The sequence below is a fragment of the Panthera tigris genome, chromosome F3, assembly GCF_018350195.1.
Source record: "Panthera tigris isolate Pti1 chromosome F3, P.tigris_Pti1_mat1.1, whole genome shotgun sequence".
Taxonomy (NCBI): domain Eukaryota; kingdom Metazoa; phylum Chordata; class Mammalia; order Carnivora; family Felidae; genus Panthera; species Panthera tigris.
Genome location: NC_056678.1, coordinates 31,127,286 through 31,271,464, shown reverse-complemented (window position 1 = coordinate 31,271,464; position 144,179 = coordinate 31,127,286). Strand labels below are relative to the sequence as shown.

The following is a 144,179-nucleotide window of genomic DNA, read 5'->3' as shown; positions in this document are numbered from 1 at the left end:
TTCAAGAGCAGAATTACTTCAGCCGCCTGTGGAAATAACGCTGGGTTGTGCAACAAGGCTTTTAGGGTAAAAGAGGCACATTAGATCTTGGTCTGACAGACCACTTTTTAAAACACAGCCCATCTCTCCCTCTTTGGAGCAGCAGATAGGACACTAGTGAGACACCCCCTTGCTACCCTCCCCGCAAAAGTCGGAGAGAAAGGTCTGGTATTTTGCGACACCCCAGATGCCTTGTGTTGGTTTCTTTCTGATTCTCCTTTCCAGAAAATGATACCAAGAAGCCAATGAGACACAAGGTAGATTATTTTTTTTCTCAACTGCCTTCCTTCCTGCTAAACCCTCTCAAGCTCTGCCCCTCCCCTCTCCCTCCCCCTGCCCTCCCCCCACCACAAACCCACTTCCTCGCCAGAGTCCTAGCCAGCCCACTAACACCCCATTTCTTCCCTGCCCCTGTGCTCCTCCTCCCACAGCTGCAGCTCAGGGGTCATGCCCAGGCAGCCTGATCCTGGCCGAATTTCTTACCTCACTCAGCAGCCCCGGACAGAGCTGGCACACCAAGCTGGGTCACCTTGGAAGAAGGCAGGCAGGAGGCACTGAGAGCGCAGCTGACCTGGGCTCTGTCTTGCCTTAATCATTTTAAATATGACTTCTTATCGCGACTGTTGTTAATATCGTTAACATAGAAAGAAGAGCTGCCACTCAGTGAGTACTCAGCTATACGCCAGGCACAGGGCTAAGCGCCTACATGTCTTTTCTCATTTAATCCCCCTCCCCACACGCGAAGTAGGTGCTATCACCATCCCCTTTGTAAACGTGAGGAAATAAGGTTTAGAGAGATGTTAGGCAACCTGCCCAAGACCAGATAGCAACCAGGTGGCTGTGCTGGGATGCAGGCTGGGTACGCCTAATTCTCGGTCCCCTGCCCTTCACCATCATGTCACCCTGCTTGAAAGGCATTTAGCCCGACTTATTCCCACCTGCTGAAGCGGGGAAGACCATTTCAAATAGGAAACTGTTCTTGGGAGGAAGCTGGTTACCAGGGATCCGGGGTCAGACTGCCCCAGAAGCCATTGGGACCTGGCACTGGTCATTTCCAGGGTAGTCTGCTCTTTCTCAAGTTTGGGGTCACCAAGCTCCAGCTTCGCCAGGCCTCTGGGCCCATTTCCTACTTGGGTGGGTGGTAATAGGACCAAGGCCACATTTCTGATTCCTTGGTGGACCAGTTCACTTCCATTCCATTCTGTGGTCACAGATGGTAGTCCTAATTTTGGCCAGCATTTCTCAAGTGCAGACCACTGCGTGAGAACAAAAGTGGTTTAACATAGCCCTCTACTTAAAAAAAAAAAAAAAAGAATAAGTAAGCCGTGAAAACATATACCCTACAGATGATGAGCAAGAGTTAGAGCCTCATATAAAGAGAGTTTTCTATATGCAATAGAGACTTAGCGTTTTAGTGAACCCTAATCCCTGAAAGGCCAAACGTCAACATTTACTCCTTCTCCCCCAAAAGGTATACGAGGTAATAGTTAGAGGTATGCCAACCCAGTTGAAATATCATGTTTTGTTTAATCGTTCTAAACTTGTTGAGGTCGTGACATACCATCTCATCAAACATCCTGGAGGCAGAAGTGAAATCTCTCAGTGTTCACTAGCTCAGCGTAGATCCAGTACCAGGCTCGGTATACAGTGGAAATGAATAGCTACAGGGAAGGCTGTACAAACTGGCCTCTTCCGCTGACGGCTAAGAATGCCGGGTTTGTGAATTGTCCCAAACAGGCTTAGAACCAGTTAAGGAGGCAACTTCCACTCGGCATGCTGCGCTGCAGCGGACTTGGTGGAGAGCCACGGCTATCTGTTAACCTTTGACCTCAGTGGAGGAGACAGGAAACATACTCATGTAATACAGAAATAGACTCAGAAACATGCACCCCCAATACAGCACATATAATGATGGGGGGCGGGGCAAAGACACGAAGGGAAAAGAACCAAGTGGGTTTAAACAGAAAACAGATTTCCAAAAGAGGGAGAGATGGAGAGAATAATCTTGAGTCTGTGTGGACACAGGGCCCAGGTCAGAGTGCCCCAGGGGCTTAAGTCTGTGCCCAGGAGAGAAGTGGAGACAAAGCCATGTGAATTCTTCGGCACCATACCAAGGCTAGTTGGTTGGGATAATTCTACCCCTCATCTATACCGAATCAATTAGTTGAACATTTATTGAGCTTCTATAAATCACTGGCATTGTGCAGAGCACCAGAAATACAATGATGGTTAATACATAGTCTTACCTTCAAAGAGTTTACGGTCCAGTCTAGTCAGGGACATGGTAAAGCAAAGAGGTGATTACAGGATCCTGTGATAAAGACTATGATAGAGATCTACCTGGGTGCTCAAAGCTAACAGAGGAGGAAGACCAAGGTCAAGGGGATATCAGGGATGGCGGCACCTGACTTGTCTTAAAGAACAAGCAGAAAACGGAAGGCGGAAAAGGTGGGGAAGAGCATTCTGAGGGGGAGTTCAGCATGGCAGAAACATTGAAAGGAGAGAGCACGTGATGTGGGGCAGGGAGTGTTGAGAAATAAAGTCAAAGACGTAGATAGGACCAAATTTGAATGGTAAACCAAGGGTGCAGTGGCAAACAACCTTGGGATGAAAAATTTTAAGTAGGGAAATAATAAATAGCGTTGGAGTTTAATCCTTCAGCGGTCGGTAGTTAGTCAGGGATCCAGGGTGAGAAGACAGAATAGCTTATGGAGAATAACTACAACTCCTCTCCCGAATGCCAACCATTCCTCACAACACCCTCACCCTTCCAACCTTTCTCTCTCCCTTTTCCTCTTGTACTATTCAGGGTGAACACCAAGACAATTGGGAAGGGCAAACTGATTCTACTTCCACCAAGGAACACAGGCAGGCCTGGTACAGAGCGTAAAGGCCTCTACGTGAATTTCTAGAATTCATCCCAAGGTGTTCCCCAAAGGTACTCAGGAGACTGAGAAGTGATTTGCAGTCTTACAGGTATCTCTTACCTGCCATTCCAAAATCCCATAGGAGTCGCTTTATTCATGATCTTTTTTATATTAGTCCAGAACAATCTGAAAATTGGTAGGATAGACTAAATAGATGCAGAGAGAGAGAGAGAGAGAGAGAGAGAGACCAGTGCTAGCTTTTGTATCACAATCATACCCTGCTACCAGTGCCTCTCTTTTTAACAGCTACCGTCTCTTCTGTGAGAACTTTAACCTATTTGCATATGATTATTCTTCCTTTAAACTGGTTAAAATGCCCATTTGATTTCTAAGAAGCAGTAGATATTGGGGCACAGACTAGTTTTTTAAATGGGTTTGTGTCTTTCAAAACAGGAAGCAGCATTGGCCAACTTCATTAAAAATCAGCATTGGAGAACACTTACTGAGTGCTTAATTATGTAATCAGATTTCGGCTTGGGGGCTGGGACTAAAGTTAGAAAGAAAGAGAGAGAAAGAGACTGGTTGTACCTGGGTGGATGGAAAGAGCATGAACAAGTGATGAAGACAGCTGGGTGGCCTTCCCATGGAAGCTGGACTCTGTTAGACACAGGCCCCCAAGCCTGGTAGCTAAAGTAACCAGATCTGAGATGTCCTACTTCCCCAAGTCCAGTGATTAATGACCCTTTCCCTGGGAAGGGTCAGTCTCCTTCCAGGTATGTCTGTCATTGGTGCATCATACCTAATGACGACTTTATAATAATAGAATTTTAACATGGGACGGCACCTCTGTATCTTGCAAATGAGTTGGTACCAAACTCACACTGAAGTTGGTGATGAGGCCCGAATCATGCCTTTCTTGACTCCCACCCTGCTGTCTCCCTTTCTGCTTGCCAATTCACCCTCACCTTGGAGCAACAAAAATGCAAAATAAACTTGAACCTTGTGTTGAGAGTTAAGCCCATGAGTCATGGTTGAACAGCAGTTTGGGGTATTTTTTTTTTTTTTTTCTCTCCACATTAGCTGTGTTTTTCCTTCACGGTGGCCCAAACAGAAATCAACTGGCATTAATTCATCTACTGGTTATGGGGTGCCTGTTATAGAACGGGCCCTGTGTGTGGATTCTACAGTGACTCACGCAGTACGGTGTCTTCTCCTGAGAGAGTGCTCAGGGAGATTTGTGAGTGCAGAAGGCAGGAGAGGAGGGCACCTGAACTCACTCACCTTCAGGTGGGCAGCAAATACTAATGCAGAGGGAAGGACTCCAAACATCTTAAATACCCGGGTGTGGGGAACACTCCCAGAGCACTCTAGAGGAAGGCAGCTCTGGGAATGAGCCATCTGAAATCGGCAAGACAACTGATTGCGATGAGACCTTGTGTCACTTTCTAAAATTGGATGTGGTTAGAAATAGCTGTTGGAGGGACTGTAGCAAGAAGGAGCTGTGCCCGGATTTCTAGAACTGTCCTTCGGGGTCAGTGTCCACTTTGCTCCCTGACCTTTGCTCTGTCCTACCCTCTTTGCCCTTCTCACTTCCCATATCAGCTCTATCTGGCCCTTTCATGCTTATCTCAAAGTTTGGCTTAAAACTTCCTCTCTTCGGTGTACTCTTTGTTCTTTGTTCTTTGGGAGGACACTTGGCTCTCCCCTGTCAAAATTCTTTTTCCCCCTCATTACTCCAAACGTTCCCACTCACTGGCCAAATATTTCTTGAATATTTCATGTGCTATTGGGGAATTCACAAATTATAAAGCATTCACGCTAACCTGACCAGAGAGATGTACCCATGATTACTTTAAACAACAGTACAAAGTAGTATATGAGTAAATACAAAATATACACAATGGGTGGGAAATATTTCAGGAATTTAGAGGAGAGACAGAGATCATACTGGGGCTGGAGTCCACACTGAGGTCCTCATAGAAGAATGGGCCTTCAGTCTAGGCTAGACGGTAAAAGGATAGAATCAGAGAGGCCCCAAGTAGGCCAAGTTTAGGGAACAAATACTCGAAGGAGGAGTTTCATGGTGGAGAATAATAAAAATAGTGTTTAACAACTCATGAGCACCTTATAGTTTGCAACTGCTCTTACACTATTGAATTTAAGAATGGTGAGCTGTACCAGATTACAGAGACTTCTGAATGTCAGCTAAGATCTGGAAGATTCAGCAAGCACACGGTGGTCACCTACCTCCTGTCAAGCAGTTTTGCATATATTATCTCATTAGTTCAAGAAGAAACCTTGGGATGTGGATGCTGTTATCACCATTTGAGGTATGAGTAAATTATGCTTAAGGAACTTCTCAAGGTCACAGAGTTAATACATAATCATAATAATGATAACAATAGCTATCACACATGGTAATTACTATGTGCCAGACACAATTTAAGTATTCTTACAACCACCCTGAGAATTATTGTTATCCTCATTTCTAGATGGAAAAAACTGAAGCACAGAGACGTTAAACAACTTGCCCAAGGTCCACAGCTAAGTGTCTGCAACTAGACTCAAAATCAGGCTGTCTAGTTTCAGAGCCCAGTCTCTGAAGCCTCTGCTCTAAAGCAGAGATGCCAATAAAAACATGATAGAATGTTCTATGTCAATTTCAGCTCAATAAAACTGGAAAGTAAAAAGAGATACAATACACACCACCAATGTGAGCCACATACTAAGTTCAAATGTTCTAGTAGCCACGTTAAAAGGCAAAATAAAGAAGTAAAATTAATTTTAATGTTACCTACTCTAACCAAATACCTCTAAAATATTAACATTTCAACAATGTAATCAATAAAAATAATTCTGTTTCAAAAAATTTTTTTTAATTACAAAAAAAATTTTTTTGACAGAGAGAGACAGAGTGCGAGTTAGGGAGGGGCAGAGAGAGGGAGACACAGAATCCCAAGCAGGCTCCAGGCTCTGAGCTATTAGCACAGAGCCCGATGCGGGGCTTGAATTCACAAACCATGAGATCATGACCTGAGCCTAAGTCGGTCGCCTAATCAACTGAGCCACCCAGACACCCTTTGTTTCACATTAAAAAAAATTTTTTTTAACGTTTTATTTTATTTTTTTGAGAGACAGAGACAGAGTACGAGCAGGGGAGGGGCAGAGAGAGAGGGAGACAGAATTCAAAACAGGCTCCAGGTTCTGAGCTGTCAGCACAGAACCCGATGTGGGGCTCAAACTCACAAACCATGAGATCACCACCTGAGCCCAAGTCGGAAGCTTAACTGACCGAGCCACCCAGGTGCCCCTCACATTTTTAAATGTGAATGAAATCTTCTAAATCTAAACTTTTAAACTTAGAGTGCATTTCAATTAAAATGCTAAATTTGCATCAGAAATATTTTATCTATATTTATATTTCATATAATTTGCAGCTGAAAAAGTAGATTCACATACCCAAGTTTTTCCAAACAAACTTAAAAGTTTTCCAATAATTGGGTCAAGTTCCAAAAATTGTTTTTTAAATATTTGCATCTGTATTGTCAAAACTGTTTCCTGTGTTTAGAAGAAATGATCTGACTTTGAAGCAAATCCTATAAGTTTCGAAACTAAGTTAAATAATTCACTAACTCTATCAACTCAGTAGTGTTAACATTGAAATCAAAGGAGTATTGCATAAATTTAAAGCAACTATAAATTCATCAATATTAGCACAATTTTCATATTTTTTAGTTTTTACAGCTAATTCACATAATCTTGCTTACAATGAATATCCTCTGTATATTAATTCATGCTAGAAAAATGGGTTAATTGTTGTTATTGATTGTTATTGTAAAAAAATTACATTTCACCATAAATTCTTGTACTTTCTAGCAAATAAATTTTTCCTTCCTTGGAATTTCAAATTTAGCTCATTCATATGCAATGTGATATTCAGTAAGAAAATGTATGGGGCGCCTGGGTGGCTCAGTCAGTTAAGCATCCAACTTGGGCTCAAGTCATAATCTCACGGTTCATTAGTTCATGCCCCACATGGGGCTCTGTGCTGACAGCTCGGAACCTAGAGCCTGCTTTGGATTCTGTGTCTCCCTCTCTCTCTGCCCCTCCCCAGCTTGCACTCTCTCTCTGTCAAAAATAAACGACCATTAAAAAAAATTTTTTTAAGAAAATGTAAACCACACTACTATCATTTTGTCTTTGATTATTGAGTATTTGGCAGGTATTCCTTTCATTTCAAGAAATGGATTAACAGTGTGATAAATCTTTGTAAAGGTCCTCCACTACTCAACTAATGAGCATTGGAAAAGAACGAGATCATTACATTCATTTACCGTTTCTATAGTTCCACAAGTCGATAATTCATAGCATTTGCACATTTATACAACAATTTTAACCACTGTATCCATGACACTGTTCAGAAAACTAAACGCAAATGTCTCCAATATCTATCAGACAAGAAGAATGAAGCAGTTAGAAGAAAGGTCAGTTTCTTGCTTTAAAATTTCAATGAATCCCCCCGGCGCCTGGGTGGGTCAGTTGGTTAAGCATCTGTCTTTGGCTCAGGTCATGATCTCATTGTTCCCAAGTTCGAACCCTGCATCGGGCTCTGTGCTGACAGCTCAGAGCCTGGAGCCTGTTTGGGATTCTGTGTCTCCCTCTCTGTCTCTACCCCTCCCCCACTCGTGCTCTGTCTCTCAAAAATAAATAAAAATTTAAAAAAAAATTTTTTTTAATTTCAATAATTTCAGACTTTTAACTTAATGTAATTAGGAGACTCAGGGTTGTAATGGAAACTATGTTTTCACATCCAGATGAAGTTTTTCTTTGATACATGTAAGAAACTCAACCATATCCATACCAGTGAGTTCAGTTTTTAGGCTGTGAAATAAGACTTTTCTTTTTCGAATAAGTCTGAAAGTCTTTTGAGACAGAACACATCCAAGGTACGAATTGGGCAGTGTCTCTTATATGGCAGACTTCTCTGATGGCGAAAAAGCCCTTGCCATTTTTCACACTTTGAATCAACTGAACTTTATATTAAGATTTTGTATCCAATGGGCGATTGTTTAGAAGCTTAACTGAAGAGTTTTATTTTTTGTAAAATGTCTTTTTTAGTTTTTTTCTTATACTTACCCAACAAAATCTTCATAACTGAAATAATAATTTATTTTATTATTTCTCCACGTAAAAACAATTTCCTTCTTTGTGCAAGAATCTACGTCATCTTAAAGCTGCCAAAGTTAGAAGTTCAGATCCTGCTAAAAATTGTTTTTAAAATATTTGTTGGACATTTAATTTTAATTTCAGGCAACTCATATTGATTCTCTTTTGACTGTTGAGAGGAAACATTTTAACAAATTCACTATGTATTTGTTGCAACTATCTCCTAATATTGCCCACATTATTATCTTTAAAATTATTTTTTTACTGGCAGCTTTTTCATTTTGTTTTGCAGAAAATTGCAATTGCCAATCATTTTGACATTTGTGACATGCCTTCTTCTGGTCTCTTTTGTCTTCATTGATTTAAAGTACACGGTAGCTTCAAAATCTCTACTCAATTCTGCATCAGTAGTATGCCTGTACTTTAAATATTAAAATGTTTTCCATACTTATTTTTTTTTTTTTTTTAATTTTTTTTCAACGTTTTTTATTTATTTTTGGGACAGAGAGAGACAGAGCATGAACGGGGGAGGGGCAGAGAGAGAGGGAGACACAGAATCGGAAACAGGCTCCAGGCTCCGAGCCATTAGCCCAGAGCCTGACGCGGGGCTCGAACTCACGGACCGCGAGATCGTGACCTGGCTGAAGTCGGACGCTTAACCGACTGCGCCACCCAGGCGCCCCTCCATACTTATTTTTTTAACTAGAAACATAATTTATTATGTCATAATTAAAATTAAAATAAGTATTTTGATTTTATTACAAATTATGATTTATAGCGGCATCACCATAACTTACATTGTCTACATAAACTATTCAAATAAATGTATTATAATATTACATTGGTATGTAAAAAAATTTATTCAAACCAGTTAATCCATTGATACCAATTAGATCAGATGTGTGCCTATATGCATGTATGCACCCAATACATATGTTACAATATAACAATATTTTTCACAGTATGTTTAACAGGAAAATGAATTAGAATGCTTCAGGTTTTAAATTAAAATTAAATTCAGGGGTGACTGGGTGGCTCAGTTGGTTAAGCTTCCAACTCTTTTTTTTTTTTTTAATTTTTTTTAATGTTTATTTATTTTTGAGACAGAGAGAGACAGAGCATGAACGGGGGAGGGTCAGAGAGAGAGGGAGACACAGAATCAGAAGCGGGCTCCAGGCTCCAAGCTGTCAGCACAGAGCCCAACGCGGGGCTCAAACCCACGGACCGTGAGATTATGACCTGAGCCGAAGTCAGACACTTAACCGACTGAGCCACCCAGGCACCCCAAGCTTCCAACTCTTTATTTCAGCTCAGGTCATGATCTCATGGTTCCTGGGTTTGAGCTCCATGCAGTAGGGCTTTGCGCTGACAGCATGGAGCCTGCTTGGGATTTTCTCTCTCTTTCTCTGCCCCTCTGCCATTCTCTCTATCTCTCTCAAAATAAATAAATAAACCTAAAAAATAAAATTTAATTTAATTTAATTAAAATTAAATAACATTTTAAATTCAGTTCCTCAGTCACACTAGCCACATTTCAAGTGTTCACTAGCCACATGTGGCTAGTGACTACCATATTGGACAAGATAGCTCTCGATTGTCATTTAGCAGAATCAGAGCTATAATTCAAACCTTGATTCTAAGTCCTTTCTCAACCTCTCCTTGCCAGGAGCTGTGGCTGGAAAGAGACATCCTGGTGGCCTCCCAGGTTCAAGGTCTATCAATAGGGGTTAAGAGCACCAACATAGATCTTGAACAGCTCCAGGCATAGAGGAGGTTAAAAGGACAGGCGTGGGTCCACGTAAGCAAAAGGAGGGAAATGAATCACAAAGCACTTCTGATGGTTATAGTCTATAAACTCATAGAGACTTGGACTCAATAAAAGCAAGATAAAGTAGGGAATAAAGCCCTAAGACAAGAAGCTTTGAGAAACTGAGGTTCAAATCGTATCTATTTAATTGTGGGGAGACATGGTCCATCCCTATGGCAGTCACATAAGAACTGCTGAAGGTACCAATTTCTCTAAAGATGTCTCACAGAGGAGTGATGTGATTCTTTAGGTTAGGAAGTCCACTCTGGCTGCAGTGAGCTACAGAACAGCCTTGATAGGGAAAAGAATGGAGCTTCAAATGCAATTCGGAGATGACTGTTGTCTACAATAAGGTACAGTACAAGGAGACAGAAAGAAGGAAGGAAGGAAGGAAGGAAGGAAGGAAGGAAGGAAGGAAGGAAGGAAGGAAGGAAGGAAACGAAACCTAGAGATACCACTCCACCATCTTTTATTCTCATGAGGTTTTCCCCTTGCTCTGCAATATGTTGGCACCTTCCATGTTTGGTTTCTCCAGATGACTCATCTCTTCTTTTTTATTATCTTTCTGTTTGTGTCTTCTAGGCTGGTTTCTACTTTCTCACATCACAAGTTGTATAGTTGCCTCTAATTTACGGATCTTTCCCTCTCCTCCCTGGACTAGCCTCTTTAGGTATTGGTCCATTCAGAAAATCACTCCATTGTTGAAAAAATTCAGAGTAAAATTTCTATCTAAATTGATTTTTATCCTCGTTAGGATTTGTTGTATCTCTTGAATTGATGGGTTTATAGTTTTCACCAAATTTGGAAAATGTTCTGCCATTATTTCTTCAAATATTACTTCTTGCTCTCCCCACCCTTCTTTGGGATTTCAATTATACTATTTTTGACCACTTTCTAATGTGTCACCAAGAGTGTATTCTTTTTTTTTTTTTCTAGCCCTCTTCTTCTCTGTAGTATGAATAGTTTCTGTTGCTATATTTTCAAGCCCACTGATATTTTCTTCTGCATTAAGTTGCTCTTAAGCCCATTTAATAAATTTTTCATTTTAGATATTGTACTTTTCAGCTCTAGAAGTTCCATTAGATTTCTTTTTATAGTTTCCATTTCACTCCTCATTATGTTCATGTTTTTCTTTAAATTCCTGAGCATGTTTATGATAACTCTTTTATAGTTCTTGCCACCTAATTGCATTATCTCTAGCATTTCTGGGTCTGTTTCTATTGATTGATTTTTTTATTGTTTATGAACCACATTTTTCTGCTTATTTGCATGTCTAGTAACTTTTGATTGGATGTTGGACACTGTATTGCTACATGGTTGAGTGGACAGTTACATGAAGATAAGTTTTTTTAATGTTTATTTATTTTTATTTTGAGAGAGAAAGAGAGAGGAGGAGGGTCAGAGAGAGAGAGAGGGAGAGAGAGAACCCTAAGTAATCTTCACACTGTCCACACAGAGCCCAATGTGGGCCTCAAACGCATGAATTGTGAGATCATGACCTGAGCTAAAATCGACAGTCTGATGCTCAACTGACTGAGCCACCCAGGGGCCCCTCCTATGAATTTTTTTTACATATATAAAGTGGAATTCCATATATATATGGAATGTGTGTGCGTGTAAGCTTTGTGTGCATCCGTGTGTACATATATAACCATATTTAAATATACTCTTCAGATATCTCTAAACAATAAATATGTTTTTACATAGTTTTAAGCTCCATTCATTCATTCATTCATTCATCCAGAGTTATAACTTTTCTGAGCTTCTATATCTAGACACAGCAGACAAAACAAAGAGACACTCAATAGAAATCTATTTACCAGGTACTGAGAGGTCTCCTAGAATTGTCTTAAGGGACCACGGAGCCAATGCAACTGCTTGACCGAACATGTACCCTTGGGCATCTTGGGGAAGGAGCAGTTCTGGCTGAAGCAAGGGCTTGGCACTTGATTCTATTTCCTGAACTCAGGGCAGAATTCTGGGAGGAAATAGAGTTCTGAGGAAGAACTAACTGTGCAGCTACTGCTGATGCTACCCACAACTACCATCATCAGATCTGTCCCACATGCCCATGATGAGTCAGGCACTGTAGTGTTTTTCAAAGCATTCTCTCTCAAAGCAAGCATACTTGTCCCTGTTTTTTAGATGAAGCAACTAAGGCTACAAAGACCTTAACCTAACCTTTCTTCTGAACCCTGCCCCTCATTCCAAGTGTTAATGAGCATCTTCACTTAGAGAGTCCACAGTCGTGTCAAACCCAACAAGTCTGAAATTTCTCTCTGCTTGCAACCTCTCCTCCCTTTATTTCTCCCTTTATTTCTCCGACTGCTAGGGGGTTAAACATATTGCATTCTGATTAATCACTGCCCTACTCCAAAACCTGTCAACAGCTTCTCTCTACCTAAAGAATTAAGTACAAACTCCTTACCCCGGCATTCAAAGTCCCCTATGGTAGGCCCCCCCAACCTGTGTTCCACTTTATCTACAATTACTTTCCTATACCCTGGTCAAATTCATCTAGTTTCTGTTCTCCAAATGTGCCACATATATTCCCATCTCAGGAATCTTGCTCATGCTGTCTCCCACCAGAATGTTCTCCACCCTTCCTCTACATATCTACCTATTGAAATCCTATGCATTCTTCAAGGTTAATTTTAAATGACCTACTCCTCCTTCTCACCTGTTCTTCATTCCCTATCAGAATATTATCTTTCCTTCTTTAGTTCTGATTGCATTTTGTTTGTACATTTCTTATCTTCTTTTTTAATGTTTATTTATTTTTGAGAGAGAGAGAGAGACAGAGCACGAACAAGGGAGGAGCAGAGAGAGAAGGAGGCACAGAATCCAAAGCAGGCTCCAACCCCTGAGCTATCAGCACAGAGCCCGATGCGGGGCTCAAACTCACAAGCTGTGAGATCATGACCCGAGCTGAAGTTGGACGCTCAACCGACTGAGCCACCCAGGCGCCCCTCATCTTTTATTCTTATTTCTTCAAATATCTCCTCCCCTCCTTTTTTCCCCTACTTTCTTGGAATTCCATTATCTGGAAGTTAGTACTTCTGTGTGCTTACAACTTACAGACTGCGAGATCATGACCTGAGCTGAAGTCGGACACTTAACTGACTGAGCCACCCAGGCGCCCTGTACATTTCTTATCTTAACTTATGCTGTGACTCTCTGTGTGTTTGACTTTTCTTCTTCATAAAAGTATAAAATCCAAGAGAGGAAAAGCTTTTCCTTCCTCATCTTTACTTTTCTAGCATGTGGCATATACTACTTAGCATATAGAAGGAAACAGTACTGTAAATCATTGAATTGATATAGTATTTTAATTTTTTTATTTTTTTAATGGTTATGTATTTTTGAGACAGAGAAAGACAGAGCATGAGTGGGGGAGGGGCAAAGAGAGAGGGAGACACAGAATCCGAAGCAGGCTGCAGGCTCCAAGCTGTCAGCACAGAACCAAATGCAGGGCTTGAACTCATGAACCGTGAGATCATGACCTGAGCCAAAGTCAGATGCTTAACTGACTGAACCACCCAGGCGCCCCGATATAGTACTTTCTCTCTTTTGAAAACTAGTACTCAAATAATTCATATTGAAATATGGAGTCCGACATGTGCATGGACTAGAATTCTATCTTACACAGATTATGTTCATTCTCCAGTCTTACCCCATATCCTTGACCCAAAGTAAGCTGGGAAATACAATCACTAGAATTTAGTGTGAGAGAGTGAATCGTAGCTATTGAGGGCAAGAAAAGGTCTTGACCATTCAAGGAGCTGGGAAAGCTGGAAATCTTACATAGGCCTTGCTTGAAACTGGGAGGAAATCCTGAGTAGGAAGATAGATTTTTGCTTCTTCTATAAAGGCATTGTAAAGAGATTGTGTCATAGTTTTGTGTGAAAGATGGTTAGGATTAAGGACACAGGTGAGTGAGTAAGTGTGTGTGTGCGCGTGTGTGTGTGTGTGTGTGTGTGTGTGTGCGCACGCACGCATGCCTACTTGCACATTATGGCATGTTCAGAGGGGTCACTGAGCCCTATTTGTGACTAGTAAGGGATGCCTTGTTCCTAATCTTTGGCCCGCTGCCACAGTAGATACAAGAGGCTGTACTGGGCCCTCGTTCTCTCCTGTGCAGCCCTACTGACCATTTGACACTGGAATCTACTGAGACACTTGACAGGTTACACATCTCTTACCCATTTGTTTCCGTCATTATTATTATTATTATTATTATTATTATTATTATTATTTTGTTACAGAGGAAAAAGAAGCTTGTGTTGTTTGTAATTTCTTACTTTGCTCTGGCCTATTCCAGGCTGTCAGCCTAGGTTAATCCTCATCTGTCCTCAAATTAATATACAACATATCATCACCTCTTTTTGAAAATAAAGATCCAGCTCTCCAGACTCAATGACCTTAAAAAAACTCTGTTAATTCAACACATGTAGCTTCAGATTTATCTTTGCTTCCCCTGCCCTTCCTTCCTCTGGCACTCTTTTCTTTCCCCTCCCATAAAAGAAAACTGGCTCAGCCTTTGGACTTTTTGTTTAAGGCCCCCAGTTCATCTGGTCACCCAATTCAAAGCATTGCTGTCATTTGTAATTCCTCCCTTTGAGTTGCCAACTTACTCCCTTTAGTCAAGTCTTTCTAGTGTTTCTGTTGTAATGTTCCTCACCTCTATTCCCAAGGCCATTTTTGGTTTAAGCCAGTGACCATCAAGGAATAGGGGATAAGGTGTGAACAGAGTTGGTCAAGGGGATGGGGTGGGTGTTGGATTGTCACTTGGGAATTTTTCAAAATTCCATATAGTTAATTTAAAAAAATTTTTTAATGTGTATTTGTTTTTGAGAGGTGAGGGGAAGGGGCAGAGAGAGAGAGAGAGAGAGAGAGAGATACAGAATCCAAAGCAGGCTACAGGCTCTGAGCCGTCAGCACATGGGGCTCAAACTCATGACCTGTGAGACCATGCCCTGAACCAAACTTGTATGTTTAACCTATTGAGCCACCCAGGAGCCCCTAAAATTCCATATAGTTTAAATAAGTTTCACAGGTGATGCTGACAGATTGCTTAGTACAACTCAGGCGGGTCCTTATCACCTGGACACTTGTTCTCAACTCCAACCAATCTCTTTGGCTTCCACTTCCCCCACCCAGTGTTCTGTATAGAAGCACTACTTTCAACATGACATCTTTTCTTCAAACATTCTTCAGTTTCCCCACTGATCTCAGGTTAAAGTCCCATCTTGTTAACATGCCATCATCAGATGCCACCTTCTTTCTCTGTTGCTTTCTCCAATATGGGTACCCTGGGGTTTTTCTCACCCTCTTTCTTTCTTGTTCTACACACTCTGCATAAGAGAACAAGGGTATTCTTAGACCTCATCTACTCTCTTTTCACTGATGACTCTCAGACCTCTATGTTCAGCCAGATCTCTTTCCTTCCAGACTGCACTATCCAACTGCACACTGCGTGTTCTCTCAAAATCAATGTCCAACTTATTATGTCCATTATATTCCTCCTCTCCTTGTGTCACTATGGCATTGCTGTCCACCAGTCACTGAATCCAGATACCACGAGGCATCCTTTCCTCCTCTCTGTGCCTTACCTCCCCACCCTCACCCCCAAATAGATCACCATGTCCTTTTCTTTATTTACAAGATCTCCCTCATTTGACCTCAGAAGTCTTCAGGCTCTCATCATTCTTTTTCTGGCCTACTGGTCTCCTTGTCTCTGGTCTTGCCCTCTGTAATCAGTTCATCCTCCACACTGCCAACAATGTAATTTTTCTAGACTGTCAATGTGATCGTACCACTCACCTTTTAAAAGGCTGACTTGAAAATCAAGTCTAGTAACTGCACATGACCTGGCTTGCCCTCATCTTCTGCCCGTTGTAGAAGGCTCGTAACAAACTCCCTTCAGCTTCACGATTCATCTCCTCTCAGGGCTCTCCACACCTTCCATATTCCATTCCCACTTCTTTTTTAAGAAATTTAATTTAATTTTTACTTTATTATTATTTTTAAATGTTTATTTATTTTGAGAGAGAGAGGGAGAGAGAGCAAGCAGGGGAGAGGCAGAGAGAGGGAGAGAGAGAATCCCAAGCAGGATCTGCACTGCCATCACAGACCCAGATGTGGGGCTCAAACTCACAAATGGTGAGTTCATGACCTGAGCCAAAATCAAGAGTCGGACACTTAACTGACTGAGCCACCCAGGTACCCCCCCCCAACAACTTCTTGTAATGAGTTCCCTTTTGTTTCTTTTCCTAGATAACTCCTTGTAGTTCTTCAGTTCCCAAATCTAGAACCTTGTACTCTAGAAAGCTTCTCTTGCTCCCAACCCCACAGATTTCTTCTGTGCTTACCTCTTTCACAATATTTATTATATTATCTATGCTGATTTGTGATTTTTTTTTTTTTTTTTTTTTTGGTTTTTGGTTTTGTTCCCCTTTCCAGAATCTCTGAGGGGAAAAAAAAACTGTTTTTTTTTTCCTTTCTATCCCCAGAAACTAGACCAGAAAATAGCCAATAATAAGTGCTGAATGTTTATCAAGTGAGTGAATGAATGTAGCTTCTCCAGCTTTCGTCCTCACCCTTCTTCTAGAAATCACCTTCTCTAGCCAACACATCTTCCCACCTCCTCTGTACCTGCCTGTGCTTCCCCCTGCATACCTTCACACCATTCTTCTCTGGACTGACCGGTGGTGATACCAAGTAGTGACAGAGAGGGGAGGTGGAGGTGGGAATAATAAAGTAGGACACTTTGAGTTAAGAGACACACAGTAAGCAGTTGGATAGAGCTCTACCTTACCATTTCCCTGGTTCTTTACTTAGGTGATTATGCCCAATCCTCCAAGTCTAGCTTAAACCCAACTCCTCCACCTCAACACAAACACCAGCTGTGGGCTCCTCAAAATTTATTGTCTTGGCTCTCATCAAATATTGTTGTGAATGAGACGTTATCTTTTCCTGGACACATGCCTTGTCTCTTCCCCTAAGAGCACATGCTTCCTTAGGGTTGAGACCACAACCTTTAGCCATAGGCCTTCCTCATAATAGGCCTAATAAGTAGATGTCACTGCCTGTTTGGTTTACAGGGTGACCAGCTGTCCTGGTTTACCCAGGATTTAGGGGGCTCCTGGATAGGAGACTTCTAGCACTCGAACTTGGAAAGTCCCTGGCAAACCAGGACCAGCTGGTCACCCCACTGGTTAGCTACACAGCTGTGTACATCTGCTGTGTGGAATGACATGGTGTTTCCTCTGGTGCATATTCCCTCCTTCGTTTTTGTAGTTGAACTTTAATTAATATGAACTTTCCCCACTGATGGCAAACTCCATGCAGGCAAACTTTGTCTCATTCATGGCTATTCTCCAAGCCCCTGGAAGAGACAGATACACTGTAGGAAGTTAATGGGCAATTTTTGAATGAATGAATGAATGAATGAATGAACGAATAGGAAATACTCAACACCATTATATCTCTTAATAATCTCATTTTCTATCTTGGCAATGGGACTTCATAATTCCACATATACAAAATTGTTAAAGTGCTAGGCACTTTATGGTAGTGATAGTCCAATCCATTCAGTATCACTTTTTTGCGTGAATGCCTTTGTATAGAGTGAATAAAAAGAGGCTGAATTTCCATTGATTTTTACAAAAGAAGAATAGAAGCCCCAGAGGTGCTAGAATATAAAAGTTTCTCCTCAACATGTCCTTGGATCACTAGGACCAAACTCTCAGGGGATCAGAAAGGGGTGTCACACAGATAACAGAGAATTTAAGACAGGATCTTATTTGATCTCTTTCTTCCAGATTCTTGATATGAACGGTGCCAACTACATGGCAGGTGTTAAATCTATGGTGGTAAGAGTGGCTCAGTTGGTTAAGTGTCCGACTTCGGCTAGGTCATTGATCTCATGGTTTGTGAGTTCGAGCCCTGTGTCAGGCTTTGTGCTGACAGCTCAGAGCCTGGAACCTGCTTGGGATTCTGTGTGTGTGTGTCTCTCTCTCTGCCCCTCCCCTGCTCACACTTTGTGTCTCTCTCAAACATAAATATACATAAAGATAACTAAATTTATGGTAGTGATTACATTTATACACACCCACAGACATGTGTGTGTGTGTGTGTGTGTGTGTGTGTGTGTGTGTGTGTGTGTGTGTGTGTGTATTAAAGCTATATTGTTTGGGATAGAAGCCAAAGCTTAGGATCTAAAAACATTGGAATATTTCCAGTCCAATAATACCTGAAAACCCCACAGTCCTACTAATACTGATTCTTCAAACCATAGATACCACCTGACATTAAAGAAATAAGATCAATTTGCTGATTTTCTCCAAATTGATTGTTTTCTGCAAGTGTGAGCCCAAATGGCAAGCAAATAAGAGAGAACACATTGCTGGCATGTAGCAGCTAGATATTTTAAGACAGGGACTGCCTCAAAACCTGGATGCTTCTTCCAGGTGAACAGAAAGGGAAGACCACTTATAGATTTATATAAAATCCCCCTATAAATGGAGGATTAAGAAACCATATAGTATTTTTATAATCACTGCTTTGCAAAATATGTATAGAGGGCAGTCATGTGTTGAATTTAATCTCTCCTTTCTCTTTAACTATCCACCTCCAAGTCAAATTCTGACACAAGGTGGGGCATACTATTTGATTCTGTTGCAATGGAATGTTTTCTTGGTAACATACTGTGTGAAATAAGCAAATTCATCAACTGAGATAGGAAAATCTTTTTTGTGATAAAGAAATGTGGAAAGACTTCTTGAGTGGCAAGTATTCTTTTCTTTTCTTTTTTGTCTTATCCATATGAAAACTGTTTTAAGATTCATTTCAAGCATTACTTTTTCTGTTAAATTTTCCCTGGTTCTCTCCTCCTAAACCAACCTTGGATCTTCTTTCCACTGTTTTCACACAACACCATAAGGAAGGTTTATATATGATGTAGTCTTTGGTCATGTGTTTATGTTGCCCCTCCTCACTAAATTGTAGGGTCCATGCTTTATTTATCTTCCCATTCCTAGTGTCTGGCATATTGCCTGGCACCTAGCAGGCACATGAAAAATGCTTTCAGAGTTGAATTAAAGTGTGGAGAGTTTGCCAACGTCAGGCTTTTTAGTTCCACTCTGCAGGACAAGAGGATATGGCATGAGCTGAGCCTCTTCAAATTATATCCTGGTCCCTCATCAATATAGGTAAATGATTGAGTACACCAGGGGTTTTCAGAAATTTATGATATCAGCCTGCTTAGATGAAGCAAAAGCCCTCACAGCTATGAAAGGGAGATTCCATGATAATCATAACATGTAAGTATCCTAGCATGTTTTGGGGGATTAAGAATACCCTCTGCAGTATGCTCCTCTAAGATAAACCTCCATTCTAACCCATCTCTACTGCCACTGACCTTGTCTAAGCTCCTGGTTGACCAACACAATAGCCTGTACAATAAACTATACCAAACTGATTTGATCATGATAAACTTGACTAAAAACAATTTGTAATTAAAAAGCAAAAGCAGCAGCAATTGAAAACCATGACAGCTGAACCAGCCCTGTTAACAAAGGACCCTTCCTGAAAATTGCAGGCATTCCAATCACCTCAAGGAGCAATTGTGCTTGCACAAGGGCCAGAGAGACAACACAGATTTAGAGTCCTTGAAAAAATCTAGAGAAGTGATGAGTTTTATTTATGAAAACCAAATTTCAATAAGCTTTGACAACTGGCATACTAAGTTATTAGTCAAATCTCATTGGACACAGAAACACAAGTCTCCTGAAAGATATATTTTAGAAAGGACTTTGCAATTTGGAACAGTTGGGGGCACGTGAGAAGGACCTTCTTGGTCTGCCCCAGGGTCAGGTACTGGCTTGACCAAACCTGTACCGATCGGTCATTGGCATTCCTTTGGCTTTCTAATTCTGTTAATGCACAGCGTGCAAATATAAATATCTGTTACACGAATGAATTAATGAATAAAATAATGAATGAATGAATGGATATGCATAAACCTGTAAGAATGCTAGAAGGTTCACTGAAATCTGGAGCCGTATGAAATACCTATGAATCATGAAGCTTCTGGTGGAGCTTCTTAAAATGTGAATTTATTAAATCCTAAGGACGTAAACATACTATATCTCTGGAAGAAGCACATGGAAGAATCTGACAGCATTGGTTGCCTCTGAGGAGGAGAACTGGGTATTGGGAGACAGGGATAGGAGTGAGACTTTTCCAGTGACCCCTATACTCCTTTTAAATTTTAAATAAAGGGCATATTTAAATAAAAAGGAGTGAGGTATTAAAAATCAACATTTTTACGACAAATCAGATACTATCTTGACTTAGGTTCCAATAAAGTGGTAGTGAGAATCAAATTTTTAAGAAAAATATATAGGAGAAATTTTGTCTTATTTTATTTTTGTCAATTTGGAAAATCCCACCACTATTTGAATCTGCAGATAAAGCACATTTGTCTGGTGCTCTATTAGAGTTTGGGAAGCAAGGCCCTTAAGGAAAGAGAATGTTGACGACCAAAACCATGCTTGGATATGTTTTAGAGAATTTCAGTGATTTGAAAAGAACGCTTTCTTTGATTCACTCTTTAAAACTATTAAAGGACCATGATTTTGCTATTGTGGATGTTGTTTCCTGAATTGCTCATTTTCCTCAGCAAGCTAGGCATTGTGAACAAACGAATGAGATCAGTAAATGTACTTATGTTTATGGACTAACAAAATCAAGTCATGTGAGGACAAACCAAAGAATTTGCGAGTGATGAAGGCTTGGCCTCTCAATCACTGTTTATCAAGGGTCTTCACAGATGGGAAGAGGAGGAGATCTATGGTGTGGAATCATCATCAACACTCTTCCTGCATCAGAGGCACACACAGATTAGCCCTGCAATTGCAGTTTTCTGATAGATGATTCTTAGTGACCAAGCTTCTGTTTAGGACCGGGATACTCTATTTACTAAAGACAGTACATGAAAAATCATATGTGTGTAAGATTATCATGTGTATAGTTTTCACTTTCCCAAGTATTTTCTTTCATGTGTCACATTTAAAACTCATGCCAACCCTATAAAAGAAAGCTGTTCACTTAACTCTTTTCCTGATGTACACACGTGGAAACCAAGGCTCTTGAGTGAGTGACTCAGCAGGATCATAATATTGGTAAGTAATAAATTCAGGCCTTTCAATTCTTGAGCTATTGTTCTTGCCATCTTCCCCAAGATGTTTGGTGACTTGAATCTGGAACCCCATCCTTCTCTCTTTTCAGGTTTTGACTCACTCTTTCTTTAAAATTGTGTTCAAAATTCTTCCTCAAGGGGCCATTTCAGAAAGCCTAGATAGTTGTGCTGGGTCCACGCCTTTCAACAACTTGTTTCCAGTATCTGCTTTCCATCTGTTGTGTTCTCTATTTTCTAGTATTTATTATCATATTTCAGTATGAATTTTTTTAAACATTTATTTCTTTTTGGGAGAGTGCAAGTGAGGGAGGAGCAGAAAGAAATGGGGACAGAGGATCTGAAGGATCTGTGCTGACAGCAGTGAGTCCAATGTGGGGCACAAGCCTATGAACCAGGAGATCATGACCTAAACCAAAATCAGCCGCTCAACTGACTGAGCCACCCAGGCACCCCCCAGTATGAATTTTAGCTTTACTCTACTGGTTTGCTTTCTGCTTTTTATTTTCCCTTCATATTCTATGTAAATCCTTTTTATTATTAATGGTACTGCCTCTTTTAGACATTTACAATCTTTTAAAATAATATTCAGAGAATAGTAGTTTCAAGCTTTTGCGTGCATAAGAATGACCTAGGGAGCTTATGAACAATGGATTTCTAAGTACTTTTCCCATAGGTCCTCATTCTGTGTGTCTGGGGTCAGGTCCAGGAATCTACATTTTAAATAAGCACCTCAGAGGATTCTGATGTAGGTGATCAAATGGCCAAACTTTCAGAAACCCTGCTTTTGAGAATTAAAAACTAGACTGTCATGTTCTGTCCATCTGTCCTGTGCTCAGTAGGGCATATGGAGGTATAGAATAATTGAGTTCTTGGTCTTTCAGTGTTTACAAACTTTTATGGGAGGAAGAGTGAAGCTCCGTCTCCAATGGTATGTGATGATGGGGCATGTGAGTGACATAGACAATAAATGCTTTGGCAACATAGAGAAAGAAGGGAGACAAAACTGTCCAGATGATCGTAAATGCCTTCATAAAAGATAGGGGTTGAGCTGAGGTTTGAAGAGAAGATAGGTTTCAACCAGATGGAAAAACGATTATTTCGAGATGTTGGAAAAGTAAAGACTGAGGGTCAAGGAAGCACAACTACTTCTAGGGGATCAGTATGTGGAATGACATGTCTGACCTGAAAAAAGAGTTTGTGTAGAAAATGGTGGTATTTATGCCTTGAAAGATAGGAGTTAGCTTGAAGACAGCTGGAATTTGGAATCTATTCTGTAGGTACTGGTGGTTCTTCAAACGTGAAAAAGATACAGTGTTTTTAAGTTAAAAAAATATATATTTATTTTTCTTTTATTATTTTAAATTTTTTTAATGTTTATTCGTTTTTGAGAGACAGACCGCAAGCAGGGGAAGGACAGAGAGAGAGGTACACACAGAATCTGAAACCAGCTCCAGGCTCTGACCTGTCAGCACGGAGCCCAACATGGGGTTGGAATTCACCAACCATGAGATTGTGACCTGTGCTGAGGTTGGATACTTAACCAACTGAGCCACCCAGGTGCCTCTAAAATTTTTATTTATTTTGTGGGGGAAGGGGCAGAGAGAAAGGGAGAGAGAGAATCCCAAGCAGGTTCCACACTCATTGCAGAGAGGCATACAGGGCTCCATCTCACCACTGTGAGATCATGACCTGAGCCAAAATCAAAAGTCGATGCTTAACAGACTAAGCCACCCAGGTGCCCCTATAGACAGTGTTTTTAAAGGCTGATCTGGCAGTGAAGTCGAGAGCACTGAACTACATGGTCGGTTGTGCAAATTTTGAGAAGGCCTGGTCTGGCCATTTGTGAAGGTAGATTCAACATGGTCTGGAGCTTCAGTGGCTTTTCAAAGCTGCTGCTTACGTTTCAACCTCCCTGACTGGGAGAATTGTATACAGTTTCACCACTCTTGATCTGAGGAAGGAAATGTTTTGAGGTAGTTAGTTTGGCTCTGGATCTAGAATCCAACTTCCTGATCAAAGTTGGAATCTTCTGTACATATCCATCAGGTACTTTTGCTTAAACAGATAAACAGCACGTATTATTATCAAGTCAAAAGGAAAATGTCTGCAGCTCATGGGACAAGGAATGGATTTGGGCCACCACCGCAAAACCAAGCCAAAGGGAGACGATGTGCTCGCTTATCTAATTTTAAAAATTTTCCAGTCTTAAATTTAGGCTTAAAATATTTTTATACTCCTTCCACTCTACAAACGTTTATTCATTTTTTCATAAATGGCAAAACAATTTCTGAATTTCCTTTAGTACTTTCTAATAATTTGGGTAGTGAGAGTCTTATAATAGGGTGGAGAACATTTAGTTCCCTTCACATACTTCTCATACAAATCAATTCACTTATTTTTATTAAGCATCATGATACGCAAAGCACACACACACAAAACTTAACTTTAATAAGTTTAAACTTTAGTCGTTAATCTCCAAGGAAGAGAGCACAATGAATGTAAATGGCAAGCTCCCAAATCCAGAAGCCACTGATGAGCGAATTTGTACTCATTCTGTTGGAAAAACTGAAGGCCTCTGGCTGAAGAAGGGGTGAAAATTAGTGGGATACTAACTTGGCATGAGAAACCTCTTCTTGGATGGTGTGAATATAGAGAACTCTTTGAAGCTGGAGATGCTAGACTGCCCACACTACGCGCGAGAACAGTTCTCGGAACCACGGTGCCTGAACTACTGAAGAGCTACAAATCTATTCCGCAACTACCAATTATGCGGTTTGGGGCCAGTGGAGGCTCCAAGGCCCGCCCAGGGTTCCTGTGCCTAGCTCAGACTGGACCGGCTCACTTCCACGCCCTCCCGGGGCCCCTTCGTCTGTCAATCCCACTGCCCTTTTCCCCCCACCCGACTTCTGCTCCGCCCACTTCAGTGATGTAACCCCTGGCGTTCTTTCCCGCCGCAGATCTCAAACTCTCCACCAGTCGCTTCAGCTCTTCATTGGCCAGCAGAGAGGACAGGGAAGGGAAGGCACCTACCACATTGCTCTCTAAACTACCCACTCTAGTTTTCTGGTCTTCTGATAGGCCGTCAGGAGAGCAAGTAGAGCCTAGGCTTGTCGCGCAGGCGCGCAAAGTCCCTCGCTGGTGGCGGGGCACCTCTCCTCCACCACAAGAATTCATCGCGCTGTTGTGACGTAAGCGGCGCACGGCTTGCCGTCTTCACTTATGATTGGTTGTAGCAGAAGTCCGTCACACAACCACGCCTAATTTCTCTGCCTAACCTCTCAGCTTAACGAGAGAGGAGGGAGGCCACGCCTCACTCCGTTCCTGCCGCTTAGCCCTGCGATTGGCTGAGGGAGCTGGCATGTTTTCCCACCCCCTACTCCCTCCCGAACGTCCGAGAGGCTGGCGGGACCCTGCGGAAGTTGTCAGTCAATCTCCTCCTTCCCCACCCCCCGCAAGGCCCCTCCTCCGGGCCGCGCGCCCTAGCGCGCGCGCACACGCACACACATTTCCCCCCCAACCCCTGCGTGCACCCTCCACCTTCTCAAGTTGTAGCGGTCGCTCGCTGGGGGTTCTCCGTGGGCGGCGGAAGGGCGCGTGGGGGAGGGGGCTTGGACCGCTCCGAGCCTTGAGAAGCGAGTGTGTGCGCGCCCAGAGCCGGGGCGGCGGGTCACCGCCCCGGGAGATGAGGGTCCGGCGCTGACAGGGAAGAGCGGGCGCAGCGGAGGCGGCTCGGAGGGGACCCGCGATGGCAGCGCCTCGGGAGGAGGCTCCAGGCAGGGCTGGCTGCACTGGCAGCGGCCACTGAGGGGCCAGCCGGCCGGCTGGCGAACTGGGCTGAAGAGCAGAGAGGCGCGCTCGGCGTCCGCACCCCCGCGCCCTCGCCTCAGTTGTCCAAACTTCAGGCTCTCTTCCACCCGCCCTCCGCGCCCGAAGTCAACAACTTCTTCACCCCCCTCCGCCCCCGCCCTTGCCTCCGTCAGCCCCGGGAGGTGGCCGCGCGGCGGGGACCAGGAACCCCCGGCACTGAGATGTGGCCGTGAGGCGGCAGCGGCGGGGAGAAGCTCGGCGGCGCCCCGGAGCGGGAGGGCGGCGCGGCCGGGGGGGACGGGGCGGAGGGGCGCGAGCTCTCCGCGCCTCTCCCCCGCCTCCTCCTCCTGCCGCTGCCCGTTCCGTGCTTGCAGCAGCCGGAGCTGCCAAGCGCCAGGGCCGCGGCGATGTCGTCGTCGTCGCCGCCGGCGGGGGCTGCCAACGCCGCCGCCATCTCGGCCTCGGAGAAAGTGGACGGCTTCACCCGGAAATCGGTGCGCAAGGCGCAGAGGCAGAAGCGCTCCCAGGGCTCGTCGCAGTTCCGCAGCCAGGGCAGCCAGGCGGAGCTGCACCCCTTGCCCCAGCTCAAAGGTAACCTCGGAGGGTGCAGCCCCGGGAGGGAGCGCAGGGGCTCGCCCCCGCGCCGTTAGAGCCATTTCCTCCTGGGGTTTCCTTCTGCGCCGGTGGGGCTCGTAGTGTGAGCCGTGTTTCCACTGTTGCCTCCCCCGAACCCCGCTCGATTCAAAAAGGTTTGGTGTTCAGAGTCTTGCTTCTTCTCCCTGATTCACCTGAACTCTTCCCTTCCCTAGAGGCTGCCAACCCTCCTCCCCACCTGCGCGCTCGCTCACCTGCCCTTGGCGATTGCAACTCTCCTCCTGCGTCTCGCGAGGTAGTTCTTCACTCTTTCTCCGGGCTTGTCCTTCCCCTCGTGGCTTCAACAGCCTGCCCTACCTTCCGACCTGTAGTCTCTCGGAGACCCTCCTCCGCTTTTCAGACACTTTCAACTACTTCTTTACTTTTCCAGTTACCAAGTTTCTGCTCCCACCCTCTCCTCACCTCCCCTTCCCATTGATCTTTCCTAAGAGTCACGCTGACCGGGATCTCTAGGCAATCGTAATGCAAACAACGGTCAGGAGTTAGCTGGTCTTCAGATGTATTTATAAGAACAAGCCTAAAAATCTGACTAGTGTAGTGTCTTATTTGCTGGGTCGTTAGGTTTAGATGGTATCGTTAACTCAAAGTCTAGAAAGACTTAAAATACTTTATTGCCTAAGAAGATACACGCGGTAATTTGGAGAAGTATAAAAGAGTAAATGTTGCTTTGCAATGGAATGGGAACTTAGTTCGCGAAGCAGGGATTCCAGGGAGGAATCTACAGTAGGTTTGTAGGTTTGTACAGTAGTTCAAATTCGTATCTGTGCCTAATGCTTTACAGGAGAACTTGGCACTTCTTTTGGCTCACTTTTACTACTAGATTTAAAGGATATTTAATAAAGTGTTTCCTGGTGGTCTAGTTTATTGTTTGTGCGTTACTCTTTTAATTTTATAATTTTAATGTCTTCACTTTTTACGAGCTAGAAATTGTCTGGGAATAAGATGATAATGCTCCTAGACATTTAAAACAATTCTTGTAAAAAGAAACCTGATACAAATCTAGATAATCTGCTTTGCAAGACCTGGAAGATAAAGATTCATACTAAAATAGATAAATGTTCAGAATTTTCAATCCGTTTCATCTTCTTCAAGGATAATCTGGTTCTGCTTTGTCTTCGGACCTATGAATCCAGCCTTAGTTTGGCTGAGAGTCTAAAGAAAACCCCAGATCAAATCACAGTTGACCTACAGTAGATCTGGAACTCCATTCAGACCCTATACTGCCCCGTCTCTAAGGTTCTTCTAAATCAAGAACATTCCACAACCAGAATCAAACTGGCTTTTGAAAGAAGGTTTCATTTATGATATGTGTAGCTTGTGTTGCTGCATTTATCATTTGTTCTTTAGCATGAAAAAATTGTTAAAATTTACACATCAAAGTCAATGGTAAACCACAATGGTAGGCATTACCAAGATTTTAATTCTTGAGTAATGTCATAGCTATAAAAGAATATCATCTTACCTCTTAGGACATTGTATTGCTGTTCATGGATTTTAAAGTGTAAAAATTAAAACAGTGATATAAAAATTAAGTGCTGTGAAAGTTAAAACATTTTTTATCGTTGATTTTTTTCCATTAAATTGTCAAGTTATTTTTTATAGGTTGAAGGTTTACTGCTAGCATTATTCATACTTAATAAATTTGGTTTTTAGTAAGGTATTGTGGATCCTTAGTGTTATCTTTATTAATATAATACTTCTATGTAATAAAAATAATTGCATATTTAACATAGTAGATCAAGCTAGGAAGTGCAGTTTTAATACACTTTTAATACAGTTTTTAAAAGCTTGGCAAAAATATGCAGAGTCAGTAATCCTCTAAGTTATATGTACATAGTTCAACAAGTTGAAGGTGCCATTGAATGTTTTATTTATAATATTTTGTCACTAGCAGAGAAAAAATAAAATTAGAACTTTAGATAACAACTGTATATTTAACATGAAAATATAGTGCTCTTTAAAAGGAAAGTTATGTATTCAAGATAAATTTATGCACATTTAATTGTGATATAAGACCCTTTCTTGGATTACCCACTAATAATAGCTACTTTTACTCCAGAGGCCAGAATGCGTGAAAAGTGCTTTTTTAAAAAATTCAGTTGCTTCACATGGTACTTTGGCAGTGTACTTGATACTACAAAGTTGTGTGCTTTTTCTGTAGTAGTTTTTTCCATTTGTGGTCTTAACAAAAACCAATGGAAAGCCCTTTAGTATGTGTATGAAAGAGAATTTTTCTTTCTGCTCTGAAATATAATCTTCCTGTGGAGAGATTCAGATATTTGTGGACAACCGAGATCTTTCAAGTGTTTATACTAACCTGCTTATGTTACACTTTGTCCACATGGATCTAAACTGGAAAGGTGCCAGCTATTTTCCTCAAAGCATACTATGGGTAAGGATTAGCAAAATAACCCAACTTTTTCATCCATAAGAAGTTTATTTGTGCAAAATCATTTAGTAAGTAGGTTGCAGGATTTTAAGGGGGAAAATGTTAAGAGAAAACTCTGTTTTGTTATAGAACATGTTTAATAAAAAAGCCTTGTTAAAAGGATTTTTTAAAAAAGAGAAACTGTGGCTCAGTCGGTTAAGCGTCCGACTTCAGCTCGGGTCATGATATCACGGCTCGTGGGTTCAAGCCCAGCATCTGGCTCTATGCTGACAGCTAGGAGCCTGGAGCCTGCTTCTGATTCTGTGTCTCCCTCTCTCTCTGCCCCTCCCCTGCTCACACTCTGTCTCACTCTGTCTCTCAAAAATAAATAAATGTAAAAAAAAAAAAATTTTTTTTTTAAAGAGAAACTGTTACGTGGGTTTTGAAAATTAAACTGCCTTATTGTATAGCTTAAAAACATTTTTTTTTCAAAACACTTTTTAATTTTCTTATGTTAATTGTGTAAGTTCCCCCTGAGAACTAGGTACTAGAAATAAAAGTAGAAGCATTTCATGAATCAATTTTTTTGTTTTTAAATTTAAGTTCGTATAGGACTTAATTTTTCTACCTTAGACTTTTCCTTTAGTAACCAAGTTAGGAAACTTCTAACCTTGAAAGAATATGTTACTCACAATAGGAAGTTTTTCAGCTTATTTTAACCTGTTTCGTCTCTGGAAGAATTTGTTTACTGGTAAAGTAGTAGTTGCCTGACATTTATATAACCCTTAGCATTTACAAATTGTTTCATACTTTGCTTTATTTCTGTAATTATAAAAACAGTATTGTGTATAATTAGTGAAACAGTCCGAAGATGTATAACTCCTAATCCCTGACATCCCTTGCTTTTTCACACTTACTAAGGAAATGCTGTTGCGTGACAAGCCATAGCTCAGTGTATTTTTACAAACATATTTCATCAGGTCATCTCAGCAGCTCTGTGTAAAACCAGTATTATTCACATTTTATTGACAAGAAAAGTTGAGGCTTATGCAGCTAATTTCAGGCCTGTGATTATTTATCTGGTGTTACAACTGATACCGGTACTCAGGTCAAAGGATTTCAGTATTTATACTGTTAACCTATTTTATAAAAATTTGAACTAGTATGATAGAGGTGGGTCATTGGGGCAGTCCAGGGTCAAACGTAAATTTTTAATCTTTCTGAGTTATTTTCCTTATCTGTAAAATGGGGATAATACCTTCTCTCTCCCCAGGATTGTAGGGAATAAGTGAAATAATGTAATTAAAATGTCTAAAAATAGGCAAAGAATGTTAACTCCCATTGTCTTTGATATTTGAAAATCCAGATTAAAAATATGTTTTTTTTCTTTATTTTGTTAAAAAAATTTTTTTTTAGCGTTTATTAATTTTTGAGAGAGCGTGAGCAGGGGAAGGGCAGAGAGAGAGGGAGACACAAATCTGAAGCAGGCTCCAGGCTCTGAGCTGTCAGCACAGAGCCCAATGCGGGGCTCAAACTCACAAACTGCAAGATCATGACCTCTGAGCCTAAGTCAGCCGCTTAACCAACTGAGCCACCCAGGCGCCCCTAAAAATATTTTTTAAATGAAAGATTCACATAAATAGTAAACTTTTCTGGGGACTTAAAGTTTGATTTTATTTATAATCAGTTTGCAGATATGATTTATGTGAAGTAAGATGAAGCTATATCATTTTTCAGCATTGGTGTAGAAGTGGAAATAGGGTAGAATTAAACTGTTTAAAATATTAAAAGCGTAGCTACAAGATTTTTACCAGGCAAAGACATTGAATTAATTAACCAGTAGAATTGTATAGATGTGCATTTCTCCTACAGGAAGCAGTAAATAGCAAAGAACAGAATGAAACTGGCTTTGAGATTTAAGTGAAGAACTTCCTAAGTTATCACTCAGATTCTTTGTTGGTATATTCTTAGAAACTGGGTCCCACTGGAAGTATCCAGGCCAGTAACAGTGATGCTGATTTGAAGTGCCTTGCTTACCTTTAGGGAAAGAAATTTTTTCCCCTTGAGGTATGTGGTCTTTTAGGGTAACTGGAACAAGAACACTGACATGATCTGAAGTTTTATAACTACCTTAACTTTCTTGTGGGGGAGACATTATTAAGTCTTTTTAATGTTTAAAGGTCTTCTCAAAGTTAATACAATTTTCTCTAAACCCAAAACCCCTTTTTATAGTTGGGTTGGCCCTAAAGGAGAGTTGAAATTCATCTGAATGTATCAAGAGAAGTGTTTGTTTGCAAAGGCATATGACATTTTTGTAATTTTAGGACTATTTTCTGAAAATAATGCTGTATCTTCTGGAAGACTTATTTTTTAATTAAAAAAGTTTTTAAGGATATACTTAGAGAAATTGATAATCTGGTATCCGTTGCTGTCTTTCATGTGAAATTATATAGACTTAATTCTCCAATTAAGTCTAATTTAACATCTTCAGAATTCCTATTTAGGGTCAAATTCCTTTTCCCCCCAAATTTATTACCTACTCTGATTCTTAATTGAATTTTGGGTTATTTTATGAAGTGTTTAATTGAATAAAGTGATAATCCAGTAAAATGTATTTAGTTAGAATAGTGTGATCATTGGGATAGCGCACTATCCTGTAAATAGTAGACTAGTTGTCTTTCTGCATCATTAATGACTCACAGTTGCTTTGGGCTAGTTGTTTAACCCCTTTGAACTTCAGTTTAATCATTTTTATTTGTAAGAATAACATTTTCCCTTGATAAAATCACAGAGATGAATTAGTCCCTCTTTGGATGACAGAGACAAATTATAAACAATGATACATTTGGGAAATAGATTTTTGTGCTTTATTTTTGAAATTTAACTTTTTAAATTACAAAAAGCTGGTAATGAGACTAGCTTGTTTTTATTTTTGTATTTAGCACTCTGGATCTCAACCCTGGCTGTAAACTTACAGAGCTTTAAAAAAATATCAATGCCTAGGCCCACCCTCTAAGAGATTCTAAATTAATTGGCCTAAGGTAGGACCCAGGCATTTGTATTTTTAAAAGCTCCCAGGGTGATTCTAATGTGCAGCCAGGATTGAGATCACTAATTCAGCTTTATCTGTCTATTGATTTAATTCATTAATTGAGACTTTGTCCTTTTCTCTCTGATACTCATGGCTCATTACCCAGCCTATTTACATTTCCTGCCCTTACTTCACCTCCTGCTATTTACTTTTCACTCTCTTAACTTTGCTGCCCCCTGTGGCTGATCAGCTGCTTTCCTGAAGAGATGTTAGATTCTGGAGTTTTAGGTATGAGATGATTCTATAGGATTTTTCTGTAGTTACCATAATTAAAAATTAACTATTACCATTCTATATTAGGTGGTCTGTTTTTCTTTTCTCTGTGATTTTGGAGCTGTGGCTGAATAAAATGAAAGTGAGAAATATCTTAGAGGTTTCCCTAGTTTTAATCCCATCGTTCAGGGTAACATGATGATTCCAACCACTCTGGCATGTAAAACTGATATTTGCCATACACTAAAAGCATTGTTCTGCTTCTTTAAGATTTAAAACTAAGATTCTAGTGTATATGTTGAATAGTAGTAGGTAGTAAACAAGTGAGTTATTTTTGAACTTAACTATTTTGGGTTATGTCTTGTATGTATTCAGCAACAAGAAATTTTTTTTTGCACAGTATTTTTACTTTTTGTCCTCTTGATCTAAACTACAGCTTTTTATTGAAGGTAGAGCAGCAAGGACCTGGTACCACTTTATTTCATATCCCTATTTTGTCTTTGGCCTTTCTGCTATTCAATTTGAGTAAGACTTGTATTTGTTGTTTTGAGTCAGTGTTCAGTTGTTATGGAGTGATATTCTGTCTCCAGAATGGTAAAATGCTTTTGAAAGCAGAAGTCATCTGTGTTTTCATATCCTGTTGTGGTACCAAATACAGTATTGTGTGTATAGTAATTGTAGTTATGTAGTTATAATGACTGTTTTGTCAAAGAAATTACCTGTTGGTTGTTGACTCTCCTCCCTTAACGCTCCTTCCCCGACCCAGTTATTGACTGCTTCTTTCAGTGTTGTTTGTTCACTGATGTTTGATGCTATCAGTAGATTGGTTCTCTTCTGTTTTGCTTTTTATTTTAATACGTTTGTGTCTAAATCTGGTTCCAGGTTTTTAAGCAAAAAATTCCGGGCTTTTGATACCATGACAGTAAATAGTACATGTAAGTTTAAAACAAAAGATTGTTTGTTTTTGTATTTTGTGCTTTGCAAATGACTGGTATAAGGGGCATGAAACATTATTGATAGATTTCTTGCTAGGAAAGATGTTATGGAAGGTTTATGTGGAACAGTAGTACTGGGTTGACTCTCAGATGTGAACGTGTGTATACAAACATTGTATAAATTCAAATAATTAGTTTGCAGTAATTTCTAAATTTGAGTTGCAGTCTTTCTAAGGATGTCCTTGAAGGAGATGAAAGGAACAGATTTTAAATATATAATTACTTTTAATGCATTATTGTGTAATGAGGAATGTAAATGCTTTGCTGAAAGAGTTTTACATGACAGAGTAGGTTTATGCAAAATAAACTCTACTTGTCTGGGCAGGATATTGACTAATAAGCAGGTTCAAACCTACTTTTTAAGTATATCTTTTGAACTCTTCCCTGAAGGAATTTGTTTATGTGGGCTTTTTGAGTGAGTGCTGGTGAATTTTAGAAATCTTGCAGTTTTGATCAGAAATCCTAAAGAAGTATATTATGATTTTGTGGAGGAGTAATTTGCTGAATATGATAGGCTCACATGATGAAATTCAGAGAACCTGTTTGTAACTTGGACACCGACGGCAAGGGATTTCTTGGGAACACACTCCTCCTACTGGAATGGTGATGCTAATTGCATCTACTATAACCTGACCATGATGTTATATCTAGTTGAGCCTTCTGGTCCTGAATGGGACCTCAGAAGTCATTGTAGTTTAGCCTCCACTGGGAATCAATTTTGCTTTTTTTTCAAAATAAATAGCTATCTTGTCATTTCCTTAGAGAAGCTTTCTTTAATGTAGGGAGGAAACATAGGGTTTTTAAGCTCCTAGAGGCTTTCTCGGTTTTGTTTAGTTAATGAATACACTGTATGGACATACCTAAAAAGAGGATAAATGTCTGAAACAGGAATTTTTTAATGACTGGACTTAATTTGTAATTCAGGAGTATCAAATCTTAAATATGGCTTCAAAATTTTCTCTTTTCAAAATTTTCTCAACATTTTCTCTTTTAATTAGTTTTGCCTGTGTTTCATACTCAATTGGTAAAAGAAATCTAGAATTATAGCTATTATCAGAAGTTAAAGATTATTTGAACATATTGTTAATCCCATGCCTTTAAATAAATAAAGTGAAAAAGACAGAACAGTTTTTGTTGTAAACTCTGAATTTTGATTAGCAAAACCGAGTGTTTCAACCAGACTTTTATAATAACACCTGCTGAAGCCATAAGTAAAATAAGATATGATTTCTGTAGGAATATGTATCTGCTTTAAAAGAAAAAAACTTACAGTACCATTCTTCTTTTAATTGGCCAGAGGAAAAAGATCTCGTTTACCTGCTGTTAAAACTAGATACATACTTTACGCAGAAATATTTTCCTCTCTTTGGTATTCATAGTGCTTAAAATTTAGAGATTAAAGCTTTACTTAATAAAGTGAATAAGATGATGAATGGTTGTTTTTTTTTTTTTAATTAAATGTCTTTAGGAAATTGTAGTTTGGTTGGGAATATAGACATGTAAGCAGGCAGCTTCAACTACTATCATAAGTTTTGAAGTAAGAGTAAGCAGTAAGTGGCTAGGGTAGTGGTGTAAGGGGGACCCAGTCCAGTTTTGGTATGTAAGGAGAGAGATCAGGGAAAGTTTCCTAGAGAAAGTGACAGGTACACTGAGACCTAAATGATCTTCTTGTTCAGCCAAGACAGATGGGGTCCAAGAGGTCCACCTAAAGGCCAATATGTGCAGCCCCAGGGGTGAATGAGCATAGCCTATTTGGGGAACTGCCAGCAGTCTATGTGGCTGTGATGAAGAGTGTTGTAATAGGGAACTGATTAGAGAAGACACTGGAGCAACAGTTAGGGTCTAGATCATAGTCTAAATGCCATGTATTGCATTTACTCCTCTGAAAGAAACATGAAGAGTAATGGGTGTAAGAGAGATGGGTGTAAGGAACACTAGTGAGGATGCTGGCACAGTAATCCAGACAATAGATGAAGGTGGCCACGTCTAAGGCTGGACTTGGTGAGAGGGAAGAACCAATGATGATACATTTCTAATTTGGGCAGCTAGAGGCACGATAGCAATTTACTGAAAGGGAGAACGAGGAAGATCAGATTTGGGAGAGGGCAATGGTTTTTTTGTTGGACGGGTTGAAATGCCTGTGGGAAATCAAATTGAAGCTGTCTAGTAGGAAGTTAGATATTTGGTTCCAGAGCTAAATAGACCTATGCTAGAGATAACAATTTGGGAGTCTTTAGATTAAGATTTTTTTTTAAGTTTATTTATTTATTTTGAGAGAGAGCATGAGTGGGGGAGAGGCAGAGAGGGAGAGAATCCCAAGCAGGCTCTGCACAGTCAGCGCAGAGCCCAGCGCAGGACTCAAAACTCAAGAAACCGTGAGATCATGGACCTGAGGCGAAGCCAAGAGTCTAAGGCTAAGCCACCTAGGCGCCCTGGGAGTCTTTAGGTTAAAGGTGGCATTTGAAATGATTTAAGTAGAAGCAACCACTGAAAATGTGTAGAAAGAGAAGAGGTCAAGGAATACCATTATTTAGATGATGATCAAAGGAAAGGGGGTAATCTCAAGGCAAGAGAGATAGCTTAAGTGGAGGCAAAGGAAGACAGGTAAGGGTAGAAACAAGTCATTCAAGTGATGAGAATCTTTAAAAATGGGGGTGGGGAACTAGTAACATTGAAAAGAGCTATTGACAAGTCAAGTAAGAGCTGAAAAGTTTCCATGGGTTTAGTAATCTGAGTAACATTGGTGACTTGAGAGGCGTTTCAGAGGTTGATAGACTTGAAATTTCTGTAAAGTGAGGAATTAATAGAAATTGTTAAAGTCAAGTCAGTAAGTAGGACTTCTCGTTCAGGAAGCCTGACAGAAAAAATATATCACTAGCTTTTGGGTACAGAATGGATATTGTATCAGAACAAGATTTTTATAAGGAGGACTAGTTAGGAGGTTATTTTACTGGGCAAGGGGAGACATGGCGTGGCTTGGGCTAGGGGTGGTAGCAGCTGAAATGGAGAGAAAGAGGTGTATTTAAGATGTATCTTAGATAGATGGGATAATCTAGATGGAAAACCTAGAGTTGTATTTTGAAATTTGACATTTTGAGATATTCTTTTGGAAGTGTGAATCACGGAGTGCTCATTTGGTAATTTCTATGACTTCTAAACATTAATTACAAGATTTTCAAGTTTGCCTGTTAGAAAATGGTTATAGTTTGAAATGTTGGCTACGTGGTCTTCTGGCCAAATAAGGATTATCTACTCACTTTTCAGTGGAATGTCTGTGTACGCCAGATGGTATATGTGTGAGGGAGATCACAAAATATGTTGGGACAAGTGCATGAGTGAGGTTAGAATTACTTATTGCCTGTTTTCTGCCTTTAGACTGTAAGTAAAGTGCTCCAAGACCTGAGATACGTATCTTCTTCCCCAGCAATTAGGTAGTCAATTCTTGATTTTATTATTTATTGAATGAAATAATGAAGCAAAAACTATTAAATTGACTTAAAGAAAAACACCATTTTGTGTCATGCAGTGATTGACAGTTTTATAATGATTGATAGCCAAGTCCCATAGTGTTTACATATAGCACTAAATTTAGCATTTTGTTGATGAAGAAAACAAAACAGGTAGGCTATATTTTTTGTGCAAGTCATTTATAGCTCAGTATCTTTTCAGTTGGTTATTGATTCTTCCTCTATAATATTAAACTGAAAATGTGTATTGCCTGCACTAAAGCAAAATTAACACCTTATTTTCTAACAGTGCAAAGGAAAAATAGTAGTAATTGAGCCTTGTGAAGACACTGATTTCTTTTAGGTCCTGGGCAGGTAGACCAGTAGTGAACATAGTTTTTTCTAAGAATCTTCAAAGCAGAGGATTTTTATTTCTTAAATTCTTCTGATATAGAAATACTTCACTGATATTCTTTGGAGTCTCCCTTTTAGCACCATTCTTCCCTTTTTAAAGTAATGTAAAAATTTTTATTGGAGAACATTTGTTTTATGAATGTGTGCTGAGAAATAAGATGAAAGAACTTTTAATCACTCAGCACTTTTGTCCGAGCTAGATTTATAATATGAAGTTAAGGTTAAAATCTATAATTAGCAGCTTTGAGGAGTTATTTTGAAATATCAAGAACCAATCAGCCTGTCTACTTATTTTTGCCTCTCTTTTGGAAATGCTATGTATATTTCAGTCTCCCTTTAAGCTATGTAGACACAGTTTTGAAAACTTGTATTTGCGGCCACATTAGCATAATCTTTCTGATCATTATTTCCCAATTTGAGAGAGGAAATAAATTGAGCAAAACCTCTAAGTCTTGGATATAAAAATCAGTTGGGCTAATTCATCTGTCACTTTACTGATTTTATTCTCCTGTAAATGCTCCAGAAAACAAATTAGACGATGTCATCTCTTTTGTCCACATACGTTTGTCCCAGTGTATGAACAGCCTAAATTTGAATCCGGAGTGGAAATAAAGTAGTAAATGTATCAATGAAATGCTTTTAAGGTGCATTTAGTTTTAATAGTATTTCTTTCATAGGAAATTTCTGTCATTCATGTAGGAAACTTAAAAATAACCCTGCTTTTACCTAGCTACCAGGTAACCAGGCACTGATTTTGGTATTTCATATATTTGAATATCCTGTTTTTAATTTGGACTACATGGATGACCTTACACATAACATATTTTGATATTTTGAGAACTGCTTTTTTTTTCTTTCTTTCTTTCTTTCTTTTTTTTAAGTCTGGATAAGTAGCTTCTCCCGTGGAATAGGAATGACTATTTTAGGATACAATACTTGCTGTGAGTCATGAGTGAGTTTCAGTTTTCATGGTTTTCTAAAATAAACTCACTTAAGGACTGTGCAATAAGAAATGTCATATTCTTAACTACTCTGTGTCTTTATGATTTTTATAAAAACTGATAGACTGTTAAATTTAAGTCAAAAAAGAATCTTACAAAGGTAGAAAATAAAAATCCCCAGAGGAAACATCTCTTAAAATTTTGAGAATCATTCTCATATTTTCCCATTAAGTGGTATCACATAATGTATGCTATTCTGTAACCCATTTTTACTTTAATTGGATATTATAAATAGCATACTTCTGAAAGGAAAACAGTAAAATTAATTTTTCATTTTTATTATTATTTTTCAGTAGGCTTAATCCCCAGCATGGAGCTCAGTACGGGGCTTGAACTCACCCACCCTGAGATCAAGACCTGAGCTGAGATCAGAAATTGGATGCTTCACCTACTGAGCCATCCAGGCGCCTCTAAAATTAATTTAGATTGGTTTCTGAATAAAGTTTTTTATTTCTGGAAATACTAGATCAAATCACTTTAGACCTAGAAAAATTCCTTGTATAAAAAGGAGAGGAAATAATTTCTAAGACCACTGGTATTTAATTTTAGGGAGGTTATACATGGATCTCTTTGAAAACCTGATTAAAGAAGTGCATCATCTTCTCAGAAAATATCATATACGATATTGTATGTATAATTTTAGGGTTCTTGGATTCACCACCACCACCACCACCACAACCCTGAAGCCCATCTATGGCCTGGTGGTGGGGTGTTTGTAGACCTTAGGGCCTGTTTTCGAGATTTGAACAGCCTTGTTAAGTCAGTAATCCTTTTCCTTAACACGGGTAGCAGGTGTTTCTTAGGAGTTACAGGGAGGAGTAGCTGCCAGATGGAACCTCATCACAGCCATGAAAACTGAAAATAACTATAGAGGCATTGATCTATGAAGATCTGTTTAATACTTCTCGTCCCCCCAAAATCCCAAATGAAAAACAAAATGCTTCTAAAAACCTGTTTTATTTAATGAATAACAGGTTTTATATTCAAATTGAATTAAGCAAAAACAATGTTTCAAAATTTATCACAGAAAAAAAAAAACAACCAAAAAACAAATTGAATTAAGCCCATGACACGGATATTCCATTTATAGGCATATTTCAAAGATATTGCAGGTTTGGTTCCACCACAATAAAGTATATATTACAATAAAGTGAGTGAAATGAATTTTTTTATTTCCCAGCACATATAAAAGTTGTATTAACACCGTACTGTATTCTTTTAAGTGTGCAATTGCATTATGGCTAAAAAGTATGTACCTTAATTTGAAAATACTTTATTGCTAAAAAAAATGCTAATCATCAGCTTTCAGTGAGTCATAATCACTGATTATAAGTCACCATAACATAAAATAATGAAAAAGTTTGAAATATTCTAAGAATTACCAAAACGTGACACAGAGATACAAAATGAGCAAATGTGGTTAGAAAAATGGTGCCAATAGACTTGCTCAATGCAGGGTTGCCACAGACCTTCAGTTTGTAAAAACTGCAATATCTGGGAAGCGCAATGAAATGAGGTATATTCACATACTCTCTCAGGAGTCTGCTTTTCAGTATTCAGCTTTCTAAAATTCCAGATTTCTATATTCTAAGAAATGCCCCATATTGGCTCATCTTCATTTCTTGTTCTTTTCTACTTTATCAGAAGTTATTTTTGAAGACAAAAGATAACAAAGTTAATTTTTTTGAGATAAAAATCAAGCAGTGTATTTTTATCCTTCTATAATGCAATGATTGTGGATATATTCACCTTTGAATAGTAACGAGTAAATCATAGAAATATTTATGTTCTTTAAAGTTTTAGTAGTCCAGTGATTTTATTAAAGTAATATTTGTATATTACAATTCATTTTCAAATTGGTAGGGTGCATGTATTCAAATTTCCTAAAAGGTGATGCCTCCATTTTTTTCCAACCATTTTCAATTTTAGTGAAATCCTAGGTCCTAAACTAAGTCCTATTTGCAATGCTGTGAATCATTTGTTAATAAATGTTTCTATTGTTCCTTTGTAATAGTTTGATCCTCTAAAGTTTCAAATAAAAGCTGAATTTAGAGTCTCAGTTATTAATGTTCTAGGAGTATTGCCAAAAAAAGCTACATGTCCTATATTCTGTGCCAGTTTCTTAAATTAGAATCTTGGATTGCATCCTCAGCGTGTCACTGTAGTGGTATTGCTGGGTTGCTATGATACAGTGCTTGTTCTATAATTTGTAGCATGAATCCTATATGAGATCCTACTTTAGATTTCTAAAATGTGAGCAGCACTAATTGGAAATATGATCCATTTTTCCTTTAAGGAAAATTATACCTATAAAACTTCTGTTACAGATTATGATACTTGATACTTAAAACTATTTGTTCTTAAAGGTAAAATAGATTAACAATCAACAACTTGAAATAATTTGGTTGTCCCTAAGAAGTTTAGTTTATTACATTTTTATGAAAATGGGCAAGAAAAGGAAGGTTTTATGATAATGAATATTGAAATTTCACCATTCTACTTGATATTTGAGGTCTTAAGAGAAATATATATAAACTATATTTTCTGGTAACATGAATTTGAGACAGTGATCAAATCTACATTACACAGGAAAGCTCCACAAATTATCTTACCCTATGGAATTTACTTTTTTATTCAGTGAACTGTTCTTAAAACCAACCCTATGTAGTTCTGTTGATAAAATATTATTCTTATTTTATGATGTGGTTTTTGTGTTTTCATTTACATGTTCTGTATAAATAAGTATAGATGGCATAAAGACCAAACAACGGTATTCTAGGCATGTGTTGTATATACATTTGGGGTAGAATGAAGTTTTTATGATTATTGGTTAGTGGCATTTGATCTTTAAACCACAGCTGATCTTTAAACTTTCACTGTCTTTCAGTAATGTTTTGCATATTTAGCATGAAAGTATTTGAGAGACCAGGACTGAACTAAAAATTTTAACAGCTTTATTGAGATATAATTCATATACTGTGCAATTCACCCATGGCTTTTAGTATATGTACAGATATTTACAACCATCACTACAGTCAATTTTAGAACATTTTCATAATGTCAGAAAGAAATGCCATACCATTTAACTATTACTCCTCGCCTCACTCATCCCCTACTCTAAGCAGCCACTGATCTACTTTCTGTCTCTATACTCTTTCTGTCTTCTCTCTACTTTCTGTTCCTGTTCTGGACATTTTATATGAATGGGATCATATATAGTCTTTTGTAAGTCTTTTATATCACTGGCTTCTTTTCACCTAACATAATATTTTCATCCATGTGGTAGCATGTATCAGTATTTCATTTCTCTTATGGCTGAGTAATAATCCATTGTATGGCTTTAGTACCATATTTTATTTGTCCATTCATCAGTTAATGGACATTTGGATTTCCACCTTTTGGTTATTATGAATAATGTTGCTGTAAACATTTGTGTACAAGTTTTTGTGTGAGCATATGTTTTAATTTCTCTTGGGTGTATACCTAGAAGTAGAATTTTTGGGTCACATATAATTTTGTGTTTAATTGCTTGAGGAACTGCCACACTTGTTTTCCACCATGGTCATGCTATTTTACATTCCTACCCACCAGTTTATGATCTCTGCATACCCTCACCAACACTTGTTACTCTGACGTTTTTAATACAGCCATCCTAACAGGTATGAAGTGTGAAATTTTTGTGGTTATGATTTGCATTTCTCTAATGACTAAAGATGTCAAGCATCTTTTAATGTGCTTTTTGGCCATTTGGTGTATCTTCCTTGTAGAAATGACTCTTCAGACCCTTTGCCCATTTTTTAATTGAGTTGTCTTTTTATCAAGTCGTAATGTTCCTTTGTCTTTTCACTTTCTTAATGGTATCCTTTGAAGTGCAGATGGTTTTAATTTTGATAAAATCCTAAATTATCTTTTTTTCTTTTTCCTCATGCTTTTGGTGTCCTAAAAATCTTTCCCAAATCTGATGTCATTAGGTTTACCTTTATGTTTTCTTCTAAGAATGTTATATGTTAGCCTTTACATTTTTAGGTCTTTGATGCATTTTGAGTTCAAGTTTTGTATGGAATGTGATATAACAGTTCAGATTTATTCTTTTGCATGTAGCTATTCAGATGTCCTAGCACCATTTGTTGAAAATACGTTTTCCCCATTAGATAAGGAAACTTGTTGAAAACTTGTTTAACTTGTTCAAAATCAGTTGGCACATGGTTTTATGTTTGGGATTTCAGTTCTATTCCACTGATCTGTATTCTGTTGTTTTATCAGTACCACACTGTCTTGATTACTTTTGGTTTGTGTAGTACATTTTGAAATGGAAAAGTCTGAGTCTTCCTACTTTGTTCTTTTTCAAGATTGTTTTGGCTATTCTGGCACACTTGAAATTGAAAGAGTTAGGTTATTGATTTGAGATTTTTATTTGCTTTTCTATAGGTATTTACAGGTATAAATTCCCTTCTGAATACTTTTTAGCTACATCCCAGATGTGTTAGTATGTTGTGTCTTCATTTTCATTCGTCTCAAAATATTTTCTGATTTTTCCTTTGGTATCTTCTTTGATACATTAGTTATTTAGGAGTGTGTATGGTTTAATTTCTGTGTATTTGTGATTTTCCCAATTTGTTTTCTGTTACTGATTTATAATTTCATTCTACCATGGTCGAGGACATACTTTGTGGTATTTCTGTTTTTACTTTTTTTGAGGTAGTTTTATAACTTGGCATATGGCCTGTCCTGGAGACTGTTCCATGTGCACTTGAGAGTATGTATTCTGCTGTTGTTGGCTGGAGAATTCTATAGTAAATATAAATTCCTTAGTGTTCTATAGAAGACTGTTAGATCTGGTTAATTTATAGTGTAAGCCTTGTATTTCCTTGATCTTGTGTCTACTTGTTCTATCCATTATTAAAAATGAGATATTATGGGGCGCCTGAGTGGCACATTGCGTTAGGCGTCTGACTCTTGATTTTGGCTTAGGTCATGATCTTACGGTTTCATGAATTCGAGTCCTGTGTAGGACTCTGTACTGACAGTGTGGAGCCTGCTTGGGACTCTCTCTCCCCTCTCTCTCTGCCCTTTTCCCAATCGTGCGTACTCTCTAAATAAATAAACATTTAAAAAAAAATTTTTTTTTTAATGAGATCTTGAAGTCTCTCTTGTTGAATTGTCCATTTCTTTCTTCACTTCTTTTAGTTTTGCTTTATATATTTTGGAACTGTTAGTAAGTGCACATATTTTGTAATTGTTACATCTTAGTCATGAATTGACCCTTTCATCATAAAATGGATCTCTATCTCTAATACAATTTTTTTTGTTTGTTTTAAAATCTGTTTATCTGATATCAGTATACCACTCTAGCTTTCTTGTGTTTGCATGATATATCACTTTCCATCCTTTTCAGTCTATTTGTGTCTTTGAATCTGTAACTTATTATGGGGAGAAGAGCATATAATTAGGTCTTTTTTAATTCAGTTTGAAATCACTGCCTTTTGACTGGATTGTTTAATCCATTTGTATTTAATGTTATTTGTTGATATAGTTGGATTTATGTCTGCCATTTTACTTTTTGTTTTCTGTGTCTCATGCCTTTTTTGTTCTACATTCTTCCTTTACTGTTTTCTTTAGTATTAGGTGAATATTTTTCACAGCAGCATTTGTTTGTTTAATGATTTTTTATCACATCTTTTTGAGTTTATTTTTAGTGGATGCCCTTGGGCTTATCATGTATATATTTATTGGAATCAACTTCAGATTTATATTAGCTTATTTCCAGTGAGATATGGAAACATTACTTCTGTATTCGTGTATTTCCTTTTCCTCCTTTTTATGGTGTTGTTATTCAGTTACATTTGTTGTTACAAACCCAATAGTGTTTTATTGTACTTAATGCTTTATCATCATTCATTCATTAGCCCAGTACGTGTTTGCTTCCACCCATCTCCTTTGTGCTGTTATTGGCAAATATGTTATATGTCTATATATGGTAATAACCTAATTATATATTTATAATATATATATTATATATATGTGTATTTATATTACTTTATACATTGGGGTTTTTTTGAACCCGCTAAGAGAAAAAAGAAAATATATGCATTTATACTTCCTTTTATAATTACATAATTTACTGGAGTTCTTTGTGGTTTCTTTGTGGATTGGAATTACTTTCTGTGGTTATTTGCTTTCAGCCTGATGGAATTTCTTTAATGTTTCTTGTAAGGCAGTCTGGGTAGCCTCTGAGTTTTTGTTTATTTGGAAATATCTTTATTTTGCCTTTTTTTTTTTTTTTTTAAGTTTTCTTTAATGTTTATTTTTCAGAGGGAGAGTGCTGAGCAGGGGAAGGGCAGAGAGAGAGAAAGACACAGAATTCAAAGCAGGCTCCAGGCTCTGAGATGTCAGCACAGAACCTGATGTGGGGCTCAAACTCATGAACCTATGAGATCATGACAGTTAACTCACTGGGCCACCCAGGTGCCCCTGCCTTCATTTTTGAATGATAGCTTTGCTGGATATAGGATTTGGGGGTGACAGGTTATTTTGTTTGTTCTTTTTGAGCAGTTTGAATATGTTACTCTGCTGTTTTCTAGCCTCTACTATTTCTACTGAGAAATTAACCATTAATGTTAGCCCTTGTAAGTGACTAGTTGTTTTTCTTTTGCAGCTTTCAAGATTTTTCTCCTTGTCTTTGACTTTCAGCACTTTTATGGTATATCTGTGAATCTCCCTTGTATTTTTCCTTCTTAGAGTTGTTGAGCTTTCTGGATATGCAGCTTAATGTTATTCAGTAAATTTGGGAAGTTTCAGTCATGATTTCTTCAAATATTTTTTCTGCTTCTTTCTTTTTTCTCCTTTTATGTGCATGTGGTACACGGTGTCCTACAGATTGAAGTTCTGTTCATTTTTTTTAATGTTTTTAAAATTTATTTTGAGAGAGAAAGAGCATTCATGAGTAGGGGAGGGGCAGAGAGAGGGAGAGACAGACAGAGGAGAGAGAGTCCCAAGCAGGCTCTGTACTGTCAGTGCAGAGCACAATGTGGGGCTCATTGTCACAAACTATAGGATCATGACCTGAGTCGAAATCAAGAGTCAGACACCTAACTGAGCCACCCAGGTGTTCCTGAAGTTCTGTTCATTTTTATTCACCTCTTTTTCTGTATTGAGATTTCATAGTCTGTATCAATTTATCTTCAAACTTCCCTAATTCTTTCCTCTGCCAATTCACATCAGTTGAGTCCTTCTAGTGAGTTTTTCATTTTGTTATTGTACTTGGCAATGCAGAATCTTGTTTCTCTCTTTCTTTTTTTTTTGTAAAGTCTGTTTCTATTGACATCCTTTATTTGATGTGACATTGTCATACCTTCTTTACTTCAGCGATGGTTACCTTTAGTTCTTTGAATATATTTATAATGGCTGCTTTGAAATCATTTTCTCTTAAATCCAACATTTGGTTGCTCTCATAGGCAGTTTCTATTGCCTTCTCTTTTTTCCCCTTGGTATATGGGACATACTTTCCTGTTTCTTTGTGTATCTTGTAAATTTTTTGTTGTTGTTAACTGAACACTTTAGATAATGTATTTAATATATTATAGCAGTACAATACTGGGTACTTGTCCCACCCCTCAGAGCTTATTGTTGTCACTTACTTGTTTAGTGACTGGGTCTAATATTGTTCCTTAGAGGATGCAGCTTTAGGTATGCCAGTAGTCACCCTGAGATGAAGGTGCTTTTGACAGGGCTCTCTTTATGTTTTCCTAACAACACCCCCAGCTTTAAATTCCAGTGACTTCCAGCTTGTTTAATTGTTCTCAACAATGCTCTGGGGCATAAATTGTTCTAATTTTTTTGTGACTAATCTAGTCAAATTCAGGCTTTTTGGAAGGAATAGTTCCTGAGGTCAGTGTCTGATATTTGTTCTAACACCAGAGTGCTCCTCCAAGCTGTTTCTTTCCCTGGTATTCTGCATACTAGCTGACTAAAGCCTATTTTCTCAGTGAATTTACAAATCTTCCCATTGCCATTCACTAACCCCCCTGTTTTTGAGAACACCCCTAACCTTGAACTTTTCTATGCTGTGTTGCAAAAGAAGTCATTTCCTTTGGGAAGAGACATAACAGCTGTTTTATGTCTTGCTCCCCCACCCCCCACCCCCCAGGCAAATTTTTTGAGTTAGGACTCTGGAGCTGGGGATAGGGACAATGGCATGCTTCTCTCTGAATGACACCCTACTTCAGGAGCTGAGCAGAAGGTGGAGAAGGAGCATTAGCCTAAGATCTTTTTGGCTTGCCTCTTCCAGCATGGAAGCACCTACAGGCTAGGACTGAGATAATGATAGCCCCAGTATTCTCAGTGGTGCCGCACCAGAGGTAGAGCCTCTGTCCATGAGTGGAAGTTGGGCAAAAGAAGGGAGCCCTTCTTCTCAATTGCACTGGCCCAGAACTTAAACTCAGTAATAGGTAGTTGTGGGCAGGGTGAGAAATGCCAACATCATGCTCCTCACCTAAGGAAAGCTGCCTGATCAAGATCTGGTAGTAAAGGGGTCCTTGTGTTCTTGGCTGCCTCCCTCCAGAGTGGAGTTTCTGCTTAGCTAAGCCGAGAGGAGAGAGGCACTTTGTTCAGATACCACACATTCTTGCCGTTCTTAATAAATTTTCATAAGTATTCTTGGATAGATGTTTCCTCATTTGCTGCTTACCTTAGGGCCATTTCCAGAAGCTTTCAAAGTTTAAAAATTATTTTCATCTGTTTCACTGGAGTGCAGGTCTGTGGAGCTTTTACCTTGTCTTGCTAGAAGTTGAACTTCCTGCAGACTAAAATTTTAGCTTCTTTTGTAGTAATAATTAGTACCTTTCTTTTATCTAGGAATTTATAGCTTTCAAATATATAATCATGCCAATACGTTTGAAAACTTAAAGGAATTGGGAAAATCCCTTGAAATAAACAGCTTTCTGAAACTGACACAAGAAGAAACAAAAATCTAAACAAGTCTTATACCTACTTAATTGTATCGTAATTAAGAACTGTGACAAATGGGGTAAATGAGTGATGGTCATTAAGGAGGGCACTGTTGGGATGAGCACTGGGTGTTATATGTAAGTGATGAATCACTAGATTCTACTCCTGAAGCCAAGACTACACTGTATGTTATCTAACTTGAGAACTAAAAAAAAAAAAAAAAAGAACCTTGACAAGGACATTACAACAACAACAAAATGCAAAGATGCAAAAATGTTATACAGAATATTTACAAATTGAATTTAGCAACATAAAAATAGGATGATACATCATGGTCATGTGGGATTCATGCCAGAATCCAGGATAGCTTTTACATTCAACAATGACTTGCTATGTAAGCAAAAGAAACAAGTAGTATCATCACTTCAATGTAAGTAGAATAATAGAAATTCCTTCTCTGTATAGTTCGTTTCTCTCTAGTACTTTAACCTGTAGATTCCAGCCACTTCATTAGCCCTGATTTCCACTTTGTATTTAGCTCAGCAAGCCTGTTTGCTATTTTGAGTCTTCTCCCTATGGTGCAGTCTGGAAAGTGCTAACGGAGAGCTTATGTGATTGTGGGCTCACTGTTTCCCTTCTCTTAAGGATCACAGTCCCATATTGCGTGTTTTCCAGCATCTGAAAACAGTTATTTCACATATTTTCTCCAGTTTTTAGTATGTTACAGTGGAAAGTCTAGCCTGCTGGAAGCAGCAGTGTTGCCCACACTTTTTGTTATTTTTGAATCCAATGGGTATGGAGTGATGTATTTCACACGTAAATTCATATGTATGGTTTATACATATTAACATTTTTCTGCTTTCCAGTGTGGTTGAATGTCATTTCATATGTTTATTGATCATTTATGTTTCATGTGCTCTTTTCTATAGATTTGTCTTTTTCTTATTGATTTATAGATGTTCTTTTGTGAATTCTGGATGCCAGTCCAGAGTTGGTTATAAAATTAAATGTTTCACACTTTACCTAGTCACGTTTAGTCTTTTAGTTCTCTAAAAGAATTAATTTTTATAAATGGTGTGAAGGAGGGATCTAATTTTTTTTCCATATGAATAACCAATGGTCCTACCATAATTTATTAAATTAAAAAATTCACTACTGACATTAAAAAAAACCAACTCTATTATATATTAATCTTCTGTATATGTACCCTAGTATGTTCCTAGGTACCTTATTTTTTTCTTTTCCAGTGGTCTTTTTGTCTATTCCTGTCTCAAGTCGTGTAGTTTTAATCACTATATGTAGTAAGGTTAGTCTTCCCTTCTTCATCTTAAATATCAGCTTGGCTATTCTTGGCTCTTCATTTTTCCTGATGAATTTTAAGAGCAACTCTTCAGGTTCCAACAAAACACTCTGTCAATTGAGTGCAGCATCATGTTGCAATCCAAAATGCTTTCTCTGTATAGATTGAGGAAGATGTCTTCTCATCCATGAATAATTCTATATCTCTGCTATTTATTTCTTTTATATATTTCATAAAAGTTTTGTTATTGTCTTCATAAAAGTCTTTCTTATCTTTTGTTAGATCTCTCAAATTACTTGCCCTGGGAACCCAGTCAACATATTGTGAGGAAGGTTAGGCCACATGGAGAGGTCACATGTGGTGGTTCTGGCACTAGCCCCTGCTAGACCTTCATTCAAAAGCCTGAATTAACTATCAACACATGTATGAGTGATTTAGCCTTCACAGATTTCTCCAAGTTTTCTAGTTTTCTAGCTGAGGCCTTAGACTTCATGGAACAGAGATAAGTTGTCCCTGCTATGTTCTGTCTGAATCTCTGACCTAAAAAAACTGTGATAGATAATAATTATTGTTTCAAGCCACTAAATTTGGAATGATTTGTTACTAAGCAATAGAAAATTAAAACACCAGACATCATTCTGATAATGATCTGGCTTCTCCTGTAGGTCTGCCTAAGGAACACATAACTGGAATATTCTAATATGGTACATGGAGGAATAATTTCCCATCATAAATTAATAAATTGGCATTTATTACTAAGTCATGAACTTGGCTAATTTACATTTGTACTGTGTATGATTTAGTGGTACAGTTTTTCTAAATAAGTTTTACAAACTGACACTAAAGAGTATAGTTAAAACTTTCTCACCACGTTTTCGTAAAGATTCTAATTTAATCTTCAAAAAATTTTTACAAAGTTTGCTAATATCAGACGAATTAGTGTAATCAACCAGAGTGTATACCCAACTACATAGGCATTATTTTTCTCAAATAGTTTATTCTATGAAACATGAGACCTCTTGTGACTCTGATTCTTTTTAGAAAGAACCAGTCATAGAAGTCACATAGTCTCACTTTTATGGCCTTTAGTTGGAAGTCACGTAGCTTCACTTTGGCAGTGCTGAGACTGTTCCCTAGAAACAAGTGACTAAGTCTAGCCCACATTTCATAGGAGAAATAAACACGTTTTGAAGAGAGGGGTGTTAGATAATTTGTGGACAAAATTTAAAACTACTACACTTGCTAAGCATGAAATTAGAACAAAGGAAGTTTTATAAATAATGGTATTAGGCTAAAATATCTTAGTTCTCTCATAGTAGGGGAGATAGTAGTGTTTGATGGTTCCGGTAGACTTGAAATCCTTTGGCTAAAGTTTTTTCTCATTGGTTAGTGTTTAGGTAAGCACTGACTTTATTTGCTTCTGAAGAGGATGAATGAGAATGGTAGAGTCCATTCCAACCAGTGCACGTAAAACAGGAAGCTTCAGGTATCATTATAAATGGAACATGGGATATAAAAGCGGGCATAATGGGAAATGAAGTTGGAAAGGTGGTGCCACTCACTTTCTCCTCCTCTTCTTTCACCCTCAACCTTCGTCATCTTTACATTATTACATTTTTAAGGTTGGTAACATTTTCTGTACCACAGTTAAGATTTTTGTAAATTGTAATTCTTAAAGTTGAAAGTGAGTGAAGGCTTATGTTGTTGACTATATAGGCTTCAGAGCCACATAATGTACTTACATTTCCTTATATGGTTTTTTTTAGTATTTAGAAACTGGAGTTTCTAATTGTGTCTCTTTTTCTTTCCTTGTACTTTTAACATACTCTTAAGTTTTTCTTCAGTTTTCCATGCAATATGATATCCTATTGATCTTCCTGTAGGCATAACTCTCATAGGGCTTTATTCCTCCTGTTCTGAATGGCTCAGTTGCTCTCTAGGACTTAATTGCTTTTCTGGATTGTTTTCCCCTATTCCTGGATTCCATTTTTTCTCTTTTTCCTTTATTGCTGCATCATGTCCTCAGGTAATTTCTTAAGAAAGGTTGTGAGGGTGCTAAGTTTTCCAAATGTTTTTATATCTGAAAATGCCTTTATTGAATCCTTACACTTTATTGATTGTTGGCTAGTTAACACAGTTCTAGATTGGCATTAGAATTTGAATGATATAGCCCCATTATCTTCTTGCGTCATCTTGGATATCTGTCTCTGGTTCTTTTGTGAGTTAATTAAAAAAATTTTTTTAATTTATTTTTGAGAGAGAAAGAGAGACAGTGTGAGCAAGGGAGGGGCTGAGAGAGGGAAACAGAACAGGCTCCAGGCTCCCAGCTGTCAGCAGAGCCCATCGCGGGGCTGGAACTCACAAACCCGGAGATTGTGACCTGAGCCGAAGTCAGATGCTCAACCAACTGACCCACCCAGGCACCCCAACTTTTTTTTTTTTTTTTAATTTGAAAGCATTCAGTCTTTTCTCCTGGGCATTTGAAATTTCAAAGTGATATGCTAAATTAACCCATTGTTTGGTATCTTTTTTTGTTTATTTAGTTTTCTTTCATGTTTCAAGGCTTTACTTGAATGTCTGGTGATCCTTTATTTTCTATTAAAATTAGTGAATTTTAAAAAATCACTTTAGAAGTTGGATGGAGGTTCACTCACTGCCTGCTTTTGTTTAGAGTAATTGGTCAGGGAACTAACTAGTAAAAGCTAGAATTTTTCTCTGGGACAATTGAGTTGCTTTGCCCACCCTTTTTTTTTTTTTTTTTTTTGGCCTGGAGCATGAATGCTTGACTGACTTTTGGATTGAGATGGTAGACTGTTCAGTACATGCAGATTTATATAATCTCCTATTTTCAGCTCATGTCTTAATCCCATCCTCTATTTCACCAGGTATTTCTAATCCAGAGTTCTGTGGGAACCTTATCTGTAATTCCCTATTTATTCTAGAATGTGGCTTCCTGCTTTTTGGTTTTGTCAGTTACCACTTCTTCATGTACTTTGAGTTTTCCAGAAATTTGTTGAAGTCTTTGGCCTAAAGGCCCATTCTTTTCTTTGTTATTGTGGGTTTACACACACACACACACACACACACACACACACACACACACACACACAGAGCTATATTCTGTTGTGGGTTTTTTTTAGTCGTATTTAAACAATTTTTTAAAATGTTCATTTATTTTTGAGAGAGAGCGAGCAAGTGTGAGCGGGGGAAGGGCAGAGAGAGAGGGAGACACAGAATCCAAAGCAGACTCCAAGCTCTGAGCTGTCAGCCCAGAGCCTGATACGTGGCCAAACTCATAAGCCCTGAGATCATGACCTGAGCAGAAGTCGGAGGCTAAACCCACTGAGCCACCCAGGTGCCCCACTCTTATTTTAGAATGAAAGGGAAGAGATAAACAAATTTGCCATCTTTAACTAATATACATTGTGAATCTGTAAGTGGGTAAGGATTTAGAATATAGCTATTAGAGGAACAGTTGATAGATATTTCAAAGACTCTGGTCTTACATGTACTTTTTCTTGCATTCTAGGTGATTTGAGTCCTGTTTGCATTACAGATTTATTTTGTGATCTTGGACATGCTTTGTAGTGTGCCCTCTTAGAGTACATGTTGTAAAGCAGTTGTTTTCAACCTTTTTTGACTGCAAACTATAATAAGAGACACATTTTACAGGGGGCACCTGGGTGGCTCAGTCGGTTAAGTGTCTGACTCTTGGTTTCAGCTCAGGTCATGATCTCATGGTTTGTGGGATTGAGCCCTGTGTCAGATTCCATGCTGGCAACATGGAGCCTGCTTGGGCTTTTCTCTTTCTGCCCCTCTCCCACTCGTGCTATCTCTGTCTCTCTCAAAACAAATCAACTTTAAAAAAACCACATTTTACTTTACTACTCAGTACTCATACTGAGACACATTGATATTTTATATATATTTTAAAATTCTAGCCATGACCCACTAAAATGATCTTACTACCCAGCAGTAGATTGCCATTCACACCTTGATAAACAGTTCTCTAGAGCAGTATTTCTTTTTTTTTCCAATTTTTTATTTTAAGTTTATTTATTTACTTATTTTGAGAAAAAGAGAGAGCCAGGGGAGGGGCAGAGAAAGAGGGAAAGAGAATCCCAAGCAGGCTCTGAGCTGTCAGCACAGAGCCGAATGCTTAACTGTTGGAGCCACCCAGGTGCCCCTAGAGCAACATTTCTTAAAGTGTGAGTCAGATACATCTTCATGTTGGGTGTTGAAAAAAAACTTAAGCATTTAGAGATAAATGGGGAAACCTAATAGGGCTTTTGTGAGTTTTCAAAGTTGTATTAATAATTCTTCAAAGATTAAATGCCTCCCTTCCCTAGAGTTGTGTTGATTCTCCTTTCTGCCTAAGACTTCTGCAGTACTGAAAATTTTTTAGTGGGATCAAATTTCAGTCATAACAAAATGAAGAGAGTTAAGATGCATTTGAAAAACTCATCTTCCAGGCAAGTTTAAACCAATGATGTATTTTTCAAGGCAAAAAGCACATCTGTTTTTAAATAATTCTTTGATTTGTGCAGTTTTTCTTATATCTTCCATAATTTTCATGCAAAGCTTGTTTTATTGGGGACTTAGTAAAGAGCACTTTTAGGAAATCCTTAGTTCTCTGATATTTTTGAAGACATAAATGTAGGTCATAATATTTTTTTAGGTAATAATATTTTTAAATTGTAATCAAATTTCTTTGACAATTTAAAGACTTAAAGCATTTAAAACTGTTGAACGCGATACACTATGATAATAATTACTGGTAATAATTGCTAGTCTGAATTGCTCCCAAGTAAATACTTAGGGAGACCAAAATATACTAAAAGATTTATGAATAGGACTGGTTTTTCTCTTCATTTAAATGGCAGTCACCAGGAGCTTAAATACTCATCCTTTATTTGTTCCTGATTTATTTACAAATTTTAGAAGAAATTAATAATCCACTTGAAATAGATACATGTCAGGGGCACTTGGGTGGCTCAGTCAGTTAAGCGTCCCAGCTCTTGACTTTGGCTCAGGTCATGATCTCACCATTTGTGATATTGAGCCCCCCATTGGGCTCTACACTGACAGTGTGGAGCCTGCTTGGGATTAAGCGTCCCAGCTCTTGACTTTGGCTCAGGTCATGATCTCACCATTTGTGATATTGAGCCCCCCATTGGGCTCTACACTGACAGTGTGGAGCCTGCTTGGGATTCTCTCTCCTGTCTCTGTCCCTTCCCTGGTTGTGTGTGCTCGCTGCGCTTTCTCTCTCTCTCTAAATGAAATTTAAAAAAAAAATGGATACATGTTATTATTTCAAGAAGACCTGCTTTAAACTGCTGGAGCAAAAATTTGGGGTCTCTTGTGTGATTAATTTCAAGTTGACTAAGCAAATATTGTGTTGTACTCAGGATGATGTGTAACAGTTAACAGTGTGTGCATCTACCATTCCAGTTGCTGTATGGCGTAGTACTCTAAGGTGTTCTGAATTTTTCCTGTGAACTTGTATGTTTCTGCAGGTGTTTTTATTTTTAAACCACTAAGTGAAATTCTCATAGAAGACATCAGTGAATATTGCAGATAGAGAATCCTCAGGAAAAAAGCTATCACCATTGGAATCGGAATGGACATTATCCACATTGAAAATGGCGAATGGATAATTAACATTAGCCCAGTAAAAATAACTAAGTTCGAACAATACATGACATTGCTGCCTAAATGTTAAGACATTGCCAAACTGAAATATCATTGAGTATAACAGACTTCATTTGGAAGCATTCTTATAAATGGTGAAGTTAAAGTATAAAGTCACCAATATAGATTTTGTCAGCACTTTTTACATTAGCAAAGAGAATTATTACACATTCTTTTTCTCACAAGTTGTCATTCATATTTATGAAGTATAGCCAGAATATAGTCTGATCTTTTTTCAACTTATTGAAATATATTTTCTGCTTTTCTTTTTTTTCTTACGAGAACATTCAGTGTAAATTGTGTTTTGTAGAGACACCTGAGTTGGGACATAATAAACATCAACAAGTACAATATATTTCATAGCTTCTTTTTTTTTTTTAATTTTTTTTTTTAACGTTTATTTATTTTTGAGACAGAGAGAGACAGAGCATGAACGGGGAAGGGTCAGAGAGAGGGAGACACAGAATCTGAAACAGGCTCCAGGCCCTGAGCTGTCAGCACAGAGCCCGACGCGGGGCTCGAACTCACAAACCGCGAGATCATGACCTGAGCCGAAGTCGGCCGCTTAACCAACTGAGCCACCCAGGCGCCCCTATTTCATAGCTTCTTGATGAAAACCGTAATCATCTTTTCTTACTAGGATAACCATTATAAAAATGTTTTTAACCTACGTAAAGATGTTGCATGTCATGTACCTAGCAGTTTGTAATCCCTTGAAGACAGGAAGTCATCTCTAACTTTCAGAACTAAGTTAGAAGTTTTTATTATTTAAAAAAATCTTTTTTACATGTTTGTTTATTTTTGAAGGAGAGAGAGAGAGAGAGAGAAACAGAGCATGAGCGGGGGAGGGGCAGAGAGAGAGAGGGAGACACAGAATCTAAAGCAGGCTCCAGACTCCGAGCTGTCAGCACAGAGTCAGATGTGGGGCTCGAACCCACGAACCGTGATATCATGACCTGAGCCGAAGTTGGACCCTTAACCAACTGAGCCATCCAGGTGCCCCAGAACTAAGGACTGTTTTGAAAGTTAAATTAGGGTTAGGTGGGAAAGGATTTTTCTTTTCTCTAATACCTAAAAAAAATTGAGGACTGGAAATGTCTATTTTAACTCAGAGCCAAAGAAGTTGAAATGTTAACTTTTCTAAATATTTCTAATGTTTGGGAAGATCCAGATGTGACCTATCCCGTCTAAGCATTAGGTAATGCTGAGATAAAATACTGGAGAAGAAAAAATAAATTTAAATCTTTAAGTTAAGAAATGGATTACTGAATGGAGAAGCTATGAAAAACACCAATTTTTCTGTAGAGAAGACTCTTATGAGTTAGGTGCCCAGAAAATGAAACTTCTTTTTGTAACATATTCCTGAATCTACTACTATTTACCAGTCCTAAAAATCATTTGTGTCTTCTAACATGTTAGCCAGAGGCTTCTCCTTTTTTATTCCAACTTTGAAATATATTCACTCAACTTCATGATCATTATCTCGTTTAATCCATTTAAATCACCATCAAGGTAGGTTGTTGATAAAAATGGTCATTACTATAAATTCTTAAGCTTAGACATGATGTAATAATTTATTGATACCACTTTTGATATCCAGCAGAAATTTTGAACTTAATTCTGTAGCCTGTTTTTCAGTGCATAGTCTTTATTCCGCAAATTTAAGAGTTTTTTTCAAGCATCAAATATATGTTTGTTGACTTCTTATATACCCTACACTATGATATAAAAGAAAAAGAAAACTTGTTCAGTGAATGATCCTTGCCTTTATGGAACCTGAAATCTTTTGGTGGGTGATAAAAGAAATACTCATTAAATACAGACTTAAACGTAATGCATACTCAACTATATGATTGAGACTGAGTACTGTAGATGTTCAGAGAAGGGAGGGATCACTGTGTTCTGACCTACTTACTACCTAAGGGAAATTTTGTGGAGAATGTGAGATTTAATCTTGGAGGGTGAGTGAAACATAGGGGAGGAAATCTGGTAAGGTATATCAGGTAGGGAAGAGTTTGAGCAGACACATGGCCTTTGAGGAACAAGAAAGGCAGTGATTTCATGTTGAGTTGGTAGTGGGAGGAAAAGGAGAATTAGTTAGGGCTGGACCACATAGTGAAATGGGATATTGTATGAGTTTTTGTATTAAAAGGAAAAAATAGCTTAAAAATATTTTAAAAACTCTGTCAGAACTGAGTTAGCTTGTAAAGGTATGACACCTATTTCCCTATATTCCCCATCAGTATAATGGGGAATCTTTATGTATAATCTTTATGTATAATTATACATAAAGATCTAATATATGTTATAATAAAGATATAAAGTGGGGCACCTGGGTGGCTCAGTCGGTTGAGCGTCCAACTTCAGCTCAGGTCATGATCTCATAGTTCGTGAGTTTGGGCCCCACGTCGGGCTCTGTGCTGGCATCTCAGAGCCTGGAGCCTGCTTCAGACTCTGTGTCTCCCTCTCTCTCTGCCCTCCCCCAGTTGCGCTCTGTCTCTCTCTGCCTCTCAAAAATAAATAAAAATAATTAAAAAAAAATAAAAACAGATATAAAGTTATACAATGAGGATATAGATATCTTTACAAATAGATAAAGGTATTACTGAGAAACTGAAAAAACGTATGGGGATTTCCTGTACAGTATGAGTTGAGAAGGATTCTTACAGCTCAAATAATCACCCCTTCCCTAGTGTGTAACACATACCCAATCTAACAAGTTTAGCGTAATTGGGAAGCTCACAAAAAGCAGAGGTATTATTCATCTTCTACTTTTTCAAATTAAGTATATTAAGTAGGTGCATATGAGGTTTTTTTTTTAAATTTAATCCCCCTAATTAAGAAACTTAAATAATTGAGCTAATTGAAGGTCCTTGTTTACAGATGTGAAAGTTCCGAATTGAAATTTTGTTGTTTTTTGAATGTTGGAAACAAAAGGATTTAATACATATGTTAGACTCAAATCAATATAATGTGTCCATAGTTTTGTAAATAAGTGGAAAGTAAAACAAGAAACATTTACTGAATGCCTATTGTGTGCCAGATACTGTGCTAGATATAAGAGGTGGTGGGGTGTGGAGAGAGGGACAGACAGAGATAGAGATAAAAATAACACTTGTTTCCCGTCTTTGGGGGCCTTGCAGTCTAGGAATGTTGTACATGTAAAACATAATTGCCACATAGAACAAAAAATGTTACAGTAGAGATACACACCTAAGATACATTTGGGTAAAAGGGGATTAACCAGTTTAGCTTTAGTGTCCTAGAGTTTCTGAGGGGAATATGTTTCTGCTGAAACTTAATAAATGGGGAGGGTTCCCAGGGTGGGAATGTGGGAAAAGAACATTCCAGGCAAAGGAAATTGTAAAATCTCACAGGTCGAGGGAATATGGTTTAACCACAGGGTTACATGCTGCAAAGTGTTGAGAGTTGATTGTTGACAACAGGCAGCTGAATTTTGTACACAAGTTTGAGTTTCAATTTGTAATTTTTGGAGAATCATTGAAAAGTATTGAGTGTGATCAGATTGATTTTCTGTTTAGCACAATTTTTAGCTTTTGAGGTAGTTTAGAAGGTAAATCAGGAGTTGTAGTAGTTATGGGACCAGGCAAGAGGAGTAGTTAGGATATCATTGCTGTAATTTAGATGATGGATGATGAGGATAATTAAAATGGCAGTGAGAATGACCAAAAAAAGGGTAGATTCCAGATATGTTAAACAGAATCAATAACATATAATGGTTGATTATGGATAGTAAGAGAGGAAGAAAAGTCCATTGTGGATCCTGGTTTCTGGCATGAATGATGAGATTAGATGGGTGCATTTCTCATGATTTTTTTTTTTCCTCACTAGATTCTTGAGAGAAGTTTTTTTATTTTATGTGTGTGAATAGCATCTATAAAATTAATAAGCTTATTAAAGGTCATTTCTGAGTAGGTTATTTCTAAGTTTTTCTTTATTTTTATTTATAGATGCCACTTCCAATGAACAACAAGAGCTTTTCTGTCAGAAGTTGCAGCAGTGTTGTATACTGTTTGATTTCATGGACTCTGTTTCAGACTTGAAGAGCAAAGAAATTAAAAGGGCAACACTGAATGAACTGGTTGAGTATGTTTCAACTAATCGTGGTGTAATTGTTGAATCAGCGTATTCTGATATAGTAAAAATGGTAAGCCTTCTAGACTTAAGTTCCTCAGATTTCTATAAATTCAAGTAAGATCTGAGGTGTAATTATGAATTACTGAGACTGATTTTTAATAAATATACAATCAGTGTACTCAATGTTTTTTAAATAGTCCATTTGAAAGATTATCCATTCATTCCACTGATGCTGTCTTATAATAGTTCAATGGCTGGTGGCTGTCATATTGCATAGTGCAGATCCAGAGCTTAGGAGAAACATGTAGGCTTAAGATTATACAGATTGATAGGTGATTAATGTCATAGAGCTGAATTGTCACTAAGGGAGAATGTCTAAAGTGCAGAGAGAGAAGACCAATGAAAAACTATGGGACTCCACATTTCAGCAGGGTAGGTAAAGGAGTCAGGTCTTAAAAAATGTATTTATTTAGACTATTTTAATATATTTATAGATTCTATAGCACTTGAATTTTAATAAAAACTCAGGACCTTTAAAAAGGTAAATAACATAAGTTTATGAAGTCTCTGTGAAAAATAGATTACTGCCAACTTTATTAAGGTAAGGTTGTTTAGGATACTAATAATTCAACCTTATTCTCCATCAAACAGTAAAGTTTGTTTAGGATTTGCGATTTTTGTATTTTGGTGCATAGTACCAAAATACAAAAAATTTAGTCGGAGTAATTAGAGAATCACTGAATACATAATTGAAGCTTAGATGTTACCAGGGTATAGAAGGTTATAACAAGTATAATTTGTAGTTGTCTTCATTTCCTTCCCCTTGGCTAATACATGTTCTGGGGGAAGAACAAAATGTGTAGGAAAGTTTAATTTGGCCCCGTTATACTAGTTGAATTTTTTTTCATCGCATTTGCACCAGAAAATTTGGGATGATTTTTTTGTTTTTTTTTTTTCAAAAATGAAAAACCTTAAAGAAGTTTTTTTTTTAATGTTTTTATTTTTTATTTTATTTTTAAAATATAATTTATTGTCAAATTGGCTTACATCCAACACCCAGTGCTCCTTAAAGAAGTTTTAAAAGATTAGCTATACAAGGAACATTAATCAAAATGCAGTTTGCTTCCTAGACTCTCAGTAGACTGTAAAAATTAAGTGACAGTTTGAAAACAGAAGTATTAAATACTGATAAACTCATTTTGTTTTGTGTTTTGTGTTTATCATTTAAAATATGTTCAGGGGAAAAAACAGTATTTCCATTTTACTGATTGGTAAATCAGATGGTTTGTATTCAGGAATTTTAAAAATCCTGGAAAAAGGTACTTTATTTTAATCTCTGTAAAGTTACTGACTTGGGTGCCTGCTAGGTCAGTTGGTAGAGCATGCAACTTTTGATCTTGGGGTTGTGAGTTTGAGCCCCATGTTGGGTATAAAGATTACCTAAAGTTATTGACTTGAATATTGAAGGTATTCAAATATTTAGATATCAGAAGTACTCAAATGTTTGAGTCAGTTTATTCTATACTAACAAATTCTGGGATTTAATTTCTTTCTCCAAGAAAAAAGGTGTGTGTGTTTTTCTTTCTTTCTTTTTTTGTTGTTTTTTTTTTTAACTTCTGGGTACTTAATTTCTAGACAAGCGTGACGCCAACTCATGCTGTTGGCCCTATAAAGCTCTTACGTATATTTGTTATATATAGTTAATTTTATTGGTGGCACAACAAAGTTAACTTTTTCTTTTACTGCCAATAATAAGTATGATCTCAAAGGCAAATTATGCCCTCTGAATGGGATATATTTCCTTTTCATGTTTTATTTGTGACTTTATGCCATTCTTTGTGAAATTGATATCTGTCAAACTATTTATTCTGCCCTCATGTACTGGCTTTGAGTTCTAGCAGATCAAATTCTAGGTTATTACTTTCTAAGTCTTAAGGTTATAGTAATTGACTGTAAGCAGTTATTTGGCTGACCATAGATGCCACTTCATAAGAATAGTTGGAAATTTGCACCACCTATGACCTCTTGTCTCATCCTTTATTCCCCAGATAGTTTATTTCAGGTGACCAACTTCTTAACGGTATGGCCTTAAGTGTTTGCTAAATAAACCATGTGGTTTCTCAGTTGTTCATCATTCTTCAAAGATTAGCACCACAGTCTAACCTTTGCTAAAGAACAAAGATGTGTTAGTTTACCTTGGTGCTAAGACAGTGTGAATGATGAAATTTTAAATATTGTATTTCATTGAATCTGAAATGAAGAGTCAGCATCCTGATTTTAGAGAGATTAATATGTTTAAAAAAAAAAAAGGCTCAGGGGCACCTGGGTGGCTAAGTTGGTTAAGTGTACAACTTCAGCTCAGGTCATGATCTCATGGTTTGTGAGTTCGAGCCCCGCATAATGCTCTCTGCTGACAGTGCAGTGCCTGCTTGGGATTCTCTGTCGCTCTCTTTCTGCCCCTCCCCAGCTTGTGCTCTCTCTCTCTCTCTCAAAAATAAATAAACATTAAAAAATAAAAATTAAAAAGGCTCAGAATAGATGAAATACATTAAATCACCAGTGGGATATTATAAACTATGTCCCTAATAGCACTGAGGGTATTCTGCCCTCCTACCCCTCTTCCTTAGTGTTGTGTGTATGTATAAGAATGGAGATCTTTTATCAAACTCTTTTGGATTGTAAGGTAAGTAAATGGCTGGATTAGAATATAGAGGGAATTGTAGAAAGATGAAAAGGATCAAGTTAGGGATAGGTAGACTTAGGAACTTCATGGTTTTCTCCCCAGAATTCCCTTCCTCCCTTTTTATTTTTTTTTTTATTTTTTTTTATTTTCCATTTAAGCAAAACTTGGGAAAGAACAACTTGTAATTTAAGAAAGAGGAATCCAGAGGTAATCTGTAATCTTTAGTAGGTTGGCATTTGAAGAAGTCATAGTTATGGGATAGAAAAAAGAGAAACAAATACCTGACTTCTTCATATCTTGATGAGGTTTACAGGTTTTGAACTAGGCTTATAGTCACAACTTTTTTCTTAAGGTTATCTTTAAAATATTTCATTTTACATTGTTTAGTTGTACAACAAAGAGTATAAATCTAAATTCGTTTTCTTTACAGATCAGTGCTAACATCTTCCGTACTCTTCCTCCAAGTGATAATCCAGATTTTGATCCAGAAGAGGATGAACCCACGCTTGAGGCCTCTTGGCCTCACATACAAGTATGAAACATAATTATATATTGACAGTTTTTACATTTATGATATTCTGCTGAAATCATGGTTGTTCTCTTTTAGATCTGAGTGTCTATGTAAAACATTTGACTTTTAGTATGTTTGCTCATCATTTTCTTTTCCCCAAAATACTGTATTTCACTTTTTTTGAGGTAAAATACACTTAACATTTATCATTTAAACCATTTTAAAGTGTACTACTCGTGGCATTAACTACATTCATAGTGCTGTGCAGCCATTACCACTGTCTAGTTCTAGAACTTTTTTATCACCCCAAATGGAAACCCCATTCACATTAGCAGTCACTTCCCATTCCCCTATTCTCACAGTTCCTGACAACTCCTAATCTACCTTCTGTCTTTATGGCTTTACCTGTTCTGAATATTTAATATAAATGAAATCGTATCATATATGGCCTTCTGTGTCTGGATTCTTTTATTTAACGTAGTATTTTTAAGGTTCATCAGTGTTGTTGCCTATGTCCATACCTCATTCTTTTTAATGACTGAATGATATTTCATTTTCTGGATATACCATATTTTGTTTATCCATTAATCAATTGATGGGTGTTTTGGCTTATTGTAATGAGAAGTGTTATGAACATTCACGTACAAATTTTTGTTTTAACATGTTTCCCATAAATTTTGATAAGTTATGTTTTTGTTTTCATTCACCTCAAAATAAATTCTAATTTTCCTGTGATTTCTTCTATATTACTAAGGAATGTGTTTACTTGTTACATATCTGTGATTGCCATATTTCTTTCTGTTACTGATTTCTAATTATTTCATGGTAGTTGGAGAATATACTTTGAATGTTTTTAATGCTTTTAAGTTTATTGAAACTTGTATTAGAGCCTCACATACAGTATATTCTGGAGAATGTTTCATGTGTGCTTGAGAAGAATGTATTCTGTTGTTGGATAGAGCATTCTGTAGAAATCTGTTAGGTCTAATTGGTTTATAATGTGATTCAAGTCCTCTTTTTCTTTTTTAATCTTTTATTCTACTCATTATTGAAAGTAAGATACAAAGTTTCTAACTTATTGTTGAATTTTATATTTCTCTCTTTAGTTCTGTCAGGTTTTGCTTCATGTATTTCAGGGCCCTGTTATTAGCTGCTTATGTTTATAATTGTTATATCTTTTGTATGTATTGTCCTTATTATAACTCTAGATGGTTTCTTAAATTTATTTGTCTGTTATTAGTGTAGGCACTCCAGCTCTCTTTTGGTTACTGTTTGCATGATATATCTTCTCCAGTCCTTTTCCTTTTAATCAGTTGGAACATGTTTTTGTAATCAGTTGTGACGGTCTTTGCCTTTTGACTGGAGTGTTTAATCCATTTACAGTTAATATAATTGCAGATAAGGTAGGATTTACATCTGCCATTTTGCTATTTCTATATGTTGTATGCCTTTTTGTTTCTCTACTCTCCATTACTGCCTTTTATATTAAATAGGTATTTGCTAGGGTACCATTTTAATTCCCTTGTTTTTTTACCTGTATTTTTTATTTTCTTAGTAGTTACCCTGAGGATTACAATTAGCATCTTAAAACAATCTGTTTTGGTTGAATACCACTAATTTCAGTAGTGTATAAAATTTTGGTCCAATATACCTCCATTCCCTCCCCCATCTCCTTTGTGGTATTATTTGTGGTATTGTCATACAAATTAGATCTTTACACATGCCCACCAATACAATTTTGTAATTATTGCTTTATGTGATTGTCTTGTAGAGCAGTAGAATAAATGAGTTATAAATAAAATTCATTTATGCTTTTATGTATGTATAGTTGACCCTTGAACAACATGAGTTTAAACTGCATGAGTCTGCTTATGTGCAGATTTTTTTGATACCGTACAGTACTGTAAATGTATCTCTTCTTTACAATATTAAAAAAAATTTTAATTCCAGTATACTTAACCTACAGTGTTATATTAGTTTTTGGCATACAGTATAGTGATTCAACAGTTCTGTGCCTTACACAGTGCTCACTGTGATAAGTTTACTCTTAATCCCCTTCACCTGTTTCACCCATCCCCCCCCCCCCCCCCATCCACCTCCCCTCTGGCAACCATCAGCTTGTTCTCAATAGTTAAGATCTGTCTTTTGGTTTGTCTCTTATTTTCTTTGTTCTGTTGTTTTGTTTCTTAAATTTCACATGTGAATGAAATTTTATGGTATTTGTCTTTCTCTACTTACTTCATTTAGCATTATACTCTCTAGATCCATTCATGTTGTTGCGAATGGCAAGATTTCATTCTTTTTTATATATTTTGTATATTCCATCGTGTATATATACCACATCTTCTTCATCCATATTCTGTATTCATTTATCAGTGGACACTTGGGCTGCTTCCATAATTTGGCTATTCTAAATAATGCTGCGATAAACATAGGAGTGCCTGTATCTTTTCAAATTAGTGTCTTCCTATTCTTTGGGTAAAAATACCCAGTAGTACAATTACCAGATTGTAGGGTAGTTCTATTTTTAATTTTTTAAGGAACTTCCATACTGTTTTCCATAGTGACTGCACCAGTTTGCACTCTCCCTTATGATATTCTTAACATTTTTTCTCCAGCTTACTTAAGTTTTAAGAATACAGTATATAATATTTATAACATACAAAATACATGTTAATCAGTTCTGTTACCAGTAAGGCTTGCTGTCAGCAGTAGGCTATTAGTAGCTAAATTTAGGGGGAGTCCAGAGTTACATGTGGATTTTTGACTGAGTCGGGGTGGGGAGGGTCAGTGCCCTTAACCCCTGCATTCCTCAGGGTTCACCTGTACTTAGCTTTACCTGTGCTGTTTATTTCTTCTTGTGGATATCCTTTCATTTCTTCCTGAGGGGTTCCCTTTAGTATTTCTTGTAGAGCGGGTCTGTTAGTGAATTCTCTCAGTGTTTGTTTATCTGGGAATGTTTTAATTTCCCCTTCATTTTTGAAGGAGAGTTTTGCTGGATATAGAATTCTTGGCTTAACTACCCTTTTCCTTCAACACTTAGAAGATGTCATCCCACGGGTCTTCTGGTGTCCCTTGTTTTCTGATGACAAGTCAGTTGTTATTTAGGACTTCATATGTGTGATGTTATTTTTTTCTTGATGCTTTGAATATTTTCTGTTTTTAATTTCTGTCACTTTTGATTATGATTTGTGTAGATGTGGATCTCTTTGGCTCTATTCTACTTGGAGTTCATTGAGCTCCAATAAGAGTTTTTGTGTAATTAATATTTTTCATCAAGTTTGAGTTGGTTTTAGCTATTACCTCTTCAGATATTTTTTCTTCCTCTTTCTCCTCTCTGAGACTCCCAATATGTGTGTGTATGTTGGTATGACTGAAGGTGTCCCTCAGATCTCTGAAGCTCTGTTCCTTTTTTGTTCATTCTTTTTTCTTTCTGCCCCTCAAACTGAATAATCTCTACTGATCTACCATCACATTCACTTATTCTTATGCAGCTCAAATTGTTTTGGGTTGTTTTTATGGGTCAGCAAGTTCACCAAGTTCACTTTGACATTTCAGAAGTCTCTCTCTGGAGCATGTCTTTTTAGTTGAGACTGAGAAAGGGATAGTCTTCTTGACCTAAATGCCATTGTGTGACAGTTCACTCCTCAGAGTCATTGGGAAATTGGTAGTAAAAACTTATTATGTAGGCAGGATCAGTTCTTCCATTAAACCTTCCCTGTTTCTGTCCAGCTCTAACTACGTCATTTAAACATCCCCTCAAATATGTGGCTTTAATATAATGTCATCTAGAGTTCACTCAGTAAAATCACATTGACACTACCTCAGTTGATACTTTAGTACTAGAACTCTTTAGAATAGGATTCAGGGTAGATTATCTTACAATACTTACAAACTGTTAACAAAGATTCCATTATAGCCATAAACTATACTCATGTGTTTAGTGTTTCTTTTGCACATGTTTTTATATATCTAGTCTTTATAATCATTTATTTTTGTTCCCCCAAATGTCTCATTAAAATATTCTGAGAATATTCAGATGCACTTTCTTACTTTTTAAAATAAGCAAGGCTCTGAGGGAGAAAGTAAAAGTTCAAAGGATTCTTGCCTAATGCCTCAGATAATGTTTATATTTTAAAAATAATATTAATGACCTGAAATCTGCAGGCAAGCACAGTGATGGGTTTTTCTAGAGAATTTAATGTATGTGTCTACATATGATCAATGGTACTCATTTATAAGACTGCTGATCATGATTAGCTAATTAGAGCAATACCAATGACTACTGAGCACTTACCATGTTTCAGAGATAGTGGCAACTGCTTTATATACCCATCTTATCTAATCCTTTTGGTAACACCATAATATTGTTCATTTTATAGATAAGCTTAGATGAAGCTAGAAGAGATTAAGAATCCTGCCCAAGTTTATAAAAATAGTAAGTGGCAGAATTAGGTTTATAACTGAAGTATTACTCCAAAGTACTTGCTCTTAATTTTTAAAAGCTTTACTGCCTCTCCTAAATATAGTCTATGGCCCTAAAATAAATACATACCAATTTTTAATGAGGTTTAATTCATACCTTTTTAGCTTCATTATAACACCAGTAAAACAGATCTTCCAAATAATTCAACTGGCCATTCTTTTTCTTTTTTAGCCCTCATAAGTGAGTTTTTAAAGGTGTAATTATACAGGTACAGATATGCCTTGGTTAAAGGTAACAAAAGTTTAGATATACAAATTCTAACAAGTAAGAGAATTATTATCATTACAAAGCATGGTAAATCGAAATGATTCTGGTGACAGACCTCTACTTAAATCTGAGTTTTGATACTTTTCTACCTATATGACCTTAGTTAGGCTGCTTAACTCTTTTGCCTCCTCCTTTATGAAACTGGGATAAATAAGGATTCTTTAAGGATTGAATGGGATAATGTTTGTACAGAACCTAGCACAGTTTTTTAAACTATATGTTTTTCTTTTCTCTCCCCTTGTTTTCTTAAAAGATAATTACTTTTGGTATGTGGGAAGAAGTATATTTTTGCTCTTATTGTTGCCTTTATGCTGATAACCTTTATATGATACCCTGGGTTCTTTCTCTTGTAGCTAGTTTATTGGTTTCCTAGAATTAACAATACTGAAATTATTAAGTAGTCTCTTCCCTAACTTCCATTCTTCTCTAGCATATAACATAAAGTAATATCCTTTTACTTTCACAGTAAATACTTGCATAACAATTCAAAGCTTCTACTTTCCATACACTCTTCTCCATCCTCTCCCCCAACTTTATATTTTTATTATTGTATAATACCTATGTGGTTAGAACATGTAACTAATTGTATATTACTATTCTGTCACTTTTATGCCCATTGCTTGTTCTTAGCTCTACAGGTAAAATATTTAATCTTACCATCGATCCTTATGTCAAAGTTCCCCTGATCATTTCTTGATAATTTGGAGCTTGTTTTTTTTTTTTTTAAGTAATCTCTACATCCACCGTGGGGCTCAAACTCATGACCTCAAGATCAAGAGTCACGTGCTCTTCTGACTGAGCCAACCAGGCGCCCCTGGAGCTCATTCTTTAGTAGAGGAACTCATGGGAATATTATTCCTTGAGTTTTTGTATGTACAATAGCAGTTTGTAGATTTTCTTTTTAAAGACCAATGTGATTTAAAATCCTTGATTCATCTTCTTTCCCTAGGTACCTTAAATATGTTATTCCATTATCTTCTGATTTTCTTTGCCTTTATAAAGACGTGGTTTTTGGCCTGGATGTCTGTAAAGCATGTTGTCCCTTTAATGGCCAAGTGCTTTACTGGTTATACATAAGTGTTTATTTTTCTAGATAAATTTTCTCATTTGAATAGTATTCTTTCACCAATTTCTGAAGTTTCTTCAGTAATGGTTTTTAGTATTTATTTTGTTGTACTGCTTTTTTTTTTTCTTCTCTGGGGATGCCAGCTTTTCATATGTTGGTTCTTCTTATCTTTCTGTGTCCCTTACTTTCTCTTAAAATATTGGATTTTTAAAATCTCATTTTTTTATTCTGTTGGATTGTTTTTCATCTTTCTTATTACCATTCTCTTTTTCCTTTACTCTAGTTGAAAGGTGGATAGACAGTGAATATTTAGTTTTGCCAGCTTCAGTATTAGAGACAGACAAGAGGAAGGGAATGGATATTATATTAGCCAACCAACAATGCTTGCTACAGGCTAGAACCATTGGAGTGAAGAGTGTCTTAAGTAAAAGGAAAAATGATATATATTTAATGACAATAGGATGGATAATCAGCAACATTAGCTATTTTCTGTATAGTTCTTGGAAGGTAGAGAGGAATCTTGCTTTTATATATGGGTGCTAGCTTTTCCTATTACATTGCTTATTTTTATTTTGCCAGGACTTATATTTTTTAGTGGTCATTCCATTTTATTTATTTTTATTTTGTTTGTTTATTTATTTATTTTCTAATGTTTGTTTATTTTTGAAAGAGACAGAGACAGAGCACAAGCAGGGGAGGGGCAGAGAGAGAGGGAGACAGTATCTGAAGCAGACTCCAGGCTCCAAGCTGTCAGCACAGAGCCTGATGCGGGGTTCTAACTCACAAACCGTGAGATCATGACCTGAGCCAAAGTCGGATGCTCACCTGACTGAGCCACTCAGGTGCCCCATTTTATTTTTATTTTAAAAGAAAAGAGAAAAAAAATTACATTCTACATGATTTGTGACATTTTAAGCAATAGTCTGCTTCATTTATTTATTTTGTCTAGCACACATATATCTAAATAAAATGGAAAAGGAATCCTAGGATTAGCAAACGTTGATTAAAAATTTTAAGATTTATAAGTCAGATGCCCAACCGACTGAGCCAACTAGGTGCCCCTTTAATCATCTTTTTTTAGGGTGGAATATTAAAGCTGCTCTGATAAATGACATTGTAAAAAGTTGTAGTACTGAGGAAATTTGCTCATTGAAAGTTTTTTGTTCATAACATACTTTGAATCAACTCACCAGGAATTTTTTGTTTTATACTAGAAGTTTACATTTTATTTATTATTTTTACTTAGTTTTTGAGAGAGAGGGAGGGAGCACAGGCAGAGGGGGAGGGAGAAGATCTCAAGCAGGCTTCATGCCCAGACATGGGGCTTGATTTCACACTGTAAGATCATGCATGACCTGAGCCAAAAATCAAGACTCGGATGCTTAACTGACCGAGCCATCCAGGCGCCCCAGAAGTTTACATCTTACATTTAGCTTATCAGATACTTGATTTCATAAATCAATTTGATAGGATGTAAAATAAGCATTATATTTAGTTAATGAAAAGGAATAATCACAAGTAATTTCAACACCTTTCAAGTTTTTATTTCCCCAACCCTGTTCATGAATTTCCTAAAAATGTGCTAATTTATCATTTTTGTCTTTTTACTCTTTTTCCATACTGTAATGGAAATACTAATGAGCATTGGAATAATGGAATAAATTAAATAAACAAAGAAGAAAGGAACAAAAGAACTGTTTCACTATTGGGGGATTGATCATATCTTTTAATTTATAAAATGTAGTATTATATGGCAACTACTCATTAACAGTTATAAATTATTTTTATTTTCTTTCCTAAGTATTTTGTATTTATTGAGGACCAACAAGATTATAATTTTCTGTGTGCTGACTTCTAGGTAATTAGGGATGCTTCGCTGCTATAGTAGCCTGGAATACAGGCAGATCATGCAGTATTTTAATTTTCTTGTATCAGTTATTTCTTTAGTGGCACAGATACTTAAGATGTAATTATTGGGGTACTGACTATAACATAGACCTTTTTAGGGATAACCTGTATTTTAGGGACCAGAAGCTCTTCTTTGTGATCTTTATCATTAGAAATTTAAATTAGAAACCTCCACATTTTACAGCCTACACCTTCACATCCAAATAGCTCTTGGTCACATTCACTGTTCAGTCACTTAATACAAAATATCTCATTTAGTTCAGTGTATGTTGAGTCTTACATGAATTCTTTCATATATTAAATCCACTTTACAACCCATTTAAATTAGTTTCCTCTTAAGAGAGTTTGGAAAACGTTGGGCCATATTCCTTGAAGACAGTCTTTTGTGTATTTACAGTTTGTGAAAGTCTCTTCTCAGTCTTTTGCCTCTCTGGGCCAAACATTTCCAGTCCTCTTAGCTTTGTGTATAGATCTCATTTTCAGATACTTGAATCATCTCTGCTGTTTTTGCTGTACCTTTTTCTAAAATCTTTTATTGCTGAAGATCAGAATTTTATATATTTTAACTAAACCTTAGTAAAGATACGGTCATTATGGAGTAGAATGGTAAGATTACCCTTTTTAGTTAACTGTTTACATTTTTTACTTACTTTTTGGGTATTTTTTGGATCATAGAAGTAGGAACGTATGTGAAGTTTGCCATTTTACTAGAAAAATTAATGCATTGCTCAAGTATCTATTGTTATTTGCAGCACTATTTCTTAGATTCTTGGAGCAAATTATTTTTTCATATATAAGAACATAGAAAAACTCCAGTATTTATACAAAAATATATTGTCTCTGAACAACTGTGATTTTTATTCATTCAGGAAATATTTTCCAGGCATTGCTCTACATATTGGGGGTAATGTATTGAACCAGTAAGCAAAATCCTTTATAGTCTAGTGGAAACGATTAAATAATAATACTATGTCAAGGTGTAATAAATACAAGAAAAAAGTAATGCAGGATAAAGGGTTTAGAAAGAGTGACAGTGGGGACAGGGTACAATTTTATAGAAGGATAGTCTTAATGGCCATCTTGAAGATTGTCAGCTCTGTAGATCACTAGCAGTTCTTTTACTTCGGTTTCACATTACTCAACATGTGTTTAGATAACCTTTTGTTATTGTCTCTTCGCTGTTGCTAAGTTGGCTGCATAATAGCAGTTTGCTGCTATCTTAACTGGTCCCTTAATATTCACTGTGTCAGGTAAATGGCGGAGATGAAAACTCTGTAAGAAATGCTAATGTGTATCTGTGATAGGCACAGGTTTCAAATGAATGTGTGATTTAGAGGATTCAGCTGGATGTCATGCAAATCTCCCAAAAGATACATAATTACTCCTAGTAGTATTAAGCCTTAAGCCCTGTATATCTGATGTAGATCTTAAGAGGTAGAGTATATAGGCTAATGCATGCTGTACTTGACTCCTGTTTAACCTGGTCTCACCTCACCACAAATCTTAACTTCCACTTAACTAGGGATCTTCATAAAGGTTCTGAGTCTCTGATTCCATACCCATCAACCCATACCCTATATCTCGTGCTCAAGACATGTCCTACCTTTCTATAAAAGCCCTTCTTTTTCTTTTTGGCGTATCCAAAGTCAGATCAAATGTAGGGCCCAAGTTGCATTTTCCTCCTGCTGATTTTATTTTTCCTGCTGACTTTATTCCACAGTGCTATTGCCCTTTTCTAAATGTCTCCTCCACTCATAGTCTGTGCCATATAATTTTTACATATATACCATTTTATATGTTTAATTTTGTCTCACCTCCCTAACAAGTGAATAAGCTTTTTGGGGCTGTACAGTGCCTAATAACATTCCCACTGTATGTAGCTAAAAGGAAAACTTGTTTCCTCTACCCATAACACTTTTGACACCAAATGTGTGGATTTTCTGCACCAAGAAATTCTCCACTTCTCTGTGGATACCAACTGGGTGTCCTATAATTTATTCATTTCTGACACTGATGACCCAGAGTTACCACAGATACCACAGGTTAAGGGCTCAGTCCCATGGGGCCACACCCCATTTCACATGGCAGTCAGAGGAGTCTGGGCCTCTTGTACTTCTGACCAACTGGCTTTAAGTCTGGGGTTCGTTCCCACAATCCACTCTTCAGGTTTGATAATTTGCCATAACTGCCCACAGAACACAGGAAGCACTTCATTTACTGTTACTGGCTTATTATAAAGGATGCAAGTCAGGAACAGCCAAATGAAAGAGATGCATAGATCACAGTTTGGAGAAGGGGCTCCATGGTAGTACCCTCCCAGTACCTTGATGTGTTCACCAACCCAGGAGTTCAGGAGTTCTCCAAACCCCTTTGTTGAGGATTTTGATGGTGGTTCCGTGAGGTGAATGTGATCCATTAAATCACTGGTCATCAGTGATTGAACTCAATCTCCAGTCTCTCTCCCCTCCCTGGAGGATGGGGTTTGGGACTGAAAGTTTCAACCCTCTTATCATAGGGTTGGTTGCTGTGATAAGCAGGCTTCATCCTTCTACAGTCATCTCATTAGCCTAAACTCAGGCATGATTGAAAGGGGCTTCTTATAACAAAAGATGCACCTCTTACCCTTATCACTCAGGAAATTCCAAGGGTTTTAGGAGCTCTATGCCAATAACCAGAAGTAGGAACTTACCACAGCAGGCCAGTATTGGACATGAAAATGGGCACTGGACAGTTGTGCCAGTGAACCTGTGTAGCAGTCCATGAGACTGTATTACTCTTCAGAGGACTCTGATAATTTTTGTAGATTTTTTTTGCATGTGTGTACTCCAAAGCAAAATTATCTACATAGTTAGTTGATTAGAAGATTATTTACAAATAAAACTGATACCAATTTGTTTTCTTGTTACAATATCATACTTAACATGAAAATTAAAAGATAATTAGACCAGATAAGCATCATTCCTTTTGCACAGCTGGGCAAAAAAGATGCATCAAACACAAATAATATTTGTTCCTAAAACTGTTGTATAATATTAATAAAATAATTGAATAAAATAATAAAAATTTGTTATTGTGTGGTGAGTGATAAAGCCCCAGATCTGGTAATGCTTTTTTGTGTGTGTTGTAAAGTCTGTAAATTTATTATAGCAATCTTTTTTTTTTTTAATATTTATTTATTTTTGAGAATGAGAGAGAGAGAGAGAGTCCGGGGGAGGGGCAGAGAGAGAGGAGGACAGAAGTTCTGAAGCAGAGAGCCTGATGTGGGGCTCAAATTCACAAACTGTGAGATCATGATCTGAGCCGAAGTTGGGTGCTGAACCAACTGAGCCATTCAGGTGCCCCTTTTTTCTCCCTTCTATATGTGGCCCAACTATACCTGTTTATTGAATGACTGTTTTTGCTTTAGGATATAATCTTCCTTTTTTATGTTTAGGATGCTAGATTAATATGTTTCTCAGTAGCTAATAAAGTAAGGCAAATTCCTTACTTTAAATTTCAGGGGCTATACTCCTGTCTTTTATGAGCTGTTAGGTTACAATAAAAAAACTTTAGTGTATTTTCCTCTCTTCTTGAAAGACAGATGTAGGTGTGATGGAAACAAGTTGAACTAAACCTTACTTTAATTCTGATTTGTGGTAGCAAGTGAACATTTTCTGCTACTTTTAAAATGCTTGGCCCTTTTTAAGTAGAAGTCCTGCTGTGACTTCCTAGTTTATTCACCTTGGTTAAAAGACATTCCTTCCTGAACCCTGAATTTACATAATTTGGTTCATTACTCCCCAAGTGTAGATAAGGTATGCTGGTTTTGATTTAAATGTTTGCCCCATTATAGTTTTATAGAAAGACGTGAAGGTTTTCTTTTTATTGTTATTGATGCGCCAGCCCTTGCAATCTAGTTTATTCTTACCTGTAAGTTTCTGATCTATATTTAAAGAACTCTAGAAATTAAATAGAAGTGGGTTAGGAGTCCACTGGAAAATGAACATGTTCCCAGTGAGTATGGACTACAAAACAGTCTTTCTTAGTTAAATATTTTGTTAGGCAAAATATTTATTTTCTAGTTCCTGTAATTACAGTTTCAACAAGTGATGTGAAGCAATTAACTCCCAAATTTACCAGCTTAGGAGACCAAATTGTGAATATATATTTAGTTTTTAAAAAAATGTTACCAACTCATCACATTTTCTAATGAGCTCTGAAATCTCCCTCCTAGGTTGGTAGGGGAGGTATGTTTGGTATGAAGTGATTAAGAGGGTAAAATTTTATAGGCATCATCTTAGTTTTTATTTGACTTTTTCTCATAGTTGGTGTATGAATTCTTCTTAAGATTTTTGGAGAGCCCTGATTTCCAGCCTAGCATTGCAAAGCGATACATTGACCAGAAATTTGTACAGCAGGTAAGGAATTCTTATGTCTTAAATTTCCTTAGGTTCATCTTAGCAATGATTCATTAATTTGTGATTAAAATAGTCTGTCAAAACTTAAATGGTTTATTTTACTTTAACATCGTTTAATACTCTTGCCAAACAATTAGGGTAAAAGTGAAGGAGCTATGAGAATACGAGAGTATTTTAAACAAGAGTGAGCTTCTAATGACATCAGTGGAATTACATCCAATCCTGAATTCTTAGTTATTTTATAAAGACCAGAAAAGCAAGCCTTTCTGGACAATCTGAGAAAATTTGGTATGACCATTCAATCAAAGGGCAAGAAGCTTTCTTTTAAATTTTTAAGTCTTTGAACTTGAACTTTGGGGTATGTTTTAAGCATTGTAACTTTGAAATGACAGAGAAAAAACAGAAATGGAATCACCATTAGGAGTTTGGGCTTCGGCTCCTTTCCTGTTACCGGTTACAATTACCAATGACCTTTCCTTTTTCCTTCCCCTTCGCACCTTGGGCATTCTAGCCTCCCAGTTCCTAAACCGCAGATAAATGGGATATTTAGGAAGAAAAGGAGATAGAGTGAATGAAACATAATGGGATACCTTCTTTTTTTTTATAAATTAGTTATAAGCTATTATTTTTTGGAAACTACATACTGAAAATTAATTTTTTGGAATGTGTTCATTTTTATTTTAATCTTCAAAGTCTTTTCAACAATGTAAAAGCCTCTCTTTAACTGAGGGGAACTGGCTGGCCCTAGACAGGATTGTGGTGAAGTAGACCAAATCTTTGCAGGTTTATTTTCTCTTTGGAAATACTTATCAGTATGTAAGGTCTCATTAGGAATTTGATGCTCTTCTCTTCTAGAGTTATTTGCACTTTCAAGAAAGGTAGGAGATGAGTGAAAAGGTAGCAATGAACCCAGTGCAGAGGCGAGGACTAAAATCATTACGAGGACCTTTCCTACCCTCTTACCACTGTTGTATAATAAAGATTCTATAAACATGAGTTCCGCATATTTATTTAGAGTTCAGTTTTCATCATTTATAGCGACACCTGACCTCACATAAAGTATTCTGACTAATTGCTGTTAGTGTATTGATTAATGAAGAATATTGTCAGGAATATGTCCTTCAACCATTCAAGCAACTCTTCATAAATTACAAAGAAATATTGGGTGTGTGCTAACAGTAAAATTTACATTTCATTCACAAGTAAAAATCAGATTAAATAGAACTTTGTCATTTTGGTAATTGCAGATGAATGCATATTTATTTCCTTCGGTAGCTCTTGTGTGCTACAGAAGGAATAGAGTATATTAAGGAACTCTAGAAATACCACATTAAATTGTGTTTAACATAAAAGCAGGTTGAGGGGAACAGTTGCCTTAGTGCTTCTTCAGTCTAGAGCTTGAGGTATTTCTGCTGCTGGCTTATTCCATGGGTTTGAAGAGAAACAAGAAGAAAACTTCTACTTTATACTCTAAATACCTGAATTATCCGAGAAACCAAAGCCCAGTAATTTGTTCCTAGCAGTTTATATGACTGTGCTTTCATAGATCACTTCTGTGATGTATTCATATTATGTTATTCTTCATGAATAGTATATGAGAGAATCCTTAGCTTTTGTATTTTGAAATTATTTGATTAGGTGGTAATTTTAAGACTTAAAAGTACAGGAAAAAATTAAGTATAAATTTGGACATTCATATTTCAAGAGAAAAAAAATACTTGGATAATTCCAAGTTATGTTCAAATCATAGGATTTCAGAAGAAAGAAAGAAGCTAAGAATTACCGAGTGCTTTTTATGTGCCTGGCATTGTCCTTATATGCTTTTATATAAAGCATGTGTGTCTAATTTTACACAGCTAGTAGATGGCACAATCAGGATTCAAACTAGACTCTCTCTGACCATAATGTTCCCTACACTTAGAAAACACAAGATTAGTTTCAGCCTTCTTCATTTTATCAGTGACGAAAAAGCTCAGAGGTTATGAATTACCCTTAAAAGCAAAGTTAGAGATAAGCATCACAGCCAGAATAAGAAACAATTTCCTGATGACTAGTTTTATGTATGTTTTATTATATGAATTTATATTTATATTTATAAATAGATTATTTAGATTACAGTATTTCAGAATAGGTTTTTTTAAGTAGATTTAACAGTTGGCGAACAGGTATTCTCTAGTTTATATTTTTCTCCTGAGGATCAACTCGTACTAAATTCATTTATTCTTGAATTAAACATGTCAACCTTAACAAGTAAGGGCCCCTTTTATTAATTTGCAAGCTTATCTTCTAAGTAAACCCAACATCAGAAACTTGAATATAAGTGTCTCAAGTGAGTAGGTTAGCCATTTTTAATTAGAATAATTTGAACTGAATTTATTAGGTATATTAACACAAATTCTTTTACTCTGGATATTTTTGTTTGGAGCTTCATTCAAGACTTTAATAACCTAGTGAACAAAGAATGCAAACTATAAACAAGACATTTGTTTAAGGGTATGTAAATATGACTAAAGTCATCACAACCCTCAAAAGGCATTCACTCTAATAGAAGAGATGCATATGTAAATAATCACATATAATTCAAGACAGAATGGGAAAAGAACTTTGAGGAGTCCAGAGCTTGCCATCTTGACTGTAATTATCAATATCAAAGTACAGAATGTAAAATTCCTTGATGACTTCATATAGGTAATTATATTCTACATAGAGAAATTACTTTAAAATTTTTCCTAAGAAAATCCAATGTTTTATTTAAAATACAGTAATACCATTTTTTGACAGCAGAAATTCAGTTTCTTTGCCATTTTAAAAATGGGAATTTGAGCTTTGACTTTAAATTTTTCAAAGATCTCTTTATTCTGCCTTTGCTGAAGAGTTGTGTAGAGGTATAGGAAGAAAATGGTGAATTAGCCAGTTTGAACTGGTTTAAACTTTTGCAGCCAGTTGCTAAAGTGACTTTAAATAAAAATCTGTAGTCTCATCTCTATTTCATTATTTCCTGAATGACTTTTACTCTATTAGCATGTATCTGCCAGTACTTTCTCCTACTAAATATTAATTTCTGAGCTGTTGGCATGGTGACTTGATTTTTAGTGTAAAATCACAAAACAATTTTAGTCTGTATAAATCTTTCTAGTAAACAGGAAATACTCATTTGCACATGTGTATTTTCAAACTTCATTTATTTAACGACTTGCAGTTTGCAAGCTTAAGATTTTTGTATGTAGTTTTGAATTACTATCAAAAAGCATTAAAAATCTCTCAGGTTTCAAAACTGTAAAATTATGAGCCATGGTTAGTAGTCAAGAAGAGGACAGAATTTTTAAATGAATGGCAAAGCAAAAAAAATACAAAACTGTACACTTTTCAAAGTATTTATATTTTTATGTGTTGTTTTTTGAAATGAAGTGAAAAGAAATACTCCTTAAACTTTTCTTTAGCTTCATTATTTAGCAAGAATAAAATCAACCTGATAAGGCAGAATCATTGAAATTTTTTAAAAAAATTTCATGGGTTATCTTGAAATCAAATTAGAATAAAGTGAAATTTTAGCTCAATTATTTTTAAAAAGTAATTTCTCAGATTTTTCTTAAAGCTCCTGGAGCTTTTTGATAGTGAAGATCCCAGAGAACGTGACTTCCTGAAGACTGTTCTGCACCGAATTTATGGGAAATTTCTTGGATTAAGAGCATTCATCAGAAAACAAATTAACAACATTTTCCTCAGGTAAACTGGTCATATATTCATGTATAGCACTTTTCCCCTTCCATGTTTTCTTTTTATTCCAGTTCCTTTAATTTTTATATCTGAACTGTTGATAAGTATTTGAGTCATTTTAAGCCTGTTTTGTGGGTGTCGTGATTGCATGTAACTTTTTCGAAACTTGCAACTTTACTTCTCATCTAAGTGGTGGACAATAGTTATGAAGACTGTTTAGAATAGGTAGTACCAATGTTCATGTTTAAGGTTTATTGAGGAGAATTTATGTCTAGTTACCTACTTCTTTGAGCCTTTTGTTTAAAAAATTGTGTATAAATATTTAAATCAATAGCTCTTGAAAGTAGTTTTGATTTTCTGACAAAACTAATTAAATTTATATGGAGTATATATTTTGACTATAAGTGATAATCTGCTAAGTAATTGCTTCTAATTAGGAGATTTTGCTTTAATGTAACCACATTTCAGGCTTGGTTTATTTGGAAATGTGGCAGAATTAGGCTAGCATTCGTATGATGTAACAGTTCGAGATCAGTAATGGCTGCCTCCTTGAGAGACCGCATCTCCTGAGGTCTCTGTCCTCCTAAGTCTACTCTAGTCATGATACTTCCCTGTCCTGTAGTCATTTGAGTTCATGACTTCTGCTTTAACAGCAAGCCTAATCTTGGAAAGCTAGACAGCCTGTGTAGTTTAGGTTTAGAGAAACTATGAATAAAAGTGGCTTGATTCCATATGGGTCCTTACCTCGTAGATTTTCCTGTGGGTGGAGGTTTCCTATTTTGAAAGTATTTCTTTGAGAAAACCCATCTTCCGTATACATTTTTAAGTAAAATAAAATCTTCCAGGTGAAATAATATTCTGTTATCTCTGCAGCTAGATTATAGCAAAAGTGTATGTGACTTAATAGGAATTAGGCCTTATTTTATTTAAAAAAAAAAAATTTTTTTTTAATGTTTGTTTATTTTTGAGACAGAGAGAGACAGAGCATGAACAGGGGAGGGGCAGAGAGAGAGAGGGAGACACAGAATCTGAAACAGGCTCCAGGCTCTTAGCAGTCAGCACAGAGCCTGATGCGGGGCTCGAACTCACGGACCGCGAGATCATGACCCGAGCCGAAGTCGGACGCGTAACCGACTGAGCCACCCAGGCGCCCCAGGCCTTATTTTATAAGATTGCTTAGAGGTAACTAGTTTGGGGCAAGATAGCTTACAAAGAATTCCTGAAGCACACTTGTAGGTTTCTTATAGTTGCCCTTAGGATTGATTTCTCTACTTTCCTGCCTCTTAATTTAGTTTTCTAATGTTTGAGTTTTCATTACACCTGTCTTTATTTTAAATTCAGGTTTATATATGAAACAGAACATTTCAATGGTGTTGCTGAACTCCTTGAAATATTAGGAAGGTAGGTCATTGTTTTTTAAGAGTTAAATAACTTTGAACGTTTTATGTATTAGAATCTTACTGGGGTTGGAGAAATTATTTTATATTTTAGAGTTTAAATATAGAGCACAAGACATAGCTTCTCAACTGAATTCTTTTTATAGCTTTTTAAGCGGTCAGCATATTAAAGTACTTGCCATGCAAGACATCTGTTTTAGAATAGGCTTCTTCCTGCTTTTGAAGCTGTGGCATGTTTTATGCCTGATCTTGCCAGACTGCCTCAGAAATTATAGGATCTGATTGGGAAGAAATGAAATAAACTATAGTGAATCTTTGATGAAGTTATAAGAATTCTTGCTGAGATATTGATAGGCCCTTCCTAATCCGTCTGTTCTTTTTAGAAGAATCTATAGCCTTTTAGTTTATGTGAACATTTTGCTTTCTGTATTCATCACATAGCAATATTAACTTGAGAAGATTAGGCCCCCTCTATTTATAGTTAGAGAGTGATTATGGAGAAAACTACTTCTTAATTTCAGATCTTTTAGCAAAGTAAGAGAAACTTCAGAATGTATTTCAGAAAATACTTCTGCTTCAGAAAATTTTGAAAGTTCTAACAACATTGTGATACTAACTCTCCTGTGGCTGTAGGTAGGAAAATAAAGGCAATGATGCATAAAGTGATAGGCTTTCTAGAAAATGAAGATAGAAATTACTTCCTGGGACTTTAATTGGCAGTCCCAGTTTTCTTTTTGGCATCATTGAATGACTTAGAAGAACAGAATTCATAAAGTAGTTTGAAGATGACTAAGTCATTCAACACCAGGACTGAAGCAGAGCAGTGTTCCTTAGGTACTTACTCATGGAAATAACTTTTGGAAATAAAGTAGTAACTACTTAACCCTTCCCCCTGCCTTTTTTTCCCTCCAGTATTATCAATGGCTTTGCATTGCCACTGAAAGCAGAACATAAACAATTTCTAATGAAGGTTCTTATTCCTATGCATACTGCAAAAGGATTAGCTTTGTTTCATGCTCAGGTAAGTTTCAGACAACTTTCAAATGAAATGAACATTGTTTCAAAGGCTGATATAAAGGCAGAGAAACTGAGAAATATTAAGGCAGCAGTTTTAAGTATAATTAAGCAATTTGCTTTGTAAATTAAAGCAAACTTTTGTTATAATTTAAACGTATTACAATATTTAGCTTTATTAAATAAGCTCAATGCACTTTTAATGTAGATATAGGAGAGATAATATCCAGTTTTCTTGTTTTCTAGTCTAGGCCCTGACTTTGGAAGGCAGCTATGCTCACCACTATACTACCAGCGCCTAGGCCCTGACTTTGAATGAGTCCCACATATCTGCAGAATGTTCCATCTAGCCCTGATAGTGTAGTTGGACAATGATTTTAGTCTCTAGGAGTATGTAAATAATATCCTATCAGCATAGGTATACATGCAGAAACTTGCTGAGAAACTAAAATGTTAGCTGTAGTCCTTACATTGAGAAGTTACTACTGAAAAAAGAACATTTTTTGACCTGTAAGTTACTTTTCAGGCTTAACAAGTGACACAGTTGTGAATATATTCATGGTTATATATTGGGTTAGAGTAAAATTTGTTAAAATGAGGTAATCATTTGTGTTAACTAAATATAAAAATCCTGCATCACTGTTATTTCTTTCAGTAATATTTATAAACTGTCCCTTGCATTTTAGCTAGCCTACTGTGTCGTACAGTTCCTGGAGAAAGATACCACACTAACAGAACCAGTAAGTGTCCTATTTATTTTTATGTCTTTAATCTACATTGTAGCATTTCATTGTGGCTTTTTCTTTATATACCTGTGTAGAGCTATCAAACAGTAGTAATATACTTTCAAGTCATTTAGAAGGAATGTTAGGTTAATCTGCATTCAAAGAACAGGGTTGGGAGGGGAAGTTCTTATGAGTTATAGGATGTCTCTTGAATAGCTTAAATATAGATTAATACTAAAATATAGCAGAGATGTGTGATGACAGGATCTAGTGACTGCATGTGAAATTTTACATACATATTGTCTTTACTGACAACATTTCTAATCTTCATTCACCTTTTAAAATTAAAACATACTGTGAGGGTCCCAAAACTATTCCCTGGAGTTTTGTTTTGTTTTTAGAACTAGGATTTTCTCTCTTTAATAATAAACTACATGATAGGGATTGAAAACATGTCCTTGCCTTTGGTGATACAGATGTATTCTTGGAGTAAAGGTTGTTTATGAATCAGCATAGCAATTCAGTCTGAATTCTGTTGACTGTTTGCCCACAGCGATAAGATTCAGGAGAGAATAAAAATGTTACTATGAAAATTGAACATTTAAGAAAAACAAAAGGTAAGGAGAAATAGAAACGTATGAAAGCAGAGAAAACAACCTTTTTACATTGATGAGTATTTTGACAGAATGTTTTCTAGGTATCCTTAATCTAAATATCTAAGAGTTCCTGAAGAAAAGCAAAGCATTTAAAGGATTTAAGTGAGATTTTCTTTATTATGAAGTTACTGAGGCTATCCCTAGGGATGCTTGAAAAGATTATAAACTTAGTAGTCTTCCTCTGATTGAACTTTGTGTAAATGAACAAAAGATATTTTTCCACTCCTAATACTTTGAGTTTTTGAACTTTTACACTTGCAAATCTTTCTGGAAACAGCTAAAAAATAGTTTTTTCAAGACTAATCAGGAGAATTAGGAGCCTGGTATTACATGAAACCACATAAACCTCTAAAGTAGATTAAAACATAATATAAATCCATGGTACCTCTCATCAGACTTCAGACAAAATCCATACCATAGTAAGTCATGGTTCGTAGTTGAATTGTAGACAGATATAATTTAAACAAATTAATATGGGATGGATAGAGAAGAAAGGTTATTTCTTTTTAAAGAGTAGATTAGGGAGGATGATGGCCAGAGATCTTTCTTAGAGGAGCTGAGTTAATGGAAATAGGAACAGGATGAAGAGGTAGAAAGGTAAATGTCCAGGTTGACAAAGGAAAATATTTTTCAGTTCATAATGATCTGTACAGGTATATAGATCTTTCCATTTCTCCCATAGTCCATTCCAGCACCAAAATTATGGCCATGTTACTTGGGTTTGAGCCTTCATATTTATTCTCTAGAAACCTGGTATTCATATCTAAGCTTCTTGCAAATTATAAGTAAGTCAGAACTTTGGCTAGTTTATTACATTATTTAGGTACCCAGATCTTCAATTGAAATTATTTTATTTTCTAAAATGGAAATGACTTTAATGTTACTTCTCTTTGTGAAAGTAATGTGTGTTAATTTGGTTCACACAATACAAAATCGTAAAGCTCAATGTGGAGGAAGTTCCTTAAAATCTTGTCACCTAAAAGAGAACCATTTAAGTTGATGAATATATTTTCTAGAAATTTTTTCTATATATATATGTGTGTGTGTGTGTATGTGTGTAGGTTGTTGTAGGACAGTGTTGATCAGGTGTTTTTACTTCTCAGTATAATGTGGCTATCTTTCCATATTAATCTGTTTTATTGCTTTCACTGGTAGCACTGAATTCCACTATATGGATTATCATAACATATTTAATCAGTCTTGAATTTATGGACACATGAGTAGTTGAAACATGTTGCTGGGTGAGGGGATGTTTAGGGTGTTAGAATTGTTCTGTGTCCTGTCTGTGGTGTTGGTAACAAAAGAAAATCTATGTGTGTATAAAAATCCTGAGAACAAACAGTACACACCTACACACACCTACACACACACACACACACACGAATTTTACTATATAAATTTTTTTTAAGTAAAATTTTTTTTTTTTAAGCAATCTCTACACCCAATGTGGGGCTTGAACTCATGACCCCAAGATCGAGAACTGCATTCATGCCGTACTGAGTCAACCAGGCACCCCATGTATATAAATGTTTAAAAATCATTAAAATTAAAACCATGTTGCTGAGTCAAAGAGTGCTTACTTGGAAATTTTAACATATTCCAAGCTGCCTTCCAAAAAGTCTGAACAATTTAATACAGTCCAGAGTGTGAAGATGCATTTTCCTTCACCATGGCCAATGCTGAATGTTAAGCTTTAAAATATTTGCTAGTCAAAGAGGTAAGAAATCTTACTTTAATAGGTTTTTATTACTACAAGGATTAAGCCATCCTTTTATGTGGTTATTGATCATTTACATTTCTGTGTTCTTTGCCTACTTTTAATCATTTTCCTGATATATTTTGCAAATAATTTTTATCCATTTGGAGTTTTTAAATTTGAATATAGTTTTGTGTTTAAAGTTTATTTTGAGAGAACGAAAGAGAGTGCAAACGGTAGAGGGGCAGAGAGAGGGAGAGACACAACCCCAAGCAGGCCCCGCGAGCTGTCAGCATGGAGCCCGACATGGGGCTCGAACCCATGAACCACGAGATCGTGACATGAGCCGAAATCAAGAGTCAGACACTTAACCGACTGAGCCACCCAGTGGTCCCTGAATATAGTTTTCAATCTTTCCTTAAAGAACTGAAGAAAAATGTTATGTAGTGGAATCTATTCATCATTATGGTTTCTGGCCTTGATGTCGTACTAAGAAAAATCCTTCTACCCTTTAAGATTATAAAAATATTCTCCAGTATCCTATTCTAGTTATTTTATGGATTTCGTCTTTACCTATAAAATGTTTATTCCATCAGTAATAGTTTCCTAGGGCTGCTGTGAATTACTACAAACTTGGTAGCTTAAAATAACAAAGTTATTCTCCCAGAGTTCTGAAGGTCAGAAGTCCAAACTGAAGTTGTCAGCAGGGGTACACTCCCTCCAGTTGCTCTAGGGGAGATTCCATTCCTGCCTCTTCCAGCTTCCCGTGTCTCCAGGCGCTCCTTGGCTTGTGGCATTGCTCCACACTCACACTGCTGCCTCTTCTGTCTGTCCTCTGGGTCTTTTACAAGGACACATCGCTGGATTTAGGGCCCGTGCAGATGATGATCTAATCTTGAGACCTTAACTAATTTTAGTTGTAAAGACCCATTATCCAAATAAGTCACATTCATAGATTCTAGACATTAGGACACAGATTTTTTGAAGGGCCATCATTTAACCTGCTACACCATTTGAAATTGAAATTTGTGTGTGACAAGGGTGAAGAACTGGTCTTCTTTTTTGTTGCTTTTTATTAGTTTTCTGTTGCTATGTAACAAGTTATCACAAAATTTAGTGGCTTAAAACAATCATTTATTAGCTCATAGTTTCTGTGAGACAAGAATCCAGGCATTACTTACCTGGGTCTTCTGCTTCAGGGTCTCCAACTAGGCTGCAGTCGAGGTATTGGCCCTGGCTGGGCTCTCACAGAAAGGATCACATGAGGAAGGATCTGCTTCTGAGTTCATGTGGTTGTTGGCAGAATTCAGTTCCTCAAGTGCTGTTGGACTGAGGGCCTCAAGTTCCTAGCTGGCTCTTGGCTAGAGACTGCCCTCAGTGCCTAGTCAGTTCCTGACTAGGAACTGCTCCAACAGAGAGCAGCTTGCTTGATCAAAGCTTGCAAGATGAGAAGGCTCTAGACAATCTCCTAGTAAGATGGAAGTCACAATCTTCTATAACCTACTCATGGAGGAGATATTCTGTCCCTTTCGCCACATTCTGTTGGTTAGAAGCAAGTCACCAGGCCAGCCCAATTTGAGGGGATGGGATTATCCAAGTATGTGAATTTAGGAAGTAAGGATCATGGAAGATCATTTTAGGAGTCTGGCTACCAACACAGCTACATTTTTTCTTTCTAAACGGGGAGACAGCAGTCCAAGTACCACCACTTAATTGGCTAATTCATCTATTTTCCATGGAACTGAAATGCCACCTTTGTCATACATATATCCATATATGTACATGACTGTAGATAGTCTTGTTTCCTATCCCTGCCTGCTTCTTTAAATAAACTCTACACCCTACACCCAACATGGAGCTTGAACTCATGACTCCCGAGATCAAGAGTTGCATGTTCTACTGACTGAGCTAGCTACACGTCCCTATTTCATATCTTTTTGTCCATTTCTGTGCTGATATCATCTCATTTTAGTTGCTAATATCAGTAATATGGGTTCCATTCCATTAATTCTCCCCCTCCCACCCAGAAAAGTTCTTGGTTATTTGCTTACACTTACAGATTATAGAATAAATGTTTCTAGTTTCAGAAAGTAATTCAGTTGGTATTTGATTGAAATTACATTAAATATAGGAAAAATGTATGATATTGAATCATCTCATCTATTTGTAGTCTCTCACGATCAGTAAACATTTCTTGCAAATTTTTTTCTTTATGTACATTAGTTTTTATTAGGAAATGCACCTTTTTTTATTACTGATACTTTGTTTTACAAAGGTATTGATTTTTATATATTTATCTGGCCACATTGAATTTGGCTATTCATTTTAGAAATTTTGTTGGTTTTTAATTTTTTTAATGTTTATGTATTTCTGAGAGAGCATGCACGTGTTGGCAGGGGAGGGGCAGAGAAAGAGGGGGACACAGAATCCAAAGCAGACTCCAGGCTCTGAGCTGTTAGCACAGAGCCTGACGTGGGGCTCGAACTCACAGAACTGCAAGATCATGACCTGAGCTGAAGTCAGATGCTTAACTAACTGAGCCACTCAGGCGCCCCAGTAATTTTTGTTTTTTAAATTAGGGAGTATATAATTATATACTTAGACGAATAAGTATAATTTTGGTATTCCTGTCCAAGAATATTCATTGGATCCTTTTTATCTTATTGGACTGTCTCCTGAACAGTGTTCTTCCTAATTTGAGTAAGTGTTTATTACAGGACCAGGCTATTGAATATAACTGTAACTGGATTATAACTATAAAATAACCTAAAAGGCTATCAGATACATTTCCACGAGAGTACCAGGCCCTGATGGTTTTACCGCCTGTCTCCAAGAAATCACTATATAAGATGATTGCTGATGGTTTCTAATAAATTCTCTTCATTCTAGCTTACTAAACTAAATTCTTACCAGAATATATAGGCAGTCAGACATTTTGAACAACTGTTCAAAATCTTGAGATGATCATACAGTTTTTTTCCCTTTTAACTTAGAACTGTTAATGAGTTGAACTATCCTGGAATTTCTGGAATAAGGCATAATGGGGCAAATATTGTCCTGTTAATGTTCAGTTTAGTACAAATCTTTGCAATTATGTTCACTTAAATCCACGATCCCTTCCATGTATCTTGGTGATCAAGATGGTGCTAGCTATCAAATAAATTGGGAAGCTTCCTGGCTTTCTTGGTGCTTCAAATGGTTTTAAGTAATAGAAATTCTTTGTTCCTTATTTTCTCCCTAAAATAACTTTCCTCACTCATGCCACCAAGTCATTATCATACTTTCCTTTATTTTCTTCCTAGTAAGTAGCACTTAACTATTAAAATTACTTACATGTTTCATGAATAACTTCCATTGGTCTCCCTGCTTTTTGAAAATCCGGGTCACCAGTCACCTGTCTTGTTAATCACTGTCTTCCTAGCATCTAGAACAGTATCTGGTACAGACACACTCAGCAAATACTTATTAATAGAAGTGTAAAGCTGAGCAGAAAGTCGGGGGATACGCTTAAATATTGATCTACTTCAGAATGAATGTTATGTAATCACAATTACTAAAAATTTCCTGGGATTGACCAACTTCATGGCTTAATTTGTGCTAAACTTCTTTTTTGCAGGTGATCAGAGGACTGCTGAAATTTTGGCCAAAAACATGCAGTCAGAAAGAAGTAGGTTTTGTTAAACAAAAATAGTACAATCTCACTAAAACTTCTTAATCTTAGGGCTTCAGTATATAAACCACGCAGCTTTGGGCTTGGCCGTATTGTTACTGCTACCTAGCAGGAGCTGGTTTTCTGGGGATTGAAGAGACTTGGTGGGATAGCTGAGCATTATAGTAAATTGCGTATACTATCAAGACCTTTTTTGTCCCCTGTGTAATTTGTAGATTAGCCTTCTCATTTGTAGTTTTGTATGTTCATAATATTTGTCATATTTATTAAAAGAAAAATTTTTTTAACCTAGGTGATGTTTTTAGGAGAAATTGAAGAAATCTTAGATGTCATTGAACCCACACAGTTCAAAAAAATTGAAGAGCCCCTTTTTAAGCAAATATCCAAGTGTGTCTCCAGTTCTCATTTTCAGGTATGATGTTTTCAGCGAAGCCATTTTTTTATACTAGCCTTTCCTTTATCTTTTAGTTTTGACGTTTCTAAATGTTTTTTTAGGTTGCAGAAAGGGCATTGTACTTCTGGAATAATGAATATATTCTTAGTTTGATTGAGGAGAATATTGATAAAATTCTGCCAATTATGTTTGGCAGTTTATACAAAATCTCCAAAGAACACTGGAATCCGTAAGTGTCTTTTATGTTGATCGCGGTATTCTGATATTTGTGCTTTTTGTCTTTGAATCTCCTAACTCATACATGAAACCTATACAGATTTGGAACTTACTCTAAGGTTAACATCAGTTTCATTCCATTGTGCACTTGATATACATATAGTTTCACAGAGCTGTAAATACATGTATGTTGTTAACTTCAGTTTAAAATTGCAAACCCCCCTGAAGGTAGGACGACCTGGTGTGACATTCTGCACCAGTGTGTGGTCAAACCCAGTGGGGGAGACCGACCGAACATCCGCCAAGGATGCACAGACCTCGAAGGTCGGTGCTATCCCAGGGAGAAGCAGGGGTGCTTAAGGTGTAGATGTTTAGACTGCATATATTCCAACCTCTGTAACACCCTTATCCTCCTTTGTGGGTTTTTTGTTTTGTTTACAAGTTATGGTAGGTGATTTTCTTCATCTTTTAATACTGTTAGCTTGAGACTGGAGAGCAGCCATGAAGATAACCATAACGCTTTAAGAGTTTAAGCATGATAAGAAAGACGTGAATTTTGGAATCAGACCATCTCTATCACCACTGGCTGTGTGACCTTGAGCAAATTCCTAAACCTCTTGCACCTTTGTCTGTTGTCTCTAAAATGGATTAAGTGAATCAGCCACTATTTAGAGATGATAGTCATGTTGTATTTCCTATAACCCAGCACTGCTTACTTTCATTTTAGGACCATTGTAGCACTGGTATACAACGTGCTGAAAACCCTAATGGAAATGAATGGCAAGCTTTTTGACGACCTTACTAGCTCCTACAAAGCTGAAAGACAAAGGTATTTGGTATTTTTAATTACCAAGTTATTCATACACTTTAGGTTGGTTGAAGGTGATTTCAGTTCAATAAGGTATCTTGCCTAAGTTAAAATTAGTATTTAAGTCCGTCACATTAGAGAATTTCAAACTATATGCTTAAAACTCTTTTAAGTCATTTCCAGATAAAAAACTTCCCCTACTGGTTAGATTATGATTTTAATGTGGATTATAAATCCTCTCTTTATCTCACTCTGAGGCTTAGACTTTATCAGTCTAGCAGCATCTGCATTGTGAAATACACTTTCTGCCAAATTTATAAAATTTGATTTCTTATGTATCTATGAAAATCGTCTTTGTCTGCTTTACTCTGCAGCTGCTCTTTGCACAAGTTTGGTAGTTTTAAGCCGCACATTTTAACGAAGTGGTATCTTAAAGTCGGTGTTTTGGGTTTTGGTTTTGTTTTTGTTTTTTGTTTTTCAGTCAGAGGGAGCTCACATAGGTCTCTGTCAGTACTATTAATATTTTGTTCCTTGCAACAATACATAGGGATGATAGCACATACCAGCATTTACACACCTGCCTTAGTGATCACCTCTTTTCAAGAACTTCATATATAAAATGATCTTGTAAAAATCACTTCTCCTTCATTTCAGACATCAGATGGGTAGTAACCAGTCAGTATACCTGCGCCCACGCATCATTTGAGAATATAGCTACCATTTACTTTTAAGAAGTTTATTACCTATTGTTTGTTTGGAAAAGCTGATCTCTTTTGACTAAAAAGTTCCTAATCGGGGTTTTCCTGTGGCAAGTAGAACAAGAATGGCTCCTCTTCAAGGGTATCCTAGTCCATCAGTAACTTTTTAAAAAAACCACGCCTTTCAGGCAGAAATTAAACATTGGGCAGCAGTGGGAAGAAAAAGATGATTTTTATAACAAAAAGATAACTTGTATATTTCATACGCCTAATCGTTATCTGCAAAATGATAATGGCATATAACTGTGGAACTGTAAGTCCATGGGGTGTTTTGTTTTTTTAGAGAAAGAGAATCTTAAAAAGGCTCCATGCTCAGCGCAAAGCCTGATGCTGGGCTTGATCTCACGACCCCGGGATCATGACCTGAGCTGGTATCGAGAGTCCGACGGGACACTCAACCAACTCAGCCACCCAGGCGCCCCAGCCTATGGTTTTTTCACATGTTCATATAGTCCTTCAGAACAGTTTGGTCTCGGTTATTCACAGTTGTTTCCCTTCGAACTGAAATCAAATAGTTGAAACACATAAAATATTTTGAGTTTTGTTTTTCCAGAGATGATTCAAACTTTAAAGTTCTCATGACATGTAAGAGGTGAGAGAGTAAGAGACTGGTTAGTGGCTAGAGAGGTGATTCTGCCTGGAAGTGGCTCCAGCCTGAGAGCCAGCCCTTCTGTCTCTGTAAAAGGGTGACTGTGCCAACCAGGGTGACTGCAAGAGGTTTAGGTGAGAAAGGGAACGTAATAAAGCATGAATGATAAAGTGGTCATGGAAGTGAGAACATGTAGCAGGCAGAAAGCAAGGGGTCACTCTGCGTTGGTACAGGAGAGTGACAAGACTAACCAGGTGCTCCAAGTAATTGGAGCTCAGATGCTTTAGGAGAGGGAGTTAAATGAAATGGGGGTGAACAATGTGTTCTCCAGCAGACTGCCAAACAGCAACTTTCTTCAGGCCCTAAATTAAAGGTTTCTGACTACAAAAATTTTGGTTTCTCTACAGAGAGAAAAAGAAGGAATTGGAACGTGAAGAGTTATGGAAAAAATTAGAGGAGCTAAAGCTAAAGAAAGCTTTGGAAAAGCAGAACAGTGCTTACAACATGCACAGTATTCTCAGCAATACAAGTGATGAATAAAAAAAGCCACCACCTCTGTTGGATAGGCAGTTTTGTACACTTTTTTGAAATATGTAAAAATTATGAGACAAACCTCTCAGTATAATATAATTAAAAGGCCAACTTTTTTTCTGGCAACTGTAAATGAAAAATAAGGACTAAACATAGCCCTGTGCTGTATCATGGCCACAGTATATTGTAACCTTGTCTAATCATGGATTTATTGTGTCACTTCTACAGTTTCACAGAAATGAATGAACTTCATCATCTATGATATGAGTGAGCTAATTATGGGAGTGGTAAGAATTATGACTTGAATTCTTTTTTTGATTGTGTTGCACATAGATACAGTAGTCTGCTCTGTATATTTTTCCCTTTTATAATGTGCTTTTCACATTGCTGCAGACCTTAGTTACATCCTAGGAAAAAGAACTATGATGGGGGGGGGAGTTACCTGCCCTAAGCCTTCCTTCACTAGAGTTGCTGCACTCTGGAATTTGAGCAGAAACTTAAATCTCCAGGCTTTTTAAAGCACAAAATATAAATAAAAGCTGGGAAAGTAAACCAAATTCTTTAGATTGTTCCTCAAGAATATCCCTCTTCATCTGCAACTCCCCACAGTAATGAGCCCAGATTTGTGGAGGCAGCACAGGTAAACGCTGAGCCTGCCTCTCAGTTCATTCCTCCTCTTCCTCCCAAAGGCTGAAGGCAGGGCCTTTCCAGTCCTCAGAACCTGCCCTTCCTTCCAGCCCCTGCTGACCCAGGGAAGGAGGCTTTGAGTCCCCCAGTGTGGTGACACAGAGCACTCACGGTCACTGGCTGGCTTTATTTAAAGGAAACGCACTAGGCTGCCCCTGTAGAGTTCTGAGCAAGCTGACTAGAGAGAGGTCTTGTATGTTTTCACTTGGTCAAGTATTTCTCACCTCTTTTGTTATGAGTACCATTCCAATCTCTTTACTTGCAGTTGTGTGGAAAACTGTTTTGTAACGAAAGATCTTCATTGGGGGATTGAGCAGCATTTAATAAAGTCTATGTTTGTATTTTGCCGATGTGGTCTTTGCTTTTTCCAGCTCTGAGACATCCAGAAGCAGTCTGCTGCCTCTTTATACAATGTCTGCCTCAAATTCTAAGTTCTAGGCTAGCCTTTCATCTTCATGTCCTTCTATGTTCAGAGAACAGGCTCAAATTACCTTAAATGTCAGTTTTAATTAAAAATCTCAAAGTTTATAATAAATCCTACTTCTTTGGGTGAGGAGTGGTTCAGGGAAACGGTGGCAGAGTCAGACATCAGACATTATAAACTCTCCACTCCTTGCATTCATGAAGAAGTCTAGCGTTTTGCGTGCTATTCCTAGGTCACTGTACAAGCATCCCTTTTCACTCACTGTGGCCCCAGGAGAAACTCTTCCTTTGGGTGCATGGCTCACAGTTTATGATCTCCAGTAGCCACCTTCCCCCAGCCATCCAGGTCCAGGGGCTCTGGCCGAATTGGCCACACTAACCCAAGGCCAGCCAGTGTTACAGCTGGGGGCAGCCCTGGAAGACCAGGGTGAGCCTACTACAGGACACAGAGTCAAAGGCAAGCCCCTGCCTTTTCCAGAAAGTGAAGGCTAGGTCTAAATGTCTACACAGTGGAAGACTTACACGTTTCTTTCACCGAAGAGCAGCCACAGTGGATTCTGACAGGCTGCAGCTGTAGTTATGAAAGTTTTTTTCTTTGGCAAGCTAAAAATACTTCCTAATTATCTACTTATCCTAAAGCGCATTTAAGAGGTCTCTCAACTTTCCACAATACAGGAAATGCAGTTTTAGTGTGTTTATTTGAGCTAATTTTATTAGATATTGAAGTATTACTAAAGTGGTGTCACCTTTAGAGACAGAACACACACACACACACGTTTTCCAACGTTGTTAATGTAAGCTTCTCTGCCTGGCTTCGCATTTGCCTCACAAAAAGACTGCACAGAGACGAGATCTAGGCTAGCATGAATGTGCATGCTTCTCTGGCATCGCAAAGTACCAGGGAATATTTCTTGGCACAAGTTTACCTTTAATAATGCCTCTTTAAACTACCTAAAGCCAGGTTATGAAATCCAGTGTTACCAAGTCCTCTTTGGAGCAAAGGGGCATGTAAGTAATTTGAAACTCTGCAGACAATTCTCAAAACCTTAAATCGGCCGATGTGAAAAACACTTCAGTACTCATCTTTGTCAAAAGCTAAGCTGAAGGCTTTGGGGGTCACACTGAGTACCCCTTTCTCAGCTGCTTTTACAGGACAGGACGAGCTAGCTCTGTCACTCTTCCTGACCGCCTGCCTGCCATCCATCGCCACACCCCACCCCGACCCTTCCTTGGACGCATTCATGACCTACCTCGGGAGTCCAGATCCCTCCATCTTGGGAGTCCGAGCTCACGCTGCCATTTGGTCACAGAATGAAAGTGTACCGGTGCCTACTGATTTAGCAGGTATTCATACTGGCACACTGACTCCTTTTGCATTAACCTAACTTTTATTTACCTGTTAATAAAATCATCAAGATACATTGAGTAGGCACCTATGTACATATGTCCCAGTGCTTTTGCATGTTAATGACTCTGCACTCTTACACCTCCATCAACAAATATTCTAGCCAGACAGGCAGGTGGCTAGTCAGTCCACAAGAAATCGTATTCCTGGTTTCTAGTAGCTTTACAAAAAAGTCCCATTTCTTATTTAACAAATGAGAAAGCGTGCCAAGAGGCCAGATGATGTAACTGGCAGATGACGTCAGAGACGACGGGGTTCTCGCCTTTGGGTACAGGGTGCAGAGGTTTCAAAGCATAACCTGTACATCTGCAGAGTCAGGATTTGGGGAAAAAAGAAAATCACACTCTTCTGTCCACTTTAGAAAACTAGGGCGGAAGGGGAAGCTAGAGTAAAAAGTAGAGCCTTCATCACCCCATTAGAGCTTAACTGTGCACCAAACCAAGTAAGAAGAAAGGCAACTTCCACAAACCTTCAGAAAACTTGATACAGATCTAATTCCATCTTCCACAATCCCTCGTCATCTGTTCATTAATAATTTAAATACTTAAATAAGTTTTAGGTTACCCACTGGATCTGTTCCATCAGGCTTTAAACATCCTCTTTTGGGGCCAGGTTAGAAGCTGCAGGCTGGCAGGCTGTTCCTCCCAGCAAGGCCCGTTTCAAGTGAGCACAGGATTGCCGGCGGCTCGTTTCTCCGCGCGGAAGTGACCAGAACTTCCGTTGCTGTGAGCAGTTCTGCGAACACAAGGCCACTTCAGCTTATGTGGTTCGCCGCCTGACCTCTTTTTTTAAGGTACCTCTTTCTGATCTTGATCATCCATTTCACACTCAGCTTGGCAAACTCCGCTGCTTTAAATAACGCCAAGAAGGCCCCACAGAGCAGGGCGATTGTGTTCCAAGGATTGGCGGTGATTATCTGGAAAACAAACGAACACAAGTGTATCAGTTTGCCTCAACTTGGATTCCTAGGTCACGTGAGTGTTACTGTCAAGATCCTCCTGCCTCAGATTATTGGAGCGACAAGAAAAACACTTGGGGTTCTAAAACGGCCATGACTCTGTACTTCATTCTGACTAGACCTTTAATGTGCACAGCTCAAGTCTGAGAAGAAAAATACTAATCCCTTCCTACTATAAAGTGATCCTGAAAAAAGTAAACTTTCTCAAAAAAGTTCTGCACAAATCAGATACTCAGTACCGAGGTTTAAATTTCTAGACTAATCCCCAGAAGTGGCTTGGAGACAAATTTCCCCAGAACTACCTACTCCAGAAGGTCAGTTACTCGTTTTCTTCCCGTCTCACACTTACTCACACTTGCCCTCCACGCAGTCCAGTGACAGTCTCACCCGCCGGACGTCTGCCTTCAGGCCATGCCCTGAGCCCCCCAGCCTGCGATGCTTTCCTCTTACTCGAGTTCACTGATCCTTCACAGCTCCGTGGAGCCCTCTCTGACCACTAAGCCGAGAAACCCTCTGGCAGAAACATTTATCCCACAAAGCCCTTTGGCAGCTACTTACCGTCTGGAATGAGTCACTTCACAGCTATCGACTACACTCACTAAATGTTAAACGCTTCTAGGTCAAGGTCACAGCTTGGATTTCTTTCTGAGTCCCCAGCATGGTACCCACAGCACTTTCAAGTCTGTTCAGCAGGGTGACCTTGGACAATCTGAGCCTCAGGGTCCACAGATACAAAACGGTTACACCGGCACCACTGTTCAGGACCATGATGAAGCAGAGTGATGATGAGAAAAGCAGGCCTCGAGCGTGGGCTTTACTCGTCTCAATGGGCACTTCCTACTGAATGGCGTAAGTGAAAAACGTGTGCTCACACACTTCACGTGTAGAACTGAAGACGTTCACTCTTCCACCCAGATCCGGATTCAGCGAGCCGCACGCGCCCCTGCATAAGTGGCCCTTCCCGTCCCCGGTTCGTGGTGGAGGTGCGTGATCAGGGAGCACTACAGGTCACACAGACCCTCCACCACATGGGCCTCAGCCGTGCAAGGCGCTTCCCCTGAGCTCCGACCACATCAGCACGTTCTGGGATTACCTAAACGCCAATCAGTGTCAGATCTGGGACTGCCTCCGGGGGATGGTGTCTCCCCAGAACGTTCCTCTAGCAAAGCTGTCTTATCATCCCTCCTCTTCCGAGACTGCGTCTGGGAATCTGGCATTAATTGAGGCAGTGTTCATTTTTACTTGTACGTTTCTGCTCTGACAAATAATGATTATTATCCAACAGAGACCTATGAAAAAAGAATGGCTTCCAAAAAAAAAAAAAAAAAAAAGAATGGCTTCCAGTAGCAATAATCTAGACATTAGCTTAATGCAATCCAGGTTTTCTACTCACTCCACTCACTTAATACTACTAAGCAAGTACTCTGTACTAAGCACTCTGCCAGGCAGCACATAAATAATGGCGGACAAAAGAGGAAGCCCCCACGTTCACGGGGACAACTGTCTAGTGATGATAAGATCAATTAAACACAAATACAGGACATGAATGTCATAAATGAAAAAATGATTTGCGCCATGAGAGAAGAGGAGGACAGCCTGGAAGGATGAGCCAAAATACCTCAGCACAGGGTGTTTGCTCTTGTAACCTTAAGTAATACTCACATCTTGGACTTTCTGGATGAAAGGATCTTTCCATTCAAAGACCACAAAAAACAACTGAGCGCTTTTTTCAGCGGCCGGCCTCTGGTCAATGTAGTTAACCACACTCGTCTAGGTAGAGAGAGGAGAAAGCGTTACCACCTCTGCGCCCCTGCCTCACCTGGGTTGCAGGAAAGGAGAAGGAAGTTAGGGGATCTTGGTCCTTGGTTCTCTTCACATCATCTTCTGGAGGGAGAAAGCCAAAAATCTCATACACAAATCCTGAAACTGGAACCAGGGCCAAGACTTCGGTTTCCAGTTCTCTGGGAAAACAGCATCTGGGATGTACAATGGGTGTCCTGGATTGTCACCAAAATCTGTCCTCCGATATCTGGACTCATGATTAAAACGCATCCAAAGCATCATGTGAAGACCCAATTATAAGTCATAAAAGTCTCGAATTTCAAAATACTTGATCTTAAAAGCTAAGTCTTTCAACCCTTCAGGTCTTACACAGACAAAGCACAACCTCCCAGATCGCGCGGCTGAGCACTCACTCCGGGTTAAGTATTTAGTAGGCGTGTCTGGTAAGATCTGGTCATCGATTACCAGAAGCTGCTAATCTGCGTGGTGTAACGGGGAGCGGCGGTGCCAGAGGCAGAGCCCAGCCCCGGCCACAGGGCCGGCTCCACCACCGAGCTGAGCCTCCCGCTTCGCCACTTGCAGAGCAGCGGACAAAATGCCGGCATCACCGAGGTGTGGTCAGGATCAAATGAGATAAGACATGGGTATTTTAAACTTTAAAACACTACATAAAAAACATTTTTCAACTTTGTTCAAAAGGGTTCACGTCACCCACCGAAACACTTCCAACTTAGACAATCACGAACGGCACAAACATGGTAAAATGGACATGTTTGCTGGGACTTAGGTCCCTTTGGGTTCTGAACCGTGGGGCGAGCCGGGCAGACCCAGGCTGCACCTGACTACGGTGAACACATCGAGGCTCCTTTCCTCGGCTGCCGTGGGGCCAGAGGAGGAAGATCTCGGGAGTTCTCGGAGAAAAGTGTGGAGCAAAAATCCAGGACGTGACAGTTACCTTACAAACAGGGAACACTTTAGGGACCCACTGCCGGGGGGCTAGGGGGGTAGGTTCCACCTCCTGAGGCAGGAACAAAGCCTGTCCTCTTGAAGAAAACCGGCCCGAAGCCCTTCCCAAACCCTCCTCCTCTCCAGTCTGAGAGGCCAGGGCACAGGGAAGGGGTGGGCCCGGACGAGCGCATGGCTTCTGCCCAACGACAGCCCCGTGTCACTGGGAGTAGGTCCTTCTACTCCAACCCAGGCCTTTCCCAGTGCTGCCCCTCAGGGTCCAGCCTGCTGAAACACCTCCAAGGAGGAGCCAAGTTTTCAGAACAGACTCCCTCGCTACCTCTGTAGGCACTCGGCCACTGATACACAGGACGGTGGCCTCAGGGTGTAGGTGTGGGTAAGGGGGCTGCCACCGCGGAGGTGAAAGTTCCAAAGGTAGGGGTGCAGCCTCGCTTTCAGTGATGACTGGCAAACAGCCCTGCCACGGCAACCAAAATGTCCCCTGCCCCCATCCCCACTGCCAGGCCCGTTCCCAAGGTCCTCCCCCATCCGCTGCCGAGACCGTGGCTAGAAACCTCGGGCACATCTCCTGGTTCCAGGCTAGTGGGCTGAAAGCTTTCAATCACACTTCCCATTAGTAACACATTTTTGAGTACATACCCCACATACATGACTTCCTCAGAAGTGATGTAAACATTACTCTTCTTCTAATGTTCAAAATACTCAAAAACGGAAAAAGGATGAGGTCAAGAAATTAGTACAAAAAGCAAGCTAATATTTTCCTCATGCATCTCAATGGACCCTCACGTGCACCACACTTCGGAGGCCACTGTATCTAGTCTGTCTTCCCTGCAAGTCCTCTATCTTCCACGAGGCCAGCGGCCTCTGACGGCCAAGAACACGGACTGTGCTGGGCGCGCCACCTGCTCTGTGAAATGCAGGCGTCCCTGCTTGGCCCACGTGTCTGGGGAGGACCGGCTGCAGCCCAGGCAAAGGCCTAGAGCGTGCCCAGCCTGCGGGACATGGCCGCTCCCTGGCACGGGGTCCCTTCTCACCATACGACTTCCCCAAGGTCCTCTCTCCTGCGAAGCTGCTGTCCACCCCGGACTCCAGGGTGGAAGCGGCCAACGGTGCGAAGCACACCCGGCACCACCTACCTCCTGCCGGAACTCCACTGCTTCCCGCCCATCCTCCTCCTTGGTCTTCACCAGGGACATCTTGACCCAGGTGCGGAAGCCGCCAGAGAACTTCCAGCTGGAATAGGCGCTCTCGCAGGACTGCATGAAGCCCACCCTGTCTGGGCTGGGAGGACAGAGAAAAAGGGGCCAAGTTAGGCCCAACAGCAGGATTCAAAGTCGGCTGGACTCAAACTCCAGCCCCTACTCCAAGCCAGTTTTCTCGGCTACTGCCACGAGGACAGGGCCCACTTCCTGCTTCCTTTCCAAGCTCTGCTTCTAGGCTTCCGAACAGAGGGAGAGTTGTCACCCGCCATGAGGCAGGTCCCCCCAACCCCTGCTCCCAGAGCACTGGCCCTGAGCGGGCAGGTGCGCCCACCAGCATGACAACTCTGGCCCTCGGTGGCCCTGGGGAGCCCTCGCTGGGCTGCCAGCCTCCCTCTGGGAGGCCCAGTGAGGGGAGGACAGCTCCTCGGCTCCACGCAGGGAGGGCAGAGGGAATGCTGGGGGGCAGACAGGGTGGAAGACGCCACAGCAGAGGCTCCAAGCTCCAGATCAGGAAGGACGGAGCAGTGGTACATGAGTAGGGGAGGTGGCCCATGGCCTCATCACCCCGGGGGAGCCGCCTCTCCTCCGGGGTGGCTACCGCCCCCAGTGGGCACTCTGGGTCCCAGTGTGTCCCCCACGCAGACAAGAAGCTTCATCCCCGTATTAAAAACGTGTGGCAAACACACACCGCGCGTTGGACATGCTGCCCACGACACAGCAGGGGAGATCCGGCAGAGGCAGGGACTGCCCTCGGGGGGCTCACACGGTCCAAGGCAGCTCCTCTCGCCTCAGCCCCCCGAACGGGCAGGACCAAGCCTCTGCCTCTAAGTCCGAACACTCGCCACATCAGACCCGCTTCCTTAGTGAAGCCAGGTTTCCTGGACAGCTAGGCTCCAGGTCAGTCCCTGGAGTCGGGCCCCATCACTGCCCCACTTGCCCACCCCGGCCCGGGATGAGCAAGCGGACAGGAGACGGCGTGCGGCAAGCCCGGCACGGACTGGAAACGCCACCTTTGCAGGAACTCCTGGAAAGACGAGAAGAGGAGGTAATCGATGGCACTGAAGTCCTCGCTACTCTCATTCAGGCGGAACTGGAGGAAGACCAGCTCCCGCTTCTTCACTTCCCGGGGCCCCTGCACGATCAGGGCGGATTTCTGCAGAGAGACAAGGGCCGGAATCAGCCCTGTGGGAGCCCCGCCTGTGGCCCCAGAGACACTGAAGGTGACCAGCAAACTCCTCGCCCAGCGGCCCCCAGCTGACCACAGGCCACCCCTCCTGCTGCCCATGGCTGGCTCCCGCTCAGCCCCACAGCGCGACTCTGCGGCTAGCGCCTGGCCCAGCGCTGGGAGCAACGGTCCTCCGTCCATTTTCCTCACTGGCTGCCTGTGCTACGGACGCCCTCGGAAGGGACGCTAACGTACGTCCAGTATGCGGACAAATGTCTTCTTCCGGTCTGTCGCTTTGCCATTAACTTTGTTTCTAATGTCACTTGTTAGATGAAGCTTTAAATTTGATACGGTGATATCTGTAAATCTTTTTCTCTATGGCTTCCAGGTTTTGCTTGCAGAGGAAAACCAAAATTACATCGATGTTCTCTTATAGCGCTTTTTAAACTTTTTTACATTCAGACGTTTTATGTGCGTGGCTTTCAGTTTTGCATCTGGTGTGAAAGAGGGACCTACCTCCCGCTCCCCAGACGAGGGACAGATGCGGAGTTCATCCCTGCGGGTCTACACTGTTCTGCCATCTGACCGGGCAGGTCCCCTCCGCGACGCGCCTCCTACCACCACCCCCAGCAGGTGACTGCCATACACGTGTTCTTCACCATGTACTTTAAAACTGGACTGTTAAATTCCATGAAAAAACCAACTGGGACTTTTAACTGTGATGACGCTGGATTTACAGATTAATTACCGTAACTGACTTACAGATTAATGAATTACAGATAAACATCTGTACCGCAGTAACCTCCATAAATGCTCTCCAGATGTGGAAGAGCGGGCACCATCAGGCACAGGTGCTACACGCACACTCACTGCACATTAACAAATTGTGCCGCTCAATCCTTATCCCACTTTGTGTCTATTCGATCCGCGAATGCGAAAGAGAAACGTGTGCATTTAGTCACACTTCAAGGCAATGGAATTTTTTGTTCCTAATAGGTTTTGCCCAAAACATACAAAAGGAATGCTATTTTGCAAAGATCTGTAACTCTTAATTCTTAGTGGAGAATAGTATAGTTTTTTATCTAAATTAAACATCTCTTGTAACCCTTGGCACCCGGTACAGCAGTGTGACTGATGTTCACGTGCCCACTCACTTGTTCTGCCTCTTGTTGCATTTTTCCCAGGAAACCTCCGTCCATCTATTTATTTTCAACCTTTCCATGACACGTTGAGTGGCAGCAGAGAATGCACACTGTTCCCACTACCCGCTTCCTCCTGGAGAACTAGAACCGCTTCCCCAATCCCACATTTTAGCAGCACGGTCACCCTGCTGGAGCCTCATTTCTGGCCTCGGCCGTGGCCATGTGATGACGTTCCTGGAATGTGCACCAAAGTGACTCATGAGACTCCACACTGTGCCCCGAAACAGGGCACCGCTTGTCCTCCACGTCTCACCCTCCCAGAGCGGAAAATGCATACACGTGCTGGCAAGCCATGGCTGACCACGAGGACCAAGACTGCGCCACGGGGAGGTGGAGTGGCAGACAGAAGCCATCGCTGCCTGCCCTGCGAGGCGGCATGGCCCAACGTGCCCACCACCTGCACACCCGACCGGCTCCAAAGAAACAGACTTCTCTCTGGTCTCAGCCACTGGGTCTGTTTGAGGTGTTTGCTTTTGCACAGCAGCTTAGTCTATTCTCTGCCCGATGCACAAAGTTATTTTCTGGAACTGGAGTGCTGTGGGAACCATCTAAAAGAGACAAGGACTTAACATCTGGACAGTGGGAATACAGCAGGCGGTCCTACAAGCTGGAAAGACGGTGGCCCTAATTGTGGCAAAGTGTGCAGTAAAAGTTAGCTAAACCAGGGGTGCCTGGGTGGCTCGGTCAGTTAAGCCTCCAACCTTGGCTCAGGTCATGATCTCACAGCCCTGCATCCGGCTCTATGCTGACAGCTCAGAGCCTGGACGCTGCTTTGGATTCTGTGTCTCCCTCTCTCTCTGCCCCTCCCCCACTCACACTCTTTCTCTATCAAAAATAAATAAATGTTAAAAAAAAAAAAAAGTTAGCTAAACCGAGGGCACAAGAGACACTAGAAAACAATGAGAATCTGAAATCTGACAAAGCAGGTCATATGAGCACCAACCCCCGCCCTCGCCTGTCACTTTCACACAGACTAGCCAGGAGGCAGACAGCCAGCAGCCTACAGGGTTCTGAGACCTCCTACTACAAACAAAGGAGGCGGAGCTGGAGCAGAGTAAAGGACAAGCCCACAAGCCAAGCACCAAGTCTGCAAGGTGTCAGCCTACACAGCAGGAAGCGGGTGCACCAGAGGGCATATTTTCTAAAGTCCACCCCAGGCATGGCGCCGGAGGATCTCTACCCAGGCAAAGTCTCCCAGTGGCGATCAATGACACATCTAACCAAGGTGCTCCTTGGGTGCGAGATGGGATGAGCCACACCTCCCCCCTACTCAGGGAATGTCCTTGCTGCCACTTGCCAGGCCCTACTTCCCAGCGTAAGTGCACATGTGTGTGTGTGGGGGGGGGGGGGGAACCTCTCCTACTCTCCCCTGCGCTCCCCCATCCCTCCTCCTCCTCCACCACTGTGGGGCCTGAGGGCAGAACTCCTCTCCAAAGGAACCACATCTAGAACTGCTGGAGAATACTGACCTTCACCCAGAGCTGGCCGCAGTAACTGCCTTCACTGCAGTTTCCATACAAACAACTCTCCCTGGGGCGCCTGACTGGCTCAGTCAGTTAAGCCAGGATTCTTGGTTTCAGCTCAGGTCATGATCTCACGGTTCCTGAGTTCGAGCCCTGCACTGGACTCTGAGGCTGGACAGTGTGGAGCCTGCCTGCGATTCCCTCTCCTTCTCTCCCTGTCCCTACCTCCCCATGTGCACTCTCTCTCAAAATAAATGAATAAACTGAAAATAATTATATATATTAAAAAATAACTTTTGTGCTCTTATTTCATGGATGTTTATAATATTTAAATTACGTAATTACCGCAGTAAGCACCACCAGCACACACAGGTTTGGGAATGAAGGCAACGGGCTCCTGGGAAGTGTCCGCTCAGGGGGCACCGACAGGAAGGACACCCACAGACCCGCATGTGCACTGCCCGGCCCTCCGACTGGTATGTTTCCCAGAGCGGCCAGCAAGAAGCGGCCGGCAAGAAGCGGCTGGGAATCCGCATGGTGTTTCTATGGCACATCCAGCTCTTCCTTAAAATGTTTACAAATTATTCTCCCTTTCCTTTAAATTAGCATCCATTGCCCTGTTCTGGAGTCCATTCTCTTTTATTCCTCTTGGTCCTCTCCTAGGCTGTCGGTTTCCCGTAAATGTCTAGCAAGCCTTCACTGTCCGTTCCCACTCCCGAGAGAAGGACCAGGGTGACTAGCTTAGGGCTGGGGGTGTGGCTGTCCTCACCGGTTCTCCCACGGCGCCCCTGCCTGGGGCTGACGCTCCGTGGCAGCAGGCAGGCAATGCCAGGCCAGGTATTTGGCGTGTCTCTTGTGTGAAGATTCCTTCCCGGTACTTGTCCCCTCCCCTGCACCGTGGAGGCCCAGTCTCCAGTTCTGCTCTGTTTCTCTCTGCTGCCCCAGTGCCCAAGCAGGGAACCTCCCCAGAGCTTGCGTACATACGAATGGCCCCTGGGCCTCGTACCCAGAAGGAAACACCGTCCCCAGCAGCTCTGCGCGCCCTGGGAGGGTAGGAGAGCAGCCACCCGGTCCCATGATGACTGGTCCCATGATGACTGTCCCGTGATGACTGTCCTGACCGCTTCCCTGCCCTTTGGGCGAGCTGACTCGGGAGCTGGGAGCCAGAAGGAAGGCTTTCACCTCTCCTGAAGCCTCTCCTGCGCCCGCTGTAGGGCGCGGCCTTTCTCTGGTTTGTTTGCTCCACCCACCTGCCCCAACTTCTATTTTACACCGGTTCAAAACGCCTAGTCCGCTGGTGATACCGCTCCTGGGTTTGTGGGACTTTTATGGATACTTTATTTTGTTCCAGTTTTTGCAGGCGAGGGAACCATTTGAGCAGGATCTCAGGAAGAGGCCTGGAACAAAGGTCATCAGAACCACCTCAGTGTGACTCTTCTACCTTAGACCCAGGGGGGCAAGTCAGGCTCCAGGGCAGACCACTCACTCTCTCCTCACCTGGCCATTACTTCTATCCGCAGCTTCGCCTCCCGCTGCTCGCCGCTCCCGGGGGCACCTGACCCTCCACACACACCCAACTACTGTAACAGTGCAGACACAAATGCAACCTGCTATTTCCTCTACCTTGAAAACCCTTCCTTCCTCACTTTGATCTAGAAAGCTTTTACTCAGTCCCATTCAATCCTTTCCGAAACGAGGATACGGGATGCAGAAAGATGTACATAAACGTAAAATTCCTTCCCTGCCTTCGACACCCTGTGCAGGTGCCACTGACCCTCACCTCCCCCCAACCCTGCTGGGCTGAGCTGTGAGTGATGCCAGTGCTGGGGTCCTTGTTCCCAGACCAGCTTCTTTACATATTTATTTCAAAACATGGATTCCCAGGCCCTGTCCCTAGGATTGACTGGCCCCACGTGGAACCTAGGAATCTTTATTTTCAAAATGCACCCTGGCAGTTGTGTTGGGCAGTCAGGTAATGGGACTCACTTGACTACGTCCCACCGGCTTCGCCCTGCATCCTTCCAGCAAGGAGAGGATCTGATCGCACTGTCAGGAATCCCTGAGGATCAGAGAATGCTGACGCCCTCACAGCCCTGCCTGATGCAGCCAGCCAGCCATGGCCATGACCCGATTTGGGACAGCCTCGTGGTCGCTGGAGGCCAAGGGCCTGCACGAGGGGAGTGTGAGTGGCCTCGTGGCAGGAAGAAGACCGGGGGCTGCGGGGTGCGGGGTGGACAGCGTGTGCTGCCCAGGCCTGGCGTGGGGAGACAGGAGTTACCAGGGTCTGGTTGGAGAAAGGGTCTGTGTAGTTGATCCTCTGGGTGGTGCAGTTCATGTCCCCAGGCTGGCCAGGGCTCCTCAGGGGCGGGATGACCTCGTAGTGGTGCTTACAGCTGAGCAACTGGGCCTGACCGGGGTACAGAGCAATACCTAGGGGAGCACGAACAGGAAAATGGGAGTGTCAGAAGTCACGGTCCCCCACCGTATCCCTACAGTCACATCACACACAGTTTTTCACACCCACCAACAACCCAAGTTCAAGACTCTCTGGGTGACGGCAGAGGAGGGAGAAGAAGAGGGTTATGGAGGGTGGAGAGCCACGGCTGCTGCCCTCAGAAAGCCCCTCTCCTGGCCTGGGGCACAGCCTCCCTGGCACCTGCACCGAAACCCACCCTACATCCCCGCCCTGCTCGGCACACCCCGCGGGGGCTCCGCGGCCGGGCCCGGCAGCGCCGCCATCCGCAGGCGGATTCACTGCAAGGCCCTCGGCTCGGCTGCGGGACTCCCCACCTGTCACCGTGCCTCTCACCTCCTGCTCTGGCCGGGGCCTCCAGGTGTGCAACTCACACCCCAAAGGTCCCTCCCCCGCCCCAACCCCAGCACCTCACCGTGGGGCTCCTTTGACGGAGAGAAAACAGAGCAGCATGAGAGCAGCATGTGGCACCAGACCCGGGCAGAGCTCAGAGAGACCCAGAGATCAGCAACAGAAAGTACAGCCCACAGATACAGGGACCAAAACAGACACACAAAGAGGGACGAACACGAGACAGGCAAAGATGGGTGAAGAAGCTACAAGCAGCACACTTTCAAGAAGCCCAGGTGGAAGGCACCAGAGACCGGCTGTGCTCCGTGGGCAGGCCATCCAGAGGGGGACTCTGGCTTCCTGCGAGCACAGCACGTGCGCACACCAGCGGGGCACAGCCGAGGCCACGGAGCTCACGCCTCCCGGTTCACTCCCACGATTCCAGAGCCCAGAGCCAGCCCCGCTTGCCCTGAAGGAGACACTACTTTCTATAGCAGAGACGACGGCCTCCTCAGGGCCCAGCCTCCCACCGGAACAGGAACAGCAGTGAGCCCCCTCCCCAGGCAGGGCCCTAACCACTTCCAAATGGCTTTACCTCCCCTGCCCCTCATCACTGGCCTCCGGCTCCAGCCAGGCTATACACATCCTCTCCAGAGGAGCCCTCTGCCTCCCTACACTTACTTTTGCTCCTGCTAATCCCCCTTCCAGAAAAACTCTCTTCTTGTCTATCAAAGCCCAGCTCAAATACTATCTCCGTGCAAAGCATTCCGTGCCCACCCCAGTTATGCAGTGACCACTCCAGGCTCCGTGCACCCCTCTCCCTGGCACACGACATGCTCCTCTGGGTACTGACAGCAGCTCTCTGGGTGTGTACTCTTCACCTTGACTGTGCTCGGCTCCTCTGCCTACCCGCGGTGCCCAGCCCGGTGTGGGAGTGCAACGGTGGCTCCTTTGCAAGCCAATGCCCCAGACCTGGGCCCTGATGCCCCTCCGGGACAGGCTCTACCTGGGGCGTCATAGCGATCCACCTCCTTGTAAGACACCGACATGACAGGGTGCTTGAGTTTCTCGCGGAAGTCTGTGATGGTCTGGTAGACCAGGAAGACAGCCACTGCCATGAGCAGCAGGTAGATGAAGATGAGCAGGACGGAGAAGACGTTCTTCAGGCAGGCCTTGCTGAAGCGGATGCTGCTAGAGGCAGACTCGCTGTCCAGGGCTGAAAAACACCACCACACATGTGACCCGGAGCCCTGGGGCAGGTGAGGTCAGAGGCAGCTGGCAATCTCCAGGCCCTTGACCTGCTTTACCAAGGAGGCAAGGTCACCCACACACCCCTAAATCATAACACGTGGCACCTATTGACATTCGCTATGCACTTCCTGTGCCAGAAAGGGGACTCCAAGAGGAAGGAGACACAGCTATTCTCTTTAAGAATCTCCCATCTGGAGGGACAAAGTTAAGATTCAACAAGGAAGCTGGCCCCAACCTATTTTTCTGGGCTTCTCCCTGACCACCCGGCTCCCACAGGGTCCCCAGCTCCAGCTGTGCTAAATGACTTTCTGTTTGTCCAGCATGCACACCCCCCCTCAACCCTAAGGCCCCTCACATTTGCCAATCCCTGTGCCTGGCCTGGAGCACTTTTCTTCCACAGCTGATTCCTGACTCATACTTCAGGTTTCAGTTTAGAAAGGCATTTTCTCAAGGAAGCCTTCCCTGACCCATAGCTTTATTTGAGGACCCCTTCCTCAACTCTCCCAAGGCACCCTGTACGTCCTCTATCGTCACTGCAATATCACAGTCTGTCTACACGTCTTTTTATCCTCCTCGGCTGTGAGCTCCGGAGAACAGGGCCAGGGCCAGTCGTGTCCATCCATATTGAACCATTAGCCCTTCACTATGTGCCTGGAACACAGCAGCATTCCGCATTTATATGGTGAATGACTTAATGACTGATTAAAGGTATTCTGATTCCTTCCATCCAACACAGCTCTGTCTCTCCTGCCTGCTCTCAGACCATGCCCAGCCTTGATTTTGCTCTGCTATGGACTAAGTTACGTGTACCCCGCCCCCTGACAAATTTACACTGAAGCCCTAATCTCCAGTGTGACTGTACTTGGAAATGGGGAGTTTAAGGAGGTAATCAAGGTTAAATGAGGGCATAATAATGGGTCCTGACCCAACAAGACTAGTGTCCTTATAAGACAGAGAAGGAGACACCAGGGATGTAGACACACAGAGAAAAAGCCACATGAGGGCACAGGGAGAAGGTGGCCATGTGCAAGCCAAGGCAGGGGGCCTCAAGAGAAGCCAAACTTGCCAACTCTTTGATCTTTGATTTCCAGTCTAGAGCTGAGAAAAAAATTTCTGTTGTTTAAGCAACCCCACCTGGGGTACTTTGGTACGGCAACCCAAGCTGACTGAGACACTCCTATGGTGCTCTGTGCCCTCTCTACCCCTTGTCTGAAACTGTCGCTCCCTGAAGAAAAAGCCCTGTTCCCTCCACAGTGGATCAGCCCAAGGCTGAGGAAGAGTATGAATGCAAGTCTTAAAGGGTATGTGCGGCTTCCGGCTCCCAACTGTGACAAAATAGCTTAGTCACATCACCCTTCTATATACAATTACAAAATGTGGACAAAATACTTAAAAATTATGTGAAGGCAAAAGCAGGCAGAAACTAGAAGAGTAGGCCTTTGAAGGAAAGACTCTGCACTTGGTTAGATTTAATAATTTGCATGTTTTGCCCAAGAGCACTCACCAACCTCTATGAGGTATGGTTCAGGGTGGCCGTAGACAGGGTTCAGGGCTGGCAAACACCCAAATCTGCAAATAAAATCTGTTCAAATTCTTGGCTGGAGGCATTGGGTGGGGGGGGAGAGGGTGGCCAAGATAAAAAGCAGCAGCTGCAAAACTAAAAGAACTGAATGGAGATTTCAGCCACTGCTAATTCGGAACTTGAGTCTCCTCACATTCACTACCTGCTAACACAAAAATCCTTCAGGAGGATTGTAGCATAATCTATAACCTCTATAACGCACCATTACAATGTTTAGTATTGAATCAAAAATCACGAGACATGTGAAGAAACAATAAAATGTGACCCACGCTCAAAGGAAAAAACAGTCTATAGAAACCAAAGCCAAGATGACCTGATGTTGCAATCAGCAGACAGGAACTTTACAGCATGTGGAGGAGCTAAAGGAAAATATATAGATAAGGAATGGACAAAGGGGAAATAGAGAAAAAGAAACTACGGGGAAACAGAAAAATAGAAACTATAAAGAAGAACCAAATGGAAACTCTAAAGCTGGAAAGAAAAGTAAATGAAATGAAAAATTCACTGTGCTTTCTTAAGAGCGAAGGAAGGCAAAGTAAGTAAATAAATAAAAAGTCGGTGTAGCTGAAGTTAAATAAAAAGAAATTAACCAATTTGGAGGGGGGGGGAGAAGAAAAAAATAAACAGAACCTACCTACCTAGATAACTGTGGGACAGTATCCAACAGTCTAACCATACGTAACTGAAAAGAGACAACAGATCACAAAGAATATTTGAAAAAATAATGGCCCAAACTTCCCAAAACTAGAGAAAAAACACATCAATTTGCATTGATTGTGCAATATTGGAAACTGGAAACTCAATAATGCAAAGCAGAATAATAAGAACCCACTCCTAGGCAAATCATAGTCAAACTGCAAATGCAAAGATAAGAGAAAAAAATCTTGAAAGCAGCCAGAAAAAAAAAATATCACATACAGGATTTATATCTAATGATAGGTAACTTTTGATCAGAAATAATAGACTCCCCAAAAAAATTAATATAAAAAAAAGAAATAATAGACACCAAAAGACACTTCTTTAAAGTGCTGAAATAAAAAAATTCTATCAATCTTGAATTAAATTCCAGCAAAACTAACTTTCAAAAATGAAGGTGAAATAAAGATATTTTCAAACATAAAGCTAAGAGAATTCATCACCAACAGACCCACACCTCAATGCATAAGGAAGAAATTCTGAAAGTTAAAGGGAAATAACACCAGATGATAATTTTCAAATGTACAGGAAGGAACAAAGATCACTGAAATGTGAAACCGGTAGGTAAATATAAAAAGCTATTTCTAGATTTTTAAAATGTAAGACTAAAGCAAACAATATCATAAGGTTTATAACTTTCAGGAGAGAATGGGAAAATGAAAACTACATGAGACAAACAGAAAACAGCAGAAAGGTAGAACCAAATCCAACCAAATCAATAATTACACTAAATGTGAGCAGACTAGGGGAGAGTCCAAGATGGCAACATAGGAAGACACTCAACTCAAATCCTCCCATGTCACACCAATTCTACACCTACATAGAAAGCAAATCCTCCTGAAGAACTGGTGCCTGATCAAACAGCTTCTGCACAACAAAAGATAAAGGGACCACATAAAGAATGGCAAAAGAGATGGAAACATAGTGACAACAGGCACCCCACCTCTGACACTGTGGACTGTAGCAGAAAGGGACTGCACTGAGGGACTCCTGTGCAGATTCACCTGCCCTGGCACACAGAAAAAAAGCTACGGTTTAAAAGGTAATGAGATTAAAGGTGAAGGAAACCCATTCACTAACTCCCGAGTGTCTGACAAATCGTGGGGGATTGCTAGAATTCTCTCTGGGGTCAGAAGTGCTGGTGAGCCCCTCCACGTTGGTAGCACAGATGGGAACAGAGGCTAGATGCTCTAGCTGGCCTACTGCCTCAGTGGGCTCTGGGACCCTAGCCCACACCAGCTCTAGCCATATTCCCAAGGTGTTCCCCCACAATCCACCCACCCAAGTACCAGCTGACCTACCAAGGTGGCCCCAGACGCCCATCCCACCCTCATCTGTACCAGCTTCAGTTTTTCCTGCCAGGGTGCTCCCTGCAGAGAACACCCCGGGACCCCTAGCTGGCACCCACTAATGCTACAGTCAGCCAGCCAAAGCTGCCAGGCACACACAGTCTATGCAGGGACGTTCCTACACCAGGCAGAGGTGGCTGTTTCATCTACTTCATAAAAACAAACACAGAACGTCAGACAAAATGAGACAAACATGCTCCAAACAAAAGAATGAGACAAAACTTCAGAAAAAGAACTAAACACAACAGAGATAAGCAATCTATCTGATAACAGTCGTAAAGATGCTCACCAGACTTGAGAGAAGAGTGGATGAACTCAGAACTTCAACAAAGAAACAGAAAGTATAAAAAAGAACCAATCAGAGTTAAAGAATATAACTGAGGGGCGCCTGGGTGGCTCAGTCGGTTAAGCGTCCGACTTCGGCTCAGGTCACAATCTCGCGGTCCGGTCCGTGAGTTCGAGCCCCGCATCGGGCTCTGTGCTGACTGCTCAGAGCCTGGAGCCTGTTTCAGATTCTGTGTCTCCCTCTCTCTCTGCCCCTCCCCCGTTCATGCTCTGTCTCTCTCTGTCTCAAAAATAAATAAACGTTAAAAAAAAAAATTAAAAAAATAAAAATTAAAAAAAAAAAAGAATATAACTGAAATGAAAAATACAGGAGAAGAAATCAACAGATTAGCAGATGCAGAACAGATCAGCAATCTGAAAGACAGGATAATGGAAAGTATCTATTGAACAGCAAAAAGAAAAAAGAATTTTAAAAAATGAGGGTAGATTATGGGGTCTCTGAGACAACATCAAGTGTACTAACATTTGCATTACAGGCATCCCAGAAGAAGAGAGAAAAAGGGGCAGAAAACTTGTTTGAAGATATAATAGCTAAAACGTTCTTTAACATAGGGAAAGAAAGAGATATCCAAAGAGCCCCAAAGAAGACGAACCCAAGGAGGTCCACACCAAGACATACTAATTAAAATATCAAAAATTAAAGATAAAGGCAGAATCTTAAAAACAGCAAGAAAAAAGCAAACAGTTACGAACAAGGGAAAGTCCATTAGACTAGCAGCTGATTTTACAGCAGAAACACTGCAGACCAAAAGGGAGTGGCATAACATATTAAAAGTGCCAAAACCTACAGCCAAGAATACTCCACCCAGCAAGGTTATTCAGAGAGAGTTTCCCAGACAAACAAAAGTTAGAGGAGTTCATCACTAAACTGGCCATTAAAGGGACTTCTTTAAGCAGAAAAAGAAAAGAACATTAACTAGAAGAAAATCATGAAAGGAAAAAATTTCATGGGTGAAAGCAAACACAGAGTAAAGGTAAGTAGATCAATCACTTATAAAGCTAGTATAAAGGTTAAAAGCCAAAAGTAGGGGGTGCCTGCGTGGCTTGGTTAAGCCTCTGACTCTTGATCTTGGCTCAGGTCACGATCTCACAGTTTGAGTTCGAGCTCCACGTCCAGCTCTGAGCTGACACCGCAGAGCCTGCTTGGGATTCTGTCTGTCTCTCCCTCTCTCTACCCCTCCCCTGCTGGTGCACACACAGTCACTCTCTCTCTCTCTCTCTCTCTCAAAAAAAAAAAAAAAAAAAAAAAAAGGTAGTAAAATCAATCATTTTTAAAGCATTCGTGAAGGGATTCACAAAATAGATGTAAACTATGACATCATATACATAAAAATGGGGGGAGTAAAAATTCAGTGCTTTTAGTATATGTTCAAACCTCAACATAACAGACGCTATGTATGACAAGCCTACAACTAACATCATACTCGATGGTAGAAAAACAGAAAGACTTTCCCCTAAGTTAAGGAACAAGACAAGATGTCCTTTTTTGCCATTTTTAGTCAATATGGAACTGGAAGTCCTAGCCACAGCAATCAGACAAGAAATAAAAAGCATCCAAATTGGTAAGGAAGAAGTGAAACTGGCACTATTTGCAAATGACATACTATATATAGAAAACCCTAAAGACTCCACTGAAACAATTAGAACTAATGAATGAATTCGGTAAAGTTTTAGGATACAAAGTTAACATATAGAAACGTGTTGCACTTCTATACACTGATAACAAGGTAGCAGAAAGTGAAATTAAGAAAACAATTCTATTTATGATTGCATCAAAAAGAATAAAGTACCTAGGAATAAATTTAGCCAAGAAAGTGAAAGACTTTTACTCTGAAAACTACAAGACACTGTTAAAAGAAACTGAAGATGACACAAGAAAATGAAAAGATACCACACTCATGGATTGGAAGAATTAATCTTGTTAAGACGTCTACACTACCCGAAGCAATCTACAGATCCAATGCAACCCCTTTCAAAATACGAACAGTATTTTTCACAGAGCTAGAACAAGTAATACTAAAATCTGTAAGGAACCAAGAAAGACTGTGAACAGCAAAAGCAATCTTGAGAAAGGAAAAAGCTGGAGGTATCACAATCCCAGATTTCAAGCTATACTATAAAACTATAGTATTCAAAACAGTATGGTACTGCCACACATAAGTCAACAGAACAGAATAGGTAGTCCAGAAATAAACCCATGCTTACTTATGATCAATTAATCTAAGACAAAGGAGGCAAGAATATACAATGGGGAGAAGACAGTTTCTTCATTTAATAGTGTTGAGAAAACTGGACAGCTACATGCAAAAAATTAAAAGCAGACCACCTGCTTCCACCATACACCTTACATCATGCACAAAAGTACACTGAACATGGTATAAAGAACTAAATGTAAGACTGGAGACCATAAAACTCCTAAAGGAAAACATACTCTGTAATCTCTTGGACACTGGCTTTAGCAACATTTTTCTGGATCTATCTCCTCATGCAAGGGAAACAAAAGCAAAAACAAACTATTGGGATTACATCAAACTAAAAAGCCTTCGCACGGCAAGGGAAACCATGAACAAAAAGGCAACCTACTAAATGGGAGGAGACACTTGCAAATGATATATCCAATAAGGGGTTAAAATCCAAAATATATAAAGAACTCCTACAACACCCTCAAAAAATCTTATCAAAAAATGGCAAAGGATGTGCATAGACATTTTTCTAAAGAAGATACCCAGATGGCCAACAGACATATGAGAAGATGCTCAACGTCACTAGTCATCAGGGAAATGCCAATCAAACCCACAATGCAATATTCCCTCACCCCCGTCAGAATGGCTAGTACCAAATACACAACGGGGTGCTCAGTCGGTTGAGTGTCTGACTCGTGGTCTCGGCTAAGGGCACGATCTTACCATTCATGGGTTCAAGCCCCACACTGGACTCTGTGCTGACAGCACAGAGCTTGCTTGGGATTCTGTCTCTCCCCCTCTATTCCCCTCTCCCACTCATGTGCTTGTGCTGTCTCTCTCTCTCAAAAATAAGTACATAAACTTAAAAAAACTAACAACACAAGAAATAAGTGTTGGCAAAGATGTGGAGAAAAGGGAACTCTAATGAACTGTTGACAAGAGAGTAAGTTGGTGCAGCCACTGTGGAAAACAGTATGGAGGTTCCTCAAAAAATTAAAAATAGAAATAGCATTCCACTACTGGGTATTGACTCAAAGAAAACAAAAACACTGATTCAAAAAGATACATGCACTCCTATGTTTACTGCAGCATTACTTACAATAGCCAAGATATGGAAGCTACCCAAGTGCTCAGAAATGGATGGATAAAGATGTGGAATATAACTCAACCATAAAAAAAGGAATGAAATCCTGCCATTCACAACAACATGGATGGACCCAGAGGGTATCATACTAAGTGAAATAAGTCACACGGCAAAAGACAAATACTATGTGATTTCACTTATATTTAGAAACTAAAAAACAAAACAAATAGAAACAGAGAACAAATGAGAGGTTGCCAGAGGGAGGAGAGTGGAGGTGACGGGCGAAATAGGTGAAAGGAACGAAGAGATGTAAACTTCAAGCTTTTTCGGCGGTGACAACCTCCCCTCGAGAACATGCCCCTTGCAAAGGACCTCCTCAATCCCTTCCTGCAAGAACGGAGGAAGCGTAAGAAGCAGTGAGACGTCCAGTGCTGCAAAATCACCACCATCTTTGGCCACGCACAAAACAGTAGTGTTCTGTGTTGGCTGTCCTCTGCCAACCTACAAGGAAGAAAGGCAAAGCTTACAGAGGGTGCTTCTTCAGACGGAAGCAGCACCAAAAGCAATCTGAATCCAAATGAGTGGAAAACCATCCCAATAAACACATTTTAAATTTAAAAAAATAGTAATAAGGTAAGAACTTCCAGGTATAAAGTGAGTTATGGGGATGAAAAGTATAGCACAGAGAATACAGTCAGTAGCTCTGTAGTAACTTTGTATGGTGACAAATGGCAATTTATTGTGGTGAGTCCTGCATAGTGTATAGAACCGTCGGACCACAACGTTGTGCACCTGGAACTAATACAGTTATATTAGTCTATAACTAGGTCAACTATACTTCAACTTAAAAAATGTCAATGGACTAAACATTCCAATTAAAAGGCAGATTAGACCTTTCAATCTGGATTCAAAACAAGACCCACAACACACTCCCTACAAAAAATGGACTTCAAATCCAAAGATATAAGAGTATTTGCTCATGATTATTTCACTTTCTTTTTATTTATTTATTTTTTAATTTTTTTTTTTTTTAACGTTCATTTATTTTTGAGACAGAGAGAGACAGAGCATGAACAGGAGAGGGTCAGAGAGAGGAAGACACAGAATCCAAAACAGGCTCCAGGCTCTGAACTGTCAGCACAGAGCCCGACACGGGGCTCGAACTCATGGACCACGAGATCGTGACCTGAGCCAAAGTCGGCCGCTTAACCGAATGAGCCACCCAGGCGCCCCTCTTTCTTTTTATTTAAAAGCACAAAAGCAGGATCAGCACAGAGCTATCAAAGGGTCTTAGGTGAGAGGAAAATAAGTCATTCATTCTACACTTCCACAAACACACATCAAGCATCAACTCTGTGCGCAAGACTTGGTGCTAGGCGCTTCAGGGAGACCCCGAGAGAGGAGGACTAATGGTCTGTGCTACAAGTGCTACAGGACTCAGAAGCACGAGAGGATGTAAATGGTGAGATTTCCTTTGTTGGGATGATGTATGGGTGTGAGGAGAAGGACAGACATGAGCAAAAGGCTTCGTGGAGGAGGTCATCTAGCCTTGTGCCCAAAGCACCGGGAGAATTTTGATGAAGGAGTAATTTGGTGTTCATTATTCATTTATTTTCTGAACTGAAAGTCCGGATATCCAGCCTAGTGGTTAAGAGCATGAGCTTTAAGTCAGAGAGGTTGGGGCGGCCAGCTCTCCTATGACTACTCTGAGACCCAGGGCAAGTTACTTACCACTCCTAAGCCTCACTTTCTTCAGGTGAAAAGGAAATGATCACTTCAATTTTACTGGATATTTAAAAGAAAGGAGAGAATGTTGCAAAATGCATTACAGATTGCCTGCTTAATGAATTAACGTTACTAGAGAAATGGAACGTACCCTCTACTTTCCAAAACACAAAGCCTTTTGGGGGGGTGGGGGAGAGGAAAAATGGGTGATGGGCACTGAGGAGGGCACTTGTGGGATGAGCACTGGGTGTTGTATGTAAGCCAATTTGACAATTACATTCATTAAAAAAAAAAAAAAAAAGCCTTCAATAAAAACAGCAAAAATGAAGACCATGGCACTACAATCTCTTACAATGATAAACTAGAAAAAAATATGCCAGAAATAACATGGAGGCAAGGCATAAAACAGTATCTTTCACACAGTAGGCATGTGATGTTTGCATGCCTATGAAATGACCGAATGACCCAAATAATAGATGAGCTACATCTCACAGCGCCAACTAGCTACCTTCCGTCTGTAGGACAACAGCAGTGCATTTGAGCCTGTAAAACTGTAAACCAACTGATACATCTTACTATTCATGGCAAGATACTTTACAACGTTTCTACATTACACAGATGTGCGAGTTCCCAGAAATGTCTATGAGGTTCCTTCAGACAGTAAAGAGCAGGTCATGGGAGGCAATGGACATTCACAGCTACAAAGAGAAGTGAGGAACCAGGAGCCAGGAACCCCCAAGGAAGCCCGCCCACGGCTGAGCACGAGCCACACGGAAGGCAGCAGCTCTAGCTCTCCAAGAGGAATTAAAGCAAGTCTCTTTTTCAACTTTTGTCTCTGATCCTACTGCTACTGCTTCTTATTGTTATTAGGGACAGTGTCCATTTCTGCTCCCTGGTGGCTTTGCTATCCGCCTTCTCCCCGGGTTTCTCTGGGACTCTGCTCCGCTGTCCTGGCCAAGTCCCTCTCCCAGCCTGCATCCTGTATAGGGTGCTCTGTCACACACACCACAGGACACTGCTCTCCTTCACACCCAGCCTGTAGGTGGCTCCCCTTACCTCAGGCGCTGATCCCTGATCAGTCACGTGTAGCCGGTCTGCAGAGTCACAGGACCCAAAGTGCAGTAGTCCGTGTACAAGTGGACCCCCCCACAGCTGTTCTGCCTGGAAGCCACTCCCCCCTCCTATGGCCCATGTAAGATCACAGGTTCGCTTCAAGATTTTTTTAAAGTAATCTCTACATGTAACATGGGGCTCGAACTCAAAACCCCAAGATCAAGAGTGACCCGCTCTTCCGACTGAGCCAGCCAGGCACCTCCCCACAGGTTCACTCAAAAACATGGCAGGTAAAAACACATTCCCTGTCACAAGGGGCTCATAATTGCTGTAGCAACAAGGGACCAGGTTTCAACATCTGAATGAGGTTTGGAAAAATCACAAGACAAAACTGAAGGAACTCTGCAGTGACTAATTGGGTATATAACATCTGAACAGAATTGTTAAGAGTTAGCAGGGACCCAAAAGGCCTTCTGGTCCAAAGCCATATTTGCGCAGTGATCCAGGTCCCAGAGAGCCTAAGACTGGCACAGAATGAGAGCCCTGGGGTCCCGACTCCTCGTCAATGTTCTTTCCCTACGCAACAGTGAATGGTAGTGCTTAAGGATCCAGTCCCTAACAACGACAAAAGATCTGATTGGAAGAATATAACTTCATGACAAGTAGAAGCTTGGGACATTTTTAAGTAAACTGCATATTTCAGCCTGGCTAAACCATGCAATGAAGAGGAACAGTAATGGGCCTTTGTGGGCAGGTATTCACTCTATCATAAGTCACACATACATGATTGGAAATGTTCTGCCTTCATGAAACCTTTGGTTAGGGAAAGAGAGGAATTTGCATCTTCTTGAAAATTCTAAAAAAGCTGACTTAAGGCACAAAAAGGTCAGATGACAATTGCATCATCTGGATTTGTCTGGCAGAGGTACTTGGACAAATTACTCTCATGGGGTCCCCTCTGTTTCGCTCACAGAAGCCAAGCTGAACTTCTTTACCGGCCTTTTCTTGATCCATAAATTGGCGCGTGAGTTAAACAAAAACTGTAAAACTAGGGACGCCTGGGTGGCTCAGTCGGTTGGGCGTCCGATTTCGGCACGGGTCATGATCTCATCGTCTGTGGGTTTGAGCTCCGCGTTGGGCTCTGTGCTGACAGCTCAGAGCCTGGAGCCTGCTTCAGATTCTGTGTCTCCTCCTCTCTCTGCCCCTCCCATGCTCACGCTCATGCTCATGCTCTGTCTCTCAATAATAAATAAACGTTAAAAAATTAAAAAAAAAAAAAAACAGTAAAACTATTTATCATCCACACATGCTATAAGTGACACTCCAGTTCTGAAAGAAGACACCAATACATTTTGCCATTAAAAAAACAGGTGCTGGATATTTTGGCAAAATGTCCCGTGTACTCTGCAGTCAGAAAAACCAAACACCTGCTTTTTTGTGGCAAGCTGGATGAATGTGTTTTAAAAGTATACATTCTTTACATGAATGCAAACTCATGATGAATGTGTCCTGTACAGACACATTCTGTAGAAAGACAGAAATAATGCACAAGATTTTCTTAGGAAAGGTAATCTAAGAAAAATCCAAGACAACCAACACTGCTTCAAAAACCCAGACTTGCCCCGGAATAGAAGTCAGCCCATTAAGGGATGTGTGATGAGTAATTCAACTTCTGAAAACACAGTGGGACCTTTATTCACAGGAAGGGGGAACCGGTCGTCTACTCTACCCCTCCAAAACTCTACCTTGCAAACAACAAGGGGCTAAGACGCATCCTGAATGCAAAGAAGGAATGAACTATCCTTTTGGGTTTTTTTCCTTTTTAGTGATGCGATGGGTTTGTTGTTTTCGTGGGGTTTTTGAAATATAATTTACATACAATAAAAGTTACCCTTTTAAATAAGTAAATATATTTGGTTTCTACTACATTCACAAGGTGTGCAACCATCACCACTGTGTAATTACAGGACATTTTCATTACCTAAAAACAAACTCCATACCCATTAGGAGTCACTCCTTCCTCCTAGTCCCTGGCAACCAATAATCGGCTTCCTGTCTTGATGGATTTGCCCGTTCTAGGCAGTTCACATAAATGGAATCCCACAACATAGAAGCTTTTGTGTCAGACTTCTTTCACCTAACATATTTTCAAGATTCATCCATGATGTAGATGCAACAGTTCCTCATTCCCTCTGACTGCCAAATACTACCCCGCTGGGTGAATACACCGTTTATTTATCCACTCATCAATTGATGGACCTTTGAGTGGCTTCCGCTTTCTGGCTATTATGAATCGTGCTGCTATGAACATTCATGTACAAGCTGTTGTGCAGACGTAAGTTTTCATTTCTCTTGGGTATGTACATAGGAATGGGATTGCTGAGTCATATGGTGACTCTCTATATTTGAACTTCTAGGAACTGCCAGACTTTTCCACGGTAGCTGCACCATTTTACGTTCCCCCCAACCATCTGTGGGGGTCCTAATTTCTCTACATCTTCACCAAAACTTGTACATCTTATTGACCACAGCCATTCTTGTAGGTGTGAAGGCGACACAATGATACAAATCTCACTGTGGTTTAGATTTGCCCTTCCCTGATGATCATGATGTTGAGCAGCCTTTCATGTGCTTATCAGTCATCTGCACTACAGAAACATTATTCAGATTCTTACTTGGGTTGCCCTTTTATTATTGGAGTATAAAAGTTCTTTTATATGGTCTAAATACAAGTCCCCAGATCCATGATTTGAACAGGTCTCTCATCCTGTGGGCTGTCTGTTCACTTTCTTAGTAGTATCCTTTAATGCACCCAAGTTTTTCATTTTGATGAGATCCAATTAATTTTTTTCTTTGGTTGCTGATCTTTTTCAATTCTATTAATACACAGTTGTTTCCATGGAGAATGCACTGTAATGACTAATCAGCCAAGTATCTTCCTCAATTTTGTTACAAGAGTGATATAGTAAGCTGCTTATTCAGTTAGCGTGTCTGGTCTCATTTCTCCCTTAGAAAAGAATAAGTGGTTGTAATTCCCTTCATAGAAAGGAAACAGATCGAGGCTTTCGGATTATGGACTGTAACTCTTTATCTCAGAGAGTACAACTGGGAATATAATCCTGAATGTCTGGGTGCTTAACTGGAACCTCTGCTGCCCAACAGCCCCCACCTCCAGGCCTCCATGGGGCTCCAGCTCCACCTCCTCTTCTGGTCCCCGAATGTGGCCACCCCTCGAGGCCCAGTCTCCACAGCTCACTCTACAGGCCGCCCAGGCCTTCTCAGAGCTCGCACTTTAGCTACATCAGTCGTTATCTCGCTCCGCCTCTGGGCCTCTCCGCCCAGACATCACACCTTTGAAGCTTCGTATGTCTGCGGCAGAGAAGCACCTTCTCTTCCAGCCGCTCACCCCGGACTGTACGTCTACATTCTCCGACTCACCCTGCTTCAAACCTCAGAGTCTCCTTTGACTCTTCCTTCTCCCGCTCCCCCACGTCGAAGCGGCCCACCCTGCCAGCCTCTGACCCAGCACGGTCCTCCCTCCACTAATCCAGCCCTACGGCACTGCCACACTGCTCCTCCCTGCGTGCCCGTTTCACCCCCTTACTGCTCTGCTCCAATCCCATTAAATGCTCCCTGTTCCCTAACGGCTAAACCCTGACACTCAAAGCCCTCCATAATCTGACCCAATCTGTCCTTCCTACCTCATCTCCTACTTCTCTCACCAACCCTCCGCTCCAACTGTACCATGCTAACCCACTGCTTCCGACACGTCCTGTGTTATCCCTACCTCTACGCGGTTGCACATCCCGTCCCTCCTCCCTGGCCCGCCCCGTCTCTTTCACCTACCAGTCACCCTTCCTTCAGGTTAATCCCACTCCCTTCACTAACCGGCCCCCGCTTCGTTCATTTCTGAAGCACCTGTCTCTACCATTTCCTTGACCCTCTATCATTGATCCCAGTTGCTCACATGAGATACATTCCTGTTCCCAATCCCCATGTCCCCCCTCCAAACGTATAAATACTGAGCACCCACAGTGGTCCAGACGCTCTGCTAAGCATCAGTTACAATGAAGTGGGAGGGGAGACAAAAGTTCTGGGAGTGCCTCACAGGACTCAGGGGCAGGCCTAAGGGGTTAGTAATGATTAAAGAATTATATTCAACAAATGTGCCCTTTAGACTGTGCTACATTCTATAAAGGAAAATACTGAGTGCTAGGAAAGCACATAACAGGGAGAAAAGGCCCTCAGTAAGTTGTTCAGGGAAGGCTCTGGAGAAGGAGAGAGAAGTTCTTCTTTGGGTATCCTGCCTTCTCTCTCTACATGTCCCAAGTTCCTGGACACAGGCCCTGCCTCATTTGCCCTCTTTTTAGTTTTAGCACATTGCATAACAGGTGAAGGAGCCCATGAGTGACTCTGGTAGAGGAAGGGGAGGATTCTGGAGCAGAAAAGCACCTCATCTAGAAACTGAGCCAGAGTGGGAACACGCTGGGAGACAGCCCTGGGTTCAAATCCCAGCCCTGCCACTCATAAGCTCTGAGCACATTACTTGGACCTCTCTGTTCCTCATCTAGGAACCAGGACTAACCATCTCCCTCACGAGTGGCCATGAAGGCTACGTGTGAGTATACACAGAAAGCCCTACGCAGGCCTAGTGCGTGGAAGCACCCAATAAACGGCTGCCGCCATCGTTACCGTTATTTATGTTACTATTACAGGACTCAAAGGCAGGAAGCGAGCTTTGCCAATTGTGTGTCAGGTCACCAAATACGGGCCAACTCCCTACTAAGACTTCTGAGTCTGCTTCTTCTATGGTCTACAGCAGAGATGAGCCCAGAAGGGTTTCCCCTGAAAGCACGAAGGCTCTTGCCAGTCTGTGGAACTATCCCAATTTGCTCTGCTTGAGGTCTGGTTTCTTGCTCTGACTGACCTTAGGCTGTAAGGCCCCAGGAATCTGAGGCAAAAGACAGGCTAAGGCCAAAGGTCATCATGGCCACTTCCTAGTTTGGCTGGCACTTATCTATAAGTGGAAACACAAAAGAAAGCTTCATCTTTCCAAGTCTGGCATCCCTCCTCTCCTTCCGGCCGTCTCCATCTATCCTCTTCAGACGGGGGGCAAGAGGGCAGTACAGGGCGCACCAGGCAGAAGAGTAGCCCGCCAAACATGTCCAAGTCCTAATTCTCGGAACCTATGAATGTCAAGTTAATAGCAAAGAGAAATTAAGGCAGCAGATAGGATCAAAGCTGCCGTTCACCTGACTGTAAAACAAGGGGATTTTTCCTGGGTTATCTAGGTGAGCCCTGCGATTACATGTAAACATGGAAGAGGGGGCAGAAGTCTATGTGACAATGAGAAGATAGGAGAAAGACTCAACAGGCCACCGGTGGCTTCAAAGATGGAAAAAGGGCCACGAGCCAAGAAATGTGAGCACCCCCTAGAAGCTGGAAAAGGCACTAAGATGGAATTTCCCCTAGAGCTTCCAGAAAGGAATTCAGTCCTGCTGAAATCTTAATTTCAGCACAACGAGACCCATTTTGGACTTCTGCCCTCCAGAACTGTAAGATAATAAATCTGTTGTTTTAAGCCACTAAGTTTGTGGTCATTTGTTACAGAAACAATAGGAACCCATATACAGAGCTAATGCAAATAAATATAAATATACTGTTCTCTCCCTGGGGCTTCAGGACTTCAGACGTAGTGCCCAGAATCAGCGTGGGGGCAGCCATGCTACCACCTTTTACACAATAAGCTTTAATAAAAGGATGCTTAAAATACTTTTTAAAAACCACTGGTGCAGTAGAAAGCCTGGGGTCAGACAGAGCTTGATCCTGTTCACCAGCCAAGCGATCCTTCCATATTCTCCTTAACCCCCTGGGGCTCAGGTCCTCATCCATCAAAATCAGGATGCCTACCTCACAGGGTTGTCATGAAAATTAAATGGGGCAACGGGAATGACAGAGCTCGGCCCAGAGGAAGCAGTCAGTAAACAGCTACTCTTCCAGCCTCTGTCTGTCCTTCTACAAAGTCTTCCCTATGGGGCGCCTGGGTGGCTCAGTTGGTTGAGCATCAGACTTCAGCTGAGGTCATGATCTCACAACTCTTGAGTTCGAGCCCCACAGTGGGCTCTGTGCTGACAGCCTGGAGCCTGGGGCCTGGGGCCTGGAGCCTGCTTCGGATTCTGTGTCTCCCTCTCTCTCTGCCCCTCCCCCGCTCATTCTCTGTCTCATTCTGTTTCTTGAAAATAAACATTTAAAAAAAACTTTTTTTTTTTAAATAATTAGGCACAATCACAGAATATCCTATGCCATTCCTCTCCCCTTAAAGGGATCAAGAGGAGCACAATCCCACCTCCCTCAATCCACCCAAGCAGGCAGAGTCAGGTTGGGGTTCCGTTCACTCATTCAGCAAATCTTCACCACATGGACAGGTCTGAGGCAGTGAGCAGAACGGACTGGTCTCCACCTTCATGGAGCTTACATGCTAGCAGAAGAGATGTTCATCAAATGCCAAGCAAGTACACTGCCCCATCAGGGAGAGCTACGAGGGAGAGATGCGTGGACTGCAAGTGACAGGTTGGAGGGTGGAAGTGATCTAGCCAGGAGGTCAGAGGCTTTGTAGAAAACAAGTGAGCTGAAGAACGATTAAGCATTGACATTAAACATTAATCGGAAGAACGATTAAACATTAACTTGATGACAGCGGGAAGAGAATTCCAAACAGAGATATAACAACAGAAAGGCCTGATGGTGGAAGGGAGGGAGGCCCAAATAAAAGAAGGCCAGCATGGCTGAGGAGCAGAGAAAATGGGGAAGCAAGGAAAGCAGGGGTGGGGGGTGGGGGGTGGGGATGACTCTCCGATTCAACTGGATGGGTAATACATGCTATTCGCCAAAACAGGAAGCACTGGAAGAGGGCCACACCAGGAATGGGGAGGTCACGAGGTCAATTTTGGACATGTGGGGTTTAGGGTACCTTTGGGGCATCCAGGCAGAGCCATGACCTGGGCATTTGGATATACAGGATATGTTAAGTCTGGAGTTTATAGGTAACCTCTGCACTAGAGGTGTAAACATGGCGGTCACGTGTGAACAAGAAGTAACTGAAGCAGGGATGGGGCCTGGGTGAGACCACCCACTAGAGAGAGAGAGAGAGAGAGAGAGAGAGAGAGAGAGAGAGAGAGACAGAGAAAAGGGGCCTCTGACAAACACTTAACACCCAAGAGCTGGAAGGTGACTATAAAGGCAGTTGGAAGGAGCACTCCGAGAAGTAAGGAGTTACGTTATCTAAGGGTGCAGAGAGTACCCAGGAGGAAGAAGCGGTCAACATCATCTAACATAAGACTCCTTAAGATGCCACCTGACTGATGGGACCCTGCCTGCCCAGCTGGGTGACCATACTGGCAAGGCCTGATGTCCAAGAGGTGAGGCCTATTAGATATTCTCCTTGAGGGCCCTGGGAAGTGACCCAGATATTAGAGGCTCAACTACTAACGGCTTCCTAGGAAAAAACAAACAGAAGAGCAGAGACCCATTACCTCCAATGTCCTGGCCTCAGGAACTGGCTCAAACCGGAGTACAGAAAAGAGCGGATACTGGCCTGGACACCTCCTCTGTCCCAAGGCTGGTTAAATATGTATAGCTTTAGAACTAGGGCAATACCTGAGACCTGACACTGGGGTGCAGGGCAGAGGGGCTCCTCCTCTCCTGCAGGTCCCCAGGTGGCCAGGCGCCTGGACTGGGGCCTCCAGCTACAGCAGAGCACCGTTTTCCAGCCCTTCTGCCCCCAGCACTGAACCCACTCACCTGGTAAGATTCCTGGACCTTGTACTCCGTCTGCCTCCTTTTCTTGCTCGTCTGCCCGCTCTGAGTTCTCAACCACCTGATCCAACTCCTCACTCAGCTAAAGGGGGGAGACAAAGAGAGCAAACCAGTCAGCCACATCAGCCTTGCTGAGGAGGGCTAGAATGAGAAAGCAGAAGCTTCCTCTCACTTAACTGTCTCTCTCTCTTTCTCTCTCACACACACACAGTCACATGATGGAGGGGGTGTTATACCAATGCTACAGATTAGGACACTGAAGCTCGGAAAACTCACGTTAACTTCCCGTATGTTCGTTTCCTAGGGCTGCCCTATCAAAGCACCACAAACTGGGTGCCTTAAGAATTAACAGAAGTTTATCCCCGCACAGTTCTGGAAACTAGAAATCTGAAATCAAGGTGTTGGCAAGGTTGGTTCCTTCTGAGGGCTGTGAGGAAGAATCTTTTCCATGGTCTCCTAGCTTCTGGTAATGGCCAAGCCTTGGTGTTCCTTGGCCTATAGAGGCCTCTCCTCTCCAAGCTCTGCCTCCATCTTCACATAGAGTTTGGGAAGTGCATCTCTGTGCTGTCTCCACAAGGTCAGCTACTTATAAGGACACCATATTGGATTAGGGCCCACCCTACTCCAGTATGACCTCATCTTCACTAATTACATCTGCAATGACCCTACTTCCAAATAAGGACACTCTCTGAGGTACTAGGGGTTAGCACTCCCCACACATCTTTTTGGAGGGACACAATTCAACCACAACACTTTCCTTGGCCATAGAGCCAGAAGTCAAATCCAAGTTGGTCTAGTTCCAAAACCGATGATCTTAACGGCTTCCCAGAGGAGGAGGAAACACAGCTAAGAGTCTGCTGACAGAAGGAAACAGTGAAGTTGGTGTCAGAGCCCTCCAGGACACTGGCTCAAGTCCACCGACTCAGGCTGCGAATGGCAGGAAAAAAAATGGGGAAGGTGGTCCATCCCAGAAACAGATATTGATCAGCAGCCTGACAACAGGCAGCTTCAACCTCACCTCATCAGTGCTCTCACCTGTCAAATGGGGGAAATGAGCCACCAAGAAGGGCAGGCAGAGGACACAGTAACAAACAATTCTTCATAGGACTGAGAAGGAGGGGAAGAGAGATGAAGACCAGAGTTTAAAGGACCTAACATTGAATTGGGAGGGAAGGGAAAGGGATTGCTTTCCTAAATATTTTCTTAGGCTCACAGTGTCAACACTTAAGGTCTCAAACGTTTTAATTAAAAATTAATATCCAAGAAACTTGGGTTAAAATAAAACTCTTATGTATCTATTGTTCTTCCATCTCCTCCCCTCTTTTTAAAAATTTTTTCTGATGGGGGGTGAGGGGCAGAGATAGAGAGGGAGAGAGAGAATCACAAACAGACTCCACACTGTCAGTGCACAGCCCAACACGGGGCTCAAACCCGTGAACCATGAGATCATGACCCAAGCCAAAGTTGGACACCTAACCAACCGAGCCACCCAGGTGCCCCTAATTTTATTAAGTGATCTCTATCCCCAAGGAGGAGCATGAACTCACAAGCCTGATATTGAAAATCGCATGATCTACCAACTAAGCCAGCCATGGACCTTCATCTCCTTTTTCATGCCTCCACTCCTGCCCATTAGAATCAGGTAAAATCTCCAGTGTAAAGTCCTCCAAGCCCACAAGAAAAGAAAACCAACAAGTAGGAGAGGGCTGGGAGGCTGGAGAAGACACCATGACATACAGGTAGTGGGGACACATATCAAGAGATCACCAGAGCCCTCGCTGGCCAAAGAGAAAGAAGGATGTTAGTCTGAGAAGGCCCAAAGTTCTTTGATCCAAGCCTCACCCAGGTTCAGCCTAACCCAGATAGCAACACACTCCCAACCCAGCTCCCTTCCGGACTACCTGCAGCCCCATCCCCAAAGCCAAAATCTCCCTTCAGCAAAGAAACCCAACTCAGAGCTAGTTAGACTCCTAACTCAAAGGTCCACTCCCAGAACGACCCAGGCAAGAGAGTTGGGCCACCCTCCGGGAGGCCTCCTTCCAAAGAAGGCAAGAGACAGGGACTTCAAAACGAGCCACTGAAGAAGGTAAAGGGAAGGGCCCTTCCAGTGTCTTCCATCTTGGGGGTACCCTCAAATAGAAAGTGACTTTACCTTTGGCCTTGCCGAGTAACTGTCTGCATTTTAATAAACGTTTCAGGAGCCCTACTAGGAAAGGCGATACTGCAGGTTACATATGGATGGTGAGGGACATGGTCCTACAAATCAGGACCCCAAAGCTCCCTAGAAGCAGGAGCCACCCACGTCCTGTGAACAAGAACTATCATCCACTGAGAGGTCCCTCTCTGCCAAGCACTGACCTAAGCACCTTCCATATACCAACTCATTGAACTCTCACAACCCTGTGAAATAGGAACTATCATTACCTTCCTTTGCAGAGGAAGAAACCTGAGGCTCAGAGAAGTGACTTGACAAATGGCCAGAAGCAGAGCAGGAGAGGAACATGGGCTCCCCAACTTCAAAACAGTATTTACGCACTATGCTCTACTCCCTGTGAATCTGAAAGCTTTCAGAGGAAAGACACAACTCATTCCTCTGGATTCCTTCACAGGCTAGGGCATGGAATCTAGGGGCCACAGAATCCCAACACAGGTTAAAATCCATCTGGCTCCTCTGGATAAAGGAGATTGTGGGGAGAAAGATAGAAATGTGTCCCAAAGTCAGATTCCAGACCAGGTCCTACACTAAAAAAATAGCAAGCCTTAGGCAAATCTCATCTGCCTCCAACTCAGGTGGAGGTTCCCCTTCCACTGTAGGGCTAAGCCATCTGCTTTTATATTATTTATATAATCCACACAGTATCATTTACAAAGAGAGGAATGTACACCAATGTTGGTCAGTATTGATCAAAACAGCAGGAAGTACATATGAGAAGGACAGGCAGAATGCTAGACTGATCTGGGAAGTCAGTCTCCATGGAACATGAGGGACTTAAGATCCCTCCTTGAATAAGGGAGGGGATTTTGACCAATGGGGACTGAGAAGAAGTTAAAGAAAAAGAAATGGTGTGAGAATGCGCATAGGGACAGGAAAGTCGGAGCACATTTTTAAAGAGTGAATTTCCAGTGTGATCAGAACACAGATAGGTGAGATGAGAAATCAGGGATGCTGAGCTGTGCAGTGCTTCCGAAGCTTGCTAAGAAATTTGGACTGTTCAGGGTAGATCAAGGGCAGCACCAGGTGTTTGTAAAAAGGAATGTTCTGGGATCAAGGCAGGGCCTCAAAGCAAATCTGCACAGCCTAGGGGACACCAAAGGGAGAGATGGTAACACAGCATCTCACTCAGGTGGTCAGAGCAGACACAGAACACAAACCTGAGGACTGAAGATGTGTAACTGAACCTACAAATGAGGGGACGACCGTGCGGGGTGGGGGAAGGGGGGATGATCACCAGAGATGACCAGAGTGTAAGACCTAAGAGGAAGAGGAGGAGGAGGAGGAGGAGGAGGAGGAGGAGGAGGAGGAGAGCAGTTTACTAGTTCGAGTAAGTCAGGAGGACTCAGGAAGCCTGAGGAAAAGCTGAAACCGCCTGTAGCTCGGACAAACAAGAAAGAGACAAAGCTGGAAAAGTGATAGTTAAAGTAGTGGGAGGAGGTGAGAGTGAAAGGAAAACCGAGCGCGGCGAGCAACAGCTAGATAGGCGAAAGCACCTTTTCAAAGTTAGGCGACCACCGAACAAGCTGTAATTATCCCTGTCATGTACCACGAAGCCCTGGGCTTGCAGAGGGGCTAATGCTCCCAGCGCATCTGTTCCAGCCGGGAGGAGGGCGCCGTGCCTCCACTTGCAAAGAACAGCCGAGGTCAAGTGCGGCCGGCGCGCTGCTGCCTGGGTCGGACGCCGTTTCAATCATTCACCTGCTGGTTACGGCTCACGGCTCGGGGGCCCCGGCTCCATCCCGCGCCGGCAGCATCCGGAGGAGGCTCTGCGCCCCGCTTCCTTCCTGCTCCGAGGCTCCTCCGCACGCGGGGACCCCTCCCCCGCCGCACTCCTCGGAAAGCTCACTCGACCTGCCCGGACGCCCCCCCCTCCGCCGCCCAGACCGCGGAACCCCGCTCCTGCGCCCCGCGGGAAACTTTACTTCCGCCCCCACTGCTTTGTACCTCCTGGTAGGATGTGGAGAGCTCCTGCCGGATCATGGCACTGACCCGAGCTAAGCCACACCTGGCACCGCCACAGCGCGGGAGAAGCCGCGAGGCGAGCACCGCGTCCAGGGCGCCTGAAGCAGCCGGCTCTGCCAGGCGAAACCGGTTCGGAGGTGCGGCCCCGAGACCAGGCGGGGCGGAACTTGGCGCATGCGCCTCCCCCCCCCCCCACCCCGCCCGCCTCTGGAGACCCCGAAAGGTTGCTGGGAAATGTAGTTCTGGGCGGGGGGCCCCCTCTCAGCAACTTTGGAGCTGAGAAGCCTGCGCGTTACCCAGACCAGGCGTTAGACGCACGTGCTCGCTTCCTGTCTCACTTCCTCTGTTTGTGGGAGGAGGAGGGACGGAGAAAAGGAGTAGAAAGTGGAATGAGGGGTAATTAAGTCCAACGAGTGAGGGAGCCTAATCTATAACTCCAAGAGGCAGTCTGGTGGTTTATAACCATTAATAAATGTCTGCAGAGCACTTTGTATGTTACAAAGCGCTTTCACTCATATAATGCCATGATCCTGCAAGGAACCCTGTAAGCAGGACATTTTTCTTCCTGTTTTACGGATGAAGAAACAGGTACCTTGTTTCGGACAGGATTTGGGGACGGGAGTAATGAAGTGAAGATTATTTGATCCAGGATCAGACTACAGAATCCAAGTGCTTTCCATTATTCCTAAGGTAGACACTTGGGAGTCGAGACTTCTCGGTTCTTGTCCTGGCTCTGCCCCTCTCCGACAGGTCTTGTAATACAAACCTCTTCTCTTTGCCTTAGAATGCAACGCCTAAACCCTGCCCTGCTAACAGTGCCTTAATGAGAGCCTAAATAGATCATGTAGCAAAACCCAAAGGTGCTGTTCACCACAGCAGAAGCCTCTTTGTCCTGAGTGTGGTGGAGAATACGGCGTTTGCCCTGTAGCAGGGTGGATCTGAGGACCACATCTTCCCCTCCTCCTACTGCCTGAACTGCTATTCTGTGTGGCCGCCCTGGGCTGATTGGTGGTGAGGCAAATAGAGGTTGCTTATGCCGCCGTGAATGCTGCTCTGTGTCCCGGGCAGCTGCAGATCTGCAACCGCCTGCACGCAGGCCACTCAATGCCTCTTCCCTCTTCAGTGTCAACCACAGTAGCACCAACCACATCAAAGTACCCTGGACCTCCAGAGTGTTAGTAGTGGGAGGAGGCCCTCTCACCTCTTCTGACCACCCTCCCCTATCCTGGGTTCCCTGGTCTTGCATCTTCAAATGGGACGATATATGTAATACCTTACACATGGTAGGTACTCAACAATGTTCAATTTATGAATGGAACACTTATTCCAGCTATTTCATTTAACAGTTGTTTGCAAATGCAAATAACTACAAACAACTTGTTAAATTCCTAACTGTATTAATGCAAGGGTGGCTGATAGAACAAGTCATACCATCATAGAATTTTAGAGCTGGAAGGAACCAGAAAAATCTAGTCCAGACCCATCATCCCTCTCTACTCTTTGTTGCTATGACCAAACCGGGAAATTACAGATTCCCACATTTGAAGGAGATGCTAATATAATATTTAACACGGTTTAACAAATACAGTGCTGGGCACTGGAATACAGAAATAAATGGGGTACTCCAAGAACCTTGCCCTTCTGGCTCCTTCTGCTAGAATGGAGAAGCCATGAACACATAGATAGAATTTTCCGGACTAGTAGTCCCCAAGTCCTCTCCTCCCATTCTCTCATGAGCACACACGGATCAGACTTTCATCGTCTCCACTCCACCGAAATATGCTTGTCAAGGTCACAATTGACCTCAGAGGTGTCAAATAAGATGACCATTTCTTCATCCTCTTTTTTCCTCTTATTTTTTTTTTTCTGGTGAGGTTTTGTTTGTTTGTTTTTGTATAGTTGTAACACAGCGTTACATTATTTTTTAGCTGTTCACCATAGTGATTCAAGAAGTTTATAGGTCATGCCATGCTCACCACAAATGTAGCTACCTTCTGTCACCATACAATGCTATTACAGTGTCATTGACTATATTCCCTTTGCTGTACTCTTATTCCTGTGACTTATTCATTCTGGAACTGTATCTCCCATTCACCTTTCCCCATTTTGTCCATCTCCTCTAGCAACCATCAGTTTCTTCTCTGTATATACAGGTCTGGTTCCGCCATTTGTTTTTTTTATTCCTTTGTTTTGTCAGCTTCATCCTCAGCCTTAGCTGACCCTTTCCTCCCTATCTACTTTCCTCCCCTGGCTTCCAGCACCCCACCTGTTCCCACTCTGCCTCCCACTTCACTCGCTGCTCCTTCTCAGCCTCCTTTGCTTATTTCTCCTCATCCCCTCAACTCTCCAGGATGGCATTCCCAAGCTAGGTCTCTGATCTCCCTTCAACTCACTCCCCAGGGGGCTAGAGAAGTGGGCTCCTCTCCAGTCTCATGCTCTGAATTACCATCTATATCCTAAGGATTTCTGTTTGAGTTGAACTGTGTCCTTCAAAAAGATACGTCGAAGTCCTAACCCCTGGTACCTCAGAATGGGACCTCATCTGGAAATAGGTTGTTGCAGATGTATTAGTTAAGATGAGGTCATACGAAGTAAGGTGATGCCTCATCTATTATGACTTGTGTCCTTGCAAAAAAATGGAAGACGGTGTGAAGATAGACACACAGGGAGGATGCCCTGTTGTGGCGGAAACGGAGATCACAGTGACGTAGCTGCCAACCAAGGTGGCTTTAATCATTTGCCTGTAAGCAGCAGGTGAAAAAAATTTCACATAAGGCAGAGACTGCCTCTTGGCTGGGTTTCCAGTGGATTTAGTCAAGAGGAGGTACCTCTGGGAGATTGGAGAGAGTCAGGGCAAGGGAGAAGCCAGAGTTTTTCTTTCCCTTGTTCGCTGCTCCTGGCAGCTTCCCTTCCATGGTTCCAGCCCCTGATGCAAAGGCTTCTTGTGTTTCTAGCTTCAGCCAGGTGACCCAGGGCCCAGACTCTAGTACCACCACCTCTTCCCTTCTAAGGGTAGGTTGTTGTTAATCTCCTGCTGTTTCTAATCTTCAGATCACCTCAGGGTTTCTTCCCAGCCTCTTCCATCCCCTGTGTAACCAGCTTTCTTATTACAGTCATTCTGTTTCATTTAGAATAATTTGTATTCTCCTTGAAGGTGACTGATTCATTTGGGAAAAAAGAATCTGGGGTCAAGTAGGGAAAGGCAATCAGAGGAATATCTGGAAAAATCCAAGGATATATGAGCATGCTATGAAATCATACAATTATACACAGCGGTCTCAGGGAGGGGAAGCTGGATTGGATCAGTAGAAGTTACATGGAGTATCTTTTGGCTCAAAAAAGTCACTAACAAATAGAACTGTAGAGAGAGAAAGGGCCCAAGCAGAGAAGCAGCACACTCTATGCCAGAGATGTTATTAAGGAACATGATGCACCAGGAAGGGGATGATACTCTATTCAAGGGCTTAAAAGGGCCTCTTCTAACCTGGAGATCCTGTGACAGTGTAACAGATACTGAGCGCTGCAACTTACACAGACTTTCAAATCCATTCTCATTTTTAGTTTCAACACTATTCTATCAAGGAAGCAGGCTGGTATATTACATGCATAAATTGAGATTCAGAGGGTTTGTGATGGATCCTGTTCAGGTCACTCTATACTAGAAGCTCCTGTTGAATAAGTAAATGTATGAAAACTTGGTGCCGTCCCTGAGGGAAGGTGCAGCCTGATGGTCAAGGGGAAGACTCTGGGAGGGGGCCTGGGTTTGAATCTTGACTCAGCCACCCATCTGTGACCTTGGGCAAGGTATTTAAGGTCTCTGCACTTCAGTTTCATCATCTGTAAAATGGGTGACACTTCTTACTTCATAGAGTGAGGATTAAATGAGCAAACACTAGTAAAAGTGCTGAGTCAGCACTTGGCACGCTAAGCCCTTCTTTGGTTTCCTTTGCTAGTTCTCCCACCCACAAAATGTTGGTGGGGCCCAAAAACTCAGTCCTTGGTCCTCTCCACCTTCCTATCCACCTGCATGTCCTTGATGATCCAACCCATTCTGTGGCTTTATTTTTTTTTTTTTTTAAGCTCATTTATTTTAGGGAGAGAGAGAGAGAGAGAGAGAGGGAAGGAGAGCGCAAGCAGGGAAGGGGCAGCAAGAGAGACAGGAAGAGAGAGAGAGAATCCCAGGCAGGCTCTACCATGTCAGTGCAGAGCCCGACATTGGCCTCCGTCTCATGAACTGTGAGATCATGACCTGAGCCAAAATCAAGAGTCTGACGTATAACTGACCGAACCACCCAGGCGCCCCTTCTGTGGCTTTAAATACAACCTATATATATGCCAGTGATTCCATGATTTATATCTTTAGCCTGGAGCACTTTCTTAAAATCCAGACTTATGGCCGACTGTCAATTTGCTACTTCTACTTAGATGTCTGTGTGTCCTCAGACTGAACAAGCCTGATCTTGAGCTTCTCTCCCTGCACCCGCTCTTCTCACCATCTCTCCTTATCCCTGAAAGTGCCAGCTGCATCCTTCCAGTTACCAAGGCCAGAACCCGCGGGGTCATCCTTGACTCTGTTCTGTCTCTCAGACCCCTTGTCTCCTCTCATATGTCAGCAAATCCTGTCAGCCTCACCTTCAAACCACATCTGCGACCCACTCACTTCTCACCACCTCCCCCGCCAGCACTCTGGCGCAAGCCGCTGTCACCTCTGGCCCGGTCACCAGATTACTGCGGCGGCTTCCTGTTCTCAACACAACAGCAGTCATTCCACTAACATCCTAACTCATCCCTGTGCTCCATTCACTCAGCGTGGAAGCCAACATCCTTTAAAAATAAGCTGGGGGTGCTTGGGTGGCTCAGTCGGTTAAGCATTCCGACTTCGCCTCAGGTCACGATCTCGCAGTTTGTGGGTTTGAGCCCCGCGTCAGGCTCTGTGCTGACAGCTCAGAGACTGGAGCCTGCTTCTGATTCTGTGTCTCCCTCTCGCTCTGTGCCCCTCCTCCACTCGAGCTCTGTCTCTCTGTCTCTCTCAAAGTAAACAAATAAGCTGTAAGGCCCCACAAAACGTGCCCCCCACCTCCATCCCCTTTACTCTTTGACCTCCCAGACCTTATCTCCTTCACCTCTTCCATCCCACTGTTTCTCCAACAAGCAGGGCACTCTCCTTCCTCAACATTTATGCACCTGCCTTTCCCTCTGCAGGGAAGGCCCTCCCCCCTTAGCTACCTCCCTCACTTCCTATAGATGTTTATACAAATACCACCTTCTCAGTGGGGCCTTCCCTGGTCAGCCTATTTAAAATTGTAGTCCCCAGGGCAACCTGGGTGGCACAGTCAGTTAAGCAGCCGACTTTGGCTCAGGTCACCCATCTCGTGGTCGCTGAGTTCAAGCCCTGCATCAGGCTCTGTGCTGACAGTGTGGCACCTGCTTACGATTCTTTCTCTCTCTCTCTCTCTCTCTGCCCTTCCTCCCTGCTTGTGCTCTCTCAAAATAAATAAACTTAAAACTAAATAAATACAATACAATTGCATCCCCCAATGCTCCCCATCCCTTTGCCCTGCTTTACTTTCCTCCCTAGTATTCACCATCTAATATACAACGTATGTATTTTATTCTTGTCTATTTTGCCTACAGAATGTAAGTTCCACGTGGGTTGTGGATCTCTCCTGTTCAGCAGTGTGTTCCCAGTGAGCTGGTACGTGGAGGCCCTCAGTAAGGATTTGATGAATAAATTAATGAAGGAATCTTTGCACAAATGTTAGCTATTGTTATTTCAGGGCGGATCTGTGCCATGCTCCACCCTCCCTTTGCAAAAACCCCCTTGCGGACTCGAAATTTAAACACAACTGGGAAGGAAAAGAAATTGGCCAGAAGTAAAAGGGATTCTTTTCAAAGATATTTATTTTTAAGTAATCTCCACCCCCACAGTCCACACACGAGCTCACAAGCCTGAGATCAAGAGTCACAGGCCCCACCGACCGATCCAGGCGGGCATCCGGTCCCGGTTTATACATACACCTTTCTACGTGTCGGAATTTGGGGCTGTGTCACCCACGTACCCACTCAAGGAGCTACTACTGTTGCTCAGCTTGCAGGCCGGGCTGGGGAGTCAGGAGCCTCAGGTTACACCCGGGGCTCCCCGCCTCCAGCGGCGCGGTCCCGAGGGCGCGGGGCGGGGCAGGGCGGGAGCGCGCGGGGCGGGGCGGGGTTCCGGGGCGGAGGCGCGGGAGCGCGCGGGTCCCGGCCGCCCAGGCCGCCCCAGCCCAGCTCCGCGCGCGCACCATGGCGGGCCCCGCGCCCGGGCGGCGGCTGCGGCTGCGGCCGCTGGCAGCGCTGGCCCTGCTCCTGGCGCTGGCCCCGGGGCTGCCCGCAGCCCGGGCCGGGCAGGCGCCGCGCCCCGCCGAGCGGGGGCCCCCGGTGCGGCTCTTCACGGAGGAGGAGCTGGCCCGCTACGGCGGGGAGGAGGTGAGCGGACGGGAGGCCTCGGGGGAGGCGCGGGCCCCCGAGCCGGGCGCGAGGCCTGCGAGCTTCCTGGCCCCGGGCCGACGGCGGCGCAGCGACACGGGGAGTCCTCCCCCGTCGGGGCGCCCCGCTTAGCCCCTGCGTCGAGCCCGCACACCCCGCCCCGCGCTGCCCCCTCCCTGCCGGCCAACGGCCCCGCTGGGACGTGTTGCGGCCCGTGGTCCGTCCATGAACCTCGGAACTTCTGGGATTTTTGTGTTAGCGTCAGCTGGGGGCAGATACTTATGCCGATTCTTTGGGGCGAGTGGCGAGGGAGGGAGGGAAGTAAAACATGCTTGCTGGGTTAGGTGGGAACAGGGGCTGGCCCAGGGATGAGCCAGGCTTCCCTACACTGTTTTCCTGCCCCGACTCCTCAAACCCACTTGTAGTGCCTGTGCCCTTGGGGCTGAGCAGAAGCTGGGGGAGAGGGCCGAGCGGGAGATCGGAGGTTAGAGACAAAGACCGCCCCCACCCCAACACACCCACTTCAGTTAGTAGTCTGGAGATGTCCAGGAAACTCTTCACAGTCACCCGTCTGTTTGGGCTGCTGGGGCCCAGTGTAATGCCTGCGGAGAGTGAGAATAATACTGCACAGAAGGGCCACAGCGGGGCCGATCTGGCAGTGAGGGGAACAGTTTGGTGGGGAGATCACTGTGCCATAACATGTCAGCGTTGATCGGAACCGACCTCCTGCTTTTACGCGTGAGGAAACCGAGGCGTGCCACTAGTTAGTGATAGAACAAGGAAGGGACCCAGTGTCCTCTTGTTAGAACCCTCCAGCCTGGGCTCCCTAACTCTGTTAGCTAGCCTTAGACTAGGTTCGCAAGGGAGTCAGAAACCTGGCCCTCAGGAGGTGATGCTAGTTTGAATATCACTGTAAAGAGATGTTGGTTTCAAGCCTGAGTGGAAGAGAACACAGAGGGATGTGACTAGATGCTAAGGGACGCATCTTTCAGGGCGCCAGGGAACCGGATGATACAGGATCCAGGAACCCGTGCAGAAAAAAAGTGAACAGGCCTGCTCTCCTTAGAAAGGCCTGCTGGCAAGAGTGGCTCTTGGCTGGTGTCTGGAATTTCAGGGTGTTCCACACTTCCCTAACAGTTAAGGGTGGCTCAATCTGGGCTTTTTATACAGTGTATTTATGTGGAACACACTAGGCAGAGAAGGCCTACATGGCTAGCTGCCAGTAAAAACCTAGGGCTCTAAGTGTCTAATGGGTTTCCCTGGGCAGAAACATCACAAGCGTATTGCTGTGTTGTATTGCGGGAGGAAGAGTGCATTGTGTGTTACCCTTCATGGGGAAGGGAGAACATAAGGAAGTCTGCACATGGATTCCTCTAGACTCTACCTCTGTCCTTTTCTCTTATGATCTGGCTGTGTATCCTTTTATATGGCTTTAATAAATCTGAGCTCTGAGTACAACTTGTGTGCTGAGTTCTGAGTCCTTCTAGTGAATCTTGAAACATGGCGGCAAGCTTGGGGACCCCCAGCACAGAACCCAAGAGAAGAGAGAGTTCACGGTTGAGGGTACTTGAAACAATAGCTCCAGGGGCTGCAAGATGAGGATGGAGAAAAGACCCTTGGTGTTTTATGCTGACATTATTGATTCATAACTAGGGGAAGGAGAGAGGGAAGCTTGAGATGGAAAACGGTTAAGGAGAGAGTTGTTTTGGGGTCTGTAAGCAGAGAAAGGAAGAGAGGGAGGAGAGGGGCTGTTGAGTGCAGCTGAGCAGAGCCTTGCTGTGCTTTGATCTCCCCTAGATGGTTCTGGTTTATGCCTGTTGTCTGGGGATAATTACTAATAGCACCCTCCCCCCCCCCACTTCACTCTCAGAAGTGTCATTGTTTGTATAATACATTTTACAGTATCCTAGTTCAAGCCTTATACCTTTGAATCATACCTGGCTATGAGTCCCTGTTCTACTGTGTGACTTTGGGCAAATTCCTAAAGCTCGTGGAGTGTCTCTCTCTCTCTCTCTCTCTCTCTTTGTTTTTTTCCATCTATAAGATGCTTTTCTCAGTCAGAAGTCCACCAGAAACAGAACCAGTAGCAGATAATATATTTGGTTTATTGTAGGAATCGGTTTATGTTATCATGGTTGCTGGCTAGGCAAGTCTGAAATCCACAAAGCAGGCCTGAAACCCCTGGGCAGTAGCTGATGTCCCAGCCCACCAGTAGAATTTCTTCTTCATCAGGGAAACCTCAATTCTGTTCTTGAGGCCCTTCAACTAATATAGGTAGGCCCACCTAGATTATTCAGGATAGTCTCCTTTATGTAACAAAGTCAACTGATTGTAGATGTTAATCACATCTACAGAATATCTTCATAGCAACACCTAGATACTGTAGTTGATCAAAGTTGTCACATAAAATTGACCATCATAATGGCTATAACAAGAGTTCCTACTCTATACAGGTTTGAGGATTAAATGAGACAGTGATATGCAAAGTGCACTAGATAGGCCTGCAATAATCTTAGCAGAGTAAGCCTTAATAAATCTTAGCTGCTATTAGCTTATTATTAAAGATACAAGCAAGAGGCAGTAAAACAGGTCCCATAATCCTCTGTTGCAATTCAAAAATCAAATAAACTCTGAAAACCAGAAGGTTGTTTTTTTTTTTTTTAAGATTTTATTTTGGGGGGGCACCTGGGTGGCTCAGTCAGTTAGTCATCCAACTTCAGCTCAGGTCATGACCTCATGGTTGGTGAGTTCGAGCCCCATGTTGGGCTCTGTGCTGACAGCTCAGAGCCTGGAGCCTGCTTCGGATTCTATGTTTCCCTCTCTCTGTCCCTCTTCCCCCTCTCAAAAATGAATAAACATTAAAAAAAAAAAAAAAGACTATTTTTACAGGGAGCGCCTGTGTGACTCAGTTGGTTAAACATCTGACTTCGGCCCAGGTCATGATCTCACAGTTTGTGGGTTTGAGCCCCACATCTAGCTCACTGCCATCAGCACAGAGCCCACTTCAGATCCTCTGTTTCCCTCTCTCTGCCCCTCCCCTACTAGCTCACTCTCGCTCTCTCTCTCAAAATAAACTTAAAAAATTTAAAGATTTTATTTTTAAGTAACTTCTACACTCAGCGTGGGGCTTGAACTTAGAACCCTGAGATAAAGAGTTGCATGCTTTACCGACTGAGCCAGCCAGGTGCCCCAGAAAGTTGTGTTTTTGTTTTTATACAAGTCATTTAACGGCAAAACCCAACCCGATCTGAACTCCTTTGGTGATAGAGCCTTGCTGGAACTGACACGAATCTATTTATAGTCCTTATGTATCCTATTTAGTGTGAATATTCATGTTCACGCTTCACTGTGGAAATGTTAATATAGTTGATTATGGGGTGCTGCCTCGGACCTCCATAGGGAAGATGAGGTGACTCTGAGGGTTCTCTTCGGTCCAGAGGGAATGCCATCCTCAGAAGATATGTTTTCTGCCTTAATTGCTTTGTAGGACCAAGTGCAGAGCGGGTCACCCTGCCTGCCCCCACACCCACCTGACTTCTGGGCCTGGGACCAGATATTATGTATTTTACTCTTACGTAGAGCTAACTCTATCAGGCACTATCCTAAGCTTTAAAGCATTAACTCATATAATGATGACCACAACCCCATGAGGTAGGTGCTGTTGTTCTTTCATTTTTCAGATGAGGAAGGAAGCATGGAGACGAAGTAACTTGCCCAGGTTTACACAGCTAGAGAGTTATAGTGACGAATCAGGCTCTGCCCACCCTGGCTCGTGCAAGGAAAACAAACTACCAAAAGCCTCCCTCTTTGCTGCTCCAGGCAGTGGCCGCTCCAAGGCTATATTGGTTCTAAGAAGAAGATATCAGAGTAGAAGTATGACCAGAAATGCAGTTTAGGGGCCCCTAGGTGGGTCTGTCTGTTAAGTGTCCCACCCTTGATTTCAGTTCAGGTCATGATCTCCCGGTTCGTGAGTTCGAGCCCCCACGTCGGGCTGTGTGCTGACAGCTCAGAGCCTGGAGCCTGCTTCGGATTCTGTGTCTCCCTCCGTCTGCCCCTCCCCCTTCATGCTCTCTCTCTCTCTCTCTCTCTTTCAAAAATAAACAAAAATAAAAAGAATATACAGACAGTGAAGGCTATGGGATAGAGGTAGGTAAATAAAGAGGTAAAACCACCCTCTCTAATTATACAATAGAGTGATGTCTTGTAGATATTTCGCCCATGTTAAGGAATACAATTTTGCATTCTACCTCGGTATACACCCACACAACAGAAGTTCCATGAAACAAGGCTTATTACTACGTGTGATGCACTTCAATGTTTTCTATTTTCTGTTCTATTTTAAGCTTTTTTTTTTAAACTTAATTTAAAAAAAAAAATCTGTTTGTAAATCACTAAATTAACTCCATGAGCCACTAATACTTACTAATGCCAATTTCAGTCAGAAAAACATGGCCTTAGACCCTTGGAGGGCCCTGTTATTTCTGCAGAAGCAAACATCCGCAACAGTTTTCCCTCTTTTCCAAGGAGAAGAGTCACCAGAGAGGAACTTCTACTCTGTCCCCAGGCCCTGGTGTAGGGTCTAAGGGTTGAAGGCTCAGGGGCGGCTGGCTGACTGCTGGGCCTGCCTTCCTGCCTGCCTGAGCCCAGGCTCCAGGCCTCTCCCTCCCTGCTATGGAAAAGGCCCTCCCTCCTCTGCCCTGCTGCTTATGCATCTGCTTCCCTGGTAACTCTCATGGTGCTCTACTGGCCCTGCCTGACTGTAGGCAGGGAGGAAGGCCAGATGGTAAAGCAAGCCCAAGGCCCGGAGGAAAAAGGCCGGGTCTCAGTTATGCAGAGGGAGTTACCCTGATTCAGTTACCCTGATTCCCTTCCACTGAGTACCTCTGACCTATCCCGTGTCTTACCCGTTGGTTCTGAGTCTTGTGGATGGTTGAATTTCCCAGGCCACTCTCACCCTCTCCTGGTCCCAGGCGAGCACGTGGTCTTCCTGCTGTGTGCCCTCTGGGGGGACAAGCCAGAGAGTGGAATGATTTGGGTTCCAAGGCTCTAGGTTCCAGAAACTGCTCTAATTTCTTTGTGACTCTGGGCAGGTCTCATAATTCCCCAGCCTGGATAGCTGCATCTGTAAAATGACGGTGTTAGATTATCTTCAAGGCCCCTTCCAGTTTTAACTTACATTTCTTCCAGAATCCTTATCTGTGACTTGGGAATTACATTTTTTCCCCCTATCTTTCCTTTAGGAAGACAGAATCTTCTTGCACTTGAGTATCTGATTCCTCTCAGATCTTATAACTTTCAAAATCTAGGGAAGGATAAGGGAAACTAACATTTATTTCCCTAAACTGCTAAGTGCTTCCTATCTCTTGTCTTGGTTAATCATCACAACAGCCCAGCAAGTGGACACTTTTAGTATCTTCCTATTACAGAGGAGAAGACTGAGGCCCAGACAAGTTAAGTAATTTGCCCAAGACAGCACAGCGTATAAGTGGTGGCTCAAACCCAGGCCTGTTTGACTTGAAAACTTGTGCTAGGAACACCCCACCATGGTGACCCCTCCTTTGGTCTCAGAAAAAGGCAGACCTGCTGTTATTTCAGGCCTGCTGTGCGGATAAGAATGATGCATGTCCTTCCAGGCGGACTTGAGGGTGGGGGACCACGGTGTGAAGCTGGCGATAAGCGTGTGTGTCTTTACAGTGTCTCTGAGGACATGTCTATTCCAGAGCCTGCGTTTATGCTCCCGAGGCTTCCGTTCACCCTCTGTCCTCTCAGCTGCCACCTCCGGGGCCTGAAAACCATGCCTGCTGTCAGGGGACATCAGCTCCACGGGTTAGGAACAACCCCCCACCCCCAGCACACTTGACAATTAACTGACAAGGCCGTTCCTCTCCGTGAAATGTCTGTGTAACAGGAAAGCCTCAGAGGCGTTCACCGTTCCTTTCTACCCCTTTGCTGAGACCTCCTCTTAGCACTTACACCTTAATGTATAGTTTTGTGAGGGGATAAATATTTAACTATTGAAGAGGGACGTCTGGGTGGCTCAGTCGGTTAAGTGTCCGACTCTTGATTTGGGCTCAGGTCATGATCTCATGGTTCGTGAGTTTGAGCTCTGTGTCGGGCTCTGTGCTGATAGCGTGGAGCCTGCTGGGGATTCTCTCTCTCTGCCCCTCCCACGTGCTCTCTTTCTCTCCCTCTCAAAATAAATAAACTTATTTCTTTTAATTTTTTTAATGTTTATGTTTGAGAGAGAGAGAGAGAGAGAGAGCATGAGCGAGCATAAGTGGGGATGGGGCAGAGAGAGCGGGACCAGACTCCAAAGCAGGCTCCGGGTTCTGAGCTCTCAGCACAGAGCCTGATGCGGGGCTCAAACTCACGAACTGTGAGATCATGGCTTGAGCCGAAGTTGGACACTTAACCAACTGAGCTACCCAGGGACCCCAGTAAATAAATAAACTATAAACTTTTAAAAAATTTATCTGTTGAAGAAATTGAAGGTGTTAGTGATGAGATGCATATTTTTATATTTTATGTATGTGAATGTCACGTTTCTATGACTCTTTGCACACAAAAAAGTAACAAAATAGCAAAGGAAGAGCAACAGAATGGAAAATATGACAAAATGCTATAGGTAAAATTATAACTGTTCATATATTTTTTAAGTTCGAATAAAACATAACCCCAGTTGAGCCATTGATGTCAAGAAACAAATAATCACAGTGAAAGAAAGGCTGTAAAGAAGAATGCAGGCTGCTGGCTGGTTACGCCATGGCATTTAAAATAACCCTTAACCTCGGGCGCCTGGCTGGCTTGGCTGGTAGAGCGTGCTACTCTTGGTCTCGGGGTTGTGAGTTCGAGCCCCACATTGAGGGTAGGGATTACTTAAAGATAAAATTTTAAAAACATATAAAATGATTCTTATTAGTTGAGGTGGAACAAGTATCCACTGAGTCAACAAGTTCTAGGGAGCATCTGTGGGAGCTAATAGGGACTCTAATAACCAACCATTTACTGAGCTCCTATGCTGGACTTACCACGTGCTCACGTACAGCATTCCTGCAAGGTCAGTGGGTGTTACCTGTATATAACAGAGAAACGGAGGCCTGTGAAGTTATGTGACAGTGAGATATATTTGCTTGGCCAAGTTGCTTAACTTCTCTCCTCCTCTCTCTGTTGAATGTAGTCATGAAAACACTTGACCTTAAGCTCAACAAGGGCAAGAACCTTAAGACCCAACCCTACAGAAGACCAAGCAGTGTGTTCCTGGAGATCCAGAGATTCCCATAAACCCAGCTGCAACGCATCCCTTCACCCCAGCCTGTGGGCCGACTGGTTGGTGTCCCTGTACCCACAATAGGGCTAAGACCCGGCCCTGCATGTCCAAGAGCTGTGTCAACTGCCCCAGCTCGAGTCCACCTTGATGGAAGTTGGAAAATTCATGCCATCTGTTTTTGCATTATTCTCTTTGGTCGGGGGCGGAGGGGTAAGAATTCAAAGGTAACATTTTGTACCCACGAATATAGCAAAAAATAAAGTATAAGACTCATTGTTAGTACTGTCCGGGAGACAGCATTGCTTATGTATTTCTAGCACTGTCAGTGGGCCTTTTGAAGGACACGCTGGTTAAATTTTTAATAAAACTGATTACACTGTTCGTATGCTTTGGTCCAGGATTATTCCTGGACCATGTATTGCACGCCTCAAGGAAATAACTCACCAAATTATAAAGTAGCTTGTAGAAGGATACTCATAATCCCGCCATTTATAGTTTTAAGGAATTGGAAAGAACCCAAATACCCAAAACAGAACAGCTGAACAAACAGGAATGCAGTAGCACTACCATAAGATAGAGCTGTTAGAGTGACAGCCGTTTGGGGGATTTCGATACATGGGAACGTTTGTACGAAACCGCATTACCTAGGAGAGGCAAAATGTAAAATGGATCATTCGGACTGATTCCATTGCCAAAGATGAAAGGAAATTTGGGCTGATGTAAATAATTCATCATTTAACATCCTTTGGATTTTTATCCGTGCAGAGCTGCTTCAGTCCCTGGTTTGCTTGTGTTTGTTTACAGAAAAGTGTTGCCATAGGCTTGTCATGATACTTTGTGTCACCTTCCCAAAGTCTGTGAGGGGATGTGACATCGGGCAGGGGCGGGCAAGCTCCTGATGGCGACGAACTCGCCACGGACCGGCTCAGGAGAGGCTGCTTTGTACCTCCACCCACTGCTGTCTGCACAGCCCGGAGCGATGTCACTCACTTGGGCTGGAGGAGCTGGGCTCTTGGGCTCCTCCTCACAGCTTCTCTCCTGCTTTCTAGGAAGATCAGCCCATCTACATGGCAGTGAAAGGAGTGGTGTTTGATGTCACTTCTGGAAAGGGTAAGTGGCTCGGCTTTATGAATCCTTACTTCTGGGGAGCTTGGCAGCCAGAGTGGGCGCTGGGTATGCAAAAGAAGGGAAGGAAAGCTGGCCAGGTCCCTTTCCCTCAGACTGAATTAACAATCTTTGCCAGTGTTGTATTGCCACAGTGTTTTTCTAATAATGTCACACTCCTGCTCAAAGACCTTCTGTGGCTCCCTGCTGCCTGTGCAATCAAATTCAAACTTGGCAACTTACCGTAGTTGAAGCAGCAATAGGCAAAGCGTTGCTTTGCAAGGCATTGGGATCATAGAACACGATCCAACATTTTAATGCCATTTCATGGTTTCTCTAGTGGTTAACTACAGATGGTATCAGGGAGGTAGTTTTGTTGTGGCTCATTGTTTACCAAACAAAAGCTGTTGAACGGAAGCAGACTTGGCTTCCACCGACATTTAAGAAGACTGGACATTTTTCCTGTTTGCATTTTAAATATTTTTAAGGGATTATTTCCATTCCGTATTTTTTAAAAAACCACCCCTCAGCCCGGCGTGTGTAACTTATTCCATATTCTGAATCAGTGGAATCCAAACTGACGGCAGGGGGGCTTCTCGTCTTCACTGCTTCCCCTCTTCTTCGGCCTGGAGCCAGGTTTAGCGTTGGATTGGGTCTCAGAAGCCCCGTACAGTCTCCTGGCTATTTTGCGTGCATGTCCACAATCACATCCTCTCCCCTTTTCCCCACTACAGAGTTTTATGGACGAGGAGCCCCCTACAATGCCTTGACCGGGAAGGACTCCACCAGAGGGGTGGCCAAGATGTCCCTCGATCCTGCAGACCTCACCCATGACACTGTGAGCCAGGTTATGAGCCTTTGTCAAAATGTCCCATCCCCTTGGCCATGGCCTTTTTTACCCTTGGGAAATAGCCAAGCTTCCTACTTAGCCCGTTGATATTCCAGTCCACTCTCAGTGTAGCCAACTGTTCCCTTGAAGTAAGTATCTTCCTATGCCACTCCTACTCAGAAACCTTCCAGGACTCCCCATTGCCTACAGAGTCAAGTCCGGACTCTTGTGAACTTGTGATCGACTCTGTGAGCTTCACAGTGCCTTGGCAGCCCCCTCCCCCTTGCGGTCTGCACCCACCACCCCCAGTCTCTTCCAGATTCGTTGTGATCTCTGACACCCACTCGCCAGGCCGCTCGGCATGAACAGGGTGAGAAGCAGAGTGTCCCCTGTGTTCGTATTTCTGTGGAGGAGAAAATAGCATCGGCAAAAGCCATTTCAGGGTCTCAGTAATCCCACTGGAGGGACTGGCATTCGCCCCAGTTGTGCTCAGATGAGTCAAACTCATTAAAGTCAAACATTAAAGATTGATTACATTCAGGAATCAAGGAGGGGGGGAGGGTGTATGAATCTATAATGGGAAGAGTGTGTAGAGAGCAGTGGAAAGGAGGTGGGTACAGAGCATACCCCATCCTGCCTGAGGCTGGGTGTTCGCTGGAGGTTTTTTTTCTTTTTTTCTTTTTTTGTAGTTTATTTTTGAGAGAGACAGAGACAGCACCAGTGGGGGGGGGGGTGTGGAAGGGGCAGAGAGGGGTGGGGGGAGGGGAGAGAGAGAATCCCACGCAGGCTCCACGCTGTCAGCACAGAGCCCAACGCAGGGCTCAAACTCACAAACCGTGAGATGGTGACCTGAGCCGAAACCAAGAGTCGGACGCTTAACCGACTGAGCCAACGAGGTGCCCCTCACTGGCGTCTTTAATTCCCACGTTGGTCAAATGGCAAGACATGATGAAGCCATGACTCCCGCACCACTCCCGCCTGCACAGGATTGTGTCTTAAAAAGTCAGCTGGCGAGTTGAGAGACTTTTCCTCTGGCATCAAGGGTGTGGGAGGAGTAGGGCTGGGTGGTGAGAGTCCAGTTTGAGGCACAACTCACTCATCTCGCCTCCTCCCCCTCCCCTCGCCCCTGCCTTTCCTGTTGCTTTGGGCCTTTTCCCCCAAGACCGGCCTCACTGCCGAGGAGCTGCAGTCCCTGGACGACGTCTTCACCACAGTGTACAAAGCCAAATACCCCATCGTCGGCTACACGGCCCGGAGGATACTCAACGAGGACGGCAGCCCCAACCTGGACTTCAAGCCCGAAGACCAGCCCCATTTTGACATAAAAGACGAGTTTTGATGCTCCATCTGCGGGAGCGCGTTCTTGATGGGGCGGGGTGGGGGCGGGGCACGGAGAGCCCTTCAGGTGCCAAATCTCCTGCAAAATAGGCTGCCTGAGCCTCTGGTCCCCGGACCTGAATAAAGCCGACGTTGAACCCGGAACGCCGGATGCTTGTTATTGTTCCCGGTCAAGTGTTCTGTCCACGTGCCATCCTGCCCGCACACCAGCCAGGGTGGGAAGAACGGCCGAAGGGGGCGCCCTCTCGGCGTCCGTGTTGGCTGTCCGGGCAGTGGAATCACGGGTGACTTATTTCTTCTCTATCTGTATATTTTCCTGTGCTTGCCATGTTTCCTAGCATGACCACGTTTGCTTTAGAATAAGCACAGAAATAAACTTCGTGTTTTCACAAGAGCAGCCTTCTTCCCCACACGCCCTCTCCTTGACGCCTCACCTGCACCACTGGAAGGGGCAGCCTGTGCCGTCCTTTCACGGTCCTGCCACCTGTGTCCCCTGCCTGTGAGGCAGGGGGAATGGCACGAACGGGGAAGACTGGCAGGAGCGGTAGGAACGGTAAAGGGAGACGTTAAAGGTCTGGCTTTGCACCACGACCAGGAGAGAGTGACCGTGTGAGTCTCACGTGGGACCATGGGGCCTCAGCCCCATCTGCAGCTGGAAGGCGGTGAGGAGGGCGGAGGGCCTTGTGGCCAGAGCCTGGCCTGGAGGGCGTCCCAAGCACGGGGAAGCATACAACATGCTGGACCCAGGTCAGATTTCCTAAGGATGTCATCCCTTCGGGGGGGGGGGGAGCTTTTCCCTTTAAGGGACATTGGCAATGTCGGAAGATATTTTTATAGTTTTGGTTGTCACAACTGTAGGATTCTACCGGTATCTAGCGTCCAGAGATGTTAAACATCCTACAGTGCACGGGAAAGCCCTTGCTCCCCAGAAAAAGAATGATCCGATCCAAAAGGTCAAATGTGCCGAGGCTGAGAAACCCTGTGTTAGATTCATCCTGGAAATCTTACATTAGAGATTAATTTCTTTGATGTAAAATAAATAGCAACTACTCCCAAGAGAGAATTTTTACACTAAGCCGAAGAATCTCCCAAGGTGACTGTTCAAAATGCTGATTCTGGGTCCCACCGCCAGGGTTCATGATTCTGTATTTCTAGAACATGGCCTGGGTGCTGAATTTTTTTTTTATGTTTATTTATTTTTGAGAGAGAGACAGACAGAGCACAAGTGGGCGAGGGCAGAGAGAGAGAGAGAGAGAGAGAGAGAG

At 41.5% G+C, this 144,179-nt stretch overlaps 3 protein-coding genes across 6 annotated transcripts; 2 read left to right on the top strand and 1 right to left on the bottom strand.

Annotated features, from left to right (window-relative positions):
* Positions 1-25,207: 25,207 nt before the first annotated feature.
* On the top strand, positions 25,208-89,629 carry PPP2R5A (protein phosphatase 2 regulatory subunit B'alpha). Its single transcript, XM_007096166.2, has 13 exons — positions 25,208-25,480; positions 56,980-57,176; positions 60,220-60,321; positions 72,332-72,424; positions 76,020-76,150; positions 77,483-77,542; positions 78,451-78,559; positions 79,239-79,292; positions 85,246-85,296; positions 85,592-85,711; positions 85,795-85,922; positions 86,637-86,738; positions 88,472-89,629. Exons 1-13 carry the CDS (start codon positions 25,297-25,299, stop codon positions 88,602-88,604), a joined length of 1,464 nt encoding a protein of 487 aa, XP_007096228.2. The 5' UTR covers positions 25,208-25,296; the 3' UTR covers positions 88,605-89,629.
* A 1,672-nt stretch (positions 89,630-91,301) lies between these two features.
* Positions 91,302-126,063, bottom strand: PACC1 (proton activated chloride channel 1). Of its 3 annotated transcripts, none has more exons than XM_042976766.1 (8): positions 125,894-126,063; positions 121,720-121,816; positions 103,658-103,867; positions 102,127-102,278; positions 97,029-97,171; positions 95,953-96,097; positions 93,731-93,838; positions 91,302-92,026 (listed from the first exon to the last, which is right to left on the bottom strand). In XM_042976766.1, the coding sequence occupies exons 1-8, from the start codon at positions 125,927-125,929 to the stop codon at positions 91,865-91,867; spliced, it is 1,053 nt and encodes a 350-aa protein (XP_042832700.1). In that variant the 5' UTR covers positions 125,930-126,063; the 3' UTR covers positions 91,302-91,864. The 3 variants fall into 3 exon arrangements, with proteins under 3 accessions (XP_042832700.1, XP_015399254.2, XP_042832701.1); XM_015543768.2 differs by lacking the exon at positions 125,894-126,063 and adding an exon at positions 125,648-125,662; XM_042976767.1 differs by lacking the exons at positions 91,302-92,026; positions 95,953-96,097 and having other exon boundaries at positions 93,727-93,838.
* A 6,130-nt stretch (positions 126,064-132,193) lies between these two features.
* Positions 132,194-143,308, top strand: NENF (neudesin neurotrophic factor). Of its 2 annotated transcripts, none has more exons than XM_042976494.1 (4): positions 132,194-132,376; positions 140,693-140,753; positions 141,482-141,585; positions 142,739-143,308. In XM_042976494.1, exons 1-4 carry the CDS (start codon positions 132,194-132,196, stop codon positions 142,913-142,915), a joined length of 525 nt encoding a protein of 174 aa, XP_042832428.1. In that variant the 3' UTR covers positions 142,916-143,308. The 2 variants fall into 2 exon arrangements, with proteins under 2 accessions (XP_042832428.1, XP_042832427.1); XM_042976493.1 differs by having other exon boundaries at positions 141,482-141,594.
* Positions 143,309-144,179: the final 871 nt, after the last annotated feature.

Excerpts from the sequence above, each read along its gene's own strand:
- PPP2R5A (XM_007096166.2), top strand. The coding sequence starts at position 25,297 with ATGTCGTCGTCGTCGCCGCCGGCGGGGGCTGCCAACGCCGCCGCCATC. Across the intron at positions 79,293-85,245 it reads ATACCACACTAACAGAACCA|GTGATCAGAGGACTGCTGAA; the intron begins GTAAGTGTCCTA and ends TCTTTTTTGCAG. Across the intron at positions 85,297-85,591 it reads AAACATGCAGTCAGAAAGAA|GTGATGTTTTTAGGAGAAAT; the intron begins GTAGGTTTTGTT and ends TTTTTAACCTAG.
- PACC1 (XM_042976766.1), bottom strand. The coding sequence starts at position 125,929 with ATGATCCGGCAGGAGCTCTCCACATCCTACCAGGAG. Across the intron at positions 103,868-121,719 it reads AGGTCCAGGAATCTTACCAG|CCCTGGACAGCGAGTCTGCC; the intron begins GTGAGTGGGTTC and ends GGTGTTTTTCAG. Across the intron at positions 92,027-93,730 it reads TCATCCAGAAAGTCCAAGAT|ATAATCACCGCCAATCCTTG; the intron begins GTGAGTATTACT and ends TTTGTTTTCCAG.
- NENF (XM_042976493.1), top strand. The coding sequence starts at position 132,194 with ATGGCGGGCCCCGCGCCCGGGCGGCGGCTGCGGCTGCGGCCGCTGGCA. Across the intron at positions 140,754-141,481 it reads TGATGTCACTTCTGGAAAGG|AGTTTTATGGACGAGGAGCC; the intron begins GTAAGTGGCTCG and ends TCCCCACTACAG. Across the intron at positions 141,595-142,738 it reads CCCATGACACTGTGAGCCAG|ACCGGCCTCACTGCCGAGGA; the intron begins GTTATGAGCCTT and ends TTTTCCCCCAAG.